The sequence below is a fragment of the Pholis gunnellus genome (genome assembly GCF_910591455.1).
Source record: "Pholis gunnellus genome assembly, chromosome: 15".
Taxonomy (NCBI): domain Eukaryota; kingdom Metazoa; phylum Chordata; class Actinopteri; order Perciformes; family Pholidae; genus Pholis; species Pholis gunnellus.
In genome coordinates, this window is record NC_136542.1 from 9,817,188 (window position 1) to 9,961,366 (window position 144,179).

At 41.2% G+C, this 144,179-nt stretch overlaps 8 protein-coding genes across 8 annotated transcripts; 3 read left to right on the forward strand and 5 right to left on the reverse strand.

The window, feature by feature from the left end:
• Window positions 1-509: 509 nt before the first annotated feature.
• Window positions 510-2,718, reverse strand: iqcc (IQ motif containing C; the record flags this gene model as incomplete). The annotated part of the gene is made up of 5 exons (XM_079174687.1): window positions 510-634; window positions 1,219-1,319; window positions 1,954-2,218; window positions 2,305-2,448; window positions 2,677-2,718. The coding sequence occupies 5 exons, from the start codon at window positions 2,716-2,718 to the stop codon at window positions 599-601; spliced, it is 588 nt and encodes a 195-aa protein (XP_079030813.1). The 3' UTR covers window positions 510-598.
• A 365-nt stretch (window positions 2,719-3,083) lies between these two features.
• On the forward strand, window positions 3,084-36,221 carry fancm (FA complementation group M; the record flags this gene model as incomplete). The annotated part of the gene is made up of 24 exons (XM_079174688.1): window positions 3,084-3,783; window positions 3,867-4,039; window positions 5,086-5,163; window positions 5,288-5,446; window positions 20,227-20,358; window positions 20,955-21,087; window positions 21,263-21,355; window positions 21,522-21,626; window positions 21,939-22,111; window positions 22,248-22,454; window positions 22,578-22,818; window positions 22,932-23,080; window positions 23,561-23,725; window positions 30,277-32,158; window positions 32,266-32,354; window positions 32,767-32,835; window positions 32,985-33,104; window positions 33,544-33,706; window positions 33,845-33,951; window positions 34,046-34,509; window positions 34,584-34,677; window positions 34,774-35,125; window positions 35,225-35,519; window positions 35,638-36,221. The coding sequence occupies 24 exons, from the start codon at window positions 3,084-3,086 to the stop codon at window positions 35,762-35,764; spliced, it is 6,270 nt and encodes a 2,089-aa protein (XP_079030814.1). The 3' UTR covers window positions 35,765-36,221.
• On the reverse strand, window positions 6,892-16,721 carry soul3 (heme-binding protein soul3). The gene is made up of 5 exons (XM_079174931.1): window positions 16,181-16,721; window positions 10,878-10,972; window positions 10,031-10,172; window positions 9,716-9,899; window positions 6,892-9,576 (listed from the first exon to the last, which is right to left on the reverse strand). The coding sequence occupies exons 1-5, from the start codon at window positions 16,386-16,388 to the stop codon at window positions 9,408-9,410; spliced, it is 798 nt and encodes a 265-aa protein (XP_079031057.1). The 5' UTR covers window positions 16,389-16,721; the 3' UTR covers window positions 6,892-9,407.
• Window positions 36,222-36,417: 196 nt separating the features above from the next.
• slc25a29l (solute carrier family 25 member 29-like) lies at window positions 36,418-42,610 on the reverse strand. The gene is made up of 4 exons (XM_079174296.1): window positions 42,310-42,610; window positions 41,035-41,078; window positions 39,859-39,942; window positions 36,418-39,108 (listed from the first exon to the last, which is right to left on the reverse strand). The coding sequence occupies exons 1-4, from the start codon at window positions 42,341-42,343 to the stop codon at window positions 38,362-38,364; spliced, it is 909 nt and encodes a 302-aa protein (XP_079030422.1). The 5' UTR covers window positions 42,344-42,610; the 3' UTR covers window positions 36,418-38,361.
• Window positions 42,611-45,884: 3,274 nt separating this feature from the next.
• On the reverse strand, window positions 45,885-49,797 carry wars1 (tryptophanyl-tRNA synthetase 1). The gene is made up of 11 exons (XM_079174973.1): window positions 49,750-49,797; window positions 49,314-49,449; window positions 48,861-49,077; window positions 48,657-48,765; window positions 48,327-48,446; window positions 48,019-48,201; window positions 47,760-47,860; window positions 47,407-47,519; window positions 47,143-47,316; window positions 46,921-47,061; window positions 45,885-46,713 (listed from the first exon to the last, which is right to left on the reverse strand). Exons 1-11 carry the CDS (start codon window positions 49,779-49,781, stop codon window positions 46,555-46,557), a joined length of 1,485 nt encoding a protein of 494 aa, XP_079031099.1. The 5' UTR covers window positions 49,782-49,797; the 3' UTR covers window positions 45,885-46,554.
• Window positions 49,798-51,055: 1,258 nt separating this feature from the next.
• wdr25 (WD repeat domain 25) lies at window positions 51,056-64,887 on the forward strand (the record flags this gene model as incomplete). The annotated part of the gene is made up of 6 exons (XM_079174689.1): window positions 51,056-51,412; window positions 55,304-55,451; window positions 61,297-61,427; window positions 62,857-63,027; window positions 63,347-63,487; window positions 64,666-64,887. The coding sequence occupies 6 exons, from the start codon at window positions 51,056-51,058 to the stop codon at window positions 64,885-64,887; spliced, it is 1,170 nt and encodes a 389-aa protein (XP_079030815.1).
• A 3,701-nt stretch (window positions 64,888-68,588) lies between these two features.
• On the reverse strand, window positions 68,589-87,413 carry begain (brain-enriched guanylate kinase-associated; the record flags this gene model as incomplete). The annotated part of the gene is made up of 6 exons (XM_079175407.1): window positions 68,589-70,127; window positions 73,000-73,083; window positions 75,390-75,497; window positions 83,455-83,521; window positions 85,440-85,601; window positions 87,343-87,413. 6 exons carry the CDS (start codon window positions 87,411-87,413, stop codon window positions 68,589-68,591), a joined length of 2,031 nt encoding a protein of 676 aa, XP_079031533.1.
• Window positions 87,414-130,349: 42,936 nt separating this feature from the next.
• dlk1 (delta like non-canonical Notch ligand 1) lies at window positions 130,350-136,942 on the forward strand (the record flags this gene model as incomplete). The annotated part of the gene is made up of 5 exons (XM_079174137.1): window positions 130,350-130,401; window positions 130,604-130,667; window positions 131,172-131,302; window positions 132,427-132,568; window positions 136,156-136,942. The coding sequence occupies 5 exons, from the start codon at window positions 130,350-130,352 to the stop codon at window positions 136,940-136,942; spliced, it is 1,176 nt and encodes a 391-aa protein (XP_079030263.1).
• Between the last annotated feature and the right edge of the window lie 7,237 nt (window positions 136,943-144,179).

Sequence of the window (144,179 nt, forward strand, 5' to 3'; positions counted from 1 at the left end):
CTTCACCTCTTCGTCGTCTGTATTTTCCCCCAAAAAATAATTGCAAAATATGTCATGCATATTGGAATTACCCAGCAAGTGCAAGAACCAGCAGGTGATAAAACCATTACTGAAAGCCTCGTAAGAACATTGAAATAAGACAGAGACTGCAAATTCTGGGTTTTTTGTATTTAAAAGCTTCCCCGTGGGTGCTCTATAAAGACAATAATACCAAAAGACAACAGCAGCTTCATAGGAGACTTGTGACTATTTGTAGGAAGCTCATTCATTGTGATCCAAATGAGAAATTTGAGCTTCTTTGAGTGACACCATGCGTTGTCCCGAGCCGAGGAGCCGTCCTCCTACACAACAGTAACTACCGTATGACGCAATATCAGCAAACAACAGCAGAAAGGAGACTTTTTTAGAAAAATACAATTCATTCATTTATTAAATTAGCAAATAATATATACAATGTACAGCTTTTTGTCAAACACATGATGAATACCACTGAAAGCAATCTATTTACGGCTTTGTTTATGTATAAACGTTCAGTTAACAGACAGCAGTCAGGCCTTCAGTCCCACATTCTCGAGTCCAGTTCACATCACTGCTGCTGTCAGGATACGCTCAGCCTGTCCTTCAGTGACAAGTACTGTAGAAGAGAAGACAGAAGGGGAAAACATTCATGAAAAAGTTTTACTTTGGGGTGAGCCAAGTCCCACGCATGAGTAAATCCTGCTTTCTCTGACGTCAGCTGCATTTATTTTTACATTAAGTGTTCTTCGTGCACATGAATCCACATCTTGGCACCTTTACACCCCCTGGAGCTGCAGGGTACTACATGGGAGCAGTGATGTAGGATTCACGAAAACATTCATTTTGTTTTAAGATAAATTAAAGGATTCAAGGATTCAACTGGTACATAGTCTGTGGGCAAAGGGTGCAGGCTGCTGAATATGCTAAGGAACAGCATTACAGATGTATGCACTTAATAACAAGAAAAACAGGCTGAATCATGTACATAGCTGTTCAATAAGTAGCTACTGGTGCTAGTGGTTATTATTCACAGATACCTACAGTATAGGTATTTATTCTGATGCTTCTTGGAACGACAGTACTGAGTTATTTTTTGAGGTCACTGAATAAATTCTGTCTTGAAGCAGAGGCAATTTTCTTACAGCAGGGGACCGCCGCTGCTGAATAAATGCAGAGAACCAATCACTTCCTCCGTCTCACCTTCTTCCTGCTGCCAATGGCCTGTTGTAGCCAGACCAGCTCCATGGTCAGGGTGTTTCTGTGCAGACGCAGGGCCTCTGGGGCACAGGACTGCCGGGGAGCTGAAGGAAGGATGGCAAATTCAATATGACAGATAAGGCACCTACTGTACAGGAGGAGAATCGGTTTGCAATCACACAAGTACAAGATGTGTTTTACACAAAAGTGTCCAACTTTTCCTTAATCCTGTACACGCAGATTCTCTTTTTGGTTATTCTTCAGTGAAAACCCTCCAAATGTGGTGAGATTAATTAACTTGTGTGCAATGATACTGCTCCTCTTTAAAGTTAATGTAAAGGTTTTGAAGCAGATCCCTGTTTTAAATAAGTAAAACAGTTTTTTTAAAATCTATTTTAAGCAAACCAGAGCCTCTGTAGTCCATCATCAACTAGATGGATATTGTTCACAAGACTGGTGCTTGAACAATTCACTGATTCATCACTCAACATTTACTGCTTCCAGCATTTCCAATTCTACTTTTCCAGTATCATATAATTGCAAATTGCATATTCAAAAAACAATTAAAAAAAAATGTTAAAAGCATCTCACTGAGTGCTTGGAAATTGTGAAACTAATTGTTAGTCGCAGCCCAACATAGCACGCAACCTACCTCTGTTATAAATGAATAATGATAAATGGAGAGTAAGCGATCTCATTTCATTAACAGACTACTACTGTTATGTGCACAGCTCTCACCTTTGTGAGAGTCATCATAGTTCATGTCCAGCTCCAAACTGCTCCACACTGTGGTGGAGTCTCCATCTTTCTCCAACTCTGTGCTTTCTTTCTGTCTCACTGCAGCAGCTGTAGCATCGCAATCATCTCTCTCTGCTTCTATCCTCTCCTGGAGGACATGATGATCTCCTCTCTCCTCCTCTGATGACGCTGATGATGATGCTGATGGTGATGATGCATTTGAAGGTTTGCTTGCAGAGCTGCTGGTTCGTAGAAAGGGGCCCTCCTGAAGATGCACGAGCACAGGCATGAGAGAGAGAGGCACCGAGAAGCTGATTTACTCACAACAAAGTTCCGGTTAAAGCTGCCTACTGTGTCTGTGAAGTGGGGGATAGTGATGACCGTCTCCTTCCACTCCACGTGGGTCAAGTCTCCATCAATCTCTCTCACGATGTCCTCAAAGTCTTGTCGCGCACGACGGACTTCGTTTCGCACCAAGTATCCACGAGCAGATGCCTGTCGACGAGAGGAGAGTTAAAGTAATGTTAAGTAACTGACGTTACAGTAACGGCGAAGTGTCCCTAGCTAGCCCACCTAATGCTAACGTCAATGCTAAAAACAATAGCAACGTTTTACCGTTAGCAGCTGTTTTCCAGAGTTAGCAAACAAGCTAAACAGCCCGAACTAGCAACAAACAAACAAACAACTCACTTTAATAACTGTAGGTATAACGGTATAAATTACCTGAAAGCAGGTGAGTGTCTTCACCCACTTGCTTCTGTCCATTGCTATGGTAACGTGACAGCGTTTACTCTCGAAGAGCGCGGGAGACGTGCTCAAACTTTTGATGTTGTTCCGGTGTCACAGACAACAAAATAAAAGCCTCCTCATTAAATGTAACAACGCACGTGTGTCTATTCAGCCCGTAGCTTGGTCTGTTGACGTGAATACAATACAGAGATTGTGTCATCACTGAAATTGTATTTAAATGATCAAAATCACTCTGGAGTAAAACCGTCGTTATGTATGTGGTTTTATTTTGGTAAAACGTGGGCGGAAGTGACCCATTGTTTTTATAACAGTTTACAATGTTGCTGCTCGTGACAGGGGCACTTTTTTCCTCACATCTCTTCCGCCACAACTAATGGAAAATGAGTAGTGGTTCAAATCAGAGGACGTTGTTCCAGACTTGGGGTGCACCCGTCTCTCAAAACAAAGTTCTTCAACCGAAAAAAGATGGCAAGAAAGCCGCTGGACGGCGCAGAGCAACAACCCCGAGCAGCACTGCGCAGGTAGCTAACGTTACAACTCACCTTCCTCAAAATCCTCTGTGGGCGCACATAGGTCAGGGGTCAACAGTGAACCCGGTGAGGACAGGGGACCCTGGACCTTTGTATGAAGATGAAGACGACGATGATCTGATGGTGGTCGCTGTTTATGAGGCTGAAAGGAGCCTGGGACTTGATAATGCAAACTGTTTTCAACATGACAACCCTGAAGGAACAGAGACCACTGCCCTCTCCCCCGTCCCCTCAGCTGGGCAAACCTATCCAGACCTCCCTGGCTTCGACAGCTCCTCGGCTAAGGTGTGGATTTACCCCACCAACTATCCCATCAGGGAGTACCAGATGAAGATGTCCGAGGCTGCTCTCTTCCAGAACACACTGGTGTGCCTCCCTACGGGTCTGGGAAAGACCTTTATCGCCTCTGTGGTTATGTACAACTTCTACCGCTGGTATCCATCGGGGAAGATCGTATTCATGGCTCCCACCAAACCTCTGGTGGCACAGCAGATCGAGGCCTGTTACAACGTGATGGGGATCCCACAGGCACACATGGCCGAGCTGACAGGTAACAATCACGGCACAGCAACCGTGGCACCCATCTTTCTTCTTTTTAGCCCTTTTATTAACAAGAGTCTCCCCTATCTGCAGGCTCCACGGCGGCAAATCGTAGACAGGAGGTGTGGAGGACCAAGCGCGTCTTCTTCCTCACCCCTCAGGTCATGGTGAACGATCTGTCCAGAGACACCTGTCCGGCCCAGCAGGTCAAGTGTGTGGTGATCGACGAAGCCCACAAGGCGCTGGGCAACCATGCCTACTGTCAGGTAGATCAACCTGTCACTAATGATCACAGCGTGTCATGTTTTCAGGTTATATTTGACTTTCCGTGTCCAATTCTGCTTGTGAACCTGCAATAAAGTGACTTTTTAAAGTGATAATCCATCCAGGAGATGTTCTCACAAAGTCACACTCACTCTTGAAACATTGTTGTAGAGAATAGAGGACGTCTTGACAACAGTTTGAAAACTTTATTCACTTTTTATTAGTTCATTTCCTTTGAGTTATGTGACAAAATAGCGTACCAAGGAAGCTTTCCCTATAGTATGTCTGGTTGTACTACAGAACCTCATGGGCATTCTATAGTGTATTTTGCTTTAATGTAATGAAGTACCTTTTATTTGTCACGTATTTCATTCACTAGCTAAATTGAACATTCATATCTGGTTATTTTGCCTTTTACAGATCATTACATCGATAGTGAGCAGTGGGGGAAGAAGTACTCATCTTAAGTAGTAGTACTAATACCAGAGTGTTGAAATACTCTGAAGTAAAAGTCCTGTATTCAAAATTCAAAAGTGGATTCTAAGTACGAAAAGTAAAAGTACTCATTATGCTGAAAGGCCGATTTCAGAATAATATATATAATATTATAATTACTGATGCATTCATGTTTTCATCACTTTAATATTGCAGCTGATAAAGCCGGAGCTGATTTATTTACTTCATATACTGCCAGGTAGTTTTATCTATAATAAAACATCATTTTTATTTTGTATTAATCTGAATCTGCAAACTAACCAAAGCTGTGAAATAAGTATAGTTCATTAAAAAGTACAATAATTGCCTCCAAAGTGTAGTGGAGTAGAAGTATGAAGTTGCTAAAAATGGAAGACTAAAAGTACAAAGTGCCACAAAACTGTACTTAAGTACAGTACTTGAGTAAATGTACTTTACTAGTTGACGGTTACCGAGGCTTTTCACTCATCTCTCACTCCTATATCCTATCACAGGCCTCTTTAGGTTTGCATTCTTACACTTTTAGTCACTAAACTGTTCCAACAATGTTGTGTACTATCTTCCTGTTACTCAGGTGATCAGACAGCTCTGCAGCCAGACTGTGCAACTCCGCATCCTGGCCCTCAGTGCAACTCCAGGAGGGGATTCAAAGGTAAGAACAATAAACTGCTGTCTCTCTGGCCTAATGTGACTAAATACTGCAAATCCTCCGTCTCACTATTCTACTATAAATCCGATTCAAACCTTCTCCTCTCTCCCTCTCTCTCTCCCTGCAGTCGGTGCAGTCGGTGATCTCTAATTTGCTCATCTCCCACATTGAGCTGCGCTCAGAAGAGAGCCCGGACGTCCAGGCCCATTCCCACCAGCGCAGCGTGGACAAAGTGGTGGTTCCTCTGGGAGAGGCCCTCTCTGCTCACCAGGCGCGCTACCTGCAGGTAGGACACAAGCAATCTAGCATCATATTTATCAAAACTCCTCCCGGTCTTTATAAAGCTTTTATTTCACCAACAATGTTATTTCTTTCTTGTTGACTACTAACTAAGTCAATTCATTGCCCGTGAAGTATCTTTGTGCTTGGCTGCCACCTTGTGGTCACAGTGTGCGTGCTCCTCAGCTGTAGTCCTTCTCTTAGCATCGCACGTCTTTCCTCTGGCCGTACCGCAACATACCCTTCATACTCGTTGGTCCAGCTCCAGGGCTGGACGTCCGTTCTCTCCTTGTCACGGGTTGGCTCACTGTCTGTGTGCGCTGTTCTGTAAATGTGCAGCAACACTTCATCCGTCTCCGCTGGATGGACAGCCGGAATGTGACACCTGCATCTGAGAGTTTAGACCCAGTGAACACGAGCTCCGTTGGGTCTCCTTCGTGTCTTTTTTGGATTGTTTGTAATAATGACATCGCTTTTCTTGGTTGTACTTTAATTGCTTTTCACCGTCTCATTATATTACTCCCCCCTGACCGGATGCCGTCTGCAACCTGCTCATTAACCTCCATTTCACTCTGCACGCCCGTAATTTGACCGGACAGTACACAGAATAGAGACACCGCTGCACTCGGGTGTAAAATGAGCATCACCGCGGTCATTCAGGCAGAATGTTATGATTGTTGAGCGAATCAGAAAAATGAGCCAGTCATGCATCAGACAGCTTTTTGGGGCTCGGCTGTATGCGTTTCCCTAGCTTGTGGCACTCTTGTTGTGTTGTAATGGACGTCGACGGTGTAATCTAAGAGCTTAAGTTATTTACTTGAACAAATGTGCTGAAGTGTATGAAGAGCAATTTGTACTTTTCTAAAAAGAAATGTCATGTTTAAACACACAAGCTCTGTTTTCATATTAGAATATTATCTGAAACCTTTTGCCTCACGTGCAAACTAAAAACTGTCAGATACTACATGCAGAGCAATGTGTTGTGCACTCTGATTTACCATGTTGTGTGAACTCCTCATGTTACTGTGCTTCAGTAACGGAGCACCAGTTGTTCTTGTGAAATGGTTATGGTATGTGTTTAAGAACAAAGTCGGGTGTGACCCCGGTTTGTTTTCTACATTTGAGTCCATAAAAAGGAAGCAATACCCTGAAGGGATATTCTGTAGTACACAGTATATAGTACTTGTTAGTATGCAAGTGTGTACCAGTGTGAAAGCAGACTTGTTTGTTTGTTTTTTAATCATACAAAATAGCTCGGTTGTTGCTAAAGTAAGAATATGAATTAACTACATTTATATCCCAAATATCAAAACTGTGGGGATTTAATTCCCTATGAAGAGATTTTATCTCTTTCCCGAATAATTCAGATTGTGTATTGTGTATTCTATATTAGTAATATTCCCAGAATCATGCAAACCGTGTATGAGAGCCCAATAAAACTCAGCATCGCTGTACGTTTCAAAAGACGGGAGACGAGCACGTTTTTATTGAACAAAGAAAACCACAGTAGCTCTCGCTGTTGCACTTGAATTTTCACAGAACAGCACACGTTTGCAAAACACTAAAACAATAAGCATGAAGAAAGGAAAAAGTCACACTTGGTGTTCCCATATAACCAAAGGGAAAACCCACCCACCTATAGCAAGGCTTTGCAAGTGTGCACTTTCTACTACAGTTGTCCGAGAGTATCATATCAACTATACAATCATTTAATGCAAAATATATTCTTTGGATTTGGATGTCTTGACGTCAACCACTGGGCAAACTTTCCAACCCAATGCTAACGTTATTAACTGTTAATGTCTTTGTTTAACAAGTGTATGTGAATCAAATAAGATGAAACCAACTTCCTCACACTTAAATGTAAATTTAAAGCATTAACATTCCGACATCGAGGTGAACTCTTGGTGTAGCTGGTTTAATGTGTATCATTTTGTTTGTGTTGAATTGCATTAGTTTGTTTTAATTAAAAAATATAGTGACGATAAACATATATATATATATATATATATATATATATATATATATATATCTTTCTTTCTGACTTCATAGACTCTCCTATAGATTGGTGATGGACCATTAAAAACAGTTTGTACTAAAGCAGAATTGAGCTTATATTGAACAAAAACAAGATTATAATCACAGTAAAGATATAAAGATATTCTCTGCGCTCTATATCTTTGTCTCTACTCAGCAGCAATGGTGTTTGCAATTCAACCGTGAATTCACAAAGGCCGATTCATATTTTAAGCGAGGGTCCGCGTTGGCCCACGCAACGTGAATGTCGTCATCCACAGAGGGTCGGCCTGCAGCCACATTTTGTGACCGCCCGAAAAAAAAAAATCCAGTTCTACCCTGTTTGCCGAGAAGAAAATAACAAAAGCGACGCTCGTTTTGACGAGAGCTTCCCTGCTGTTAACCACATTTAAATAATTAGTCTTTTGAAGGAATACAAAAGACAGCCGAATAAAGTTGAACTACGTTGCGGTGCATTAACCGCTGCCAACTGGAATGCAGCGTGGATCCGGCACATGCCAGACCTGAGCAGTACCGCAGCGGTCCGTGGACAGTCTGTCCGAGGCTTAATCACGAAACACTGAGTAGCAAGTAGAAACGGCGCGAGAAAGAGCTCCATGAGTAACTATTCCTACGTGTGAATAGATTTGCAATGAGGAATGCGTCAACTCTTCTCTGAAGAGAAAAGAATACATATAATTACTTCTTGATTGTCATTCAGCTGTAATATATCAGTGAGTTTGGTTTGTAGAGAGTGAATCCTCTTAGTGTTCACCCTCCCCTGCAGCTCTACATTCATGCACAAACGCCCCCGAGCATGTTATGTTCATATGTGTTTGTTTTCTATCACCTGTTGTGTTGAGCTGATTCACGGTTGAAGCCACCTGGATGTTCGCCTTATCGGATCCCCTTCCCCAAACCTCACCCCCACCCACGGCTGACCGAACCCTCAGATCGGGTCTGTGGCCCAGCAACTGTAATAACGGATTTGTTGATGGGTGGTCATCTGGTAAATATTGCGCTAACTGATGTGACTGGCACCCCCATTGTAAGCTGTCGTGAAATAATTTAGTCCAGAGATAAAGAAACGGATCAATAGTGATTTGAAATCACCGCGGCAAGCTGGAGTGTGAAAGAGAAACTCTCTTTTCTTTTCTTTTTTTGGACCTTCACCCCCACATGACGAGACATAGGAGCTGTGCAACAAACGGAGAGGGAGCACGATAAGGCGGCTGCATTTTTGCGATCAGCAATCAGTGTTCACAAGAATGCGAAGAGTTAAAACTATTTCAACTGTTGACTAGAGGGCACTGTGTTTAGGAAAGGTTCTTTTTAGTCATCTCAATGTACGAGCAGGAGTTAAATGCCATGTTTTAAAAATGAAAAGGCACAACGAGTAGGATTTTAAAAAAAACCAAAAAAAACAAGACCCCCTTATGGCCCTCTAGAATTGTGTGGCGGTGTCCCAGCCCTATGCCTGTATTTAATTTGTATGGCTGTATTCGGGCCGACGCAAATACAGCGATTGTGAAACGCCAAGTGGAGAAAGCTTGGTCCAAAACGAGAGGGAATCTGGGGTCTGCTGTCACCCACTAGTGAGCACCGTGACCCTTGTTGAGCCGGGGAGGAGGGGCCAACTTTTGATCGTGTTGTGTTTACAAACCGCAACCGACAAATCCTACTCATTGTGTCTTTAACATCTGGGTTGTGTCCATGAGAGTGTGGCAGTGGTTTGGTTCAGTTCTTTTGGGGGTTGAAAGGAGGATCTATCTAAAGTAAGGGCTGAGTTTATTTCAGGCCCCAAACTGCTCTATAGTGTGTGTGTGGGGGGGGTCTTTTCAGGTAGAGGAGTTGAATAAAGATCGAGTTGCACCTAAGGCTGCGGCAGTGTTATGGGAGTCTTTATGAGGCTCAAGGGTCACAGATAAGATGACGCTCTATCGTGTCGTCGGTCAGGGCCGCTCCAGGAACCAGATCTCATTCTGACGGTTGACGTGAGCGGGGTTGGTGTAGCCGGCCACAATGAACGAGTCATTGGCCAGACCGGGGGAGTCCATCTGCTCGGCCATGGCGTTGATCTGATTAACGATGGTCACTTCATTGGTGGGACCAGTAAAGGGCCTGAAAGAAGGAGGCAGTGGCTCATGAGCACGAGGCATCACATTTCAACTCATTCTAGCGCTACTGATCATTACACCATCAATCATTGTTTGCCACCAGTGCAAACAAGTAGAGAGAGCTGATTTCGTTCTCTACGGACCTTGTGTATGCAGTAGTGGCGGGCCAGATCTCAATGGAGATCTCATTGTCTTGAGGTTGCGGGGGCTGGGCCTGATGCGCAAAGGGAAGGAAATAGGCCACAGTGACGTCGTGGGAGATCACCGAATGGTTCTCGTTTGTGCGCACCACTGTGACGATGGGCAACGTCATGCCCAGGTAGTCACCTAGAGGTGTAGAGGACATGGTAAGGCTGGCGTGGGGATTATCATCAACCAATGAAAATGAAGACAAAGACTGAGTTTAAAAAGGTCAGAACCCTTTGTATTTATTTATGGTTGCTTGCTGGTGTACTTACCCAAGGAGTTCTGCTGGCAGATATATCTCATTAGCTTCATGAAACCATAGCAGATGCTCTGTTCGTAAGTCTCCTTGCGCATTGTTACACAAGCCCAGTGGCCCTTCTCGTAATGCCGCTTCTCCCACAGCAGCTCCCCACACTGAAACGGGCAAAGACTAGTGAGTACTTGTGATTACTGTGTTGAATTGAATCGAGGCTCATGAAATGGAATTGAGAATGGCAGCAAATGCTCGAAATTGCCGTCAACAAAATGTGTAAAAAATACATTTGTGTGTGACTTTTTTTCCCTTTTAATATTACCGATGCACCTCTGATGTATATTCCCTTTAACCAGCTGCATCAGTGTGTTTTACAGACCGTCAGTAAATACTCTGTTGTCTATCACTTACTGTTAAATATCCAGAACATGACGTACGGTTACAGCAAAGCGTCCAATCTCTGAACGCTCCTACTTATCTACATAGATGAATCAGTGATGAAAACAATGCTTTTGTTTCTTACATATATTTGTATTTGATCGTTGCTTCCTGTCAACATGCTGTCCTTTCACACGGCACGGAGACCTGCTCTAAGAATAGGGTGCCCTTGATTGTCCTTTGTTTAACCGGAGTCTCCAGCCAAGTTTGAATGAACTAATTAACTCAAGTTTAAACCAATTAGCCCTCTTTATTTATACAGCCCCCTAAGGACTTTAAATGGCTTATTGTATTGGGGGACACATACCTGACCCATACTCACTAACCAATCTGTGAGCTTTTCCCTTTTTATATAGAGCATAGAAAGGTGTGCGTCCACACCTGTGCATTATGTGTCGGGGTCAAAGCAGTAAAGGTCAGATAGATACCTTCTCTTTGCGTCCGAGGAGAGTGAATGGGATGACTTCTCTGCTGCTGCGTCCTTGGTTGTTGCTGGTTAGCTGTTGGATGGGCTCCGCCATTTCTGTACACAGACGAACGACACTTCATCAGTTTAAACGGCGGTACAGGAATAAAGTATTGTCACAACGTACAGGCAGTACACATAGGCACTTTGTAACCTTTTGTTTTGATAAGTGCGATATATAAACTCCTATCTAGACTCGCAGCCTCCCCGTCTAATCTGTATTACACATCCTCTCTTCCAGTAATCTACCGGCAGGCCATGCTGGTAGTCTCTGTGACAAAAGGCAGCCAGATGGGCAGACGAGTGTGCCAGGATGTCGCAGAGAGTAACGTTTATTGGAGCTGACGGAGAGAACACTGAGTAAAGCTGCCCCAGGGCCAGATATATAGACTGGTATTAACAGAGAGCGACGACAGCAGTAGCTAAAGCTTTTTAAATATTCTCCAAAACTTTGGAGTTTATGGAAGTTACAGCTTCTATCCAACCACAGGAATTTAAACTTGCTATAAATCATTTTATTACACGTATGTTGCGGGTATAGTTTAGCCACACATGCTTAAACTGAAGTTAGTGTGGACCATATTGCGTAATACTACAAAGTGGACCCCGGGAGCGACTCATCTCCTGAGTTGTCATCAGCCTCGACACATCACACTCTGTTGTGATTGTGTCCATGTTGTCAGATTAAATAATGCCGTTATGTTCCATTGTTGAACCGTCAAATGCAAGTCACTCAAGGTGAAGCCAATTCAATCAATATCATGAGGGACAACTGGGTCAGAGGGGTCTGTGGTATTTAGGTGATCAATCCTTTGACAAGTGTGTGTGTGAGTACGAAACCCGTTCGGCAGGATCTCATGAAATCAAGGTTACACTGTACGTCACCGAGTAGGAGGGCTGTGGATGGATAATGAGCACGTAGGTCTGAGGTTGTAAAATATTACCCGGCCAGAGAGTAAAGGAGGACAAGAAAACACTTCAAACCCGCTGCGTGTTTATCCACACAGACGGCGGCACGTAACGCACGCACGGCCAAGCGGCAAACTCATCGCCAGTTTCTATGGCAGCGCCTCTAGAGCCGCTCGGTGTTGACGCAGGACGGTGAACACTTGTTCTTGTACCTGTGCTTCTTAATCAATACGGGGCAGTAATCACGTCCCACTCTCAGCGCTGGCTCCTCTTCCACAATGTTCATTTTTCCCCCTGTGTAGTATTGAGATATTCTGTTTGTAATACGAACAACTAGACTTCTCAGACCATCATACTCCACAGTAGCACCACTTTCCAATGCATATTGTTCTCAGATTAGCATATGTATGTTTGATCTTTGTAGGTGGACATAAACACTGTACAGCAACAATAGCATCCAATCAACAAGCAGGGGTAGCGTCTTGCTCGCTATAGTGTCGAGAGTGCAGTCTATTTGTGGCTTTTCATGTGTAAAGAGTTACGCAATGAAGTGCAATGTTGAACATGTGTGTACAAGTAGGAAATTGTGTCACGACTACTACGGTCTTTTTGTGGTTTCTCATTAGATCGGTTCATTGAGTTTCTTCAGTTGAAACCTGGGGGGTGTGTGCATTTAGTCATCATAAACACTTGAAATGTGAAGGTGTTGACTGGCCTGTATTATTAACACGCACTTCCAGGGAAAACGCATCTTGTTGAGCACAGACCTCCAGAAACACGCTCATACTTGTTTTCATCAGTTGCGAGCACGGTTACAAAATAGAAAAATGTCGGCATCGTCTCAGCCGATTAGTGCGGTTGAAAGTGTGGTTGATTTGGCAGAAGAACACTGCCGTTTCATTGGTTTTTAGTTTTCGTGGGTGTGCTAAGGCATTTATCATCAATATCTATGCAGGGAGACGAAGACGAGGTCGACTTTGTCCCTAACTTTTCATTTGGTGTTCACTTATGGGAAGTTAAAACCAATAAACAATACATTCCACCTTGTTTACAAGTTAGAAGAAGCCCTTTCGCGTGCTCCTTTGACCTCCTTTCACTTTGCAATGAGACTTTGTGAACATCCATTGAGAATAATACCGTCTTTGTTTCCAGCAGAGAGCTTGACTGAACATCAATCACCCACATCCTCTCCAAAGCCACCCAACGAAACTCCTGATTTCAAAGTCATTGAAACGCACGCTTGCGCAGCTCGTAAACTTTGTCTTTACCCGCCGACATTTTCCTCGCGAGTGCCAGATTGGTTCTGTGGATGTGAGAAGGAGGTGAGGCGGCTAGTGTTGTCTGATAGGTGGGGTGTTTTTCGACTGTGAAAACAGCTAGTTAGTAGCTACAGAGGAGTTATAGTTGCATGTGTAGCATTAGCTAATGTTAGCCAATTTAAAAAACCCGATCAGAGCTCCAACATCGACCCACTTTACTTCATTCCAATTAGAGCGAAGGAGTTTGCTACGGCCTTGACCTGTGTCCTCAGCGGCAGTATTGTAATCCAGGATTTAGCAGCGACAACCTCAGCACCGGTGCAGGCCAGGTAGCTAATCCCCCCTGAGTCAGAAAGCCCCACTAAGTGATTTCAGTCTTCAATTAGTGCTGTAATCTGAGGGCAGCGGGGTGACAATGTGCCAGTCTGTGTTACCGGATTCTAAGTGGGCACCCAAAAAAAATCTCCTTCACAAAATGTTATTCATTTCTTCTGGCCTTTTCTCAAAATATTCCTATTTTCTTGTTTTATTCTTTGCCTTTCAATCATTAAAAATATACACGTTGGTTGAACTGCTCATGACGATAAAGTTTTTAAAAGTTAAGATAATCTTAAAGGGTCTATTTTTCTGGTCTGTGATTAGCAGAGTTGAAAAACCTGCTGTTGTTGTGAGTACAACATCTGGACTTGTATTGAAAGTTTTACTCCTGAATTCAGGTACTTACACTGGTCAACAATTTTCCAGAGAAAATATTAGAATTCAATTCATAAACTTGAATCTTCGACCAAAGACATTCTTCGTCTACTACTACTCATTTGATTTGGTCAGAATGGTCGACTATTCGACTAAGAGGTGGAAGCCCTACTCCCGTAGTCCGACACCGGATTGGTCTGTTGTTGCCATCTTTTCGGTTTAGGGGTTTGCAAAGCAGGTCAACTGCTGATAGATCGTGAATATATGGACTCACAAACCACAAGTGAGGATGTGTTGACCTGAGTTAGTACTGGAGTATACATTTAGTTTAATGTTTATTTTTTACACCCACGTAACCGCATTGAGTTACTGTGCTATAAGGCTATATTGTCAGATCACATGGGATCATGCAGACGGTAGATGACAGATATCATTTTAGTGGATGAAAGCAGAACATTAAAATGAGGCGAGGATGGCAGGGAACACTGGTAACTGCAGGTGGCACTGACGTCCAAAGATTAACATATTTCAAGCTTTTGCCGCATATTTACAAGCGGATGTCGCGTAGCTCCCTCACAGGGAGAAAGTGTAGAATATTAAGATAAACTTGCATTTTATATCTATATTCATTACTAGAAATGCATTAAATAGCATGCTAAATTATGTTATTTAATACATGTTATTCCATCAATGCAGCAACATATTGTCATGCATGTTAAATTTAGTTTCTGACTGTGTGTGTGTGTGTGTGTGTGTGTCTGATTCCATGTGTGCAACATTATTGACCGAGTACATGTACACAGTTTCCTTAGCTTTCAATGTAAATATACATAAATATATATAAAGCTAAAAACAAGGACAACAAAGCTGGACACGGTAAGGATAAACATTTAACTACTACAGATATATATGTATATATATATATATATATATATATACATATATATATTTAAAAAAAACATTTACACAATGTTAATCAAATAAAAAGGTGCAAAACCAAAACATCCAGTTTGTTATACATGACTGAAAGTGTGCTCGGCCCGTGTTCGTCACTATTAGATATGTTAGATTATCTCCTGCACGTCCCAGCTAAACAAAGCAGCTCTTCTCTGGATGCAGCTCTGAACCGTGCGCTGCGTTTACTGTGATAATGGGATTTTTTAATTTTGCCCTTTCGATTAAAGGTTGAAATAATTAAATGATTCAATAAACTCTAAAGCAGATGCCGAATTACAGCAACTCCATATTGCAGTAAGTACGTGTGCTAGAACTACCGACACAATAAAAGCATTCACTTCATGAGAGGAACAACAACTGCAAAAAAATGTTTTTTATTTGTTTAACCATCGGGGCACTTTGAATAAAACACAGAATTACAGATAATGTATTTTTTTCTATTCTATAATTTATTTTCTATTGAGGTTATAACTTGCTAGACACAACACATTCTAGTATTACTATATTATAAACTTTACTATTACTGCTTTAGTATTAGACCATATTTATTGTTAAAGTTTGTTTGGGGGTGAGTGGGTCCATCTGTTGTACAGACTTGTAAAGCCCTCTGACAAATTTGTGATATTTGGGCTTTACAAGTCAAATTGAATTAAATATTCCTACATCAATATCCCCGTCGTATTTATATACTGCCTGTGAGATTGTACTGTCCCAATATACTATTTAAAGCCACAAGAGGAACGTGTATTTGCTATTATTACATGTGTGATAACTTCATCTGAGTGAAAAGCCGACTTAAAAAACGCTCGCTCAATTTCAATGCTTATTCCTAACACCTCCCTGTACTTCTGATCCCTTGTCTTCTGTCCACTAATAAGACCTCCAGATATCCATGCAAATCACAATAGACACAAACATGCTTTTCTTTTTGCAGTTAAGTTACACAACTATTTATAGAAAATGTTTTCATGTTTTCTGACTTTGCAGACTTCTAGCTGCAAAAATGACAGAGAGATTAACCTACTTCTCCTTTCCTGGGACCCAACAGAACTTCTACAGGTCCAACGATCACACTCGAGGAAACGCAACTTGTTGTAGTTGTTGTTGTTGTTGTTGCTGTAGTTTGGCCATTTAAATCACAACCAGTCACCATGCAAGCAGTTTTAAGAAACGTACTCGTCTGTGTTCGGCCTTGCATAATGCATTCACTTTTATTTTTTAATAATTAGACAGGTGTCCTGGGTGGAACTGGTTTATCTATAGATGTGCATCACTGGGATCTAGGTCAGTGGGTTGAGGAAGTTGAGCCCATCATGTCTTTAGTTGTTGTTTTGACTTGTCTGCACACCGCGGCTACGAGTATACCTCGGCTACAATAGACTATAATCTAGTATTAGGTATTACCTAGTACAACAATAATCAAGAAAACGTCAATGTTATATTGTACCTTCAGAAACATCCACTTGGTGTCCCCTCGCTACGTCCTGCCAGTAGGTCAGCAGCCGGTCATCGTCTATGGTTTTATCGTCTTCTTCGATGCCGTCGCCGTCTTCCGAGAAGGACTCCAGGTCCTCCAGAGTGATCATCCCGCTTTGGTCGTCGCCGTCACCGCCGCCACCGCCACCGCCGCTCATTTGGCAGCCACCTTGGTCCATCTCTGCTCGTTAGACTAGCAGCTACCTGACCGAGCACAAATATGACTTAAAAATCAAAACAAATGCTCGTTAAAGTGTCCGTTTTTTTCCCGTCCTTCGGACCTCCGCGAGTTGCTCGTCCAGACGTTACTTTCTGGTCAACAAACCAGGCACTGCGAAGCTCTCCTCGACACATCAAGCCACATTCATATATTCGCAATGTTACATCGGACTTAAACGAGACACATCCTTCCGTCCGTGCACTTAATATTCTCTTGAAAAACAACAACCCCAAAAGAAAGAAGTGGACTCCCTCTCTCGCTCGCGCGGAGCAGAGTGACTTCTCTCGGCCGTAACCGGAGGTGAATGCGATGTTTACAGGGGATGAGGGCGGAGCACGTGACGCTGCGGGCTCGAGACTATAGAGACCCGAGCCCCCCCTCCCCGCTCGTGAGCAGACGTTTCATCCAATACTTATCCAAGAAAGGGCCAAGATGGCAACAATAACAAAAGCATTGGTCTTGAACAGAGGCATCTTCGCAGTAGACTCTGAGTGCATTTTGTGGTTATTAAATTCACATTTCAGGTTGTTTGTTATATGCGAGCACCAACGTCTATTTATTGTGTGCTGTGGCCCATAGCTGCAACTCTTAACAATTCATCTTTAGATAATTGTCTTGTCTCCCCAAAGCATGGTATTTGTTTTTTTACAAATAAATTAAAGCGACTATTCTGTAAATAGATAGCTAGACTAGCAGCTGTATTTTTGGTCTACTTGTATTTTAATACCTGTTTTTGGTTTCAGTCACAGTGACTGAGCTCATTATTATGTAGCTTCACACCCTGTGTAGTGACACCTGCTGGCACGAACACATGTGTTTACTTGCATCCCGACCCTTTAAGAAATTGATGAATGTCTTAACAACGGGACACCCAGTGTTAGAGGGCAGCAGGGAGTGTGTGTTAGTGTGTGTGTGTGTGTGTGTGTGTGTGTGTGTGTGTGTGTGTGTGTGTGTGTGTGTGTGTGTGTGTGTGCATGTGCATATGACAGCCATGACTGCCTCCGTAAATGTAATAGGAGTGAGAATACATACTTTAAATAGACGATGAGCTATGTGGACACAAGGACCAGAAGAGCATTTCAAATAATTGCTTTAATGTTTAATTATTTTAATAATGTGTCTTTTATTGTGGCAGATGGTAAACAAACATGTCACCCACCCATGGGAGGATAATAACCAAACTTGAACTTGTGTGCTCGGGGACGGACTAAGCAGGATTTCCTCTGATCTGTGTCGCTGCAACAGCCAACCACCATGTTGCGCCCTTCAACTTGCACGTAGAGAGGACATCCTCTCATTTAAATACACGCATGCAAACACATGCACTGATACACACAGTACTCTGTAGACCGACACCATTGCAACGCAATCTTTACCACACGCACACACACACACCAACAAGTCCCTCCCATTGTAGACGTGCAGTTGTGAGAATTCATCTTAGCGTATTCATCTTGTCTACAGACCACGTCACTTAGCTGCAGGCCCTCAACCAATCAACTGTTGGCCACTGCTGAGCATGCTCTCTTCTCTTCTCTTCTCTTCTCTTCTCTTCTCCAGATCCCTTCTCTCTGTGGCATGGTTCATTCAATACTATATACAGTACAATGCCAGGTATTGTAGGTGGATAAACGTATTAAATCTATATTTTTATCATTCTTGTATTAGCATTACATGTAAGACTTAGAAAGTAGGTGTCATTTTTCTTCACTTCTTCTTTATTGTTTTCTCTCTGACTTTCTACTTTCTTCATACATTATTTGTTAACATTTTCTAGGCAGCCATAGCTAAAAGTATCAGACGGGTGCAGGAAACATGCAAAAAAACAATTGTAGCTGAGCAGTTTTTCTTCTTAGTGCCCTTTGTCCGCATTCCACTCTGACAAAAACAGCAACCTCAGTAATCTGGTGCTGAGTAATCTCATAATCTGAGAGAGAGAGAGAGAGAGAGAGAGAGAGAGAGAGAGAGAGAGAGAGAGAGAGAGAGAGAGAGAGAGAGAGAGAGAGAGAGAGAGAGAGAGAGAGAGAGAGAGAGAGAGAGAGAGAGAGAGAGAGAGAGAGAGAGAGAGAGAGAGAGAGAGAGAGAGAGAATTCTGTGTCTCTTTGACCTGGTCAGACTGTCATCAGCCTAAACTGTGTCAGCATACTAACAAATGTTACCAACTGTTAAATGTTAACATGCTGACATGTAACCTGAAACACACCCAGTGTGAGCCGGGACAGTCTCCAGTCCCCCTTCACCCTTTATTCTGCAGGAACAAAATGTAGCTGCCAGCAACTCATGATTGACAGCAGCACGTTTTATAGCATTTACACGGTTTCAGCTTAAGACATCGCTTTGGTCTGAGTAACTTATTATTTGTCATTATCTTATAAACTTTCTTTAAATCAGACATGCATTATGCAATTATATTCAACCACCCGTTTATTGATCTGTTATCGAGTTGCATCCGTATCATATGTGATGAAGGCACCATCCTGACCAGATGGGCTGAACGAATGTTTAGGTCTAAGTGATGTAGCTGTTGATGTTTTCTGAAAGGTCAGTGGAATTAAGGGTTGTAATTTAACTCTTGGCTTTTTGTTCGTATAAGCTCTATAATGCACATTCGCGTTTCACCTCAAACAATCGGACGGACGTTGAGCAGATATTGGACAAGAGGACGTCTCGGTTTCCACTTTAAGAGGAAAGCCTAATTAAAAATATGTTTCACGTAACAGGGAAAGTAGGTTCTGTGTTACTGTATTACTTGTTCCAGTGTGGCTGTCCAGTTAATATATAATATATTAATATCGTAAGCACAGATACTTCTACCTCTATTGGTTCATGGGACGATCGAGGAGTGGCTGTAAAATACGTTTTACTCGTATAATCACGTTCTATCTTTATCTTTGATTTATATATTTTTCTAAATATTTATTTCTCTCCTTTTCATGTCATGTAGCAGTGAAGGTTTCATGTTTTTTCTTACTTTGTAAATTGCGATGATTACCCTCAAAAGATGTATAATCATGTAGGAAGAAAAAATATACATATCAAGGTATTTTTAAACATTTTAATATGAAATATAAAAGTATAATATGTGCTCTGTTCGGTTCTGTCCCAGTGGTGACTGTGAAGGTGTTTTTAAATACTATATGAATTCTAAAATGTGTGTTTTTATGTCTTTGTACAACCTCACTATCTGAACTATCCCTTTTAAGATACATATTTTTGTATATACTGTATTTTAAAATATATGTATACATGTTAAAGTCTAGCCCTATAACAATATAAAACTATTATTATTATGAAATGTGAAAAATGTGAGATTTGTATGAATGTATGCTGACTAATATCATTTGGCCGGCTTTGCACATCTTAACATCACTATTTATAAATAATTAAAACTAAATTGCTTCTCATCTGCTTCAAAATCCATTTTTGTTCCTGCTCAGTTTCTAGAGCAGCCGTTCCGCACAGCTGAGAACGAAATTGTAGTGACGCGGCCTCCCATTATCTGTGGTCGTGAGGATGAATAGATGTTGTTCAAAATGTCCATCTGACAAACCGCTTTCATCTCTCCTCCCATTATAAGGAAATGATTGCAGGAGAAGGAACAAATCCAACATATTACAGTTTTATTATGTGTCTCTTGTTGAAGTAGTACCTCTATTCACGCTGTGAAATAAGTCTGTTTACCAATCGAGGTGCGTGTGTGTGTCAGTCTTATGCATTACCCTCTTAGCACAGGAAATGGCTGGTGCTGTGAAATGGTCGATTTACCTGTGTGTCTGTTTGTTACTCCTTCCTGCCAGGTGCTGGAGAAATTCATGTCTCGTCTGTTCCAGAACCGGGTCATGGCACAGAAAGACCTGCGGACTCTCACCAAATACCAGATCATCCTCGCCAGGGATCAGTTCCGCAAGAACCCACCGCCGTGCATCAAGGCACGGACTCTCGCTCTGTGAATCTTTGAGATATAAATGCATATATGAGGGAAATCATTTAGTTTGTTAAAGGAACAGTAGTATTCATTTACAGTCTTTTTTACTATTTGTATTATTTCACTAACAATATTAATGAAGCCAGTTATTTATTCTTAGTTTTATTCGTTGTATGAATTGTTACTTGTACTAGTTTAGGGGCTCCATAAAGATGTGTCCAAGGCTAAAGAAAATATTCAATCACACAGTGAGGGCTAGACTTATAAATATGACCCATCTAGATTATTGGATTTTCTTTCAAAGCTTTTAGACCATTGTCTGGTAGTTGGATGAACATTTATGGATTTTCTGTCCAAGTTGAGATATTCCAGATAAGCATCAAAGTATTTATTATATAAGATTTAAATACCATTTTAGAATTAAGCTAAATACAGTGCTCGCACTAATTACAATTTATTTGCAAGTGACAATCATGCATTCATGTATTTTGAAATGCATTAGAAGCAGGATATAACGTGGTATTTATTTTCAAAGCCTTTTTAAATCAAACTCTTCTTCAAGATGAATTTAGCGACTGACGTGCTCTCTCTGCTTTCTAGGGTCCGCAGCAGGGAAGGCTGGAGGGCGACTTTGCCTTTTGCATCAGCTTGTACCACGGCTACGAGCTGCTGATGCAGATGGGGCTCAGATCGCTCTTTTTCTACTTCCGGGGAATCATGGACGGATCCAGAGGTCGGTCACATTACTTGCAAGGCTTGCAGTGTATTTGGTTGCACTTTACCCTCGGACACAACATCGTTTCACACCCCGGATTGATCAGTGACCCCGGGTGTTTTGACTCTTGGTAATGTGTAATGTCTGTGAATGATGTTTGATATGAGCGCTCACATTGCCCTGTTTGTTTCAGAGATGCCCAGGGCCAGAAATGAGCTGCAGAGGACCCCCATCTTTTTGGACCTTTACCATGAGATGGAAGCAATGTTTATGAAGCCATCTGCTGGTACCTGCGAACTCATTCTTACCATCCCAGTCAAATGCATGAGCCTTTTCTTATGTAGCTCAATGAGGCCTTTTGATGAGACATTCTTGATTTGGTTTGTGCAGCTATCAAGGTGCTTTAAGATAAAGCTTTTTGACTAATAATCCACTCTGGTTAATACTTCTAGGTCCAGGTGAGCCATTCATTTACAGTCACCCCAAACTGGAGAAACTGGAGGAGGTGGTGGTGCAGCACTTCGGACGGTGGAGTGAGAGCTCGGCAGACAATAATGGTGATATACTGAAATCAAACGAATGTCTTTGGGTTCTAAATACAAAGAGAAAGACACTGGCGCTGTGTTAAAGCTGCTTACCTTAAAGGTTCAACATTGGAGTTGTATCGTGTGATGTCAATAGTGAACCGAGACTTGGCGGCAAACGCAAAAATAAAATTTCGATGAGAGAACGTTTACCCTTAACATACAGAATTTGGAGAGGATCGCAGGACAAAGTCTCGCTGAATCAAACGGGCACAATAAGTCGACGGATGGTGACTGAAGTCATTATTAAGCGGCCGGTTTCTCTTCTGTCTCATTAATGTCCAGGTCCTCAGGAAGTGAGCACGCGTGTGATGATCTTTTCATCGTTCCGGGAGAGCGTACAGGAGATCGCAGACATGCTGAACCACCATGCGCCGTTGATAAGAGTCATGACCTTTATGGGCCAAGCTTCAGCGGGGAAGGGAGTCAAAGGCTTCACACAAAAGGAACAACTGGAGGTAGACTGACTTTTTCAAGAACAAACTACTACATTTACTTTACATACTGATGGGTATACCCGTGAGTTTAGGATGACAACATAAGATTAAAAGGCTTTCACTATTTAAAGCTTTTTTTCCCCCACTTGTGTTGTAGGTGGTGTCCAGGTTCCGTCAGGGAGGCTTCAACACGCTGGTGTCGACCTGTGTGGGGGAGGAGGGGCTGGATATCGGAGAGGTGGACCTCATTGTTTGCTTCGATGCGCAGAAGAACCCCACCCGCCTGGTGCAGCGCATGGGGCGTACTGGACGTAAGCGGCAGGGACGCATTGTTGTCATCCTGGCTGAGGGACGCGAGGAGAGGGTGAGTGTTTGAGTTGCATCTATAAAAGCAAGATGAGCCGCGGTCCCTTGAGTTACATATGTTCTACCAAACGCACATCCACAAAACCACCCATTCTTAACTTTGAACCTTTTTGTTCCTCAGACATACAACCAGAGCCAGACCAACAAGCGCAGCGTAGACAAGTCCATTATCAGCAACAAAAGCAGTTTCCACATGTACCCCAGCAGTCCCCGCATGCTGCCCGAGGGGGTGAACCCCACCATGCATAAGATGCACATTACCTGTGGCCAGTTTGACCATCGGGAGAGCAGCAGGCGGTCCGTCAGGGGTCGACGGTCCCACCCTGAGGGACGGGCCTCACTCATCCACCCTCAAAACCTGAGTGAGTGATCAGACGGGCAGGTTCTGCTCGTACAAAATGGAGATGGAGAAGAAAAGCTAACCTTGATTGGAGAAACTGCAGATTTCTGAGTTTGTCTGTGCCTAATGTGGTAGTTCGGCAGGGCAGTGCAACGTCGGATGGGTTTCTGAGCAGTACTGAATATTCCCTGTGGGCGTCCGCCATGAGGCTGGAGGACGACGAAGCTCATCCAACCCTGAAACAGTCCCGTTTCCTGTCCCTGCCCAGTGATCGACCGCCTCAGGTTTCTTTCTTTCTCTTGTGTTTGTTTGTTTCTGTCTTTCTTGTGCAGGTCTGACAAAAGTATCAGACAATAGAAGACAATCTAAATGAAGATGATGAAATGATTAAATAAGACAAACCTTTTTTTGTCACGTTTGCAGTGTAGAGAAAGACGTCACAGCGTGCTGCCATCTTTAAATATACCATTAAGGCACATTGAAGGGAGTGAAATTTAAGTGTGACCATAACGTCTTGTAGATATTTTTAATGGATATCTACACATTTTTATATTGCCATAGAGCCATTCATTTCACTGCATCTTATGGCTCCCGTTTTTGACAGTGAATGGTGGCAGCTTGCTGTGATTTCAGGTCTGCTAAATCCTAACCCCAAGGTTTAAGTATGTGCAAGAACCTCGCTATATTTTCCTGTCTTCTGTTAAAAGCTTGAATATATTGTTCATATTTTACTTACCATCATGATGTAATTTCATGTCCCGTAGGAGGAAGATTCCAAAAGTGGACCCCCGTCCAGGGACCTATCTTTGTGGGAATGGAGACACTGGCAGCACAAAGTGCTTCCTACACATGACGTTGATCATTCCCTCCGCTGCCACCACTTCATTAAGGTGATGGAGCTCATAGACGGCATGAGGGAGGAACCCGAGGTGAGAAACGGAACAAGTTAATTTAGGATGTTTTTGTATTAAATCTGTGAGCACCGAATTTGGCTCTTTTAGTGTCTGCAGATGAGCACGTAACCACTAATTCAAGGTATGTGCAAATGAATCAAACATCGTGCAAAACATTTGCAAACATTTTTCATATTTTCATTAAAATAAATACAGTGGTCTGTGTCTTTGAAAGGGAGACCAAACTTGATAAATTCACCAGACTGAAAGGAGTCAGCTGAGTTTAATGAGAACAGATTGTGGTTTGTGTTTCATCATTTTGAGCTGGAGGGCAAATTCCTGGCACGATAAACAGGCTCCATAGTTAAAGAAAATTAATATATATATATATATATATATTCAACCGGTAGTTTTTGAGCTGTTCCTCTTCTTTGTCTTCTTTCTCTCGAATTAGATTTAAGATAAAAAAATGATAAAAGAAATAACTTTCCTTTTGGAAATATCAGTCGGAAATCTGAACATGTAGCACTAGAAATGTAATGATTTACTTTTACTGATGAATGCCAAAAATATGTTTCATAGTCAGGCGAACTATTCTTTCTCCCTCTGTAATAAAGCAGCTACAAGAGCATTTAGCTCCTTGCTGACCTAATAGCAGCGTGGCTCGTGGTCTCAGCTGCTGGTTCTAAGCAATCTGTTCCGGTCGTTTGAATGGATCAGTTATATCAGCAAGGACATCGGATCGAGTAGAAGTAGTCACATAGCAGTTGTTTTTTGTTGAATCTTCATGATGTCAACAGGAAATATGTTTTACAGACTCAGAAAGCATGCTGTTGTGGTTTTATAAGCAGTACCTGCTTGTTTTTTTATTTAGCCACCATTACGCTCTTCCTGACTTTGTTTACGTGTTGCCTATATCCCTTCCCAGCATACGTGATATCACTTCCAAATATTGTTTTTAAGTCGTTTCAGGCCTCCTTGTCTCACCGTCTGCTGTTTCACAAGATTGCACCATTGATTACACCTCTTGAGTTTGTTCAAATGCTTGAAACTAGGTCAGAGATTGTGGTAAAACTGACTATTGGCTGGACTAACAAGTGGGCTTTTATTACCTTTTTTGACCCCAACTTCCAATCTAGGGAAGGAGAGAATTAGCCCGCCTGCAAAAACAAAACTGGATTACAGGGCGAGATGGCAGCTAATGTCTTGCATGCCTTCATTGATGAATTCAAGTCATGAAATACCCAGCAAACAAAAATGAACATTAATTCAAACATTTCATAAAAAAACAACTTTATTTAAAAACCTAAACCTTAAACCTTAATCCTGAACACTATTGTTATTGTTATTGTTATCCTATATTATTATCAGTTACAATGATCTTTAAAGGATTAAGAACAGGACCCGTTATACAACTGAAGCATGTTAGTTTACATGCTAGTGTCACCATAGCATTTAAAATGAACTACTAAATGAACATCAGCTGTGAGCTTCTAAAGTTCTGTCCTATGATTATTAACAATGAATACTGTGATGTGCTGTTACAACCCTACACTACAGTTCTGTGTACACACTGTTTAATAAGTAGGTCTGATTGTTTTGTTTATGAAATTTGACTAGGTGTGCTTTATATAAGAGTTTACATGTACAATCAGGACATAAAATGGTTGGATAATAATACATTGATGTTAAGTGGATTAGTAAAATAACCAGAGGTGTAAACAGGCCTATGTCTTTAAATTATGATCAGCTAAGAAAACCACAAAAACCTTTGGTTTTCTTTAAAATTGTGAACTTTTCACACTGAACACAGCCCTCGCAGCTCCTGTTGGTTTATCTTCAACAAGGAAACGCCATCGATGACATTTGAATCGTATTCAGTTTCGTCAGTGGAAAGCCTCGCCTGTTGAAAGTATTCAGTGCACATTGAAAACTGTGTTAATTACAGCTTAACCCAGCCTAACTCAGCGTTTGCCTCCAGGGTTGTTTGTCTAAAAATGAAAGAGGGCGGTAGTACATGGCGTGAGGAAATAATTATTCATCTGTTGTTGGTTATTCATTTGTTTGCTTGCGACAGTTAACACCCCAATGACTCCAGTGGTGGAGTTATTGAAGATGTTATGACAATATATATGATCTACAGCCCGTATAATGGCTTACAGCCACTTTGTGTCTTTTTGTGGGAGATGAACATCCCAAAAGCTGTGTTTAGAGGAGTGTGTTTGCAAACACTGCGGATGAGGCACGACCCGTCATACTGGCTCCAGCTCTCAAAGTAGAAACCTGCTGATCAAGAAGAGTCTGTTGGTCCTTCCACCACTTTGATCCACACTGAAATATCTAATATTGATTATGAGTTGCTGTGAAATGTTGTACAGACATGTGTGTATATATATATATATACAATGTAAACATGCTCTGTTGTCATGTAAAAGTCCTGCAGTCCAAATATGATTTTTTTTAAATCTGAAATCTTAATGTGTAAAGTACAGAGTAACTACAGCTGCCAAATAAATGCAGTCTAGTAAAAAGTACAACATTTGCATTTGAAATGTGGTAAAACTACAAAACAGCTAGAAACACAGTCAAGTACAATTACTTAAGTACAGTACTCGAGACGGTGTACTTAGTCACATACCTCCACGTCCACCAAATTTAATCAAAGTAAATGTTTAGAAATAATAATAATTGAATACCTGTGGCTGTCATTTTTTTTTTTAATTCAAGTGAGTGCTGCTGTATGAGCCAAAATCTTGAGAAAAAAAAACCGCTCCATCAAATTGAATTTAAATCTGTTTTCAATGTCTGAGATGCAAATGGGAACGAAAACAGAACCTCTTTGAAAGATGTTGTTAGTTTATAATTAATTTAACAGTAATTCTATCCCTGCAGTGTGTTGTTTTCCTCTAATATGGCTCTAATTTTACTCATTTTTCAACATGGTTTCTCCATTTGGTGATGATGAATGGAGAAGATTGAAGAGGTTGTGCTCTATTGTACTGCATTGTTAGCATTACTTTTTCTGATCGTGAACAGCATAGAAGTCAAATACAGCAGTCGTGCATCCTTTTGGCAAACGGACGTGTTCCTATTAACACACAAGCAGCCTCTCCTCCAGCCGCTCTCATCTTTACTCGGGATAACATCAGCCACGGCTCACTTGCTTGGCTGCTTCAAACAAAACAACAACAAAAAAGCACCCGAATGAAAATCCAAACTTTATTTTTTTCTTCTGAATCTTGCCCTCCAGTTAATAGCCTTGCACTCAAAAAACCCATTAATCTAATTTGAGGCTATTTTTCTCTGTGGGTTCAAAACAATGCTGTGTTTTTCCATGTGCTGCCTCTTTTTCTGCATGAGGAGGAGACACGAGGCAGGCCGGCCTCCTCTCCTGTGATTATGTAACGCTTCTCTGAACTGTTACATAAAGCCAGGAAGCTGAAAGTAGGTTGGGCAGAGATGACCTACATATGTAGGACGGGGGAGAGCGGGAGTTACACGTTAAAGAGAATTAAAGCGACGCTAAAATTATAGACTAGACTTCACATGTGTAGTTGATGTATACAGTAGAATAGTTTTAAGTTTGATTGTGCTTGAGTTGTTTAAAGTGTAAGACAATTCAAGGACCTCAAAACAGACCATGGCTTTAGGTACATGAGAGCTTTGTATGCAAAGGTTGATATACCATTTTGCATTGTTGCAACAAAGACAGAAGTTTTGGGAAATATTACGATGATCAATGCATTTTTTGTGACATAAGTGTTATGTCTCGTATTCTTTTCATTCTTGCTTATTCTTGACATTGTTGCTCGTCTCACCAGCTGACGTCAGAAGTAGCTTTTATAAAAGCCTTGAACTCTTCGTCTGCCTTCAGATCGAACCTTTTTATCTGAGAATGACTCGGATGATTCTTGGGTTGTCGTATAACCAGCAACTTCATTGCAACGGATGCCAAAGTCCCTCCAATCAATAGTTTGCAGTATTTTCCCAACAGAGCGCCATTTGAATTAGCGCAGCTTGTGTTGTCAGTTGATCTGCATCTTCCACATTTTGGAACAAAGAAACTCCAGGATTTCTTAATCTGAGCCCGAGCAAGTTTGGTAAACAAAGTCATGCAGACTGATTAATACGGGCGATGCATGGTTTGTGCATCCCATTCGTTTGATCCTTGTAGTGCGATTGATCATTTATTAATTGTTTGTCAGGTTGTAAAGTTTAAACCTGTGTGAACCCAGTTCCAGTCATTATTCAATCAAAAGTCACCATAAATTAGATATTAAAATTAATCTTCAATGGGGGATGTGGATAATTCATTCCCTCAGTGTCCAGTGCGACTAAACCCTTGAATACCTAAGAGCCTTTGTTCCATTTTTCATCAGGATTGTGATGTTTTCAGGACGTCCTGTGGCCCTGCTCTCTGTGCACAGTGGACAGCTATGAACTAAACTGTGGCTGTGGGATACAGCAGTTTTCAGGATTTGTTAAAGATGGATTAGTTTTTAAAGATTTAGGGTAATACTTTCAAAATATTTTGCAATAGCAGCTGCAGTACAGCAACACCAATCTGAGCATGTAATATAAATACAACTTTCTGTAGAGGCCTGCAGCTCATAAAAGAAGTTATTATTTCACAATATTTTTTTATTTTTTTAAATGTACAAAATATAAACGTAATAAAATCTAATATATAACAATGAAATACTGTACATATTCTGAATCGGACATAACTTGTCTCCTGCTTCATAATTGACAGATTCGAGGGCCCCTCTTCTCTCCCCACTTGTATTCCTCATAATATAAATGACGTTGCTGCATTACGACGGTGTCAGAAGACGTCTGAGGAGCACTGGAGTTCCTTTAGCATACGTTAGTCTTCCCTTTTCAAAAATACACTAGCTCTTAAGAAGTTTTATTTTCCATTTTGTTGTAAATTTAAATTGATGCGATTAACAATGCTACCACAGCCTTGTCAGCTTCTGTCGATTTATATTCAACAGGAAAACACCGTTGATAACATTTGCAATTACTATTGCATGAAGTGTTAATTACAGCGCTCACATTCAAGTGTGCATGAGAGTGTGAGGGTTGTTTGTCTAAAAAGGAGGGCGGTAACATGGTGTGAAGAAATAATTGTTCAGGTGTTCATTATTCTTGTGTTTGCTTCTCACAGTAAATATTGCAACAACGTTAGTGGGTTATTGCCAAATATATATGATCTACTGCCCGTATAATGGCTTACTGCCACGGTGTGTCTTTTTGTGGGAGATGAACATCCCAAAAGGTGTGTTTAGAGGAGTGTGTTTGCGAATACTGCGCATGAGGCACGACCCGTCATACTGGCTCCAGCTCTCAAAGTAGAAACCTGCTGATCAAGAAGAGTCTGTTGGTCCGTCCACCACTTTGATCCACACTGAAATATCTATGAGCTGGATTGCTAGGACATTTTTTACAGTCTACTAGAGATTAGAATCATCAAAAGAGGATGGAATCAGGGCGTTCCTAATTTTAACCAGATCAGCAGCAGGCAGGAGTGATTTGATTTTCCGGATACTTCTATCTTGGAGTTCATCGAGTTGGTGTTGAAAGCATGTCTAAGAAAAGTAAAACATCAGTTTGACAGTCAGTGCTTTGACAATGAGTTGAATGGGTGGTGCAGTAGGCAGGCGACACCGTGTAATACTACTACACTTAGTCACCTGTTGGTGTAAAGACACAGCAGAGTCTTACCAGCTCTATCTGCATGAAAAAGCATGTGTCACCTGTCCAAGCGGCATACATGGAAGCTTAGTCGTCACTTTTATAACATAATAAATGTGGAAATGACCAGTTTCCCATTTGTTAACAATGCTTAGTGCCGTTTGTTTCCATTCAAATCATCCCCACTCCATTGAGTGTGAAGCTTTATTTAATACAGTCTACTCTGATCTAGTTGAATTGCCTTCTTTATAGGCAAAACCAGTATTTTGATCTCCATACACGCTCCTTTTCTCCCTCTCGCTCCACATCCGGCAGCTTGTTCTTGCTTATCTGTTCAGTGAGCATCTTCGTCCGGCTGGTCACAGGTTCGATTGCGCCCCGTCGGGCCAAGCAGGGTACCACTCTAGATGAATCACTTCCAGGTCATATGGCTTGCAAAGGTGACAGGTGCTGGATGATTAGGATGTGTGCACGTGTGCTTAAGATGCAGCAAGGAAGAGATGGAAGAGAATGGGAGGGAGTCTTCATTTTGGTGGTATTATTCTTTTTAAATGATCATCTTGGGGAACAATGTCTTAATTGCAGCAATACGTTCCCATGTGTGTCAGCAAAACAAATAAATATGAGACGTTACATCAGACTTTTGCATGTGCTCCATGTGTTGCTGTAATGTGACAACTCTTCATAGGACACTTCCTGATTAGATTACTGTATGAGCATGAACCGACAAGCTGTTTCTTTGGCGGACTGGCTTGTGTCACATGTGTCTTAAAAGGGTTGGCAAGTCCAGAGGCTGATTACAACTCCCTGACCTTGGTTTTCCTGCTGAGGGTTATTTCTTATACAATTCTTGTGTGTGTGTGTGTGTGTGTGTGTGTGTGTGTGTTCAGGGGGAGTGTCGTTATGAACAGGAGCTTCTCCCTTACCTCCACAAAGCGGATGCTGTTGGCCACGTGAAGAAAGGTCAGAAGAAGCAGAAGGGCACAAAGACCGGCACTAAAACGACCAAAAACAAAGCCAAACCGTCTCACTCTACGTTGTCCGATGTGGAACACTTCGACGACGAAGGAGATTGGGAAAATACACGAGGAAAGACCACAGTTTCCACACTCACTGTGACAAAACGGAGACTTCTTGTTGCCCATGATACTGAGGAGGCTTATGGTGACATCACAGATCACCCAGGACCAACGTGTCCTCTTCCCTCAAACAATGACTGTCCCGAAGCCGGCATGGATGATGACTGTGCCATTATTAACGAGGGTGTCATAAAGCCAGATTCCACAGTTGGTGAGGCTGTAAATTATGACAAAACTTCACAGTCGATTACAAGGATTGATGAAGATGAAGATGTCGAACTTCAGGCCATGTTTTACCTTCCTAAATGGGATTCAGCGCCTCCTCTTTCCTTTGCTAAACTCCCAGGAAGAGATCAGAGTCTGAAGCTCATCCTGGCCAACGTGGCGGAGCTCCTGTCCCGATCTCCACCGGCGTTAGATTTAGTGGCTGACACGGCTGCTCCGTCACTTCCTCCCTCTCCTCAGCGGCCTCATCTGCCATTCCAGATCAGCTTTGCCCTGGATGTGGACGACAATGACGATGAAGTGACGATGAGGGATGCTGACGATGCCCCCCTGAGGGCGGACTCTGACGAGCCTCCAGTTGATAAAGACAGTAAACCGTATCATGATCGGCCTCGTCAGCAGCAGCAGCAGAGTGCCAGCTGGAGCGGCGTGGCGGCAAACAGTCCGACCTGGGATGAAGTTTTTGGGGGAGAAGAAATGAATGATAATCAGGATGTCAGGGATAACCGCACGGAGACAGATGATGAGATTTACAAGGAGGAAGGGGCTGGTGATGAAGCTGAGAAGTACAAGGAAAAAAATATGAAGAACGATGGCACGATGGAGGACAAAAAGAGTCGGGATGATGTGAGGAAGGAGCAAATGCCCGACTTGACACATGGTGGCGGTGTGAAAGATGGCTTTCAGTGCAGAGCTCAGATGGACGAGAGCATGGATCTGTTTGGGGATGACGAGGCCTTCCTGCAGATGACCATCCCAGACATCTCCACTCCTGGCGTCACGCCCAACACATCCAGAGACATTGCTAATGGCACAACAAAGACGTCTCACGCTTCACACACATTTACCCCAACAAACCTATGTAGCACTACGCGCAGATTAAACGCCGCGCACACAAAGCACAGAGCTCACACTCCAAATACCCCGAGCGCCACAGAGAGGAAGCACACGGCAGCACCAAGTAAATCTGTGCCAGACAATTCAACGACAGACAAGGTAATCACAGCGCCATGTAAATCTCCCCCATTTGACGGCTCCCATGTCTACTACTCTGTCAACTTTGACCTCGGCTATTCACTGGAGGACTCTGACGAAGCGGAAGAAGAGGCTGTTCCCGCCCCGCGTGTATCGACCTCTCCACAGCCGAAGCAGCCGGCTGACCGTGCGGCGCCTTTGCCGGCCGTCTCAAACGCTTCCACTCCCTATAACAGCTTCCTCAGACAGAGAATGCCTCTACAGTCCAGTGAATCCACGATATTTACGGCAGAGATGCTTTCAGAGCACAGGAGGAGAGAAACGTCGTCTCTTCTAGCTTCGCCTGCTACAGGTGGTGCACTCCCATCTCCCATCGCGTCACCAGGAGTCAGGCGGATGCTTATGCCCGGCTTCACCGGGCCTCGCGCTCCGTCTTCGGTCCCCAGCTTAAAACAGAGACGGCTGGAGGAGAGCCCTAACCCTCCTCATCCAGGTGTGTTTACCTTTTCAAATAATATGGTTCCTAACCCTAAAACATCTTTATACTGGTATCATTTGTCCTGCTGTAGAGATTTCCGAATGTTTCGCCTTCTTTCTTAGTGGAACGCACCAGTGACAGTGAGGATGAGGTCGTGGTTCATAAAAGAAGACATCAGAATAAGGTCAAACCCTTGTCGTCCCCGGACGTGGTGAGCAAGTTCCTGTCGATATTAGAGCTGCAACTGATTTGTATTATGTTACTAATATGACAATTGTTTTCTAGATTAGTCATTTGGTCCAAATGAGATAAAAAGATGGTCATTTGAATTTGAACCTTTTTGTATATAGAATACAAATGCCAAGTAAATACAAAAAAAACGTCAGCCTCTGTGTTGTGGCGCAAAAAAACGAGGACTAATGCCGGAGTTCGTCTGACTCAGACAAACTCCGTCTTTCCATCACCGCCAAGGTACCTGCAGTTGTCATGGCAACGAGCCTGCAAGCAGTGAAGGAGCATTTGCAGCTCTTGAAATGTCAAAAAAACATATCTGGATGAATTTAGACGAGAAACCACATATGTGCTGTTTACGAGTGACGTGTGACCCGTCCTGTCTCTGCTAGTCTAAGACGTGCAGCGACGTGGACTCCCCGGTGGTTGTGAAGAGGAAACGTGCAGCTGCACTTAATACCGTAAGATTTACTTCATTAGCAGCGATTAAAGCCACACGGTTCAACCTGTTCCGCACAGTCAATGTGATCTAAATGATTTCACTCCCATGCATTACTCACACTCATTTCCGAATGGTTTTGACTCATTTGTTCTCCTCGCTGGTCTCCAGTCAGATGAAATGGACGGTGAAGCTGTTTCTGATGATGATTTCCAGAAGAAGTCTGTGTTCACACGCAGAACCACAGCACCCGGAGCCGAGAGCAAAAGCGTCCAACAAGGCAAAGCCAAGGTTTGTGTGACAGATGGTCTCTGCCGAACGCTGTGATCTGAATCCAAATCATATCGTTTATTCGTCATGTTTTCTTGTCACTGCGTGCAATGAATGGCACCGGTGTTGATACAAACACAGCTCTGGTGGCTGGAAAAATGAGAATGCATGTTGCCTTAAGTGCAGAAACGTGAATGTACTGTATATTATTTTTAGTGTGCGAATGTATTTCTGATGAATATTAGTCAAATATTGACTTTGTTTTTGGTCTCCACAAACTCCTGAGGGAAATATCTGGTTATTTTAGCTACAGAAAATACAACCATGACATATTTCAGACCCGTTTTTGCCCAAAAATGACACCTTTCCTCCCTCCGTGAAAATGTCACGTCTATAAATGTCACTCACAGACACATGTAGCATCCGTCAAACTTGACATTATCCATTGTGTCTTTCTCAGCACCCCAAACGTCGAAAAGGCCACCATTTCCTGGATGAAGAAGCAGAGCTGTCGGGGGAGGGGGGGGCCGATGTGTCGTCTGATGAAGAGGATGGAGAAGAACAGGACCGCTCTCTTGAAGGCTTTGTGGTCGACAACACACACTTCTCACAGGGACTGAATGGTACAGCGCCATGTTTATTCCAAGAAATGTGATTTCATTGTACCCCTCAGTGGATTATATTTCAAATCTAATTCACTAAAGTGAGCGGAAGGAATTGTGCCATAACATTGAGGCTTTGTTTGTCCCCCTCTATGGCAGACTCAGACATGCATGGCGTTTACCTGAAGTCGGTGAAAAGCCCTGCAGTCCAGGGAAAGTTCAAAATGTCCTACAGAAATCATCACAACATGGACATATTTTCTCAGGTAGACTTTATATTATATTCTCTATAAATGTGACTTACAAAGAAACCAAATACAAGGCAGTTAAGTTACCTTCTGGCCTTATTATTGACTCCAGGTGCCTGAGATGGATGAAACGTATGCAGAGGACAGTTTTGTGGTGGGAAGTGAGGTGGAGGAGGTGGAGAGCAGCGCGGAGGACGCTGAAGACATTGAACTTATGCCCGAGGAATCGTATGTGGAGGGGCGGAGGCAGTACGCCACCAGACGGCGTGTATTCCTGCACAAAGCGAGAGCAGGCGCCGGCGCCAAGCTTACAGCTGGAGCTCCGCCAGAGCAGAAAGCTGGGCTGAAAACCAAGCGCGTCCGTGTCATACGCCTTGAGGATTCTAGTGAGGAGGAGACGGAGGAAGTTGGTAAAAGGAGAAGTCTCACAACAGAAGCGGATGTTGCTGTCCCTCTGTGGCCAAAGGCAGTCTGGCAGAAACCCTCCTCCTCCTCGTCTTCAACCGCAGCATCCAAGGTCTCAGTACTGAGCAAGGCACAGAGGTGCTCAGTGAGTGAGGACCGGCAAAAGGAAAGGTAAAAGAAATTCCCATACGGTAGCACATACACATTAATCAACCACTGGAGCATAATCTTCTTTTATCTTACAGGTGTCGTCAAAGGATAGAAAATCAGCATTTGCTCTCTGATGAGCTGGACTTTATAGAGACAGAGTTGCCGTTATCCTCCAAGAAACAACCCCAGGTACGAGCAAAGATGGTACATATACACGGTGTGTGTTGTTAAACATGGTCTCTAAAACATACAAAAGAAGTTGACTTCATTGAGGATTTCTTCCAGGCACCTCTTGCCACCTCCTCCGTTCCACAGACGTCCACTGCGCAGGGTTCATCATCAGTCGGCGAGCCCCCTGCTCCCCCCGCACCCGTTTGCATTCTGGTGGACAGTCGCTGCCTCAGTAGCGGGGTGGAGCTGATGACCAGCCTCCGTCAGCGCCACGCAGCCACCGTCCACGTCTGCTCGCTGGACGGCAGCTACTTCATCGTCAGCAACCGCACGGCGGTGGAGAGGCACAGCCAATCGGACTTGGCGGCGATGCAGAACCGCAAGCGACTGGCTGAAAGAGTGAACAGCTTGCAGGGGTTGTTTGAGCGCGTTTGTCTGATAGTGGAGAAGGACCGAACCAAGCCAGGTCAGTAGGGAGGGACTGCTGATTTGATGACTCAATAAGGAGCCACATTTGATTAAATATGGATATTGTGCTGTGTATTTGTCTTTATAATTGTCACAGGCGAGGCGTCCCGTCCGTTCCAGCGAACGCGCTACTATGACAGCACTTTGACGGCGCTGGTGCGCACCGGGATGCGCTTGCTGTGGAGCGATGGCGCTGAACAGAGCGCCGGCTTGCTGGCAGACCTGGCACGGCTGGAGCAGCGCAAAGGTCAGGGCATCGTCGTACCGATGGAGGTCAGAGGGCAGCACAGCCAGCAGGCTCTGCAGCTCTACTTGAGCCTGCCCTCAGTCAACTACATCCAGGCCCTCAGCATGAGCCACAACTTCAGGTCTATTGGCCAACTCATCAACAGGTAAAGGGAGTGTGTGTGTGTGTGTGTGGTGTGTTGTGGCAAAAGAACAGATAGCTTCTTTCTCCCGTTGGTCACACAGTACAACGTCTCCTCCCGTCTTCTTCTGTTCCTCCCACAGCTCCATTGAAGCCATACAAAAAGGAGGCTGTATGAGTCGGTCCAGAGCCGAGGAGATCTACCGCTTCCTGCGCTACTCCTGCGACTCCTTCTTCTTGAACACATCAAAAGCAGGAAAAAACAGCTAGCAGCGCAGAGGAGAAACCCTGTAGGGAAACAACAATCTGAATTCTATTCCTCTCTTCCTTTTATTTGTCCACTACTTTGTCTTTCTTCGCTTCCCCTGCCCTTCTTTTTGTTGCTCTTCTTTGTTGTCACTCTCACCAGGGACCAGAGGATGACGGGGTACTATAATAAGTACAGTAACTGATCTATCTGAAGTGCCTCGGGATAATAATCCAACCTTTTTTGCACAAGTTGAAAGGGAAACACCACACAACTCAACTAGTTTGTTACATAATACAACGGGTGTCTTGATATAAGGCATATGATTTGTTTCATGCTGTATTTTTGTCATAATTTGGGTGAAAAGTGTTTCCCTTTAGACTAATCTAAGTTGAGGCAATGCTGTGATCATAATCAATATTTGATTGATACTTGAATAACTTATTGTTTTTGCCAAATCATGTATACATTTGTTTATAATGCTACTATATCAAATGTCTTGAATAAACTGCTATTTTTATGCATTACTGTCAAAGTATGTGTGTACAGTGAGCAGAGCCTGTGATACCATCTGTCACCACTAGATATCAGTCTTTCATTTCTTTAACACGTCCGTCCATTCTCAGAAGATATTGTGGGAATAGTTGAGCTGCACCAAGAACCGTCTTTCAGAAAACAATGTGATTTTTATTTCACCTTTCTCTCAGAGTACTACAATAGTGTGCACGCTGCTTTGATGCAAGATAATGTACACAAACGAGCACACTACATGAAGGCAACAGTAGTTAAATCAGCCCTTTTTACAAAGATGTCGACAATCGCGCATAACCCACCCGTACAATCAGACAACTTGAGACAAAAGAGAACACAAATCTTGAAACCCCCAAAGAAATACAGGATTATACCTAAAGAAAAAACCCACAAAATGCACAGTATGTACAACATGTCATTGGACAACCCCAAAGCTATTTCAGACCAGGCAAACATCTGCCACTCTTTAATAAGAAAAACAACAGCAGCAAGAAAATGTGTGGAAGGAAAGTAATAGCGCCAGCAATTTTAATACTTGTTCACCTGCAAGTAGGTTTACCAAGGAGGTTTTTTTTGTGCACGACCGCAGTTTCATTTGTTATAGCTTACACTTCAAACCTGTAAAGTGTTTGTGAACTCGGGCAGCTGTTAACTGAGTCAAGTACTGAGGTCAAATTCCTCTAGGTCACTGTGCCCCCCCCCCCGTCCTATAATGACTATCCTGGTTAATATTGAGAGGCGCAGAGGCGTCCAGTGACTTATTCTCGTAACACTTGTGTGGTCTGATGGTCATGCGTCTGAGAATGTGATCACAGGTGCATAAATGACAGAAGTAGTAATGTGCCGTCTTAAACTCGCAAACAGCGGCCACACAATGCTAAAACCTGCAGCTGAAAAGTGTTCAAATTGCCGGACCCATTCCTTCCTCTGCTTCCAGGAGGCGCAGGCTGGTGCACAGCCCCTTTCTGACAAAACCACAGCTCCACCTTGAGGAGGAGGCGGAGCCTGACATGTGCAAACAAGAGGCACAAGATTTAAAATGACATTTAGATTTTTTTAAAAGCCCACTTTTAACCAGCCATCAGCCATCTTCAGCCAACAGAATCTAGCACTACTTGGAAATACAAAATTAAAAAAATCTATTGCAAAGTGAAAGGTTTGATGGCCGAAAATGGATTCTAACAGTGCGTGTACTCACGATACCATAAGGTGCTTTCTTTGGACACTGTCCACGACAAAAAGAATAAAAACGGCATAGTGGCTTTGGACAATGATTGTGTCAAATAATGACACTTTAAATGCCTTTGTATCTGTGTTTGTCATACTGCAACGGGCCAAAACGGAGCCTGTAATATTTCCACCAATTAAAACTTTAAACAGCATCAAGACTTTGGCTCAAATTCCTATGACTTCTCATAGGAACTACATACACAATTACAACCTCAGAAAAATAATATTTATAGGTAAAACGCTTTCTTTGTCTCCGTAACCATTGTGAAAAGATGCTGTGTTCACACTATGTGGAGGTGACTTGACCTGGATATCATGGAGGTAACATAATTAATTGGTTAACTGCTTAAAATTATTTAATTGAAAATCACATTAATTTTACTGATTGAAGTTTGCAAAAAGTAACAGTAAAAAATGCATTCATGTTCACAAACATGCTAAACTTTGTAGACTATTTTTGGTAATCAATAACTAAGTTTAGGCATGTCTTAATGTCTTATAGTGGAGAACAGTTAACATAATCCATGATTTGAACACAGCATTAAAGGTAGTGTCACTTTTAAGAACATCTGTAACCACTGTAATCAGTGACAATTGTAACAGTTTCCTAAATTACTTAAAACTCAAAATGTGTACAAAAACCAAGGACTATTAGCCATACTATATTTACAAGTGCAACCTTTATCTTAAAATATATTATTTAAATACTGGCTGTAGCTCCATGGGCTTACCTCGGATCAGTTCACCTCTCTCATAATTGACACCAGTTAACAGATCATAGACCTGCATTAAGCTGCAGCTTCCCTCTCGAGAAACGCTATATAGACGTGCCGATGACTGTGGTCATGCTCTCTGCAGCTCACATGCTGGTTGGCTGTGTCTGGGGCCGCGGCTCAGAGTCCTGAATGCTACACTCCTCTTCCTTGCGCATGTACATTAAAAATAGAGTCACGGTGGCAAACGTGGTCGCATTCACTGGGAATGCACGGAGCAAAGTGGACGTGAGTCCCCGCGTGAACACCCTCCACCCCTCTTTCTTTAAGCTCTGCCTGACACAGTCCATGATGCCACTGTACTGGTGGACGCCGCCCACCCCGTCCGCCTGAAGGCGCGACTTGATCACGTCCACGGGATAGGTGGAGATCCAGGAAGCGATGCCGGACATCCCACCGGCAAACAACAACTTGAGGATCATGTAACGATCCTCCGGCTCGCAGCCGAGGTAACGTGTCCACGTGTCGTAAGCGAGAAAGTACACGCCGAAAGCGGGAGTCTCGCGCAGCAGGGTGGTCACCATGCCGCGATTGATACCTCGGATCCCCTCCTTGTTGTAGATTCTCCTCAGACAGTCCAGGGAGTTCTTATACAGCTTCGTTTTCGACTTCTTCTCTCCGGTCCCTTGCAGCTGCATGCGTGTCTTGGCCAGCTCCATCGGGCAGCAGATGACACACTGGATGGTTCCTGCGGAGGCTCCGGCCAGGAACTGGTTGAGGGGCGTGTCGCGGCCGAGCTTGCGCATGGCGTTGCCCTGGACCCCAAAAACTATGGCATTGATGAAGGTGAGGCCCATCATTGGAGAGCCGATGCCTTTGTACAGACCGAGCATCTACAGACACGGAGACAGATTACTGGGACATCAGAATCTCTACAGAGCCCAGCAGCTGTCAACATTTTATGATCATTCCTGCACTCAAGTCTAACTAATTAAGCTCGTAAAGGATTTATTATGTAGTGTAGCAAACCATACATTTTCAGATAAGAGCAGTGACAAGCTAGCAGCTGTGTTTTAATGTTGATGTGTCCTCAAAAACTTCAGCTGCTAGGTACAGACACACACACACACACACACACTATAGTGTGACACATAGCAGAATAAAGAAAGTCAACAGGTCAAGGACAATGTAAACAGATCATCAGATTGATTTTGTAAATGAATGCCCACATATATCAAATTGCATATTGTACTGTAGTAGAAATACAATCCAATGCCTCCATGTCAAAACAGCCACAAGACGTTCAGCGAGACCGAGCATAGACTTAGCTTAAATGGCATGATATGCAAAGCTTTATTTAGCCCATGCAGAAAAAAGATCCTCACTGACCCTGGCTAACAGGCCCCCCCCCCCCCCCCGCCCCCTTACACCCCATGTTAGCAACATGCTGGCTGACCATGGGCTGATGCGTGTCTGGAGATGGGACTGTAACTGGACACTTTAATCAGAGCGGTGACCATTCTTAACCGTGGCACAGTGGACAGCACATGGTGAAAGACATACATACATTATCTAAACAGCCATGACAGAAAATATATATACAAACTAGTAAAAACATTAAGAGACATTTACAACAAACTTACCGACTCTTGGCGTATGATTGACTGGAAGCAGTGATATGTCCCGCGGTACAGAGGTCTGTCCACATTTTGAACTTGAAGCCTCACCTGTGGATGACAGCCTCCGTGTTAGTCATGTGATAAAAGTAACATGGCCGTCAACAACTACAAACCACATACTGTAACACAGAGTCAAAGGGAAACGAGCAGGCAGAGCTTTGAAATGGTTCTTTGATGGTAAAATGAATATATTAAAGGGTGCAACATACGAGGGGAAAACATTAACCGAGCATGAAGTTGTATGAGAAATATCTTCTGCGCTTTATATTTCTATAGAGCAAGACAAGACATTGGGTGAGAGAAAACGAAAGAGACCTCGACCATACTTACTAGGTCACATTTCCATCGAGAGGTTGTTTATTTCTCTCTCTCATCTACAACACAGTGACACTGTTGCTGTTAAGACAGCCTCCCCAAGGCACCAGCTCAGGGAGAAATGACATTGAAAGCAAAGTATAAAAGAGCTACAACCAAACCATTGACCACCTCTGTATGCCTCCCACGTGGATGCTGCGATTTTAAACAATCGTGTGCCATATTTAAGCCTTCCTTGTCAGGCCTCAAACAAATAATGTGAATGAATTATGGCAACAATGTATTTAATTCAAAGTTTTACAGAAATGGTCAAATGGGAGGTCAGAAAACCACACCAGTGATTATTTTTCCATTAAATTTGACTTTAACGAGTAGCTTAAAGCCAAAAACGAGTACGTCTACTAACGACAGTGATTACAATACTTCATGTGACTGTGTGGTTAGTTGAAAACAATGGCTGTAAAGGATAAGAGAGCACCAGAGTTATTCAGCAAAATGCCAGTAACCGAAGCACATTTCTTTATTTTAAGGGGGAATAAGTGTATGTTCTTGTTCTGAAGTTCAGAACAATACTTTATAGTATACACAGAACGTGGTTGTTATATTCAAACACGATCTGCATCGGATAAAACACAAGTATTTCAATAATAATAGCCCTACAGTCATCTAAGATCCCATTGATCGTGCTCAAGTATCTCAGTGTATTGCAGATTATCTGGGTTCATATTCAGAGTGGTCTGATTTACAACACCATAGCAGCAAAGCACTGGATCCTGCCATTGACCAACATGAGCAAATGATGAAGAAGACGGAGCAGACACTCACCTTCACAGTGTCAAACGGATGTCCAACCAAAACACCAACTGCCCCTGAAAAAAAAAACAAGAGAACGTTTTTAATATCATATTGGAAAATACTAATTATGAAACCATTTTTTTTAGAAAATGGCATAATAATCTTGCGGCTTATCTCTCGACTGCAAACGGTCCGTGCCCGAGGCTGAACAGAGTAATCACTGCATTGTATCGGTGTCGAAAGCTGGACGGTACCCTGTCCTTGACTGAGCAACAAATCCATTATACAGTAACTTCTGACCATTCTGACCATGTCATATCAGGACATATTAGCCAAGAGAGGTATTCACTCATCAGAGGTATCTAATCCTCAAATGTGACACCTTATAATGCTGATTATAAACAGTACAAACAGTGTATCTCAATTATAAGGGACTGGTTTTGGGAGTCTGTTACACATAATGCACACACCTGTTATTATTAAGGTGTGACCAGCTTGCATTGAGACAGGAGTACAGGACAGGACACGTCTGAATCAGTGAATAAACAAAGTAAAAAAATAAGTCTACAGAAGTGTGGGCGTAGCTTTAGGGGATTTTATATCTGACTATGAGGAGCACACATACCACTTTATTTCAGGTACTAGTATCCCTACATAAAGTACCTTACATCTGGCTTTTCTGGACAACACTCTTATCTCACCAGCTCTAAAGTGAGACTATCTGGGGTAGTTTTGGGGAAGACCTGGCCTTGGGGGGGGGGGGGAAGACAAGACAGCTGACTAGATTCCCAGGGCTTTATGGAGAGAATGCACTGGAGACATAGGGCTGCGAGTTACCTCCATTCAAACAGGAAGGCATTAACTTAAAATTGCCCCATCATCATGTAGAATGGTGCAATATCTGATGGTGAGTAAGCACGAGAACAGATGATGCCATTCCCTAATACACTGTTAAACTGCTTCCTTCATTCGGGCTTTAATGCACGCGAGCTATTGAAATAATGTCAACACATCAACACCACTCCCTACCTGCGAGTTATCGGTTATTTCCCAACTTTAACCTACACCCGGCATTTCCATATAAGTTCATAGAAACCAAAAGAAAACTTGGATTTTGAGTTTCTTAATTGTTTGTTTGTATTGTTTCTCGGACGTGGCAGCTGGGGACAAATCACCACGCAGTGTGAGCGGTCCACGCGCTCCTTGACGAAAGACAAACTGAAAGCTGGTTAATGCTAACATTAGCTTCCGCTCGTTAGCGTGGCAAGCTAACAATCAGTACCGGGCTCATTAACTGTTACTTACCTCCTAAACAGCCCGCAGCGAAGTCCAATGCCATTCCTTTCAAATAAATCTAACGGTGGAAATGTGTCAAGCTAACTTGGTGGCTGACAGACGTAAAAAAAAAGTTATTTAGTGGTTACTTTCGTTATGAATCTCCCCGGAATGGAAAGTCTGCACTTCGTTATTTACAAGCTCAGGCTTGGTGTTCAAGCCAAGCTTGGTTAGCGTTAAGCAATCTCCTCTGTTGGGTTTCTGACGCTGAGCAAAGCGGAAGATTTAAATGATAACCGCACGGACTCGGGGGCCTGGTTGAAACTGTCTCCGCACACGCTCACTATTTTAAGTGCCCCTTACTGCCAACACTTTCTATATATGTACAGCAGGAGGAGGAGGAGGAGGAAGAAGAAGAAAGCGGCACTGGTTCAAAGTAGAAAGGAAGAAACGTGTATGCACTTATTTTAAAGGAAACCCAATCGGATACTTGGAAGTAGACAACTCCCCTAGCCGGGGTCTGTCCGCCCCTCGCACTCATTGGCTGCTGGCGGGCAGCGCCTCAGAGCCGCAGAGGCGTGTTAGAAACCATCGCTGCTGATCCTCCGCACCGTCAGAATCAACAGTGTTATCGTGGAGGTCGTCATCAGCATGTGTGAGCGTCCAACTGGGATACTTTGACAGAGTGACTGGGGAGCTATGAATAGTGTACTCAAACTACACTAGCAGTGTGCTGAAATACAACACAACGGCCCTGCAAACAGTTGGGAAAAGTATTTACATTTACTCAAGTACGGTTCATTTATGAAGTAATTCTACTTCACTTAAGTATTTCTATTTTATGCTACTTTTGGAAGCCAAATGGGGATTATTTTTGACAACTTTGCAGAATATTAATATAAACTATTTAATCAACTCATAAATGATGATGTAATATATGGATAGAGATACCACCAGGCAGTACATCAAGTAGAAAGTAGCCCCACCTTTACATTACATTACATTACAGTCATTTAGTAGACGCTTTTATCCAAAGCGACTTACAATAAGTGTATTCAACATAGGTATTCAAGAGAACTACTAGTCACCAGAAGTCATAAGTGCATCTCCTTTTTTAAACAAGCATCTAAGAGCATACACCAGAGCAAAAATACAGTGCAGAAACAAACAAATAAAATAAGTGCAAGAAACTAATACGTATACAATAAGTGCAACAAACTAGTATGAATACAATAAGTGCTGAGTGTAAGGCTCAGGGTAGTACTTTTTGAAGAGGTGAGTTTTACCAGCTGCAACATTAGTGCTAACACACTAATACATCACTAATGAGAAGCCATTAAAAAATATTATATTATTCTCATATGGGCCATTCGGCATAATGAGTATTCCTTTTGGCACTTTAAGTATATTTTGATGCTGATACCTTGTGCTTGTACTGAAGTACGATTTTAGAGTATTTGATTCAAGTTTTTTACTCTGTGGTATTATTACTGAAGCAAAATATCTGACTACTTCTTCCATCACTGAGCGTAGGGACAGTCAGAGAAGTGGCGATTTATCTCTATAGTCATTTTGACCACATAGTCTGTAGTATTGTACTGGTTGTAAAGCATACTGTCCCCCCATAGAATCTATGGGGACACAAAATATTAACTAATCTAATCAAAGATGGATTACCGGCTAAGCAAAGTGGGCAATCATAGCACTGCAGCGACACTGAAAGCTTTTTTTGTTTAGAAGCACGTCTCAAAAAATCTTCAAATGCGTTTACATGCAACACACAAAACAACCAAAGCAAAGAGGCAAACATGTATCCAGACGAAACCTGTCCAGTGGCATGACTGTAGTCTTCATCCTAGAAGAACGTGGAATTGCATTGTTGTGCTGACTTGTTAGTGTTTAAAATGTCAGTCCATATCTTTATTTGTCAATTACTTCAATACCTTCATTTCTGTTCTTCAGGTTGTATTGCTGTCTCCTGCTGACATGGTGAAAAGGTGTCAGCAGTGTGATGGGGTTGCCTTCTCAAAATGTACAGTTTTTATATAGAGTCATTTGAAACATATTCAAATGTCTCCTCTTCATACAGAGTGGAAAGTGGTGCTTCTGGCAGGTGTATAAGGTCATTTGGCACACCCACACACCTGATCAAAGCTCCTCTCCGGATGGACTGGTTTGTGCAGCGCATACCGAGGATTTTTTCGCACTGTGAGCGACTCGGTGCCTTCTCAAAGGGCCTGACTCTCAGCCTTCCCAGTCAACATGTCTCCTCCATGTATGAAACAGTGATGTGCCTTTGTAAACACTCAACTTACCTCTAGCTTTTTTTATTTTTAAGACGGCTAAATTGTTTTTCTTTAGAACATATTCTGTGGCTGTAGATGTGGAGTTTACATCTGAAGCTGACAGTGTTTCTGTTTCTGCAGCGATCTTCAGTTACCTTTAGTTCCAATTTAAAGTGAATTGTGAATTTTTGCAGAGTTGTAAAACATCAATCTTTTCACTGTATTATATTCTAACTACTAACTATACTAAAATGTTCCACTTCCCCCTCAGTGTTTATACTGTGACAAAGTTGATGATTAGTCCCACACTTGAGAACAGAGTCAGGCAGCTAGTACAAATATGCTTTACTCATAAACATATATATCTTAATAATTATTTTGTAATCTTATGTCTGTAAAAAAAATGTTTTTCTGTAATATAGCGGTTCATTTTTAACATCTTCATATTGTTTTCTCTTATACATTACAGCTATATTCAAATTACATTTGAATGAAAGACCTGGCCTTTAAAGGAACATTATATCATAGAACATGCAATGTAATATGCATTCATTGTTCAAATCACTTCTATATTCTACCTCCGCCACTGGATCTAGGTCTTCAGCCTGTTTTGACAAAATCGGCAAAGTTAGAGTGCCCTGGCCCTCCCCCACTTCTCCACAACCATAAAGACAATAATTGATATCTTCTGGGTCCAGGCTACAAGGCTAATGGCACCAATGATTCTCTCCAGGAAAAGTCGGGGCCCTGTATGCAGCTCGCCTTCTTAATTCCTGTCCTGTTAGTTTATAGAAAAAGAAAGGTGAGGCTGCGAAGAAACAATAGTAAATCTGTAAACTTATTAAATTTAACATTCATTCCTTCATTTCTGCATTTTACCACTACTGTATTTTATTTCTTTCACTCCTTTCTAGTGTTTTAATTACTGTTTTTGTTTCAATCAATGATCTTAATTGTTTTTAAATCTCCTTTTCTTTTGCCGTATGTTTTGATGTTTTTAATGGTTTTATGTGAAGCACTTTGAATTACCTTGCTGTTGAAATGTGCTATACAAATAAACTTGCCTCGCCTTGCCTATGACAACAGGCATGTTTACCGCAGACATTTCGACTGAACAGCACAGGTGTTACTAATAACGTTAATGATGGCTCCATTCTATTTAAGTGTCCCAGTAAGCCACGGCAGTGTGAAGCATGTACAACACTAGGACCCTGAAACTGATCGATTATGTATCTACTGTGACATTTTAAAATGTCTGCTGTGAAATGAAAAAGGCTGCGTAACCCTAAAAACATGTTTTCAAAAGACATGTTTTTGGTTGTTCAAGTACAGTTTATTTTTTTTAGTCGGTGCATAACCTCTTCACGTAGCCCATGCTCAGCGAAAGAGTTACCTTGAGTCAACTCCCTTTTGCTGATGAGAAATACATTTTACACAGATAGCCTCCTTATTGACGTGCTCAAACTCTTCAGAGATTAACGTCTCATAATATATCCCCTATTATCATACTGCGCCCATGTCTTACAACACATCTGCTTCTGTTTATTACAAAGTGACAGTTCATGTTTAGAGGCTATTTTCCCTCAAGTAAAATAAGACTTCTTGACTAACGTTTTTTAAAAAGGTGAATGCGTAGCTGTGTTGTAAGCAGATTTTGCAACATGTCATTCATCCTGAACAGTTTTCCGGGTTTGGAGTAGGGCTCATGTGACATTACAGCAGCGCTGCAACCACAAACACCACATGAGAATAGATGTGTGCATTTGCTGCAGAGAAAAGCTAACACGTAGCATGAAGGTGAGGGTAAAGCAATGCTTAGTTTGACACAGAGAAAACCACCGTTGCTCCAGTAATTTACATTTTTCTCCAGTCCTGATGCAAAATGTCTGTCTTCTCGTTGCAAGTTAAATTGAAAAAGATGGATAATCATTTGCTCTTGCACAGAGATTAGTGACATGATGAACCTTGACATCTCGGTTGCTCAAGCAGGCTAGAAGTTAAAATTTAAAGGCCTGGGTGTCATGAACTGCTTGACTGTCTCCTCTGTGACTTGTTTGCGTTGCTCTTGATGCTGTGCAATCATTGGCTGCAGTGTCTCGATCAAAAGCTTCTTCAGTTCGCCCGTTAGCAGAGCGCCGCTGGTGTAATCCTGTATAGGGAAGTTTAAAAGGCATGTGAGTAGATGGGAGGAGTGAGCAGAAAGGAAGTTGAAGTGTTCAAGAGAGAATGCAGAAAGCAGAACAAGCGTCAAAGTCGTAGAGAGAATAAGGAATGCAAAACAAAGAAAAGAACGTGATTAGCAAAAGCAATAGTTTGGAAGGTATAATTTCTTTTCTCTGTCCTCCTCAATCCTCACCTGTTTGATCTTCTCCAGCTGTTCATCATCCTCCAAGAAGAAGGTCAAGTACATGAAGGCGACGTCTACATCCGCGTTTCCACCGTACTTCCTGTGCTCTTCCACTGTGTCTTTTCCTCCCGAGAATGCATGTTTGTTGACCTGTGAGTAACGACGACACTGGTCAGTACGCAATTATAGGCAACGTCAATTTGAATGTGCAATAACTAGTAAGAGCGGCACCTTGTTTTTGATCTGCTTGGGCGTGTCAGTGAGGAAGATGGAGGAGTTGGCGTCACTGGCGCTCATCTTGGTCTGCGCCCCCTGCAGGGCTGGGAAGAAGGTCGAGTGCAGCAGGGCTGGTTTGTGGTAGCCGATCCTCGGAGCCACATCACGAGTCATCCTGAAGTAGGGGTCCTGGATGAGCGAGAGGTTCGATACAGACACATGTCATTGTGAAATATGACACTATTGCGTCGTCATCGTTTACTGTAATGCTGTCCTGACCTGGTCTATGGCACAGGGGATGAGACATTGTACATCCTTTCTGCCTTTGAAGATATGTGGGAAAGAGTTACTGAACGCTGGGGCTGCCTGGATGGCTGGGAAGCTGATCTTGCCTAGAAAATAATAAACACCATAAATAACCAACGAAGTATTCACACAATCACACTTCAGGGTCAGGAAATCATGTAACAAAACCACAAACGCAGGATTACACCGACATGTTTTGTAAATCAACAGGAAAACACTAGTACATTTTTCAGCTGCTGGCCTGACTATGAAAGCAATCAAAGAATGATCCGTCTTTTTTTAATCATTGAGTATGTCTTAGTCATCAGTTGTTTAAGTTGCCTTACCGATGCAGTCGCTGTCTGTAAAGCCAAAGATGCCTTTGACCTGGTTGAACGTCACATGTTTCTGGATCTTCACCACATTTCTGTAGAATGCAGGGGATTCACTGCAGAAGGTAAAATGAAATGGAACACATTTAAAAAACAAAACTGACTAGATTAAGAAATGATACGCAGTTATGTGAACAAATAATGAATATGGCAGGGCTCGTATGTATCCTAGGAAGCCTCAGCATGCGGTCTGCCATGTGGGAATATATGTTACCCCATGTAGTCGAGGTCAGAGAAGATGAAGGTTTTGTTCACATCAAAGCCACAGGCAATGATGTCCTTGGCATTTTCCACAGCGAAGCGGTGGCAATCTTCGAGTGTTAGATCCTTCCACAGGTACTTCTCATCATCAGTCAACTGGATCACCAGGGGAATGTCAAATACATCCTGCAACCATCTGCAACAAGGAAGTAAGTTTCGGTCTCAACTTGATACTTTGAGATGGTGCCTTGCTGATTTAACACTTAAATGTGCCTTCAATTGCTCTTTGGTATTAATAAACATTACAGAGGGAGAACTCACTTGGTGAAGATGAAGGGGATGAGGTGACCAACATGCATGGCCTCTGAGGACGGACCTCTGCCAGTGTAAAGGTAGAAGGACTTGTGCTTCTCATACGCATCCAGTACCTGATGCATATCTCTGCCAGGAACAGAGATCAGAGGAAAGTGATATATATTGACATCTCATTCCCCCTTTACTTGGATTGAACGGTCACAGAGGTTCAGAGTGGAGGATTTCATGTTGACGCCACACAATAACTTGTGAAATGTATTCATTTAAATACACAAAAAGTAATGAATGAGGAGAATATGACACTGATGACATATTTTCAGTTCCTAAAATGCTGACCTGTGCGAGAAGAATATTCCTCTTCGTAGAAAGCGATGAGCCTTCTGTCCCGAGACCTTTTCTATTCTGTCCACCAGCTCCTGGTCAATTTTACTGCTGCCAAACCTCACTAAGGAAACACAATATTATTACTAAATAAATATTTGCCATAGGAATCCAGCTCTTTGTGTGAAGGCCACGCTTGAAGCGCATTTGAAATCGTACCTATGAGTTTTTCGTAGTCCACTCCCTTGGCGTTGTTGGTGGAGACGTTCCACGGGTCAACTGTGTCGTCATCATTAGCGCCATCTGTTGCTGGCCCGTTCTCGGGGGCCACAGATGTTTCTGAGGGCGGACAGCCTGCTTTGTAGTCCTGACCCGTCAGCTGTTTGTAGTCTACTTTCAAATTTAGCAGCAACTGTACAGCAGCATCGATTTCAGCCTGAGGAACCCAAAACACTACTGTCAGGTAAAGCAGCTACATCACAACAGAATCAAGGCGCAGTGTAAAAGCTATTCTCATTATATTTTGAAGGGTTAGTTCACCCAAAATACAAAGCTATGCAGATAGTGTTTGGCTTCAGCTCAAGATTTCTCTATCCCATACAATGTAGGTGAATGGAATATCATGTGCAATAAACCAACACTGTTTTTAAACAGTAGATTACAACCACCTACTTTCTCTGCTTTAGCTGTTTTCAAGGCTCTGACTTCGTCTCCTTGTGATGCCAAACTCTCGTAGAGCTCCATTGGACTCTTGGCTCCTTCACCGTCTCCTTGGCAGTCTGTCATCTTCTTCACACCGGCCAGGTAACTGAATAGCAATAAAGACGTTAAAAGGAATCAGAAAATATATAACATAACGGAAAGATACATGTTCTGTATAGCATCTATCTTAACTGCTCAGGCATTACTGTATCTCCTGCCACAGTAGCTGAACATCTTCCCATATGTGAACCACAGCTAACTTGATAAGCTACTGAGCTAGCTCATCGTCTACCTCTACATTTACCTCAAGCTTCCACATATCATAAATGATAAAAGCATTAAAATCACATTCAATAATAGAGGCGCTAATGTTATTTATGATAAAATAAGTGACTAGCCGGCATACCGTATATTCTTCACACACAGCTGACAGCTCATACAACTTGCATCAGCCCGGTAGTGTTTGGGTCAAATACTTCCCCAGGCAAACACGCTTCTTCAAAGGTTCCGCTATTAATTAATAACTTTATGCGATGCATTAAATGCGCATTAGGTTTTCTTTATTTTGTCAGCTTGATTTCATACGAAACCCAGGTGTTAAACTAACTGTAAATACAATATGTACGGTGTATGTCGGAGGAAAACACGGAGCAGGACAGACACTTCGGTTCTTACCGGCAGCTTTCAAAATAAAAGCTTTTATAAGTAAGCATGTTGTGACATGAGTGGACGATTCGAAACATTACTTTTATTGCGAAACGCTGCGTAATCTTTATGATTTTTCGGGATTTTGGACCTAATGTTTGACAGTTTTAACCACGGTAATGCTCAGAAGTCCGTTATTTTTTGTTTAGCCATGTTGCAGGTACGACAGTTGAGGGCAGATTCAGTGCGTTGTGTTAGCTTTCCGCTATATTAGCCTTGGAGTCAGAAAGGCTAACGACCAATATTAGCTAATTTTGCTACATTGGTGGCATTTAAGACATCCTAACGTTAGACCTCTGCGTTAGACGCAAACTTTGGGATTTAGCGTTAACAGCGTATTAACGTTAATGCTAAAAGTCGTAACGTTAGCTAACTGTTAGATCGAAATTGTGGACATCCCGAAAGTGATCTTTCTGTCTTTCCCTTTAAAATAAAATGTCTACTTGGCTGCTGCACTGAGGTGGCTGGCTGCTACAAATTGCACCCCAATAATGACAATAAACTCCCAACAAAACATTTGTAAATTTGAACTTCTGCTGTTCTGAGTCAGTATACTTTGAGGTGCAGAAATTCAAACCACCACCAGATGTCACCCGTAGGCGTCTAATGGATGAATGAATACCTCACCTGTTGTCCCTTTATTGTCCCTAGATTCTCAAACAGGGTGTCATCATGTGAACATGTCTTCATTAGTGGCATACGAAGATTCAGAATCGGAGGATGATTGTCTCGATCAAACGGAGGAGGTAACACCAGCTTCTATCCAAACTGGATCTTGTGAACAAAACCAAGAAGTCAGTCTGTGTAGTTTTACACCTGACCCTGACAGGTCAGTGTTGGACTATCATGGAAAAAGAAGCAGCTCTTTACCACACCCACATTCACAGCCACAGAGCTGGTTTGACTGGGAAAGCAAATACTGCCGTGACGGGACGGCACAAGAAAAGCATTTAAGAGATGCTGCCGCTCCTCAGGGGCACATCTCACCACCGCAGACTCTTCCTAACATGCCACAAAGTTCCGGCGATGGGTTGAACCCAGCAAAAAGAAATCACACCGTCCGGTCTGGTGTCAGACCGTACGTCCCTAAAAGACAGAGACTTGCCACTTCAGTAGGGACAGTGGCCCTAAAGTACCCAGCAGAGCAAGTCCCAGGGAATGTGACCAGAGAAAGCCAAATTCTTTCAGATGTGTCGGCGAGAGTGAAGCCCTATCTTGCCCACAAGGCCGGCTCTTCAGGGATACCGAGGAGGCTTCTGATTAGCCTGGCAGGCCACCAGGGTCCGGTCAACACGGTGCGATGGTGTCCTGTGCCTCATCTCAGTCATCTGCTGCTGTCCGCCTCCATGGACAAGACTTTCAAGGTAATGAGCTACGGTAAAACTCATGTATTGCTTACTCTTGTAGTGAAATACTGTATGCTTTCTCAATTCAAAACTGACATGTAATTCAAAGATTTCAATATCATAGTGATGTGTTTGCCATGTGATCAAATTTGGCCTCCCTTTCTCAAGACTGCTCCATATTCTTGGCGACCTGGAACTATTGTTTTTCCAAATCTGTCTATCGGTATAGTCTCAGGCAGGTGCCAAGTGCATCGGGGAGGTCTGAGGGGATAATCACTTACCTGACATTCAGTGTAATTGGCACAGAGTCACCAGCGGTGAGATAACAATCGGCCCCGCTGCCTCGATTTATAAATGTACCACAAACCACCTCCGTTAGAATCATATCTGTCACTGTCAGCTGAATGTGTGTCGGTACCCATGGGGCTTCCTATCGCTCTCTTTCTGATTCCCCCTCTTTTTCTGTATTTCACACCTGGAAAACAATCCTTCGTTTCCCTACTGTAAAAGGTCAAGTCATGCAGGTGCCTCTGCCGGCGACTAAATATTTCTATCCCAGTGCAAAAACCACGTAGCCCTCCGATATCCTCAGAGGTTTCTCAATATTTAATGATTTTGAATATGCATGATATCATTTGCATAAGCATACAAGTGCAGCCACCTCTTCTGGCATCTGGAAAGGTCGGCTTGGAGCAGATGGTGGAGATGAGGAGAGAAGGGGAGGAGAAGACTCTGTTGTTGGTAGTCAAGGATTTCTCTTCTTCGTTTTCTGTGACATCGATACATAGAGGAGCAAGTGAAATACTCCTGCTTATCTGTGCACATGTTTTGTGAGCCTAACTATTGGCAATGCATGCCTGATCTGGAATCAGACGGGATTATGAGGCGATAAGAAAGGAACGAAATTCTCACGATCATGACGTAATCCTACAGGAATTAATTTACTTAAGAAGATGACATATATAAGTGTCATTCAAACACAATGATACATGTGTTAAAGTAAATCGTTTTTTCTCCGTGGAAAAGCTTATCTTGATTTACTCACTTTCATTTCAGTGACTTCAAGTTTCCAAAAATGGTCCCAATACAATAAAATGCTCACTAAACATATTTATATCACACATGAATACAATGAATACACATTGGATCTCAGCTTTCCAGTCATATCTAAACGATACAATTTTACAAATGCTTATAAAACCCCAGTATGCAGCAATATTCAAATACACCATTTTCAGAATATGTGAAAGTGTCACATTTATACTGCATGCAAAAAAACTGCATAGGTTTCGCCTAGAACTGCATGGGATTAGCATTAAGTAGTCTGTAGAGGGAGCCACCGTGAGGACTACAGAATGAGTACAATAATGCACCTGGGGTGTCCTGTTATAAATAATTACAGACACATAATGTGGAATCTTGCGCTCTTCTTATGTGGCGTTGTTCATTTTCTTGCATTGTGACGGCCTGTCACATGTTTCTTACTGGACTTACTGCACAGCTATAGTGATTATGTCTGTCAGCCCTCCTTGTTCTCCTCTCATTGGCTGAAGACAGAGCGAGGACACACTCTATGGAGTCTCAACACTTTTCCTTCTTTCTGTTTCCTTCACTAACACCCTTAAGGCCTCCGCCTCCTCTTCCTCCGTCCTGTCTGTCGGGTCCTCAGGGGGCAGAGTCAGACTATCATTATTGCCAGCCTGTTGTCACCATGGCTACGGCAGGTGTAGCGCCGCAGTTTTAGGTTGATAACACAAATACCACAAATACCCAATTTACTTTTCATTACCCAGAGTCAATTTAGGAAGCAGATTATCCCGATGAGTCATCTTGCGAGGATCCACTCTGCGTGTCTGTTAAGTGGCCGGTGAAATTAAACGGGATGCAAATAAACAAGCAACTCATCTTCACCCGTGTCCAGGTCTCACGTTAGGATTACTGCAGCTGTGTGTGCATTGAATGGCGCCGTTGTGGTACGGATCAGTATCGCTGTCATCCATTGGAGACACGGCTTAACCCTGATCCGACCAACTGGGGTCTCACAGGTGCTTTATTCTATCTTATAACCTTTGTTCCTAATAACTTTATTTAATTGTTTTCTGTTTCTGTTTAGATTAGTGCTTTTTTAAAATAATTGTTTAAATACTAATGAATGAGTGTTAACCACCTAATTGCAGCCTATGCGGTTTTAATAGACATAGAATAACATAGAATAGATAGATCATTTGTTTGCATAGTATCACACAATATCAGGGGATAGGAGCCTTCTGTCAATATGCAAATTAACTAACTTTCCTAAAAAATGTGTAATATATATATTTGTTTTCTTTAGATGTCATTAACTAATAATGTTTAATAATGACAGTTATTACTGACAGTAGTAGATTACAGCTCCACTCGTATGAGTGAGGGTTAAGCAACGTGACACTCTTGTTACATTTGTTAGACGTCTGTTTATTTGAGTATTTTGAAGCTCTTGTGACTATAGATGCGATCCTGTTGTTGTTTTTTGTGTTTACCTTGAGATGGCAGTGTAGTAGCAGAGAAGCAGCATACACCCTGTTGTGCAATGATTTGAACTATTCCTAATAGATGCTTCACTTCAATATTTAGCTTTTTACAACTAAAAGTGTGATTCTCTGTCACTTTATTCTCACCCTGAAGGCATCTCTGGCATCCTGCTGGATTGATATGTCAGCATGTCAGCCGTCTGTCTCCTGTGGGAACTGTGGCAGCCTACAGAACTTCTCAACGTGTTTCTTTACTTTCTTATGCTGTATGGAGATTTACGCTTTAATAATGAAACATAGGGAGAGGCGGAGCGGGATCTGCAGTGCCCCACAGATCTTCAAAGCTCCTCTGTGGCCCGGGCAATGCCGGGGAAGCAAGAAGGACTTCATCATTAGTGTAAGATACCTCAGTAGGCACCAGACCAGACCCCCGGCTGGGCTTTAGGCTGGGCTTTAAGGAGAAGCTTTTGTCTTTTTTTTTTTTTTTTTACATGTCGGACAGAAAATCCTACTTTCAGTAAATCTGATGAAAAGCATGTCACGATGTTGACCAAGCTGTTTGCCCAGATTTCTTTGAAACTCAGTGCAAAAACATGACAACAATGACGAAAGTCATTGCCAAAATCAACACGAGAGCAATCTGGGCAGTTGCTCCTGACAGAAGGCAGCTGGGTGAGTTGCTGTGTAATCAGAGAAACCTCAAACAATACAAAGCAAATAAAGCCAGTGCTCTTGATTCAACACTGATTTACAGGCACACTCAAATGTAATTACTTTGATTAATTAATTACAAAGGTTGTCTTGGCTTTTAAATCCAGCAAATTATCCTGATTGATATACTTATGCCAATTTATCCAGTGGCACTTTGGATGAGTGATTACATTTTGTTTCGTTTTATTGTGGAAGGCTTAGATTGTATCTTTCTCGGCTTCGAACAAGAGACGTTCACCGATCCTCGTTCACACAGGGACGATGTTTTGCTGGACACATCGAATGCATCATCTGAGAAGGCAGAGCAGTGGCCGCCTCACCGCGCCGTGACTATTTCAACCGCATTGAAACCTCGTCACAGGCAGGAAAGCGCAGTGTGTCAGCGCCCTGTGAGGCCTTCTCTCTGTCACACTGCATGTTATTTCATCGTGTTAAGGATGCAGGGGGTCGGCGTCAACATTTAGCCTGTTGCCACATCTATAGAATCTACAAAGACCGAGCACAAATTACTAACAGCATTAAACTCATTAAAGCTTTCCTGTCGATTCAAATGGACACGTTCTCTCTGTGTCACGCAGAAGAGCTACAAGAGCTTGAGCTTGTGCACAGTCGGTAATAAGGACTTTGATGCTGCAGTCTAGATGTGTTTGTGACTTTTGGCTTGATGCGATGTGCCCGTCTCTGGCAGGTGTGGGATGGAGCGGAGAGCGGGCGATGCCTGAGGGTTTACACCTGCCATTCGGGAGCTGTGCGTGACGCCCGTTGGAGCCCCTGCGGCCGGCAGCTTCTCTCTGGCTCCTTTGACAACATGGCTGTGATCACAGACGTAGAGACAGGTGAGAAGCAACACGTCAAATCTGTAGGTCTTGACGAACACGATGGCACATAACAAGCCACTGTGAAGTCATCCGCAACTGAACTACACTAAACTAGAATGACCGTGGTGTGTCGCTTTTCTATGTGTTTCTAAATAATGAATAAAGTTACATTCGAACTGTGTTACATTTACTCTTTTAGGTTTCAGTTTTAGCTGCATTTGGGTTTAACGCTTTTCTGGTATTGTGGGAAAACAAAACGTCTTACAAAATATTCTACTTCTTTTAAGTTTAGTTTTTTTTAATCAATATTTAAAGCTAGTATAGTAATTTATGTGTAGAGTGATTCTGAATTGCCTTTGGGCCCAAAACTTGTTATAAACTAAAGTCTCTCTCTAGTCGTGAGACATTTCAGTGACATACTTTAAAATCCACATTTCTAGAGCGAACATCCCACATTTTCTTTTGACATTTCCTTTGTCTACCTATAACTAAATCCACTTAGCTTAACAAATTGGCTCATTGTGTTTGTCAGCCCTTTTGCGTGATCATACAAACCATTCAAGATGACATTTACAGCTGATCCATAATTTGGTTTGCTTTGGAAATGCTCCTCCTTCAAGCTTAACATCCTGGCAGAGAGGATAAGAACCAATCGTACAAACGATCTACAATAGGGACGCTGCTTGTTCAGCACCTCACTCATTTCCTTCACCTGAGGCGATTCATCAATTCTTACACAGCTGAAATTAAAAAATGTTGGTCATAGAAAAACTCAGATTGAAGAGTCACAGAGAACGATCTAAACGTTTCTACTGCCCTTGCTGTTCCTTCATCAACATTTATTATGTTGCCGTGTTCATATATGTAGAAGAAGAATGAGCCAACATATAATACACATTGTTTTGAAGCCCCTGTGGCATCTGCATCTCTAGGGTCAACACATTGCCTCGATGACTTGCTGCCGTTTGCACTTCCCCTCTCAGCATGTCTGTCAATACTGCCAATAAAGCCTACGGATAATAGCTTGGCCAGCCCTATTAAACACACAGGCAGCTCCAGGAAGGGGATCAATAATGGATACATCACCACAGGAGCAGCCACCGTGACCTTACACCGGAACGTCACAAACCACAACCATAAACAGCCATAAATAAACCAATATTTTGGTCTTTTATTTTGGTAGCCACTGCAGGATGTCCTAGTGGGGTCAAACTAACAGCTTTGAAGTAATGTCAGACAGAGAAGCCCGTACACACCAATCCTGCACCAACCTTTCTGCGTGTTAAGATATTATCTATTTATTTATTTACAGATTTGCATAAGAATTGAATAAACCACATTGTTCTGAGGACAAGGGTCTGCAATAAGCATTCCTATGGCAGCACGAAATAAAGAACATTTTATTTTGTTGCATATAAATATGGGAGTTATGGGATTCCTGCCCTTGTGCACAACCTCAACCAAGTTTAAAATCATATTCACGCAGTGAAAAGAACACAGAGGCCAAGCTGCATAATTTGCCTCCATAATCATTGATATACAGACATAACGATGAGGTTCTCATCCCATCTTTCCAGAGGATTACACACACGACGCACCAAGGTGCTGGCATCGTCACGACGGTGATATTTGAAAAATTGATGAAGCTCCCGACATTCATGCAGCTTGTGTGTTAACACTCGATCGTACCAAGAGTGATGGGACACCGAGGGAGCTGAGTGTTTACCACATCCCACTGTGATCAGGATGAATGTGATCTTTACACTCTTCACAGTAATGCAAAGCCTCTCAACTCCAATAAGGAAGGCAGCTGGGCCTGGTCTGCTCAATTGCGCTCTATTTCGAGATGTCTGCAGGCACTTTAATCATCAGTGAGAGTCTTCTAGGACACCTGACCCCGTATTTTCCGGCAGCATACCTAACCAAATGCTGCACCAATTGGTATGCTTAAAGAGAAATGGAATTATAAAGGAGCCTATGCATTCGGAATTATGCGTGGCCCCATTTTCCTTGGCCATCTTTACTGTTGGTCCCTGTGTCCAATTTAATTTGTCGAGTCTTATATCCACTCTCAGGGGTCCACAGGCGGGCTGTAGAGGGAGAGGAGGTTATAAAGAGGGAGAACAGGTTTAGGGGCATTATGCAAAAAAGGAGAACGGGAGAGGAGGGGAAGAATGAGAGAGAAAGAAATCAAAAGAGGCAGAATAAATTCAGAGACAGAGAAACGCAGAGAGCAGGAGTTTGGGAGTGGAATGCATTTATTTCGTCTGGAGGGCATTAGTGTGAAGTGGCAGGTGTTGTCCAGGGCTTTCATTGTGTCACGGTGGAAGCGTCAGTCTGTGTGTGTGTGTGTGTGTGTGTGTGTGTGTGTGTGTGTGTGTGTGTGTGTGTGTGTGTGTGTGTGTGTGTGTGTGTGTGTGTGTGTGTGTGTGTGTGTGTGTGTGTGTGTGTGTATGCAGAACTTGAGTCTTCTGTCCAGATCCCTTCAGGCATTGGCAGAAAAGAGACAAAACAATAATACACCGAGATAGTGCCAGTACAAGAGTGGGCTTGTGTGTTGCTCTTTCACCTCCTGTTGGATTTGCAGAATCGTATTTCGGTGAATGTTTAGCTGTAAGATTGAGTTTTGAATGATTGTCTGCATTATTTTAGAATGAGTTACAAGCTACATGTGGCAGAAGTGCAAAGGCAAAAACATTTTTTTTCATCCCACTGAAAATACCATATTTAGAAACATGACATACCAGTCTATATCCAAGCCAGCCATGCAACCCATGTGACAAAGTGCTCGTTCATTTTCAAAACAAAATGTACGAGATGTCTGTCTTGTACACCCTCGGCTTCCAGCTCAATATATTGACATGGGACAGGATTTGGCTGCAGTTCCTTTCATCATAAATAATTGTAATGTTCTTAACAGTGGATCACAGCTACTTTCTGCATAACATTTGATATGTTTAACAGGGAAAAGTGTCTTTTTGGCAACGTGTCTTTTTTTAAATTGTATTTTCTTTAATATCTTTCATTCTACATCCTTGATACCTCCAGAGAGGTAATCAGTATAACATGGCTGTATAAACACAGCTGGCTTAAGCACTGCCACCCAGGAGACAATGCATGCAGCAACAGCACACAGACTGTTGCATTTACTCCAAATGCCACCAGCAAGCATTCATGTAGGTTGACACAGGTTTTACTTCATTTTTAACATTTATAACTCAATTTAGTGCACATGTAATAATCTTAAAGACTTCGGTATATTTCTTATATATACTGATGATATGATTTAAAAACGTCCAACATAAGGCAGGATCTGTTTCAACTGTCCCCGCCAGACATAATGTCTTATTAAAACCCAAGTATACAGACGTTGCACTCTGTTATGCCGCGTTATCAATGTGAGGGTGCTTATTGAACACTTGATCATTGAAACTGATGCAAGCCTTAATCATCAAGGTACATCTCCTGTCACGACGCATAACCACCTCCTATATGTAGCTGGAGGTTAGTCGGTGTTCGTCAGTGTTTCAGACTAGTTACGAAAATAACCCGTAAGCCTATTTTAGGAATGTTATTTGGACATGACTTGTCAAAACTAAGTAATGTGTTTCTGACCTTTGCCTGTGTTGCAGGCACAGCACCCTGCTTTGATGGATTCAATAATGAGGCAGAATATCCATTTCATCCCCGCTTCCCTCTGCTCTAAGGAGCTCGCCCCAATCGCCCCTTATTTCTTCTGCACTGTCATCCAGTGTGTGTGTGTGTGTCAGCTCACTGTAGTCATCCAGTGTGTGTGTGTGTGTGTGTGTGTGTGTGTGTGTGTGTGTGTGTGTGTGTATGTGTATGTCAGCTCTTCAGCATGATCACAGTTCTTTTAGGACTACAAAGTCAACCATCGTGAGTGGAGGGACAGATCTCTGCAGACTTCCCTTATCTACCCTCTCAAAGCAAGCTAATTAGTCTTGCTTAACTAAACAGGACGAGGCCCTATTTATTGTGAGTGTTGATAACTCATTGTCTTGCCAAAACTTGAGTTTAAAATGCGGATGACAGATCTCCGTATCGCGACGGGTTAGCCAATTAGGCAGGAAGTGTGAGTTTGCCTGTTAAAGCTTTGGATCAATGCAATTGAATTTGGGAGCATGCTAGGTCGCCATTAAGAGAAAGAAGGCCCGTTTTTGCTGCGGTTTCTTAGCTGTGACTCATGCCCCTTCTAAAAACGACTTGGTAGGAACATACTGGAAACGTGTGTGTAATGAAGTGCATTTTGTTGTGGGCTTCGACTGTTTTGGATGGGTTTATGTTGTTTGTTCTGTGAATTAATGAGGAGCTGTTGAACCCCGAGGTGTTCTACTTTGCATAGCCTTTGACGGAGCTACTGGCTCATAGTCTGGCTTGGCTCCTCATGTAGCCTTCTTCATTGTTTTCCCTGGAAAATTATTTTCCGTCGCACAATGACGGGCTTAATTGTATCTAAGCCCCGTCAGTGTTTTTCTTTTGTTTTGAAGACGTTTTTTAAATAGATCTTTAGATCAAGCCACCTCAAGCCACAACAGTGTTTTATTGTTATGGTTTCTCATCTCTACGTGTCTTTGTATTATTCTTTTTGTCTTGAGCAATATTTAATCAAGTAGCTTTTTAGACTCGTATGATGTGCTGCTGTCTGGAAATATCCCAGACACGCTCCTGCCAACGTGCTGCCACCCCGCACACACAAGCTGTGCCATCTTTTAGATTTTTGGTCAGGCCCATCGCCCGCCGTCACGAGAAGGAGTTAGAGACATACAGTTTAGTTGTTGAACTGCTCTGGGGGCATTCCAATGATAAAAATCATTTCATTGTATCATAAGGACATAAACTGATGGATGTAGCCCATAAACAAGCTTCTGACCTGGAACGATCAGAGAAAACTTCTCATCCGTTTATTTAGTTTCGCGTCATTGTTTCACACATTTTAGAAAGTGCACTGCGTTGGGAATACAATCTCTGGCAACCACTTACAGCAAGATTTGATGTATCTTTTGCCATCGAGCTTCTTTAGGAATCCCTGTTTATAAGCAAAGGTGACGGCAAAATGTAATTACACACAGGAATCTAATGCCTGCTGACACGGAGGATTGGACACAGTGCGCTCAGTCAATAAACCAAACAAGTCTCAGCAGAATTCAAATTAGTGGAAATGTAGTTGAAATTTATAATGTGTTTAGTTTAGTCTTGACAGCTGACAAAGACAAAATGTGTAATTGAGCTTTTCGTGTCGCTCAAACTGCAACAGGTTGTCTTAATTCATTAGTTTATTAGTCCAAACATTTGATTCCTTTTGAATGTGTAGAAGAACACACACACACACACAGGATGTACCTGCTTCTCTTTCTTCACAATCACAGTATTTTGAACACGTCAAAGAAGCTGAACAACGCGTTCCTGTAGAGAGTATATTGGTTCGTTCAGACAGATGTGTGCAGCAGCAGCAGCACCTAAAAGCATCACTGTTTCTTTACAAGGTACATCGTGTGGAAAGCAGTGCTTTTCCACTACTGCAAATGTCAAAATATTTTTTGTATCAACTGACCAACCAATTAAACAACTGATCGTAGCAGCTTTTCTTGATAAAATCCCTCATCCTGGATCTTAATATATTTTGCCTCCCTATTTTTGGAGGTTATTTGAAAATCTTTATCCTATATCCTCGATTAAAAGTAACTTAATATATGAGTGCAAGATGTTCTTATCATAGGAATCTCAGCTTTTAGCGCACATTCTAATATATTTACAGATCGTAGTGTGTGATCCAAGAGTCCACTGCTGACGAGATGATTGAGCTTCTTTTCTCTCTCTCTGTCTCATTGTTTCTCGTCTGTAGGGCAGCAGGTAGTGAAATTGGACAACCAGTTCAAAGTGATGCGCGTGGTCCCGCATCCCAGCAGCCCAGAAGTATTCCTGTGCGGCGGTCACAGTTCAACGGTCAAGGCCTGGGACTCTCGCAGCTGCAAGGTCAAACTTATTACCTCCCCACAGTAGATTTATCATTTTTATTGACTCCGGTTCACAGGCCGTATAAATCTAAGGCGGGTAGACTTTAAACACACGCTCCTCATCTACAGCTCCCTCCGGCACACCAGTTACACACTAGTACAAACAAAGCAGTCTTCATTTGGCTGTGCACCCATGCTTTATTTCACTAAAAGGATGATATTGCTGTATGCATAGAAGCAACACCGTGAGTTATCGCACTAATTGTTCAAAGCTCATTTTAATTTCATTTGGGACTCATAAGTTGTTCCTGTGAAGCTGCAACCTAGTATTGCTATTAAGCTTAATGGACTGTTTTATATGATAATCCTATTCACCTCCTTAGAAACTGAGTGCTCTCGCAGCTAACTGAATAGTTTCCCTGCAGGGTTTTTAGATTTAATACAGCAGGGATTGCTTCTGCCAGTAGGTGTCAATGTGAGTTACAGAGTGAGTGTCGACCAGTCCTCCGCAAATCAGCTGCTAAAGCTGTAGCGCCCTGGCATCCTGTCAGTCTTAGTCTTGGGCTGTGTGCTTCTTGCTTTGGGGTGAAACGATCCCACCAGATAAAACGGCTCACAGGAGCAACATTAAACTATCAATCTGAAGTCTTTCCAAAAAAGGTCTACAGTGTTATGTTAAAACTAATTGATAAGAGCAGGAGTTTAAAGTTTGGTTCGAGTTACAAAGCAGAAGGAAAGTGGCAGATAGTGGTCAGAGGTTAAATTGTCCGGTGTTGAGTGTAGCCACAAGCTGTTCGCTAATTAAACCTAATCCAATAAAGAAAAATAGCTGCTGCCATCACACAGCAGTAAGACCGGTACAGGTGTCTCCAAATAGAGAGAGGGGCCGTGTACAATATACGCATGTGGCACGACAGTGGTAACTTCAATTCAATGTTTTCCACTGCAGATGAACGTTTTTTTTAGAGTAGGTTTTATATTACAATGCTGTTATGATACTGCTTTAACCTGACAGCAGCTTCACTTATACTGTGTTTGTTATACTGCAACAGTGCAGCATTATCAGAAGCACCGCAATCAACTGTCGCTAAAGTTTTGTCATGAGTTAAAGGATAAGTCGACTGAATCTTTAAAGGCAAAGACCGCTGACGCACTGTACTGCGTTTGACTTCTTGTTGAAAGTTTCCCTCCTTGCTGTTAATTGCTCTTTTGAGCCGAGTGTCATGAACATTGTGTAGTCAAACTAGCAGAACACTGCAATAAAAGCATCATGGATGGCAGTAATTCTAACTAAATTAAATTGTATGAAATGTACTAGATGTGGTATAAATAACGACTTGAGATTCTTCACACAGTAACACTTCCCACTGTATCATAGATTGAAGAGGATTCCTCCTTGTCTTCAATAAGACTTTTAAAGGGCTTGGTGCTAATTTGTGTGTTTCCAGGTGGTGAAAGTGTACAAGGCAGGGATCCAGCAGACACTGGACATCCTGTTTCTGAGAGGTGGTGTGGACTTCATAACGAGCTCTGACTGCGTGAGCAGAGACTCCGCCGACCGCACCCTCATCGCCTGGGACTACCAGACCACAGCCAAGGTCTCCAACCAGATCTACCAGGTAAAGAAACGTGTGTGTGTGTGTGAACGAGGGAAAAAAAATCTTTCTAGAGCTAAATTAAGGATTTATTGAACAATACCAGAAGTCTCCGGGGTCTTGTACATTGTTCATGCTATTCAATATGTAGGACGGACAAAATAACAGGAACAGTGTACAATGCCATTTAATACAACACAAACTGTCGCCTCAGAAATAACCATAGCAGACGAATTGCATGATATGATAAAACATTTACAACAGAATCTGAACATAACGCTTTTTCCAAATAATGATCGAGTTGACATGCAGCCCCCCCCCCCCCCCCTCATTTGGCCACCAGGAGCGATTCACGTGCCCCAGCCTGGCTCTCCACCCACTGGAGGAGTCTTTTGTTGCCCAGACTAATGGGGACTACATGGCAGTGTTTTCCTCCCAGCAGCCCTATAGAATGAACAAGAGGCGGCGATACGAAGGACACAAGGTCAGTAACGACTGTGGCCTCAGGATGGGGTGGGGGGACAGGGGGAGGGGGGGATTATCGCAGGCCTGATCAATACAGAATGTACACTCACACAAACAACTTCAGCAACATCCCACAAAACTGTAGAAAGGCAGTAGAATAAACACACACACAGATGCAACGACCAAAACACATAGCTGACATGTACCGTAGATCCATAACCCGTTTCCTCCGCAACACTCTCCCTCAAAGCAAACACACTAAGTACAAAACAATATTTCCACTGAGGAAGGTAAACAGTGCAGATTATTGCTGGCAAATATAACTGAAAGCATGATGAGCTGCTACAGTGGTGTGTGGTTTGTTGATTCAAGAACAATGGACAGAAAAACCAAGTGGTATCTCATATTCTAGGGTCCTGTCTTTTCTCTGGTGGCCCTGAGGAAAACACAACATTTCAAATCAACAAAACAGAAAATTCAACATTCCAGAAACACAAAGACATTTCATTTCTGGACCTTTTTCATGTTTTCTTACTACTTTAAAGCAAATACTTCTAGTACAAGTGTTAGTAAACAGTGTGTCTCCTTTAATGTGATTGTAAATACTTAATTACAGACTTTACTGATCAAAAATACCTCCAAATAATGGATTTTTAACACAATGCTGTGTCCAGATGAAGAGTAAAAGTTATCGGTTGCTTTAAACATTTATCTTGAAGAGATTCTTCCTAATTAATTTCTAGGGTAAGAGAAAAAAAATAGTATTATAGATCTCATGGTCATTGTCATTTTATGTCGTAATGCTAGTTGCATCTGCAGCCACTTGTATTATTATACTACTGGTGATCATTAAACACAGTAAAGGAGATTTGTTTCTATGCAAAGATGCTTAACAGTGCAGCAGACTGATGAGGATTTAATTATTTCAATTTCACTTTTTGTTAGTTTTTATTGATTTGTGATATAGTATACTTCCTGGAAATTCAATTGAGAAACGGTTTTAAAGACTAAATAACCAGATCAGAACGTCTGTTAATCTACTGAATGAAATCAAACCGTCTACTCTGATACAACCAGAGATGTTAAAAAAAAAACTAAAACATTTAGGCTGCCCAAGTCTGGATCACAATCCAGTTGTCAAGCAGACTAATCCATTGTAATTGACACATATATTGACACAGTATATTCTCGCTCTAGGTTGAGGGATACGCGGTGCAGTGTGAGTTTTCTCTGGATGGAACTATCCTGGCCTCAGGAAGCTCCACCGGCTCCGCTCACTTCTACGATTACCACAATGCTCGTATTCTGCACACTCTCCACGCCCACAGCCAGCCCTGCCTGTGCGTTGTTCAGCATCCCATCCTGCCTGCGACTGCGGCCACCTGCGACTGGGCCGGTGAGATCAAGGTCTGGCACTGAGGACTGTGGATGAACACGTAAATATGGACTGAAAAAGACCCAAGAGAAGATTATATTGAAGTAAAACCTTGTGTGCACATCCATCTTAAAGACTGATGATAAGAACTAGGCAAAAAACTCTCTATGTTGTAAATGTTTTAAACATGTTGTTCTTATTTGTCTCATGGTTTTAACATCCTGACATCAGGGAAAGATACACTGCGTGAGATAAACGGAGGTATGATTACAGTTCAAAGAGTGAACGATTGTGAAGTGGTAGGCAATAGCAGTCTAGGTGCACACACACACACACACACAAATAACTTTAATGAGTTTTATAATCAACTTTCACTCTAAAAACAGCAGGGGACTTCAATATCATGCTCTTGAAGTTGTTGTCAAAACAAAAATAAAAAATCTCTTCAGGCATTTTCTAATCAGTAGTGTTTTTCATTCTGCATACACATCATTTCACTCTGTGCCTTTTTGTTCTCACTGCTCTGATAATGACATTTTATTTCCACATTGACAGCTTAAAAAAAATCACAGCGACAACCACAACACTACAGAAAGTACGCATCTGTCAAAACATTGCCAGATTCTTCCAAAATCCTGCCAGTCAACAACAGAGCAGTGAAGTGCAGACAGATGCTTATGATCTTTATTCTAGCAAAACAGTCACTTGGCACAGGGAAATTCTAATGGCTCAGTACTTTTCCCAGCCCCTGCGGTTGTTTATACTGTAGCCAGTAATAGTTCAACATTGTTGTCTTAAAGGACCACTAAGTAATTTGTGAAGCCAAATGCTAATTTGAATGTTTTTAATGGCGAAAGCTACTGCTGTTTGTAGTGATTCTTATGTGTTTTTTTGGCTGGCTAGCACTACCAATGTGGAAGATCATTAACGTTAAAACAAATTAAAGAGGCTAATAAAATAATAAGGCTTCAAAACACCAAAGAATAAAGTCCAGGACCAGTCAGGACATCTTTGAAGATGGTGTTGCCTCTTTGATGTTTAACAGGTAAGTAACCAAACTTTTAACTTAACCACGTTAATCTTCACATTAACCATCATAGTGATAGATGTCTGATTAATCTATTAACTGTCACATTGGGTGTTTAAGACAGTGGGGAAAAATCTTTAGCGAAAATTCATGCCATATTCATGAAGGTTTTTCTAGGAATTAACCTCCAAAATGGATCCTGAGTTTCCTATCAGGCGATCAAAAATGCTTATCCTATGTTCGGCCTAAACATCTGTAAGTCATCATGAAGACCATATTCATGGGACTTTTGACAGGATAACATAAAGCTTAATTGTGGCATCTTAAAGCGAAATAACAAATATATAATTAGTACACAGAGGAGTTTCTACAATCAGTTGAGGGAGTCAATTGGAGTCTTCAGAAAGAATTAGTGCAAAAATAATTTCCCTGGAAGCCACTGATGTATTTCCCAACATTCATCTTTATTAAGTAAATAAACATACATCAAAAATATATAACCATGCATTAGACAGACAAACATTTTGACATTTAGACGGCTGGCCTGTTGTTCCTGGAACAGGGCTGGAGGTAGAACAGGACAGAACCACTTCAGCCTCTTCATTCAGGGTCAAAACGTTCAATAAATATACCAACAACTAAAACTGGATAAAAAATAGTCATAGTGTAATAACAACTGCGGAAGTAGTTTCTATACCTCATTTTATACATTATGTCCACAACAAAAATAACCATATATCCTCTCAATCCCGCTGTACATTCGTTACATTTAAGTCCTAACCTTTTTGAGCCTTTATTTAGATACCTATACATTGTATGAAATACGACTATAATTGGAGACTTTTTGTGGTGCACTTTCACCTTCGTAACATGCCAGGTCAAAAAGAAGGAATGCTGTTTTTAAATCTTTAATAAACAGCCTTAAGCCAGTTCCCAAATCTGCAGGAATGGTAGAGGTAGAGGCATGGCCTTCCAGAAGAATCTATACGCGACTGCTCGAGGGAAAAGCTGAGTTCTGACTATTTAGCTTTTCCCTTTCACCATTCCTCCCAGATCTATAGAGCTACGCAGTTTGGAAGAAATCCTTCGAAGAACTATCATGCCAAAGGGTGCTACTAACTGTGGCAGATGTGAGCATTGTTGTGGGGCAGCAGGACAACCTCACTGCAATTCTTTCTTTTTAACATAAGGCTCATTATCATCGTTGAAATTTTCCAACGGCACATCATGTCTTCGCCACTTTCTATGTACGCATATACACACACACTTTGTTTATCTTCACAGTGTTCTCTCAAAACTAGTCTAATTCAGCATGCTGGTTTAAAAACAAAACACACTGTACATTGTTGTCTTTAATCAGTCGTTTCTTAGTCCCGTCTCAGTGCACCTTCTGTGAATTCATTGCAGAACTGCCAGTTTGTCCGGAGAATGTTCTAATTAATCTCTCCTCAAAACTTGTGCAACAGTGTTTAAGAGTTTGTGTCGGGGGTATAAATTTGGCTGCGTGGGCCAGATTATCAGACGGGGAATTAAACTTCCTTCGTCTTTCAGTAAAAACTAATTTCAATGGAGATCTCCACTGAAAAATATCCCCAGTCTAAGAACGGACTTAATCCTTTCCCAAGAAACTGGCCTTGTGTGTGTTATGTCTAACAGGAAGAATGTACGCTGTAACAGTAGGGTATACGTACAGTAACAATGAATCAGATAATACAGTATGTACACAGTTGTTGTAATGGAGACCATTCTGTCCACTGAACAGGATTAAGGCAATTTCACAAGTGTCCTGGTATGAGGGCAGTTACTGTGCAGCCTTCATTTTGATACAAAAATAAGAAAAATTCCAGCAAAAAATCCTGCAGTTCTATTTAACAATTTCTATTGTGTACCTGTCTTTTGTTTTTGTTCACCTGGCAACGTATTGTAATTTTATTTATTCGTATTTATATATAGGGATTTGAAGTTTCCAATAAACGAGTGAGAAATCTAGCATCAGGAAGGAACTCTCGCCATTTAAATTCAGTGTATTGCCATAAATGTTAAACAGCTTTTACATAAAATACAATCGCTTGTCTAGCCAATTAGGAAGTGGAAATAAAACATCCTTTTTAGTTAGTGCCGATTACAGATAATGTCGCTATGATAAATAATTCAGCTGGAAATGAGTTTTTCCACCTTATTTCTGCATTATACAGCATGCGTATTGTTTAAGACATAACAGAGAATGAATCAAACTTAAATAAAACAGTTTGCACGTAATCCCAAACGTGTTATGAATGCACACCCCTATGCACACGCTCTAGTCCATTATCTATACGGTGTATATTAGAGCAGAATTAATGGTCTTTTGCTGGTTTTACTAACAGTTCTTAACACTAAAAAAGAGAGCAAATTGCACAGTATGTTCATGTAGCTCGGTCTGCATTGTAGTTCTTCCCCCGTTCCCGCTGGCTCTAATAATTGTCAAACAAAAACATACTGAATAGCTGGTCTCAGGTAGCTACACCGTATCATGACACACAATAGAAAACGTGTTGCAGACTGCATGAAACGTGCCTTGGCTAAAAGATACATAAAACAACAACATCTTAATACCCAATCACACCACGTATGTGTTTGGTGCGCTGACCTTTTGAGACATACAGTACAGTACAGTAAGTTCATCATCATCATCTTCATGCATAAAATGAAAGGCTCTCTCTCTCTCTCTCTCTCTGCTCAGTTCAGCAGTGTACCGTATAGCTGTGCCTTGGTCAAACTGTCCTTCCTTGTCAATCCCGTGCTGCCAAATTTTTGGTATCTTGGAGAGGACTTCTTTGGGAGTGCGGGGCCAACACTGAGAGCGGAGCTGGAGCTCGGGCGAGGCCGAACACTCGGCCTGGGGCTGGGGTAGTGTTGAAGACTTGAGGCTTCGAGGGAGCTTTGGTGTAAGGACTCAGCAGAGCTGTCTGCGTTCAGATTTACGTAGTCCTTCTTGGCATTGCTTGCTGCCGTTGCTCCTCCGCCAGCCTCCTTCTCTTTAGAGCTCCCTGAGAGGAACAAACTGCACTCGGAGTCCTGACTGTCCTCCTTGGCTCTGTACAGCACAGACGTTTTCTCCTGCTTCCGATGCTCCATAGGTTTCTGACTGCGGCTGGGTGACGGGGGAGCCACAGCAAAACACTGGTCCAGCACACGGCTGTGGAAGACGTCGTCTCCTTCTTGGAAGCTGCTGTAGAGAGAGCCCTTGACCTTACTAGAAGGGCCCACGGCAAAGTGGCGCTCGGAGAAACTGTACGGAGAGACGCGCCCTGTGATGTCACGGTAGGAAGAGGAGAACGCGTTGATGTCTTCTACACTGAGCTGTCTCCAGCGGTTGCTTAGGTCGTCCTCGGGGACCTGGATGTCACCACGGCTGTCCAGAGCTCCTCCACGACCCTGGCCCAGTCCACTTGTGGACCCCATGCTGTGAGAGGAGGCCAGGCGAGGGGTGCTGGAGTGGTATGGTTCACTGAAGCATGAAGCAGTCCTCGTGTACGCTGCTGAATTGCCCTTCTGCGGGCTCCTGGGGGTCACCATATGCTGGATGCTGAGAGACTTGGGGAAGCTTGGAATATCTTTGTCATAAGAGGACATGCTTTTGCGCTCATAGTCCGCACTGCCACCGTCTCTCCAGTCCATATAGAGACCCTGGTGGGAAGAGGATAAGGTGCTGCTGGCAGTGCGCCCACAACCGCCACCAACTCCTCCCTTCTCATCCGATGCGAGGCTGAAGCTAGAGTAGGAACTAGAGGCAGGGAGGCTACCAGTGCCAAAGTCATCGTGGTGGAAGGAGGATGGAGGCTCATGGTGGGAGAAACTTCCAGATTGGTAGGCCTCTTCATCTGGGTTGCTGTCAGTGGAGTTCTGGGCGTGTAGCTGGAGCAAAGCGGTGCCGTGGAGGTCAACGCTCTGCCTGCGCTCTGTATCTTGCCATCGTTCAGGACAGTAGAGGGCTGTATCGCTGCAGTACAGGTCAGATGTTTTATATGAAAGGCGACGGTTCAGCTGATCAGTGCTTCCTGTTGCTGTAAGAAAGCCTCCATCCTGTGGCTGCGGGCTGGGTGAGCGTGTTACAGGGCAACTGCTTCCAGGTTCAGGCTTTGCCAGGACCTTGGCAATTATGTCTGTGGGCACAGCGTCGGAGTATTTTGAGTGTGCCATGGCTATGGTGGCTCCGCTACCCCGATTACGTTTCTCCATGTGGGAACTGATGCGTTCCTGGAAATCCAGCGGCAGCTACAACAGACATACAAAGAGACAAAAGAAGCTTAATGAAGCTGGGAAATAAAAAGTAAAATATATGCAGATGTTTTTGTGACAGCTGCTGAGCCAGTCTTTCAATTTAGCCAAAAAGGGAAGAATTTCTCAACAGCTTTTCCTTAATTATTTATAGAATCAACTTGACTCTCTTCCTTAAACATGCTTTCTGCGTCTGCACAGAAGGTATTTTTAGAGCCATTCCTCAAGGATTTTAATCCATAGTTCTGGTTTAGAAAGTCATTTATTCTCACAAAGCTCACACAGTCCACACCAGTTTGTGTACCTCAGAGGAATTGCACTACTTGTCCCCTCTGATGAACTTGTCAGAAAATTGCTGAGCACAAGCTTTATGTATTTATTTGTTTGTCTGCTTTCCTTTTCCCCAAAATGAAATATTTTTCAACCTTTTTTTCCATGTTGTTTTTGTCATTTTGTCATTTTGTCATTCCATAAAAAAATTGAAATAGGAAAATTAATGAACGAAATATTTTTTGGACAATATTTTTGTCTCTCCAAATAATGATCTGTTGTCCTCTGTCTCTCTCTCTTCCTCTCTTGTCTCACTCTCGCACACACAGACAGACACATTATCTGTAGGATTGGCTAATGTTTGAGAAAAGTGTTCCTGTCAATTACGGACTGCTTTCTTTGTGCCTATTAAAGCTGGTCAGGATCAGTAGGAACTGTTCCTGCCACACTGAGTTCTCTCTTTTCTCATCCCTTTCGTTATCCTTTCATCTTTCTCCTCTCGCTCCAATACCTTCATTGACCAAGACGCCCTTATTCCTTCTCTCTCTCTTGCCCTCTTTCTTCTGTCTACCATCAAACACATATCATTTCCACAGGGAACGGCTTAGATTCAAATTAAACTAGTGCTCCAGGTCTCCAGCTGGGAATAGAAAAAAAAAAAAAAGATAAAATACTGACTTGGCTTTGTTAAGAAATAGAAACTTGCCTCGGCATAAAATAACTTGCATCTCTTAAATCTGAGCTATTTTTAGCAGCCACTGCCATTCCCAGAGGGAATGGAGATGGAAAGTAGGTGAGGCTGTGGGATGGGTGGATGGGTGGATGGGGGGGGGCACAAAATGATATACAGTTTGTGCTTCAAGTGAGCTAGCTCAGCATCAGCTGCTATCTGAGGCAAATCTTAATTAACAGCCACACAGTGTTAATCCACGTGACGGCATGCGCGTCTGCAGGTCTTGTTCCAGTTATGAAAATAAGTGGTTTAATGGCGATGGAACTGGCACTTATTATTTTAGTCATTCTAGCAATTCACTGTCACTCTTTAAGGGCTATTTCTATAAAATACTCTACCAACGGAGTAGGTTTCACATTTCCTTGTTTTATAACCAAATTATTTAGTTAAAAGTGAGATTATTAAAAGAGATCTTCAATTGGCTTTTTGCTGAGCCTCTGCCCCCTTAATTACCGCTACTGCCCGTTAAATGTTCTTACACAGCACATATGCAGTGTGCAATGGCAGATTGCAAACTCCCAAATTTGCAGTAATCTTTGAAAAATGGGTCTTCGATTTCACATCCAAGTTAACAAAAGCGGAGCTCATTTCTAGCCTGCATTTGCGGATTTTTGTCAGTTGAAAAGATAACGATCAATAGCAAATTGTCTGAGGGGTAGCTAGCTGACACAAGCTAATGCTATAGCCAAAACTACAAGAGTAGTTTAAAAAGTGACTTTTCAATGTTTCCAGGTGACTTGTTTTACAACCAAAAGCCTATAAAAGGGTCTTAATTAAATATGCACAAGACGGCTATAATGCTACAGCTACATGTCCCAGTCAGTGTGTAAACACCCTCACCTGTAGATGATCTATAGAAGACCTGGAGAAGCAGCATTGTTTGTGTATTGTAGGGTAGAACTATAGTATTATAGTAAAGTATTATTTATTACAGGGTTTGTGCTGCAACATTTTTACTTGGCCTTGTATGACTAATAGCTTATGTTGGCAATCTGAAGACCGATATTGCTGTATAACAGACATCCCCGAGTCTGTTTACTGACTTCTTACAGTTTTCTTCTTGTGCTACAATATGTTTTTAGTTTTTAGTTTTATCCCATAATTCTGCTCTTTCGTGTCCATCACTGTGTTTATTAAAGTAGAATCCGAATTATATGGAAAACATAATCTTTTTAGAGGTTTTTGAAGGTGAATTGTCCCATTTCTTATATAAAATAATACATGAGAACTGATGAATATATAATTGTCTAAATAGTCAATGTATTTGTATAAAGTACTTGAGTCAAATGTCAGCCCTTTTTTTAAAAAGTATAACTTTTATTCTTTTGTGCATCAGGTGTCATCTCAGGCCAGGCTTTCATTTATTCATTCATTATGCAGAGCCGAGGTGCAGACAGATGGCACTTCAGACAGCAGACCTTCATCGGTCCGATACTGATGAGGCCATGAGCACTGTGCCTCCGTCTTATTGTGAAAACCACTCAACAAGGCTTAAAGTTACACAACATCGAGAACAACTCTTCATTACAGAAATAATGCACCAAGAATAGTTCATTAGCACACTAATTATATACAGCTAAACTGTTTTATCCATCAATCTGATGAATTCCAGTAATGAATACGGAGGATTTGGCCTCAGTGTCCTGTATGCTATACAGCCCCAATCAAGCTGCTTATGCTGGACCGTTTTTAGCCTTCTGCTATTGTGGAGGTGTGTCTTGTCTAATTTGGTAAATCAATTCAAGTAATTTCTTTAAATGGTTTTAACATACTTTTAAGTCCAAAGGTTTGCAAACATTGTTTTTTATTGCAGCACAGACTTGAATCTACTCGTCGATGCAGTTGTAGCAGTGTTGGGGAGCTCACCTCAGACAACTTGTGTGCTCTGTAGTGAGACTTGGAGCACTGCAGCAGCTGGGCTGCCAGGTTGCAGTCTTTTCTGTACAGGTCCTGTAGGAGGCAGAAAGATTATCCCCTGTCACTAAATTCATTCTTGTTAATTTTGGCAGCCACGGTGGTTCAAGTAAGCTTTTGACCAAGAGGGATTGTGTTTTCCCTTTACAGTACAGCCTTCTAATTGTGGTTTAATTATTCTGTAATTATGGGAGCCTTTCGGAGGAAATAATTTCAGGACAGAGTAATGTATTGTTACCGTGGTACTATATAGCAACAGCAAATCAAAAAATAAATATATATATATCTGTGTGTATACATATTTATATATTAATGACTAATAAACAAAAACAAAATGCCTGGCATGACTGGATTTTTCAATAATAAGAAATGTATAGTATTGTATAGTGTGTAATATATTTGAATGTTCCATGCTTGTGGACTCTGTTGTCATCCTAAAGGTTGATTTCTTTGAAAATATACAGCACACAATGTATTGGAAAATTGGGATAAGTAGCCTACTGCATTAGGCAATTAATTGATTTAGTGAACCGTCAAATAAAAGGAACACATTCTTCAATTGAAGCTGGTAGAGTTTGATTAGTTAGCTTGTATTTTTCACCGTGGCCATATCATTTCACTAGGTTTACATCTTAATAACACCACTAACCTTTTTCATGTATAAGATGTCTGCCCAGTACAGTCTTTGCTAATTTTATTATGTATTCACAGATCTGCACATTCCAACCTATACGGAAGAAGCTGTGCTGCATTATTATTTTCTCTATCTCTGTGCTTTCTTTAACGGATGATTTTTTGATTTTTGCTTTAAAAAGAGCAAAGCGAGGGTGATCCATTACACAGCAGTTGCTCAGTTGAATTGTTTCCTGCATTTTCTGAATACATGTGTTTGTGTTGGTGGTTATCTGGTTTAGTTCACTTTCTTTTCCTCTCCCTCCTCTGTGAAATCCATCCTTTTATAAAGGTCAGTTCTTGCTGCACTGTAGCCTCCCTGTGCCTCTATCGCTACACAGCCCTGTCAATGCTTCCCATAACATCAGAGCCCTCTCTTTGACAGTTTCAACTCCCTCACCAGTTAACACTGACTGCTTTTTGAATCACTGTTTCTTTTCTTTTCGTCGCCAGGCGACATTTGGGCTCCCGGTAGTTTCTGTGAACGTGTCAAATAAACCGTTGGGACCGTGGTGATGTCTTCGTTAACATGAGTTGTGTGGTGTGTTTTGCTACGAATGTCAGCCACCAGCTGCTGTCGAGACAGTTTTTGGGAGGTCTTGAGATGAGGTCATGGTATATATTTTAGATGACCATGTGAATACAGTAATGAAAGTTTCTTGTGGCTTTCTTCGTGCGGTCAGAATGCCTTTAAACAAGCATGGACGAATTATGGGACTGTCCCTAAAACAAGGTAACTAGACCCAGACTGAAAGAGATACAAAACGACTACAAATGGCAAGGCTGCAGATGTTTGGTATCCTTTGTAGTTGTTTTGTGTTGTAGTTATGTCTCTTTGTAGTCGTTTTTGCATCTCTTTGTGGTCATTTTTCTTCCCTTCGTGGTCATTTTGCCTCTCTTTATGGTCTTTTCTTTTAGTTCATGCCATGTTATAAGTAGTACATTTAAAGCTTGCTCTCTGGAGGAAAGGCCTGCCCTGCTGCTGGCTCTCATGAAACAAATTATCCTCCCACTCTAAATGAACCTTGACTCCAATCAGCCTGGCCCGATCTGGAAGGATCGTCAAAATACTCCATAGCGCTGAAGTGCTAAAAATTGCCACGTAGACCAAAGAGAGAAAATCTAACCTGACCTGGAGCCCCCAGTAAGAAAACCCAGTTAAATCACTTCACAGAAAGTGAGGCACCAGATTGCCACATGCCCCTGAGCTCAGATCCCCGCAGCCCCGGCTCCAAATTCTAGCAGCCCTGAGGATGCCCATTGATTTCAGTATAATCACTATAAAACACCCAGTGGCTTAGAGTTAATTCCTCTATCTGCTGTGGCACCTTGAAGCACAAATATCCAGAATGTTGCAAACATTTTGTGGATATGAGTCTTAAAGCAACTGTGAGTTCTCAGAGAAAGCTGGAATTATGACAGGAGAAAGTTTCCATCAGCTTTTTGAAGAGTTGCTAAGAATGCTGGATTACTGACCAGGCAAGTAAAGCAAATCTCTGTGGCCCTTAATGCCCCATACATACTGCTTAATTTGTGGGCCTGAAGGTGGAATAGGATTTGGGCATGACTTCAACTGAAGTTTCATCACACAAAAAAAAGTTCACATTTTGTACAAGTGAGCACAACGTCAGTTGGAGCTCATACGACATGATGCAGCTCTGGGTACTCACATTGTCCTCTCTGAGTTTATTGATTGTGATCTTCGAATCCATGAGGTGGTTGTTGAGGAGGATGATTTCCCGGCTGAGGCCTCTCTTTTCCTCTTCATGCTGCTGGGACTGCAGTGTAAGAGAGAGAATTGACAGGGGAGAAGAGAAATTGAAAAACAAAGCAACATAAAAAACAAACAAAATAAGAATAGATGATGAGTGTGGGGGGGGGGGGGCTAAGAGTTGAGATAAAGAGGGAAAGATGAGGAAGCTAAAGTTGGAGGAGCAACGGAAGAAAAATAAGATGATAGAAGAGGGGAAGAAAAATGAGAGGAAGAGAGCCGTAAATCACTATCAGTCTGAAGACGGCGCCAGCTGCAGGTCTTAATTAAAAGAAGATTACACTTGCCAGCGCTCATATCATATCAATTACTCTGGGAGATAGACAAATAGAGGGGGAGAGAAGAAGGAGAGAGAAAAACAAAGAGGGAGAGAGTGAGAAAGACAAATGAAACACTCGTTCCAATTTCATTACTGTCAAAGAAATGCAAAATGACTGCGCTGGAGTGACATTTCAGCCCCAGTGACAGTGGAGTCTAATGATGGCGATGTCATCTAGTCTTTCTGTCTGTCCACTTTCATCTCGACACCTGTCTCCCACATTGTCCTGCAATTTGGCACAGACATTCATGGTGCACTGAGGATTATTCCTAATGATTCTGGTGGCCCAGACCTCATCTGCCTAAAAGTCCTATTTATACACATGAAGTTAACAGTTGATTGAGTAAAATTGTCTTGCTCATAGAGGATGAACCATTTCCGTTTTCTACACACTATGAGCTTTCTTCTAGCATCAACCTCAGTTCAAAGTCCTTTGCAAGCACAATATCTTAACAGACTCTCAAATCTACTGAGCACACGCATGTTCCCAAAGGGATGAACCCTTTTGATTTCAATTACACTGAGACTTAAGTTCAGAGGTTGTCATCAGTTTGTTAATTCTTCTGTACCACATCTTTACATTGTAAGCTGCAGTTAACATTGCAGCTTCTAGGAGCCAGTAGTGGGTTCTGATGGCTAAAAAAAAACAATTTTCTTTTTCATTCTCTCTCTGTCACACACTCACACATAGACACACACACACACACACAAAAATAATCGTGAAAACTGCCACACAGCGCCGGCTGACAAATTATACAGTTCTAAACACTCGTTTGGCCTCCATACCCTTCTGTCTTTTAATCTCTCTAGCGGTGATTGTTTTGATATACAGGGGTGCAGAGCCAATTTAATAGGTGGCAATTAATGTCAGTTGAAGCAATAGTCCAGCATTGATATTTAAATTATGTTAGGATCTCATTAATCAGCTGTCGAGAAATGCAGCTGCCTGACTCGCTTTTTCCAGCTCATTACTCTGGACTTCTTTTCACATTTTCTGATGCCGATTGTGCGGATGACCACACTGGAGCACTTTAAAGCTCAGATTTATGTAATTGCTCCCTGTTCTGTTCTGTTGTTAAAATTATGTTTTATTGGATTAAAGACAATTTCTCACTCAGATGTTATTATACATATTAGTTTTGTAATGTAATATATTGCCGTAAATACAAGAGTGACGCAATAGATCTTCTAGTTCCAACAGAATAGTATAACAAGTTGTTTTAAGTAATAATCTGCTCCTTTTTTGAGTAAAAGTAAAAATACCACTATATACAAATACTGCAATACAATTGAAGGACCTGAATATTTTTTTTTTTTGCCTCATGGGGGCAACAAAACAAGTTGTTAAAAGAAATTCACATATTACCACCTTATTAAATTGGTATAGCTAGTTTGTTAGCAAATAGTTGACTATGTACACCGGCTTTATCATTCATTTGGAGTCTTGTTTATGTCCACCTGGTGAGTGCAAGTCCAATATTCAATCTTATTTTAGTGTGGTTTAGTTTCCACTAAATTCTGTGTGAAACATCTGTCTCTTGAGCTGCTAAATGCTCCACTATGCTCACCAAACAGCTGTTTGCTGCATTTACAAATGACGCTGATGAGATTGAATGAAAAAATGAACGTTGCGGGCTGTAAAAACAAAGCAAGGAGCTAAAAGACACCTAATGCTCTGCAGTGCTGAGGCAAAGTTGTGTCATAATTCTCTGTGAGTTCATGAAGCAAGTCTTTTCACATTACACATCGTCATTTGATCCATTGTTAATGTAAAGATGTTAATTTAATAATCTGAGGTTGTTTCTTGGCCCACTCTCTAAGATCTCAGAAATTATCTTAACTAACAATGTTCATCCAGGCAATGGTGCGCAGACAGAAAGGTTTGTGAGGGGATAAGTTGGTAAAAAAATGCTTATTAATCCCCCAAAAAGCATCAAGCAGGTTCAGCTTTAATATCTGTTTCTTCTGATCTCTAAAATCCCTCTAGAATGGGTTTAAACATGAAGTCATGTAAAGTGTACTGCCAGTAAAATTTACCCTAGAAGGGCAAACAAGTTTAAAAACCGTGTTGCATATTTTCAAAAATAATTTGCCACTTTGAAGCCAGAAGAAACCTTTTTCCTCACTATAGCTGCTGACTTTCAACACTTTCATATATCCAGTAATCACTCGGATCTTCTTATAAGCAAATACTCCACTGACACATGTTTAAAGGCAAAATTGGAAACAGAGTCAACCTATATATAAAACATAAAACACAGAACAATCTTAATAGCCCTAATTTGATGAACATGATCTTGTACTGTTCTTTGGAGAGAGGGAGGAAGTGAATTTGTAATTACAGTGTCATGGCTAGCGGAAGAATCACAGCTGTGCACACTGAGTGTTTCTATCGCCTCTAGTCACGCTGTGTTGGATACACAGGCTGTCACCAAGACGTTCTTATCAGTTGCTGCCACACTTATAATAGAAGATCAAGGAAAATTAATATGCACATTTTGACTATCTTATTTTAAGGAGATTGTCCCAGTGGAGGTGGAGGGATGCCGGTCTGTTTTTGTCTTTTGATCATAAATATATTTAAGTTTTTCGCTCAGCAACTAGATGACTGTGACATTTGGACACACATTTAAATCCTGACTCAGCGAACAAATAGGCCAGTTGTCTCCTCTATCGTGTAGATATGGAATAAAACAATATTAACACAACTTTTAGAGCTTGTTCCAGTTATTAATTCAAAGGATTTGTTGAATTGGGAGCACAGTGTATAAAAATATGAAAGATATGTCTTTTCTGAGACACTCACAATTTGATTTAAGTATTCTGCTGGAGATTCGGCCTTTTCACTGGACAACAAATGAAGCCTGAATCCCATGAGATGCAATTACTGAAGACTGCGGTTTATGGAGGAGAGCAGAAAACTCCACTCCAGTTAAATACAATCTTACTTTAAACTTATTTACTTTAAACAAATCACATTTTCTAACCAAGATGATTTTTACGTGCTGATAACCACCTTCCTGAATGAAACAGGTTTCTAAATATTGTGAGTAAATTTAAAGAAACAAAGAGAAAGCCAAGAGATCCTCCATGTCACTGCAACATCTCTAAATGTTATGTCAGACGAGAATACAATCTTTGGTAAATGGGTAAATGCTGCTGATTCCCGCCCGGGCTGCTTTTCTGCACCAGAAAGAATCAAGAGCAAATTATTATGTGTGTCACATCTGTCGGGTTTCTCTAAGGTGATACTCTTCCATGTGTGATTCACACTTTTCATTGGAGAGTTAAGATTAACGACTGTAGTGTTAAAGGCACCAATTAGGGCACTGCAGGCGTCATTGAAGATCAGAGAGCAGCACATTCATACACAGACACAACAGGCGTGCATGTTCCTCATTCCAGCACCTTTCACATTGATAAAGATAGATGTAGAAGCCATTATTATTGTGGCCATTCTCCTGTGACCACAAAACAACAAAACTAAATGATTCTCTGCCTCAGGTTTCTACGACTACCTATCACCAACCACACACTCTTTATTGATCCAAACATATTCTGTTTATATTCTCGTACTTCTCCAGTCTATTTATCGCACTAGTATGTATTTCATGTTTCCCTGTTTTTAGATTTAGATGTCAGCGGCACAAACAATTACTAGTCTGATGTTTTCATGCCTGATAAACTATGCAGCTAAAATGCATCGAGCCTGAATCAAATATCATTGATCGTCTTAATGTTCTTTTATATAGGCTTGGCCAAGAAAGAACCGATTAGAGGCCCCGGAGATTAGAGTGAGCCTCTGTGTTTCATAAATGAACACATAACTAATTCGGATTTTGACAGGCGATATATTAATACATCTGGATAGAAATGTACTGCATACCGAGAACAGAGGTTGACCATGCTGCCACTTAGGGAGATGCTTTGAATAGCAACTAACAATCAATTTTCATTATTGATTATTCTATTACTCAAACTCTCAGTTGATACACTATTTATTTAGTCTACAAATGCTGTTATAAGTGTTTATGGATGTATTTGCCTATGCGTATATGCATACATAATAGTTTACTAGTTAATTGTATTTTGTATTATTAATCTAAAGCTGCAAAGTAATGCAAGTTATCAAATAATCGTAGCAGAGTAAAAAGTACAATATTTACCCCTGAAATGCAGTGGAATAGAAGTATAAAGAACAAGTACCTCAAAATTGCACTCAAGTAAATTACTTGACTAAATGTACTTCGTTACTTTCCACCACTGGTTATGAGTTTGAATGTGTTTTAATGCTGACTTCTTGATGTTTTTGTTGCTTCTGCTTTAAGAGGGATCTCGAAGATGATCAAGCACTGCATCTCCGGATTTATTATTTAATATATTAGAATATTAACAATATTTCCTGAATGTTTATATGTGATTTACAGCAGGATTGTGTTTAGTGTTGACACTCCCTGTTGAAGTGGACATTACCCTTATTAGGAGGACAGTCATTGAGTGAGACTTTAATTTCCTGGCAGTTCCAGGGCCAGCACCACGGACAGCTCATGAATCACCACAGTCCAACATCTTGTAAAAGAGTTACTTAAACAACAAGATAAACTATAATAAAATAACCCATATCATGTAGAATAGCCTATTACATAATTAGAAGTATGAGTAGTAATTATAGCTTCATTACTTGTAGTTTATTACAGTCTGAATCTTTAAAATTGCATCTATTCTAATGCAGTCTGAATTGTATATTTTGGGCAACACAGCCAAAAAGACAACCTGACTAAACATTATATGCAAATATGTCTTTCCTGCTTGCACCATCACTACTTCAGAAGAGGCTGCACGATTAATTTGATCTCTTGCGAAACAGTCTCACAGGCACCAAGCTATAACTAATCAGTCACTGACATTGCCAGAGTTATATTTCAGCAATGTTTTTTTGGGTATCACGTCATCTCTACAAACAGCTTCATCTGCAGCACTGTTTATCTAGAGATCAAAAACGTAGACAGTCACTCCAATGTCATCACAATGTGCATCTGTCAGTTCTTTCAGGTGCTAATCACTTGCCTTGCTCTTTATGAAATAGTTTTATTCTTCACCGTTTGTCAGTTGACCTTGTAAGTTCGGGCCTTTCCAGAATTAATTACATGTCTGATTTGATTTGAGCTGCTTTTGTCACCGCCTGCCTTCCTGGACCGTCTTCTGCAAAGGAACATATTTCCCCCTTGAAATGCCATTTGCATGACATGACATCAAAAGAAATGGCAATCACAATGAGCTCTGCCTAAAAGAAGAGGAAAAAATCACATACCGTCTCCTGCCATGAAGACCGATTTTCTACACCAAGTCTCTCTGTTAGACAGACAACCCTTTCAAATGCCAATAGTTTTCATAATAATTTTCACATGACCAGAATACGATGATGTGTGATCCATTTTAGGCTTTTAGTGCATTCATGATATGACAAAGCAAGAAGGATTACATTGGAGCATCACAAATAATTAGGACTGCAAATACTGCGAGACAAATGTTGTTCTGAATGGCTGTCTTCTGAACACACAGAACTATATTTCATGTCTTGATTGATTTATTACAATTTTCACGCCTCACTGATCCACCGCACATGCATGAGTAGACAGAGAAATTCATCCAGCAAATCTCCATTATCTACTGCAAATCAAAATATAGCTGTTCACAATAGCATTATGCTCACTTTACAAATTACTCATAGTGGCATCTTGTAGTAATAAAATCACGTAATGCATTCATCAATTACCTAGGGGACGCATACCTATACCTTTTTTCCCAATAATATCTATGGATTGTGAACATGCGCATATAGGAACAAAATGTGGATGTACTGTAGATGTGCGTTGTTTGGTACATGCATTTTCTACACAAGACAGCATTAAAAAAAAAAAAGATACAGGCCCAAATATATAACAATATTTGTTTTCTGTCAGTTACATTTGAAAGGGCGAGACTTGTATTCTATTCGAGGACTAGACGATCACGTCTTATTCACAGCATCAGATTTTTTTTTTAAGGTTGCAAACCAACCAGCAGAGACAGATAAATTGTTGTTCATCAAGAAATAGTTACAAACTGTTTCCGTCTGCTTCCAGTGTTCATGCTAAGCTAAGCTAGTCATCTCCTGGCTCAATAATTGCAAATACAAATACATGTATACAAATATGTGAGTGAAATCAATCTTCTAATCTAATTCTTAGCATCATAGTGAATAAGCATGCATATCCTAAAATGTCAAATGATTAAATGAATGAACACCTTTTTCCATTTTTAATAGAAATGGACGGTAAAGTAGAATGCACCATGAAAATCAGCTGATGCTCTTTCATATCAGCTTTCCATCAATATTCTAGCAACTTGCTGCTGGTTCACCGAGAACTTCGCGCAGTCCTCTTACATTAGTGTGTATGCGGGGCAGACAACCCTATGGATCAAACTTCTGATGAGAATACGATCCACTTTAATCACGATACTGTAAATCACAAGGATTGGACCGCCCCGTTAAGCCGACTCATATTTTGCTCTGATACTGGCTGATAAATACTAAAGCAGAGGCTGTGGGAGGAGAACAACCAGGGAACCTGCCTGATGTGCTGCTGCTGAGGTGACCAGAACAGCAGTTAGCTATAATAGCTTTCTAACAGGGGTTGCATGTAAGACCAATTACTTTGGACATTGATTGCGCTCCCTATCTTTGATCATGTAATTGCTTTGAGAAAAATGAGAGCGGTTCTGCTGCTAAACAGTTCAAATTGATTATAGTAGTAGTTGTCATTCTTAGACCAGAGAGAGAGCGAGAGAGCAAAGAGAGTAAATCATGCCATCACTCTTACATTATCTGATTGACTAAGACTTAAGTTTCTCATTATGTAATTTAGTATGATCACTTTATTTGCGGATCTGAAGCTTGTGTACTTTAAAATACTTTGTTTCTCTTGTCTTTGAACTCCAGTCTGGCACTCTTCTATATATATTCACTTTCAATAGAGGCTAAGGCTTCTCATCATGGTTCCAAACACTTATTGATGAAATCATTGATTTATGTTTGAGTACGTGTGTACGAGTAGTGCAGATTACGTTACATTACACCATAGTTTCTCAAAGTGCGGCCCGCAATCTGTCAGGTTATGAATTAAAAGTGTAAAAGCTACTGGTTGCATGGTGTCGCAGGAAATACTTTCCAACATCATCAATGCTAGTGCTGTTAGGGAAAAAGTCATATTATAGTATGTCGAAAAAAAGTCATATTATAGTATATCGAAAAATAATCAAAGTCTTATGTCAAAAATAGTGATAGTATGGTATGTTGACAAAAAGTCAAACTATATATTGAAAATATAGTATATATACAACCCATTAAAAGTCATATTATTGTATGTCGAAAAATAATCAAAGTATATTGTGTCAAAATAACTCAGTATGTCGAAAAAAGTCATAAATATTGTCATAAAATGAAATAAAAACAATTTATCGTATCTTATGTTGAAAAAGGTGAAGCTTTTACAAAACAAGGTAAGATTTTGGTTGAGATCGTTTTAACCGATTTTTGGTTAAAACTGATAGTTTTAGAAAATGTGAAGTTAAAACTGTAAACACCTCAGGATTAGTCTCTTACCGTCCTGTGCATCTTGTCCTCCAAATCCTGGTTGATCCTCTGAAGAGCTGCATAGCTACTCTGGATCCTGAAAGAACAGACAATAATCGTTATGGCCTGATTTGAATACAAACCACAACACATGAAAACTACAGAGTATTTTGCTGTTCATGGTCAAATAAGCACCTGTAATCTCCACATCATTTTAGACAGAGAAACAAGTAAATTAAAACATCACTGTGCTGACAGAGAGTCTCGGAGGGGCTTTGCAGGATATTTTATGAAGAACTGTTTCAGAGATTACAGGATAAAATCTACTGAGCTATATGTTTAAGGGCCACAGCATAAAATACTAAGAAATATTCATATTGTATGTCAGTAAACCCACAATAGCAGACTCTAACTCTACAGCTGAAGACTAACATGTTTATTTGTCTCTTGTATTTCTCCCATTAATTCTCTCGTCACTATTGCTTTTTGGTAGCGGTCCAGCCCATTAGTGAACTTAATGGAACAGGAACTCTACTCGATTTGTTAACTTGTTCCCAACGTTTTTATCATGTCACCTCTCAGTTCAGTATCATATTTTCCAATTAGCTAGCAGACCTGAGAGAGTGTTGATAAACCAGCATTTATGGCTCCATTAAGCAGACAGATATGGAGAGTGGGCAGTGGAGACAAGAAGCACAGACAAATAATAAAACAAAGACCTGAAAGAGATTTGAGCTGGCACAGAGGTAACGTAAATGAAAGAGTGGCACTGGAAGAAAATGGTTCACTGATTAATGGAGAGCATAATACCTGAGTCTTCAACAAGCTATCATTCAGATATTTAAAATTAGGACAAGAGGGTTGGGATTAGGTTGTGCCAATCATAACGAAAAAAAGATGGAATTTGTGGATAGCCTAAGATGATCACACTCAGATCAAGACTGTCCCCTCGTTGGGCAGGTGGCCGTACCATCTGCCTTCCAAGCTTCAGGGACGAGTTCAAAGGTGCAAGACCCGATATTCGGAGCATTGCGGTTGCCTCTCAACGACTGTCAACATCGTTAGCACCATTTTAGCTAAAGGGCTGACAGAACTAACAGTGCTGATGGGGAACTGAAGGCTGGGTGCTACCCTTCCACGACGGCATTATCAGCTGTAACCACTGTATGACAGCAGTGCAGAGCAGCGGCAGTGAGCTGACCAGTGGGTCACGCTCACATGCACGAACATTCACCAAAAGCATACACGGCCGTCAACAAAGCAAGGAGAAGCTCAGATAACACACACACAGAGAGGGGAGCGACTTCATTCTCTGCTCAGGTAGGCGTTACTCCACTCTATCTTTACATAGATAATAGTTGTTTGCTGCAATATTGATGTTCTGAATGTTACAGCTCCTTCAAAGTTTACTTAAACAGCACATTGTACATGCATGTAGATGCTAATTAATTACCCAACCATAAGACCACAGAAAGAAGGTGAATTGAGGCTTCCAACACCTCGAGGACACAGAAATAGCCAATTAGTTGATAAAGTAAAAAGGTTGCAACCATATTAGCTGACAAGATCCGCAATTACATCTTTTTAAATTCTCCCTGTTTACATGGCAACTACAGTATAGTTACATTTGGGGAGAGAACACAATCTGGGTTAGAGTTAATAAAAAGGCCAAAGTTAATTTCAGGTCTGTATGAACTCTGGTCTGCTGCACGAAAGTCAGATGCCCTCCAAGGTGCACGCTACTTCCTGCACTGAATGTCAGCATTAGCTGGAGGTGTGCATTCTACCAATATAGACTTAATTACTTAGGATACTGGGTTGCAAATGAGCTGAGTAACACTGTCATGGCCTTTAATGACATGCTACAGCATGTGAAAACCCTCTTCATCTATCACTTAATTTCCTCTTGGACACAACACAACTTTGCTGGGTTTCTTCCTGATGGAGAAGTTACAGTTCTGCATTACATTAAAAAGGCAAGCTGCCCCCAGAGTCATGCACATGTGCTCACACACCTGCGTAGTTTCTCTGTAAATTTCTCCAGCTCCTCCTGGGCCCGTCGCAGCTCTGTCTCGAGGTACTGCCGAGTGGAATCAAACTCTGTCTCCACCATCTCTAGTTTGTGGGTTGTGTACGACAGTCGCTTACGGAGGTCATCCTTGTGGTCGTGGAAAGAGCTGAACAGGAGGGGACACAGTCACAAAACGTCAATAGTGTTATTGCGGAGAAAAAACACACAGACAGAGAGGAAAGCCATAGACTATAAAGTAAAAAGTATGTGTGTTGGTGTGAGAGGGAGGTATCGGGATGAAGTGCAGCTGGAGTGTAATTCAGTTTGAAGTGAGAGACGTCCCAGACAGGGGTAAAGCAGTAAGTCCAATGGGGAGGAGGAGATGGATGGAGAAGGAACACTAATCATTTTCCATTCACAGGGAGGGAGCAAAGCTGGGAAAGGAGCTCCCATTGGTACTGGTGAATTCCATTACACAACTATTGAACCTCTGAAAGAATAGGAAAAGATTTTTTTCCCCCAGACACAGACCGTGGGTGATTCATAGAAGAAGAAAATATAGAATGGACCATGGTTGTGTGTGCGAGTGAGCTTTAAAAAGAGGATGAAAGAGACAGAAAGAGCATTAGAGAAAGTGAGTGAGAGGCCACAATAGCACTGATTCAACAGCACCACCCTCAACAACAGCAACAACATACCAGTCAGGGAGCAATATTGTCATTCATTTGATGCAGGTTTGAGTGTGGGGGATGAAAACACACAGACTGGGACTGACTGAGGGAATGGATGGGGATGTTGGAAGGCTAGAGATGGGGAGCAGTGGCTGTGTGAGCTCTGGGGGATTTAGCATTTTGCCAGACTGATGGATACTTGGCTCACGGAGAAGTTTTATGGCTCAGCGCTGCCAACCAGCAGGCGCAATGAGTGCACCTCCAAGTCCACCTCGGCCCAGAGCCTCAATTAGGAAGCCGGCAGTAAAGAAGGAGAACATGGTGTCCACAGAAAGACTTGTAGACTGTGTTGTGTTAATACGAGGGATGGACTACCTTTAATATCTGGGTTGGTTGAAGAGCTCCACAAATCAAGTCTTCATCAAGCGTTAAGAAGTCTGAATATAAGTAGCCAAGCAAAAATAAGCACATTAACGTAAACCCTGACATTGGAATGGTAAATAATCATCCAGTGGTGTGCAAAAACAGCACAAAAATCCACCAAACTTGAAAGGAATATAAAAAATGATTTGAAAAATATGCACATTTCTTTGTGAAAGTGGAGTGTAGTGACTGATACCACTTTCATCATGTGTTTGCCAGTAATATTTGTCTTCAAATCTCTCTTGCAAAGAAAGCAAATTTCCCAAAATGTGGAATTCTTCCTTTATAAATGTTTGACAGACAGACAGATGGACGAGTCATTGAAGAGTTTATATATCCAACAGACTCAGGTTTGCAGCTTCAGCCCACTATGCTTGCCTGACGCTACAACAACAAAAAGTCTCCGCTGTCTAACACCTGCAAGTGATGTTGTGAAATCACATGGCAAAGCGCCAGAGAGCTATTATAAGTAGCTAACATGCAAAAAAATTGCCCTGGGCTCTTATGCCAGTTTAATTAAGTCTGACTGCACAGCCATTGATTATTTTTTTAGGGTTATACTACAATGGATTTGTGTCCAGATGTATTACATTGTTGTTGCTTAAGTGCAGTAGAACGTCAACTTGGATGTAGACGTCAGCTAATACAAGACAAGAGATATAAAGATGAATGATGGGAATGAATAGATGCAACATTATGCTTTTAATGGCTTTTTAATGGTCACGACCTCCCGATGAGATTTCCATTAGTCAAAATGAATGAATGAGGCTTCTCTTTAGAGTTTAAAACACTCCCCAGACTGACTCATCTTACCTTCTTTTCTGATGTTTGCAACCATTTCTCTGTGTTTTGAGGGCAGTTTTGCCAATGTATATCTTTTTCATATTTTTCTCTCTGCCTCGGCTCTCATGTGTGTATAGTTGCCTCTGCTGCTGCTGGTCGGCTGGATGTTGAAGCCAAGTTTGAACTCTAACCACAAACCAACAGTGAAAGCTCTAAGTCTTGCCTGGGGAGGCAGATAGGAGTTGGCTATCTGTGATGACCCTGGCAAGAGAGCAGAGAAAAACAGCTTTGAAGTCCCACAGATTTAGCAGCACATTTTGTTCTGTTGACTCCAGACAAAAACAGAGATTTTTGGGTGCATTGAGAAAATGAGCCAGTTTGGTATGACGAAGCACAGCAGGGGGCTCAATTAAATAAGTTCAGTAAACAAACTTAAATAGCATGCAATACTTTGAATTATTGCGCGTCCAGTCTAACTCTGGACTCTGCTCTTCCTATTGAACGATAAATGATCTTCTTCCTGTAATTCTGCAATCCATCCAAGTATGTGCACACATTTTTAAAAATACAACCAACACTAGTTACACTGCGAAAACTACAACTAAATATTTTCATCAGTTGAGCCGCCTTTTCATCATTTACTTTTCTCTCTTGTTGGGAACAATTGAATGCAGTCACCACAAACTACAGGACCTTATGGAATAGCGAGTTATTGACCAGCTGACCAGAGAGGTTACTCCTCACTAAATCAGTGTTATGATGAATTTGTGTGTGTGATTTCCATCCTTCATCATCTCTAGGTCTAGGGCTTGAACTCAGGTCTCCTGCACCGTGAGAACTTAATTACCCACTAGCAAGCATTTGATGCCAGAATGATAATAATTTCTTCATGCCGGTGCATTTAATGGGTCTTATTCATATCAAAGCCCATTTGAAACTATAAAATCTATTAAAAGAAAAGAATTGCTAGAGCGCGCTCTAGATTTCTCCGCATGTTGAAGCAGCCATTAGCGAGCTGTAGTAAAGTGCATTAAGAGTTTGGAGGGTGCTGTATCTTTGTTAGCCTTTCCAAAACCAAAAACACAAGTGGAACAAGTAAAAGGAATGGATTAAACACTGTGCTTATCTGCTCCCATGTGAGCTGCAAACAATAGCACGTCCAGCTAACTAGTTTACTGCAGTAACCTAATCATGCATTACTTCCAAGGGGCATTTCATTAGCTGACTACATTTAGTGGGGTGAGGTTACATTAAAGGTCCATTCACAACGAGCACAACCCCTGTGTGGAAGCACAGGTCCTGGACGATATCAGAGTTTAGGCCAACGTGAGTGGCTCTGAGGTGTTCTTTGTTGGATTTGGGCAAGTTTTCACCCCAGCAACAGCAGGCAAACCAGTTATGTTTGCCAAACACATCTGTTAGTCCTCACCCCTGAGGCCTTTTCTATGGTAGTGTTTAAAGTGAAACTTAATGTTTTACATACGAACAATAAAGAACAAATGACGGGGGTGATGCTTAGCGAACTGTCATTTTACCACCAAAAATACATAACATAACTGGAGCACAAACATTTCCATAAGTGCATATATTTGCCTTTCAAACACCAATATGTCTTGTCCTTAAAAGCCAAGTAAGCATAAATGCATAAATAGAGACCAGCAGCACAACTTATCAGTCCGTGCAGAGTGGCAGGTTAGCAGTTCAACAACAAACTGGAACAAATGTTTTGTCGCCTGCCGCAATTTCTAATGGCACCGCTACTTATTATTTTTAATCTCCCTTCAACACTGGCTCAGGAAACAATGGCAGTTTCTGGAAACAATGGCAATATGGTGGCAGTAGCCATTTTCTTATCTGCAAGTCACAGAGGGAGAGAGAAAGTGTTGTTGTATAGAACCCACATGTACGGACGTTACTACACACCTTCCTGCGGTGCATACCAAACACTGTACCCTCACTGTATCTTAACACCTACCCCCAGGGGATAAACAGCAGATCTCAGGGCCCCAGGTTTTCTTTGGCAAGGAATACACAATCAACATAAAGTAACAAATCTAAATCCTCAGAGAACCTCGTGATAGGCTTACTGCTGTCTCTACACTGTCAGAGAAACTCAAAATAGGAACAGATATGTAAATCGAGCACACTCTCCTCTCAACAGTGTTCCCTCATAATTGTTAAAGGATGTATACACGAGAAAACCCTGTTTACCTAAAAAAACTTTCCCAATGTGTTGCACCTTGTCATAATAATCAGACAATGCACACGACAGGGATTACAACAAATGTGTGTTGTATTGCTGCAGACTATAACCTACTTCAGGCAGTTTCCACCACCCACTCTGCCTGTATACTTTCTCTCTTTCATGGTACGAATTTAGACAAAAACGTAATGTGGAACCCGCTAAAGGTCACAACAAGCAAGCATCCATCTTGGATCTACAATGGGGAGCCCCTAATGGTGCCCGGAGGTTGATTTACTAGAAGTGAGCTACGGGATGCCTACCAGATAAACTATTCACAATGACCAAATGAGGACATTAAACTTTAATGGCCTCTGTGCCATCCCTCCTGAAGTCTGCTATTAAGTGAGCAGCTCACAGAGACATAATCACCGACTCCACTGTAAACAGTAAGCCTTCATGTTCCAGCTCAGAGCAGTGTTTCCCAAACTTCACAAACCATCATTACCCAATTCATAAGAGGTTTTATCTCATGAGATAAGTGAATTTCTAAATAAATGAAAGTTCCTGACCATTTCACTTCCATTTCCGCATCACCTCAAATTATTTTGAATAGGTAAACCAGGCATTTCAAAGATACACATTAAGTAAATTACAACCTTATTTATGCATGTGTTATTAAAAAAATATACATAGGTTAGATACTTTATAAATGAGACTAAATGCATTTAGGCGGAATGAAAATTCAACTCATTCTTTAACAATGACTTGTAAGGCCATGGACACTTTGGGTTGTTACTGAGTCTGGTCAAGATAAATGTAGTTTGGCACCCCTATAAAAACACAACGTGCCATTTTAACACTTAGTATTCCCTAAAACTATGCTTTATGGTTTGGTAATGCACAAACACTGCTACTTGAGGGGAAGGAAAGATTGTGATCAAGTTGGAAAGTGACCATCAATGACTGTGAAACTAGCCGGTATCAAAGTCAAACTGAAAACACCCGTAATGTTGGTAATACTGCGTCATTGCAAAGGACACCTTCAGTAAGTTTGGTAAAGTTGAACCAGGGCATCTGTGTTTGGCTAACCTGGGCGATTGTGCGATTGTCTGACTTGCCTCGCTCTTCTTATTTTAGCAATGTCACTGCCTTCTCAGACCTTAGAAATAACTTAATGTAAAGTAATGCAGTAGGAAAGATAAGACCCGAGTTTCAACAAACCAGAATTATTCCTCAAAATGCATCTCAAATGCCGCGTAACTCAAAAGGAGGACTCAAACAGCCTCAAAGCTAAAAGAGACCAACCAAGAGCATAAGTGGTGATAATTAGCAACATGATTTAACTATTTTTTTTCCGTGGTGTGGTCTACCACAGCGGTCGAGGCTTTACTTGAGTTGTGTATTTCTTCTGATGCAAGACTCCAGAAATACAACAGTCTCTTGTGCACGCTCCACTACCAGCGGCCAGAAAAACAGCTCTGTGGATTAAGTCACCAGAGCAACGATGATGACTAGTCAACACAGTTTGCTGCCTGAAGACGAAAGCTGCAACTGAGGAGCAATCCCCATGCAGCTTATCTCTCCTGTAGTTTCTATCTACATATCAAGAGAGACTCAACCTGAAGTGTGCGGAAGGAAGAAGTTGTTGGCCTTGAAACTAATAAAACTTTTAAACGCCTGAAGTATCAGTTTTTATTTGCAGTTATATCAAATCATATGTCATTGATAACGTTTGCATTGATTAACTGTAGTTGTGATGAGGGTTTAAATGTGGATCTTGATGTGCAGTAACAGACAGAAGTATCGGACCTGAACACGATGTCAAACACAGTTCAGAACCACGCAGCAAATATGTTTGAATTCACTGGGCTGTGTGACCATAATCCTGTTCTCCAACACAAAATGCTCCTGGGGATAAATTAAATGATAAAGCATTGTTTCCCTTGCTGCACTCCCTCCAGCTCCTTCATGTATCCTTGGCCCTGTTATTGGCACATCAGTCATAGCATTAAAGTTGTATTTGTGTAGAGTAGCAGCACATGTGTGCGTATATGTAACACGCTTCAGAGGAAACAGCAAGCGTTCAATAAACTTTTACAATTTGTGAGCATATTTCACGCTATTCCTGATCAGATCACATCACATCAGGGAGCCTACAGGGGGAGCTTTACCACATCTTACTGTGGCGTGTGTCTGTTTTGCAGTTCAGGCCTAGGTAGCCTCTGTTTGACTAATTCAGAATTAATAATTACAGAAAGTGGAAGCCTCACATTGTAGACTTTGTCTACCATCACTTTAGCATATTGTCCAGTATGTAACAGCACGTTCGATGCTACTTGCAAAATGTATATGGGCTTCTGACTATTGTTTAAAGACAGACTTTAAACAAATGTGAATCTATCCTTTATGATTTTAAGAATGGTAGGAGTTAATTCAGTCCCCAATAAGTGAGTCAACACCATTTTCACCACAGTGTCTTTAAGCTAAGTGACATAAAAGCCATTTTGCCTCGATGGAAAAGCTTCACGTGGCAGCAGATTAAACGATCGAGAAGTTTTAGTGAATTGCAACCCCATCTGTAACTTACTGCTGCCAAACCTACTACAGTGTGCTACTGTCAGCTCACAGCTCCTCATAGTCTAATTTAAAACTACTTTATTATGCTGCATAGTGCAAGATATATTTGCATTGACTGGATCACCATCTGTCACAGCACAACATGAGGTACTGGATATGACTGGTTTATCGTGACATGCAACAGGCTTAACTGTCAACTTTAGACATTATTTTGGTAGCAATTAATAATACTGCGTTTACTTCTTCTGATTTTACATGTCAAAGACAATTTACTAGTCAAGGCCAATTAGATCATGTCTTGTGGCTCTGGAGAGAGTTTTGGTTGTTTATGGTTTCCTGAGCAAGGATGATATAAAGTTGCAGTATGGAAAGTCTACCTTGACCCATATTAGAAACTAAGTTATATTTCGTATCTGCATCTTGCAGGTTACCCGACTTCACAGACATGTAATACTAAATATCTGAATACTCCATAAAATAATCTATTCTTCTCAACATAGAAATTGGTTTCTGAATGTTTTTTAAAGCCCCATAATAATTAAAGGGATCCTTGTTAAAGCTCTTTTCAGCTTTCTGTCTCTTTACGGTCCTGACAAACATTCAAATTCATCCAATGTTGTTGTGTGAAGTTTTGATCCCTGGTCGAGTTTTTGTTTTAAGTTATTAAGACATTTCTCTATTGTCTCTTTGAATTTGTCGATCATATTTGTTAATGCAAGCAAATATAAAATGTCCAACAATGGAGGGAGACACTCAGTAATGGATGAAATAAAGACTAAATATAGCTTCAGATTGTGGGTTATGTTTCCCTGTGAAGAGTCACTGAATCAGACTGAGGCTTAACACTAACTTCAGCTTTTTTTCAGTCCTGCAACAACGGTGTATGAAATAAAATATAATCAACCAGAAATGTTTTCCAGAAAGACTGCATGCCCCAGAGAGCTTTGAATCACAATTCCCCTTCAATTCAACAAGCTTTTTTTACGATTTCTGAATAATGTAGACGATAAACAGCTGAACCATTTGGTTGTCTCACTTTTATCTACACATGACATTATGTTCTCAAAAGATTTCTCTTGACATTGTGCACGTTTCTTTATGTGTAAAGGATGAAAAGAAACCTTCCTTCAATGTCGTCTGAAGATGGACTTTAGATTCATCAGGTCGAATTCAGTTCAAGTCCCCGATTACTTTAAAGACGTTTCCCTTCTCATCGAGAAAAACAACTCCAGCTGTCCTAAATCAGTTCTCTTTTCAGCCCAGGGCACAATTGTGAGATCTACTTACATTTGACCTCCTTTTGTCGTTTTAACAATAGCTGCCCTGGCAGTAAAAAAAGGTGACATAAATTACGTAAACATGATAAAGATTTTATGTTTCATATTGCTGTACCTGTATGTAATAACCTGTATGTAATAACAAAATGTGAGTGACCGCCGAAGGCCAGCAGTTCAGTGCGCTCATCCCCCCTTCATAACCATTCAAACAATAGCTTGACACACACAGAGAGAGAGAGATGCATCTATACATTGTGTGTGTGGAGATTTCTCCATTGTTAAATTTCTCTCAAAGAGAATGAGTTCAGTCCTCACTGGGGTTGCCACGACAACACAGTCGTGACATGCCTGTGCTCTCCGGCTGGCAGAGAAACGAGACCGTCACAGACTGTGGAGAACGAGACGCAACATTACGTAGACAGAGAGAAGTGATTTAAAGTTGTAAACCGTAAAGGCTGCTGCTGATTTGACTGCTTCACGTTTATGCTCGGTCCACGTTGTATTTTAGCGCTGTCTTCATTCTTTATGCTTCATTTTAGACGTGGTAAATGCTCATACTGGAGTATTCTAGCTTTTAGCCATGCTAGTGGCATACGGATGGCCATGTTGGTCAGTCAGACCACCGCTGTTCTAATCTATTAGATGGTTAGCCATGCATTAGTACTGACATTCATGTCCCCCTCAGGACAGGTAATAACTTTGATCCCTTGACTTTTATTCTATAGGACTATCATCCTGCGGCATGATGTTAATTTGTCCTGGTTTATGACTAAATACCTGTCAAACTAATGGCATCCCCATTAGCCTCAGTTTTACTCGCACTAATTGTACTCTTCAATTTCCCTGTTTGAGATCAATAAAAAGCATCTTATCTTATTTGTAGTTGGCCAATAGCTTTATTCAAAATGTATAGTAATTTAAATCTGCACTAACACACATTGACATATACCTTTTATGCTAATACGGCAAACAGTTGCCAATCTATGCAATCAGGAGGCACAGAGTAACATCCATTTGAAGTTGTGTTTTTCCTTGTACAATATTGGCTCTCCTTTTAGCTCTCCTTTTAGTCTCCACCAATTATTGAAATAAATAGTTGTCTCTTTAGCTGTTAAATGCTCCACTATGTTCACCAGCTAGTTGGTAACTGCCTGTATGTTGTTTGCTTCCCGGGCAGGAAGTGCACAGTGTGTTTTCAGAGCTTTTTTCCCGCGGGCAATGAGAGTGGTGAGACTGAACCAAAAGAGTAAAGTTGCAGGCTGGAAAAACAAAACAATGAAGGACAATACAAATCTGCTGAGGGGAACTGCAGGTCAGGCAGTGATAATTCTCAGGGGGTTCTTCACTACAAGCAACTCCTTTGCCATACAAGTTGTTCTGTGATCAATTGTTCATATACAAATGTTGATTATAGTGACTGCAAAACAGCAAATTAACGTACATCATACTCTTATATATCTGCAAACCAAATACTTATGAAAACGTTTCACTGTAACTAAACATTACAGAGGACTGAATAAACTACTAAACACAACTTCTGAATCTGAATTCAGAGACTTCACACTTCACAGCATACAGTAGTTCAGCTCAGCACTGCAGAGCACAACGAAGTACAAAGGGCCCTGATGACCAAATTTTGCCTTTGAAGAAGGGATCCTGCGCTTTTCACCTTCGAGGCTTTTTTGTCTTTATCATCCCAGCCCAGGGTGGACATCTGGAAATCCACCATGCATTACACTGCAGGAGGCTGCCAGGGGCTGGTGAGCTTTGTGTGCATGTAGGCTGAGCATACAGCAGCATGCACTGCACTCCAGGGTGCAATCAAGCATTTATTGAGGTGTAATGGTTGCAATAGGTGCTCAGTTTGTCCAACATGTAGCTCTTAAAGTGCAGTGGGTGTTTGTTTGTTTGACGAAATGCTTCTTGTCCGGGGAAAGGGCATGTTTTATTGCATTTTGACAGACACAACAGAGGCCGGAGAACAAATCATGTAATAGCAGCAGTATATCTGAACCATGACCCTGAACAAGAGGGATCAAAACTAAAGCTGATGCATTAATAAGCTGCAAGAACAAAGAAAGAATAATTAATCAGAGCTAAAATAGCCTGTGTGGAGACAGTGAGATTAAATTTAAACCCATGTGTTGAAGTGCTCTATCCTCTGCATGTTATGTCACGATAAAACACAGATTTTACTCTTTTGACGCACGCAGACTTTGTGTTTACTGTATGGGCGCTCCAGAGGCTTACGTTGCTCCACTGACCCTGTCCTGTTGCTTTTGACAGAGCCTTATAAATGCTCTGTGGCAGACAGGCGTATCTCCAATAGTCCAGGGAGCGAGGAGGGTGGTGAGGTGGGAAGTCAAAGAAAGAAGGAGCCTTAAGACTTAGACATGTGACTGAATCAGAGAATACAGATACACGTGCACACTCAAAGACAAAGGCAACCCCTTGGGTACCCTCCAAGGCAGATCCCTCCATTTCCAGATGCTACAGTAGTGCACCCTCACAAATTACTCCCGCCTAAATCTCTGATCTCATCGTCTTAGAAATAATTAGACGGAAGAATGAGAGAGCGGGGAGGTGGTAAACTGCCCCGGGCTAACCTAAAGGGAGCCTTCGTATAGCATCTGCTTTTGGATGCTACGTACGCAGCTTAGGGGAAATACGAGCGAGACGAACAAATAAAAAAAGCCTCTTTAGGTATATTCCTCAAAGTCAGAGAAAGGCCCAGTAGGCAATGTGGATCATGGGTAGATACAGCTGATGAAGGTAAGTGAACATTTGTAGAGACCTAATTAAAAGTCAAAGCAAGTCAAGTGAAACCAAAACTTTTTTTCTTCATGCTTTTTAATGAGCTGGCTGTTTTTAATCTTTTAATCACTGTCGCCAGTTTATCCAAAGCTAAACTTAGCAGCTCCTAGTATGTGCTCCTATACGTACACAAAGAAACTTCCACTACCCTTAGACTCATGGAAGTGCATTGACATTCTTTGACACTTGGACAGCGAGCATAATTTTTTTCTTGCTAAGAGAAACTATAAGAGAGGTGAAATTTTCAGTAAGCATCTTTTGACTCAAGAGGCACAGTATCCATTTTTAAGATCATAACGCACTCCTTTGCGCATCAGCAATTTCAGCTTTCAATTTCAGTTTGACAGTGACCTTTGTTTTAAATTTGTGCCTAAAGTTCAAAGTACATTTTCATTGTCTGACTGGAACAAGATAACAGAAGAGCAAATCCCCTCATTAGAAGTATATTGACCATCTAAAAGAAGGAATTACAGCAATCTCCCAAATATAATAATTAGCACAAGATGGGAAATATGACTTACTACAAAGTTTCAATTACCTACATGAAAAGGATACAATCAAATATATTGTAAACTACTTTTTAGAAGCTTATATTCTTAATCTCTGTGTCTCATATTGTTCATTCTGCATGTGAGGACAGTGATTTTGTGCTGCTTTGTAAATGCGCGATGATCTCAATTTAGTTGGCATCAATCTCCATAAGCTTAGAAGTAAAGAACAAAAACAGCCGGTGGTGATAAGTTGTGGCTTATTATCTATTACAAGAATCAGTTCAGAAAACGGAGGAGGAGCAGTGCATGGTGTGCTGCTGCATGAGTTTGGTGGAGCCATTTCTGTATTTGGCTGTTAGAATGACCAAATACTGATGTGGAGTTTGGTTGTGAAACCGGGTTCTGTTATGAATTATGCTTTAAAATGTATTTGTAAACTAGCATTGCCTCTCATGCCATGTACAGTACTGTAGCAAAGCTTAAAGATACTTTAATTGTACTGCCATCGTTGAAGTAATGATACATTAATTACATCCTATTATACTCATTGCTCACTTTTCTTTTTGTTTTATTTTTCCATCGGATCATTGAAGCTCTTCTATTTAAGTCTGAAACTCACTTCAAAGATCTAAAGTTTCCCTCTGCCCCTTATTCAAGGTCCTGTTTGCTTTAATTATGTAACAGGAAGCCGGGATCATCTCCACAAATCAATGTTTCCTCACTTGTTGGGGGTTAAAGCAATTGACTTCTGGATGTTATGATGAAGTTATGCTGACATGCAGATTATAAAGACACCTAAAGGCAACATATGGAAGAAAACTTCATCATTCACTCCATGAAATATTGTGTAATCAAATTTATGAAGTAAAATACAACATGATTTACCTTCTCCTCCTCTTAATCTATACAAGGTGATGTTTAATGAGAACAACTTTGTCTTATGACGTGCTTGTTCAGCCATAATTGCCTCTCTGTGGTATCATCATACCCAGTGAATGAATATGAGAGTTAATTGAGGGCTGTGAAAACATTTGCCGCCTCGTTATTCTCACGCCAATAAACTCCAAATGACAGCTGAATCGACTGAGCAAAAAGAAAATGCAGATGTACTTCAGCCAAACCAAACAGTCTTCAATAGCCTCAGTTCTTATGCTGCAGTTCTTTTTGTCATTACTGTGACAAAAAGCTTCAGTTTACTCGCACACACTGCACAACATGTATTCTCTCCAACATACTGCACTGTTGAATGCACAGCAGTACACCCAACCCTTCTGTGAAAGCACTTAGACTATGCAACACATGGACAGGATGGCAGAGCTACTTCCAACAACCATTGTTTTTTTTTTATAAGTGTGACAAATCAACTACACATACTTATCTTAGAGCAGCTAATAAAACCAGGCATGCACTTCTCCTCTTCCTCGCCTTACCGTTTATATGCTTTTCGCCTCATTTTCTTCAGATAAGATCACAATATTCACGCTCCTGTGCATCCCCTCAGAGCGGCATGCATTTAGAAAAAGCCTCTTCTAATTCTGACTGGAGACAGGCTGGTAGGCAGAGAGGCAGAGAGAGAGAGAGAGAGAGAGAGAGAGAGAGAGAGAGAGAGCGAGCGAGAGAGAGAGTGAGAGAGAAAGTGAGAGACGGAGCTGAGCATTGAATGGAGCAGGAGGAGGTGTTATTGGAGTGATGGAGAGAACAAAAAGAAGGAGAGAGAGGTGTGGTGGTGGTGGTGGTGGTGTCACTGCCGATAGGAGGAGGTAAAAGTGAAAGTGGCTAACCTCGTGTCATGCTGCATCCCTCCATCAGATTCCTGGTAGAGAAGAAGAGAGGGTAAATTATTAGATTTATTTATCAAGCAGATTTATCTGGCGCCGTTGCTGCCACTACATGCTGAGGAGTACCTCTTATCTGGTGTTTAACGAGCTCTCAGAGCGGCTACGTCTCAGCAAACAAATATATCTATTATTTCACACTCTCTCACATACACATGTATTAGTACTGAGAGCATTAAGTCAGAGAGGGAGGAGGGAGAGAGACAGACCAAGAAATGACAGATTAACAGTGCAAAAGAAAAATGCTGTGTGCTGCAGAAATGAAAGGAAAGTGCCTGAAGGTTAGAAGCAGTCTTACATACATTGAGAAAACCCCAAATTATGAATGATAGAAAATGGAAAGTTCTAAGAGGAAAAGAAGGAAGGCAAACAAAACTGTATGTCAGTCAATTTAAAAAGAATAAGTAACCATTTTTTGGGGGGAAAAAACACTTCGGCAGACAAGATCGATACTACTCTCATGTTTTTACGTTTAATATGAAGCTACCACCAACAGCCTGTTAGCTAAGCGTGGCATAAACAATGGAAACGGTGAAACAGTTAGCCTGGCCCTGCCGAAAGATAAGAAAGATTCAGTCAACGGGCTTCTCTAAACCTTACCAATGAATAAAAACATGAAAGAAAAGAAAACAAACACATACGTCCCCAAATGTATATACCGAAAACGATTCCTTTAAGACAACATGTAAAATGTCAGACAAGATGGAGGTGACACTCAACTCTACTCAGTTATGCTCCACGGTGTCCTCATAAGTGTACTCTCTTCTAGAGATAATTGTGAGAACAGCTCCTTGTTTGCACACATTTGTTTGTTACAAATGAATTATGCATGACATGGATTTCACAATTTACATTTTCACTTCGGCTTAATTCTTTGGTGCAGAACCAATTACTCAACGCATCCCCTGGACCAGAGTTGACCTGGCAGAGCATATATGTGCAGCCGAGGTCCAGAAAAAAAACACTTTACATATATTTTACTCTTGTACTACAGTGCTAAAATAAGCCCCAATGTATGTTCACTCTCTAGAGCTCAGATACTGTTTGTATGTGTGTTGTGTTGTTAATGCTGCAGAGGGTTAGTTTGTGTCCAGGTGTGTCAATTATGTGTGCCATGTTACATGCAGTTCCAGCCTTAGGATTTATAGTGGAGGGTTCAGTGAGATATAATCATTATTACAGGTACACAGCTTCAACATACGGGTTGTGAGAGTGCAGTGTGTGTTTGTGAGCACGTGTATGCTGTGCTTCACGATGTTGTGTGGGTGTTACAAACAGAGCGAGTTCAACAGCAGGATGACTCATACAGCTATTGAATGAGACAACGCTCAGTAATCCCCTCTGTCCATCCCTCCATCCCAGCATCCCTCTGTGCGGGGAGGGCACGCCTAGAGAGAGAGAGGGAGGAGGAGTGGATCGACATTCCTGGAAGGCGTCACTGAATGATAATCGGCAGCTGCAGCTATGGATGTACCTTCATTCAGGATTTGTTTTAAATGTCAGCCTTTATTTTGCTGTTGCTATATTTCAGGTACAATCTGTGTGTAAATATTAAAAAAAGGGCCATGAAATGCTGGTTATGGTTATATTACATCAGTAATGGTAGTGAACACTGCAATAAAACATGGTCACATTCCAGACATGATCAGCTGACAGACACACAAAAACGCAAATTGTGTTCCCCAGGGTGTGTCAGTACACTGTGACATCACTGATGGGTGTGGTTACAGTTGCAACACCTCTGACCACACCCGGCAGTGAATCTGGTGGTACATTTGTAGGTTATCAATACACTTTTCAAAGCATTGATATAGCATGAAGTTGCTCTCTCTTTCTGTTTACATAGCCGGGCCGTCCGCACAAGCATGTTAGTGCATGCTGGTTCCTGTCTAGCTAATGGCCGCCGCTCTGCACTGCACTCAGAAAGCTGTTACTGCTGATAACGGTGTCCTGACACATGGCACTGACGCCAAAACGTAACGCCCACCCTCCACTTCCAACAGAATTGTGCACTGCAAATTTACAATTTCATTGTAGTTTTGTATGTGTATACTTTACTTCATCACATGCAGTATATTACAGCGGAAACGTGTTTTTCCACCTTGCTTGCACATGCAAAATGAGCACAGAGTACACACTCCTTTTTCCCCCTCCTTTTCTGTCCAAGTCACTAACTGTGTGAAAAGCTGAAATACAGCAGTTTTCTCTCTTGATACCAAATGTATTCCTTTTAATGCGTATACACCCACTCAAGGCTGAACAGTTGCTAGGGAGCTGCCCTTCAGTGAAAGAAATCTCATCAGGAAGCGACATCCGAAACATCCACCTGCTTCCTCACTGTTGGACATTGGTCTAGGTCCACCCATTTAGCAACAGAGCAATAGTACAACAGAGCAATAGTACAACAGTGCAGCAGGGTGTGAGAGGCCATAGTACTGAGTGGCGTTTCTAAGCCTGAGGCTCAAAAGCACAAAAAAAGATGGAGAGAGTTTACATTATTAATGTATTAGCTACCTTCACACTGGCAGCCAAGCAGGATCGTGAAATGTGTTTGAAACCTAAGCCATCTTCTCTCTTGTACTCTGGGCTCTGAGTAAATAAGCTGTAAATAAGAGTGGATCTATTTTTAATATTGCATGCCAAAGGGACCAATACTTTCCCTTTGCTATCATTTTTGTTGGATGTTTGGAGGGCAGAGAGATGCTAATGCATTTAAATGAGAAGTAACATAGACCTTTACCGGAGCACTCCTTTGAGAACATCTTGGATATGAAAATGTATATTCAGAGAGGAAAGATTCAATCCAACTGCAGGTCATGCTTTCTTTTCCAGTTATGTTTTGAAAAGAACAAGTCAGGAGATTTATTCTGTTTACATTACATTCTTGTGCATGTACAGCACAAAATAATTCACATTGCCCATTCATGTTATTTTGATGAATTATCATGTTTGCAGATTTTGTTCTGTATGGCAAGTGTGATGTGTCAGACCCAATTAAGCAAAACACCAAACATAAATGATTCACGTCTAATAAATCTCAAAGATAAAAATTCTCCTGACAAGCAGGAATGTGATGCAATACACTTGATCAAAGCCTTGAATAAAGATTGAGTGAAATCATCAGAGGGTTGTGTAATCATATTCGTTTGGCTCCTCATTTCCAGTAATCTAAGTCTACTCTTACTGCACAATGCCGAAACACTAGTATATGTTCCTTTTATTCATATATATATATATATATATATACATATATTTAAAGATCACAATAATTATCCTAAAAATAAATGTATTGGTATATCTGCAGTCATCATCTTGAACATGTGTGTTAAATGTAAAAATGTAGTTCAAATGACCAAATGTTGATTCAAACCAACTTTGAACCCTGATTAGAACTTAGCTTATACTAAGTTAATTATACTAATCATTTTCAAATTTCTCGCATATACTTCCCTATATAAAAGCCTGATAGTATGGGCGACTATTTGTGGCATTGAAAGCGTCTGTGTTTAGAGTAAGGAAGTTAAACTTCCCAATAAGTACACTTCTAGAAATGATGATACATTATTGGTTAACCCAACCTTGGTGCTGGCTCACAGGGACAAAGAAGCATGTTTCAGACGTTATGTTCTTGGCCACAAACTCCCTCTGTCAGACTCAAAGCAGCCGTAGGCACCTTAATGTATGTCAATAAGAGATGGTAGCAGATGCTAGTTTACACCCTTCCATTGCCAACAGAGGTGTTGAGAGAAAGACATTAGGGAGCAAAAACTGATAGGTTAGTCCAACACAACCAAATATTCACAGGAACTAATTTATATCAAAGATAAAGAAATTATTGACAGGGCTTTCTGCAACCTATTAACATCCATTAACAGTGTCCAGTGCCAATACAGGGAGTAGTATGCCTTTGATATTGTGATGCAGAAAGTAAAAGAGTGGAGGTCAGGCTGGTGCGTAGGAATGTAGCGCTATTTTCATGCAGAAGACCAGAGTTTGTGCCCTATCCCAGACCTATAACCATGATCTTCCCCAGCCTTAACTAAATGTTCAAGTCACAAAATACAGATATTGTTGAAAAAAAGAAACATGTTGTCACTGATCGTAATACAGGGTTTTTCCATTATTGCAACATTCTTGTCTGGTGATCGTTGTGTATGATACAGTGGAACCAGGGCACTGTTTGGGGATACAAATTTCACTTTTTTCCTATTGCTATGAGCACCTCAAATTAATTTCTATTCAACTATAATTGTATTGGGTTGTCAACCACCATCTAATAAAGAGTATTTGGGGAAAAAGGTGAAACAATTATTTAAATGTGGTGGTACTCACAGTGATATTTACAGGTCTGGGCAGTGAAATAGTTCTGTAGGACATTCTCGGAAAGCCCTCTGGCCAGCTGAAGACAGGGCAGGGGTTACTCCGACCACTGGAAGTTGATTGAGGAGGAGGCGGCTCACAGCTGGTAAATACCATTTTCTTCTCCTTCTCCCTTCCTCTTTCCATCCCTCTGTCTTTCTCCCAGCTAGGCATCGCTCTACTTCTATCCTTTTCCTTCCCTTTCTCTATTTCTCTATCTCTCTCCCAGGGGCTTTCTTTTCTCTTCTCCCTCTCCTTCCCTCTTTCCATCCCCGAGCAACCATTTATCTCCCACGGAATCCTGTTTTCCCTCTCTGTCCCTCTCTCCATAACCTTCTCTGGTACTTTTCCGTTCCTCTCTTTCCCCAGGCTGCCATTAGCTACCAGTTCATCAAGTCGCCTCACACTGTCTATGTCTGTTTCTAGATAAAGTCTCCCGGTGGAGGGCTGCGGCTGGATGTTTGTACATAGCTCCAGGTTGTGCTGTGGGTACAAGTGACTTTCCCCTTTCACTTTCCTCAACACATCCCTGGGCTCCAAGATCTTACAGCTGGGCAATGTCTTGCTCCACTGGTGGATGGAGCTGGTAATGTCCTTAGAATCATATTCCTTGATTGGCTGGAGGTTTGAGCTGGTTGGGCTGTACCACAAGTTTGTTGCTGATGTAGATGATGGTGGTAGGTTTGTTAGTGATGGGTAAGATGGCTGGGATGGGGTTGATGGCGGCGGCGGTGGTGGAGACAGTAAGCCATGTCGAAGGGTGGACTGTTGTTGAGAAGGGCCACCATTAGATTTCAACACTCTAAATGTCACCTCATTCAGAAATTGGGAGAACTTGCGCCTGTCCTCGCTCTTGTAGTCCCACTGATGTGGTGACAATGTGTCAGCATTCTTGCTCAGGCTGGAGGAGGACGCATTTTGGGTCCCCACGTCTTTCCATAGCTCTGTGGAAGTTCTCTCGAGGGCACAATCTCCTTTACCTTCAGTTTTAGCAGCAGAATGTGAGAAGATAAGATTTTGGTAAATAATTTCAGGCTCAGCCTTGGCTATAGCAGACGCATGGTCAGTGGTGTAAGACTTTTCACCTGATGCCTCAGTGCTATCTTGCTTAACAGGAGTCCGAAGCAGGCAGGTGGCCCCTGAGCTCCAGCTATTAGTGTCCCAACTGCCGTCGTCATCACTGGAGCTGCCATTGCCACTATGTAGGCTGGGGCTGGGGCTTGAGTTGTCCAGGCTTCCCAGCGACCTCCTCTTAAAGCGAGAGATTGATCCCCTGAGGCTGGATAAAGAGCCCCGGAGGCTGGGCAGAGATCCTAGGAGATGTGGCAATGATCCTTGGAGGCAGGGAGCAGACCCCTGGAGGCTAGAAAGGGAACCTTTGGGGCTTGAAATGATAGAACTGTGTGAACTGGAAAGAGATCCCTTTAGTATCAAAGGAGAGGATTGGCGGCGTAGTGGTGGGTCTTCTTCGTGGTCACTGTATGGTCCAGAGAAGACAGGGCAAGACACGGTGGAAGAGCAGGAGCTACGGTCCTGCCGAGTTCCTGTTGTTCTGGCTCTTGGTTGCCGCCGCAGAGTAGCCATATCAATCGATTTCCTTTCCCTACTTCGCACAGTCTTTGGTGATCCTTTCTGTACAGACTCGAGCCTGGGACCATCGTCTGAAATGGACACACACAAGTGAACCATGTCAGGCTCAGTACAACAGATTTCCAATGGTTGCCTGTCCCCTGGCTTTGCCCAATTTCAATTGTCTGCCCTAGTTGTCCAGTCCACCAACAGGGCACCCAAGCTGTTGCAGTGTGACACACTTTTACTGCCTAAGCTCAGTACACAATGAGATCCCAACGAGGTTAGAGTCTGATAGTCATTTGGATGTGAACCAACCTACTTTCATTACCATTCAAAAGCTGACACTGTCAATTCTATTTTTTTCCTTTTTTAAATAACATTATGGATCAGCAGCTGCATCACCAGTGCTTTGTTTATAGGCATCATCTGTAATGAATTTGTGTATCGACAAGGATGGTGTTGGAAAGCAGCTGGATATCCAGGTCAGAGATATTGACCACAGTTACCACGTGAAATCTGCTTTGTGGGCAGCAGGCAAGCAAAGGGGCCCCAGATTGATTGGTTATACATGGTATTTATAGTGTTTTGTTGTGGAGTTTATTATGCTGCGGTGCAGACATGAACATACAGGAGTACGTTAATTAACTTTAACTTGTCCCTCAAGACACACTTTTATATTATTAATTTGTCGCTCCCACAATCTATTTAATCTCAAGACAGAGCATCTCCATGGAGGTGGTTTGGTGCGGAGGCACCATCTGTTGCCTCTAGCGCGGATGAAAAGGAGCCATCCAGCAGATGTTACTTTGTCCAGACACCCGGCCGTTGAAGATGCAACTCCTTTTACAAACATCAGCCCTACACTGCAGATTGTGGAACCACTGAAAAAAAAGAACACCTCTCTAACAGCTGTACCCTCTTTGTACAATCTAAAAAGGAGTGTTTGAAGGAGGAGTGATGGAGAGACAGAGCTCTGGGAAGACCAAAGTAAACCTTGGGTGGAAACTGGAAAGATGAGGTGCAGCAAACCGTGTGCACATTTTGACATTGAGTATGTCATCAGAGCCTCTGATGAAGACATGCTTTATGTTTTGTATGTCATCTGAAACATATGGCGGTGCAGCCAGATGTCAGTCAAACAATCCAATCGTTCTCCACCAGAAAACGGTGTGAATAATGGAATTAAGACAATTAATATTCAGCCTGAATGTAAGTTTATAGCTGAATACATTTTTAGGAGTGACAATTATTACCGTAAGCATGCATTTAATAGGTTAGATTTTAATGCTGATCTTCCCATCAAGAGTCTAATAATGAAGGTAAGGTTTCCCCTTTGCACCAACAATGCAGTTAGCTGCTTTGGTTACACAAGAGTGGAGCACCGCTTACGATGCAAATGATGTCCCACTGCCAAAACCTGCAATTGGTCACATTATGGACACCAAGAGTCAGAAAAGTCACAGATTGAGGGGATCTGTCTGTTCTGTTCGTTATTCTCCCTATACGTCTCTGCTGAAGACATGTCGAAACGATATTGCTGCACCTCATTTAAAGCTCTTACTATAACTGTGCTCCAGATCTCATCTTTCCACATCCTGCCTCAGAGACTGCTTCACCCTTAACCCTTGAAGGGTGTTAAATTGTTGGAATATATAATTTCCCTATTGGACAACTGAGTGCATACAATTAAGTTGCTAAATAGATACGATAGGTCGATAAGTCCAAATCTGTAACTGTGACCGTGATGCTGTTAAACACTATCTCTGAGGGGCTCTACTTGTCTCCAAGTAATCAAATTTAAAATGTTACCGGTAGCAGCTTTAATTATATTAGCCAAGAGGTAGTCATCCATCACCAATATGCAGAGCAGCTCCTCTGTGATCCATATTGTCCCTACTAATCTTCACACCGTACAGAAACTATAACTTCTGCAGCAGCTTGTAGCTGAGGCAGCGTTATTTTTGCCTAATTATGAACACAAATTAAAACTTAATAGCAAAAGTTAAGTCATGGACAAGGTGATCCTACTTGACATGTTTTTTTTAATAATTTTGAATAATAATAATTTATAAAAAGAAGAAAATATAATTAATGTCTTACGGTTGTATGCCCTGTCAAGTTGCAGTTTAAATCCATCTGTCTAAAATGTCATGACATGTTTATTATTGTTATAATAAGCATATGAATTCTTGAATTCTTGAGCCAAAAACGTGTTTTATGAGGTATCAGTGATCTTGACTGTGCTAAATGTAAGGAAATTTCCTTCAGGCTTCCTGAGATATCGCTTTCACAAGAACGGGACGGAAAGACGGACCGGCGGACTACCCGAAAACATGTCATCAGCCACAGCTGTCACCAGCACGGAGGCATGAAAAGTCATAGAATGAACTAGTCATCAGAAACTATATCATGTTGTGTGTAAAATAGGTTCTTTAGGTATATAATCTAGAAAAGGTGACCAAACCTTCAAAAACAGCTTATCTTTTCACTTCAAGGCAGCCTGTAATCTTTCTTGGGGAAGGGTGTTAAAAGCCTCTCCAATTTTGCAGGAAGCATTTTCGAGCAATTAAAACGAGCTTCTCAAGAAGTGTGTAGTGTGATACAGACGGATGCAGTTCCCTGGAGGGAAGGCCCAAGAGGGAAAAACCAGGGTCTTTTTAATTTGTATTTTAAATATTAGTAATTACCTTGGAAATACATGCCGACAATCTGAAAATGAAGTTACACTCCCAGACGCAATGAAAATATGTCCCCCTATCAGAATGGCACTTAAAAGGGCTAGTGTGCGTAGCATTTAACACAGCAACATGAATAAGGGAAGTTCTCTTTTTTTCAATCCAAGCACTGGTCCTAAGCCAATGACAGCATGAATAATTAGACAATGTTAAGATGCTTAACAAAGGTGGTGAACACAGCTAAACATCAGCATGTTAGCATTGACACATTGAGCATGTTGTATACTGATGTTAGCATTTAGCTAAAACCTCACAGAGCGACTAGCATGGTTATAAGCTCATAGTGTTGTTTCTATAGTTTTTCTTTTACTTCATTGGTTACTCTTCACCACTCTGTATCTAGCAGGACATTAGTCTCAAGTTACGAAATAAACATGTTCAGGTTTAGTATTTCTGTTCTTTCACTGTGTCCCGACATTTAACATCCATCGCCCGAGAGAATCTCTGGTTGCTGAAACTAAAAAACAAATCCAACAGGATAATAATAATCTAATCAGATGCAGCAGCGCAAGCACCCCCCAGCTCTTTGAATAATACACACTGGTTTTGCTAATAAGATCTCTGCCGACTCATCATATCCTCCGAGTACGGTCTGATTCCCCAAAGCCTCCACAACTGAAACAAAAAGATCAGATGCCTCATTTCATCCCTTCAAGCGTCTGCCTGATGAGTTCTTCAGAGATACGCTTTGACATCTTGCTAACACTTTAGATTCACAAATAGGGAAACACTGCTTAGTATTGAGTTTATGCTATGCATTTTAGCCTTGTTGATTTCAGTACCATAAATACAACATATTGCCCTCAGGATGGTGAACAGTGAAATCCTCAGGAATATGTTATTCGCCAGCTAAAATCTAGAGAAGGCTACTTGCTATTGTTTTTATATATTTGCGGACTATGACCCACTGTGAACATTCCCTTTGCAAACACATTTACTGTTAGTCTGTGTGCATTAATACTTGCAAGTCCGGCTCAACTCAGCATGAGAATATCCATCCCAATTGCTGCTGAAGAAAAACAGCCAACTGTAAGCGGAGCCATACTCACTCATTCAACTTTAATGGAATTTTAAACACTTTCATTCAGTACCCTATAATGCTGTTTTTTTATCTTCTTATTAATCGGCACTCAAACAAATTACAGATCCCTCTGTTTCCCCCCAGTGACCAAATTGATTTTGTCATGGAAACAGTGATTGTGATCTGGATCCATCTTTTTTATTTTTTGGACCAAAACTATGTGCCAGGAAGATCCATATAGCTCTCCCTCTAAATGCCAAGGCAATAAAACAGACACTTGAAAGAAATGTCAGCATGCACTGTCTGATCAAGGATATGGAGTCTGACAGCCATGACAAGCAATATTTTTCATTTCCATGTCAAGGGGAGCCCTGTAGTGGTGCATCTTTTACATTTAAGGCAGAAAAAGACAGTAAGTAGCAGCAATTGAAACAAATTGCACTGCTGTACGCTGAACGCTTTGGATACGAGGTTAGTCGGTCACTTTAACTTAAAGGAAACACACCAACTATTACACACACTTGTATGTGAGCACATGCTCACTGACATGCATGTATGCTTACCCACATACTCATATTCCATGCAGAATAATTTGCCAGTGAAATTACACACATCCACTGTTTATGTATGCAACAGTGCTCTCCAGTGGTCATACAAAGTAAAACAACATACATTAGATACATTTTTTCTCAGCTGCTGTATTTCATAGTGAAGGATCGATCACCTACAACCCCATGTTGACACGGACAAAATCAGATGGGTGCAAAAGTATTGTTTGATGACACACGCATCCCTCAGATGCTGGAAATGTAATTGGTTAAAGTCTTTTGGAGGTCAGTGAGGTGCTTTTAACACCAGCATCTTGCTTTCATGCTGCTGAATGTTGGGGTGACATTACTGTCAACAATATCAACAAGTATATTTAAAGGAGCCAGATCCGACATTGGGAGCATTTTAATTGCCTCTCAACAGCTCTCAACATGTCAACATCTCAACAAAGGGTGGGTGATATGCTTCAGCAACGACGCTGTCCGTCGGGACAACGTCAGCTGTAACCGCCGTATGAGAGCAGTGCAGCGCGGCAGTCGTGAGATAACAGTGGGGCACGCTCACAAGCACGAACATTCACTAAAAGCACACGGCCCGGCCCGGCTATGTAAACAAAGCAAGGAGAAGCTCGGATAGCAGCACACACAGAGGGAGAACGACTTCATTCTCTGCTCAGGTAGACATTACTCCACTATAAATATGGAGGAATGTATGTATTTCATATGCTGTCTAATGGGACTCTATAGCACATTCTTCACTGTGAGCAAACACACGCTCTGAGATGATTTACCCATTCAAAAATAATGGTCATACTAAGACATGCTACTCACCTGTTTGTGTGCGTTTGTGTGTGATTTATCTGCAGTACAGAGACGCTGTGGAAGGTGACACAGTACATAAAGCATACAGCGTTTGATACATATTCTTCTGATGTGAAGGTATATGTGTGCATGTGTGTATACGAGGAAAGGATGTAAGAGGATATATGTGCTTCTACGGAAATGTCTTTCTATTAGAATAAATATTTCTTGTAATAAAGTGCAGGGGAAAGAAAACAGACATGTAGGCAACCGAGAGAAGATGGAGATATAAATGTGGAAGATGTAGAAAACCCAGCTGCCATCAGTGTTTAGTGCTGTCTTGTACAGCTGCTAATAGTTAATTTATATGTCTGAGCATGATTCATGAATATCAATAAGGAAATCACAGGCAGCGCATTCACATGAGAGATATAAGTATGGCATGGATGGAAATGATAAAGATGTGACAAGAATCTAAAGAAGACAGAACAACGCCGTTCAGGCTGAATGCAAATGGTCGGTTTGAGATTAAGGATGTTTTCGTTAGTCTGCACAAGCTCTCAGGTGCACCAGGACCTCATAAAAGGTCTGGCATACAAATTATACATGACAAAATAATTGTTCATTGAAGACATTTCAGAGAGTTTATCCTTTATACAACATCAGCCAACAGCAACAAGCTGTCAATTGAAGGAGATACTGTTTATTTGTATGGAATACTGCACAACCTTATTCTATACTGCTAAATATCTAACCATACTGAAGAGATAGTAACGCAATGCTGAGCATAAAAAAAAGATACATATTTCAGTATTAAAATTCAAAACAGGTGTCCAATGCTAAGACTTGGAAATGTTCAAAGACCACGCCATTGACTCAATTACAAACCCCACGAAGAGAGTTTAGATATTTCATCCATTAATTTCAATAAATGACACTTTGGTGGATTTAAACATGATGACAAAATCCATTTTGTAAATGAGGCCTAAGAGCATTTTTTTTTTCTTGCACAAACACCTAGAGTTAAATACACACCAGGGGGAAAGGAAAGGTTACCGTGTGTTTATTGCTAATTACTTATATAATTACAATAACCACCTCTGAGGTACTAAATTCTATAATCATAATCTGCACGAGAGAGACAACATGGATAAGTGATAGTAAAGCAGCAGCAGCTGATATGAAACTGTACTTTTCCTCCACAAATGAAAATGAGTTATTTACAGCCCACACAACACATGTAGTTCAGTTTTTCACAGACTGTTATTCGTCTGTTTTGAGCTCAAGACATAAAGTGTCCCTTGAGCTCACAATGGTCGATATAATACAAACTCGAAAGGAATATTCCCATTTCTCGAATAATGTTTCCTATATCTTTTCCCATAGTCCTACAAAGTATACAAGTTATTTGATTTGCAGTGTTACATAATCAATGTTTACACAAGTTTATCATTCAAACTAAGAGGATTAATATGTGTAACTTTCTGACTCTCACAGTCGGATAAAGACAGAATGTTCTAGCATTGTTTTCTATGAACAAACTATTGTATTCTGAGTGCAGATTCACATGAACAGGAATGTAACTGAGTAAATGTATTCAACTACTGTTCAATTTTGAGGTACTTGTACTTCAGTATGTACATTCACTAAATTCCAGAGGAACATATTGTTCTTATTACATTACCACATTTATTTTACTACTTTGCAGATTTAGATTTACAAACATGTGATCGGTTAATGAAATATCCATTGTTATACATTTAACTAAAACAGTATATAAAGTAATTGCTAGTAGCCTCACCTCCAGCTACAACATCAATGCTCCTTACACAGTAATGCAGCAGTAATAATAATCCTATAACACAACATAACAGTTAATTTTACAATACATATTGTTGTCCCATGCACAACCTGTTCTCTTGCTGCTGCTGTTTTGCTTTGCCCGTCTGTCTCACTGCTTGTGTATGCTACTCCAGTTGTGTTGTGGTATTGCCTGATGCTGTTGTCTGCTACCTGCCGTGGTGCTAGACTGCATGACATTCATGTAATTGCTTGTTTTGATTGTAAGTAAGTAGTGTTGGAAATGTTTGGATGTGTGATGCTGTCTTTTTAACTTTTGACATTCCTTACCCCCTTCCCTCAAGAGGCTTCGCCTTTTAATAATAATTTGTTCTGAAAGACCTGCCTGGTTAAATAGAGGTTGAATAATAAAATAAACCGTGGCCATCCTGCTGTATAATGAGTACTTTTGATACATGTAAGCTTGTCCAAAAACTATTAACACCAGTGGTGGGTCGTCAGGGCCAGCCAAGCCTTCTCTGCTGGCCTAAACAGAATCACAAAGTTATAGCTATTTTATAATTTAATAATTTTTCACAAATACACTACATGTATTAAAGTTTGTTCTCATTGCACAGCTCCTGTCTTCCTCAGTTGCTCTGCAGTATTGTGTTAATTTGTCTATCGTGTCGTTTTTATGAACAACATGAATGGCTCGTGCTCTAGCGCTGCAGCGTTGCCGGATTGATTTGTTGCTTTGTTGTCATGTAAATATATGTGACTGGTTCTTGTGAGTTTGTTCTTGTCATTGTGTTAATTACATTGATTTGGACTATACGCATTGTCCGTTAATTACGAAGCATCCCGTCATGTGCTGGGTTATTGTCCGGACAGTTGAATCCGTTCGGGCTGTTGTTTTCTTTTTACAAAGCGAGCATGATGGTCTGGAGAAACGGGGATTATGTGGCGATTGCTTTAGCCCTGTCTGAATCAGTAGGGAACAGCTAAACGCTGTGGGGAGAGTTCATTAGTTTAGCTTAGCCTCCCTGAAGACACGTGAGGGGCCTCAGCTGTATTTTGCTATTATTCCGGGTTCAAAAGGTCACACAGCCCGTTGTCTGTTACGTGAGCGCGGTCCACCGAAAACATTATATTTCCCACAATTTAATTAAGCTTCTACATTTTCCTAATGCACTAGTATTATTCAAACGTATTGTTCGGTTCGTTAGCCTCGTACCGAACGGTTTAATACGTGTATTATTATTGGTGCTGTACTCACCAAATGTTATACTGCAGCTGAGACTTCCTATTTGTTTTCTATAAACTACCATTTTGGAAAATGACTCAGCCTTTTTGAATGTTTATGTTGGAGACAGATGTTTTAACATTTTCAGTTAGAACAAATGGGCTTGCGGCTGAGTGCTATAGACAAGCTGGGGAGGTTGGATAGTCGTGGGAGTTGGACAAACACATTGTTGGTCTTTTTGTTTATGTTTCTGTTATAGAAAAGTATGCAGTATATTCTACTAATCATACGTCATTTTTAATAAATCATTGATGCTGGATAAGTAGTACATTGTTTTATTGGTATGCCTTGATGAAAACTAAATATCTGTTCCATATTAAACACAGTTAAGTGACAATTATGGCCTTTTGAAGAGTAAGTAAGACATCTGAGGTTAGAGATATCTGCTTTATGTATTCAGTCAGGTTTCCACTAATATTCCTTGTAATTGATTTAAAATGATGCCGTCATTACTCACCGTGACAGTGGATCAAACAGGCAGCTCGCTGTTTCTCCAGACGGCCCACAAATAAATAAACACCTGAGATTGACAGTGTTGCGTTGAGCAGTGTGGTTATAAATAACACATATTATAAATCAGGAAGGAATTGGGAAGCTTTTACAAACATTATGCAAATAGAGTGCAAACTGAAACTGCTAGATTGTTCTTTCTTCTTTGAATTCATTTGCATATCATTATCACCACAGGTACATTGGTATTCTTACTTTATTTTCCTGAAGAAGATTTAAGTGCAGTAACTTAATCACCTCAGTGCTGGAGTGAGCGGGGCTGGAACTGAGTCTCATCTTGCTTTGGCTTCAGAGGATCTTTCTCAGCAGTGACCTTCAGCTCCACAGTCAGAGCAACCTGCAGAGATTAAGTCAACTCATTGACACTTATTAATCAGGGACATTTTGGCTTTATCATTTATATACAAACAAATGTTTAGGCTTTTGTTTATTTATTTACATTTTTCAATCATTTGGGCTAATGATTGTGTTAATGAGATTTATTTTTCAACCTCAGCTCTGATAATAAGTCTATAATAAACTGTGAAGCCAAAAAACAGACACACCCTTTAGGACAAACATGTTCCCACTGAATCCCATTAATCCCACAACGTTTTATCCCACAGCTATTACCATTATGTATTCTATTATATCAGCCGTTCAATCTAAAGCCCAAGCTTTAAAACTTTAGGTTTTACTATTTTCCAGAAGATTGAGCCATTTTCTCATTGTTGCCCTACAAATACATGCTGTTTTCCTAATTTCCACTAGGGGCATCGCTGCTGTATTATGGAGCATTGCAGTGTTTTATGCAATGCATCATAATTGTTGTTGCTATACAAACTGGCATAGGTAACGATGATCAAGACGGATGTTGGTTAAAAATGTAAATCAGGGAAAATGGAAAAATAATGTTTAATATAAACAAATATTATGGCAGTTTTAGGAAAGGACATTTTTTTCATCTAAGGTATCAAGTGGAGTGTTTTTTTCTGAAAATAAATGAATATTTTGTGGTTATGACTAAGACTGAAGATGGTTAACATATTTAATTGAAAAAGTGAAAGTGGGGTAAAATGTTATTATACAGTACAATGGCAGTTTTTTAGAGTGGACAATTCTGTCCTCTCAGGACATTAGATCAACTTTTTTTAAAGCGATGCACAAAGGTTGACATCCGGGATTAATCTAAAATCGACATTTTGCATATTTTGTTGGCCCGGACATGCTTCTATCTGCAAGAGTGCATATGTTTTTATATTAAAAGAGAAGAAGAAGAAAACAGATGAGAGTGTGGGTTGCAGATACACACAGTAAGAGAGAGAGAGAGAGAGAGAGAGAGAGAGAGAGAGAGAGAGAGAGAGAGAGAGAGAGAGAGATCTGGTAGCTCTATAGTTTTATTGATGTTTGCTCAAATAGAATTGGGATATCAATGCAACTCTCAGTTACCATGGCTACAGCAGAGCCTCTTAGTGAATACATAGCACAAAGACTGGTGTGTAGACACAGAGGGACCAATTAGGAGGTATATGCTGCATCGTCTCTGAGCATACATGGATACGTCTTAGTGAAGTCCATAAATTGTAATTGTGCGGATTATGAGAACATCTGTGGAAAGAGAATGACGTGGAGAATACACGGAACAACGTTTTGAGATTTCAGGCAGTCTTTCTGTGATTGAACAGGGCGTTGTGTGTACTATCCTTAAAGGGACGTTTGATATGTGAGAAAATAATTATCAGTTCATTTGTTCCAAATTATTTCCATTTCCAGAAAAGTAGTAAAAAGAATGAATGGCTGTACATTAATAAGATGATGTTATCATTACCTACCACAACTTAGAACATCATACCCACAAAATAAACACACTCATCAACACTTATTAAACACTGGGGTTAAAACATAACATGTGGAAACATTTACAGGGAGAATGTTTAATCGTCTCGTTCAGCATTTTATGGAAATTGCGTGTCATAATTTGACAGCTGTACTATAAAAAGCTGTTGAAACGTGACAATAATTCAGAGGAGCAGCTTCAATTTTCCTTTCAGTTGCTTGTGTCGTGAATTGTGGTTGTTTATATCTCTTAGAAATAGCAAAGCTCTGCTGTAAACATATAATACAGCTTTAGGTTATGCTGAGTCAGTTTGTTTTACATTCAGGACTCTCAGCTGTACTCTTTCCCTCACTCTCTGTATGGCGGTTAGAAACCGTTTGAATTTGAACTTGTTCATTCATATATTTATGTTATTGTAGACATATTTATGATAATATATATATGTGGGAGTTGCCCATATAAGAGGACTCTACCTGTAAAAAAACAAGACAGAGAAAAACATATAGAAACATAAATGTTTGTACGAAATTTCATGGCAACCCATCCAATAGTTGACTGACTGATTCATAGGCTAGAAAGCCCCCAAAAAGATCGGATCAACCCTCTCAAAAACAACAAAAAATGCAAACATAAATGCTAAAATACAACAATAACAAAGATATAAATGATGACTGAAATGTCATTGATAACCTGTTAAAGATAAGCCCTGCACTGACTTCTACAAGTCCCTCCTGCTTTTGACAACTCAATATTTAATGGAAGGCGAAGCGATTTAATTGAAGGCAAACATTCACAGACCCGGTATAGCTGAACCCTGATAACTGCATCTCCTGCTGTGAAACTGTCATCATAGATTTATCAACATCACAGGATTAAAAGGTGTGCAACATCACACACAAGCCTGTCTGACTGTGGACCATGAAAGCTCACAGCTCAATTGAGAGCTTTGATGTTTGAGCTAGGAAAGCGTTGATAAGTGGGCAAGCAGGTTCACCCGGCTGGGCCACGGTCACGACCCACTGGAAGCCTGATGGGGGAGGGGGCTGCCATTCTTCTCTTCTTCCCTTCTACAGATCCTTCCTTCCTTGCCGTCATTTGAACAGCAGGAGCTCAGGTAGAGGATCAGGAAACAAGAAATATACAGCAGCTTTTCCTTCAGCTGCTAATAGTGAGAGCGATCATTACAGTTTTGTCGGAGGGCATCCGGAAAAAACAGTTGCGTCAACCAAAGACTTTTGACTGCTGTCACCGACGGACCTGTTGAGAGAAATTAAGATGTTTAAGTATCGTCTTCCACTCTGCATTAAGGCTACAACTTCCAAACGTACTTGCAGAACCAGTGCTGAACTGATGAATCGGTGGCTTTCCTTCTGCAGATCATCAATCTTCCACTGAACTCTGATGAAATAAAGGACATAAGAAAGAACTCTAACCTGTCAGCGAAGGTCAGCTTCGGGCAGACAATCGCTGCACATGTTGAGACTTTGATGGATCAGAGAACATTGGCACCTCCAGGCTGTGAGGTCCTTTGCAGAGGCAGTTGGTCCTTCACGGAGATGTGGCAGCCTGATGCCAGTAGTCTCCAACTTCATCAGTTAGGCTAGGACCTCCCAACTGTAATAGAGAGGCACATGATCCTAGAAATAGAATATGAAGTTAAGTTCTAATTGGATGTAACTTTCACTGACAATCTCTCGACTGATCTCAGTCATTTCTCAGCTCAGAAATGTAAAGCTCAATACAAAATTACCTGTGAGCGAGCACTTATGAATAATGCTGGATTCTCTGTCCATGACCGAGAGGATGACACACTAATCAGATGACTCCTTTTCCTGAGGCTTACACCTAATTAGATATGGTATAGCTTTTTCTGTTCTGTTTTCTCCTCTGTTATACGCCCACATTATCAAAGACAATCAAGCAGCAAGCTTTTATAATTTACCGCGTGATATTTTTGTCTGTTTGTGTTGACAGTTGAATTTTCTCTTTTGGAAAGACAGAATCTAATCTCTGGTCTACTTTGGGTGGCAGTTTCATGGGTGGCATTTCTGTCCTGAGGCGACAGAGTTAGTGTATAGGCAAGATGTAATGAGAAAGTCCTCTCAGCCATAAGAAAACATGACATGGCATGTCAACACACTGTAGCAATTACACAGAGGTGACATTTTCTTGGCTTACTTTTACGATTTTCTTTTATATGCAAGATTTGATGACTTCTATTTTCATTGAAGAGAAGCAGTTTCACTGTATATTTAAAGGAGACGTATGAAAAAACTCACTTCTTCAGAGCTTGTGCACAAACATTTTGGTATCTGGAGTGCCTACGAACGAGACATGCGCTAGAACAAAGCGTTTCAGACAAATAGGAAATATAGGTATATTCAGACAGGTAATAGAAGAAAAAAATGTTTTTTGAACATTATAGCATGTAAACATGTTCTAGAAGAAACCCAAAGCACAAGTCTGAAGATGAGCATATGTCTCCGTCAAGGGTTGTGATGCAGCCCCGACACCACAGTTTTTCCCTTCACACAGGTTTAAAACCGTTACAATTATCTCTCCGACTGTATACAGATATTGGAGTTGACAGGGTGCTGTAAAGCTGGCTGTTTCTAAGCAACACGATATTTTCAACTCTACAGGGGTTATAATTAAGTTACATGTCAATCAAACAGTCCTGTCTTTCTAGTCATAACACATCGACGTGACAAAGGAAATGACACTCTCTCAGGAAATATCATTAGCATTTTCTACTTTGGCGTGAAGCTCTCTGTCTTTCATCCTCAGTTGTCACATGAAGACAATCACATCAAGTTAATCATATTGTGAAGTATATGATTATAACGTTGTTGTAGAGCTGCAATTGAAGTCAGTATGGGGGTTCAGTGTGCTGCAGCTGTGTAGGACTTTGTGTTCATTTCATCCTGGGATTGATTCAAGTGACCCTGAAGGATTTGGAAACTATTCATTAACTTCTAATGTTGCAAGAGCGTTTGATCACTTGATCTTAAATCAAATTTACAGGCAAGTTAACAACAAACAAGCGGATGTGTTTTTTACATTGTTTTCTTGTTTATTGTAAAATAGTGTATGTACATCGAGAGCGGAGCGGAAACCGGAGACAAATTCCATGTATGCGTTAAAATACAAAAAAACAACTGTTTCTCTGATTATTCCGCATCGCCGTGCCAGCGCTAGAGAAAGATTCAAAGGCCACTCAGTGGGACGCATTGCCAAAGATATGCACCACTTGCTGTGAGGAACACATCATTACAGACAGAAACAAAAAACGACAAGCTCAGGTCGTGCACCCGATGGATGCATGTGTGCCGATACTGTTCCTTCATAACCAATGAGGCCATTATTCTTACTGCATAAGTGGCTGCCATGTCATTTGGCTTAGTAAATGCATTTAATCACCTGAACTAAAGCGCACCTTTGTAGTACTCCGGATTGCATGTTTGCCTTCAAGGAATAAGGACGGTACTGCTCCCTCCATAGCTGCATGTTACTGATTGTGGATGTAATTTAAAATGTTTAGACTTGCACTGAAGTTCATCTCACTTGGACTGTCTTCTTTTTCTTTTGGTCACAGCTGTTGTTGTGTGATGTAGTGTTCCTCTTTAGGTTGAAACTGTGCTGGAAGATAAATATGCTTCTGTGATATTGCCCTGCTTTACTGACTTACTTACTGACTTACAAAGTGAGTACACTTAGCCGTTTAGTGTCAACATGTAATGATAGGAATTACCTATTGTAGATTGACAGATACTATTTATTGTCATAAGAGACATGTTTATAAAATCATTATCAATTCTCAACTTTATACTACTGGCTATTGGAAAGAGCCAAAACCAGTTTGAATTGTGCTATTATGTTGCATTCAGTCCAGTGGCAGAATTGTGCAGTAGTATTTGACCAAGCAAAAAAAGAAAATAAAGTGTACACGTTACTGAATAAAGGTGTTACTGTTGCAATGGTGAGACACAGATTTAATGCAATTCCATCATATCACAACTAATAAAATAAATCTCATAAATGTTCAGGAAAATTGGAAAATTTAAAGAGCATGTTTACAAGCAGAGGTGTAGTTGTTTATTCTCTTCACATCTCGTCTTCCTGTCTCACAGTGTGTTCATACTGGAGAGGCCCTCTGCACTGTTGCCCTTGATTTGTTCAGTCTTGGGATTTGTCCCTGCAGTTCATAGGGTCTGACCACGCTCCACTAAACAAACTTTACTATCAGCAGTCTTGCTGTGTCCTTTCTGCCTCCCCGCTCTCTCATTCATCTCCTTCTCTTTCTTATTTTTTTTATCAACATCCCTTCCCTCTGCAGTGTTATGGAACAACCGCTTCTTCCTGTACCGGCTCACCTCCATTTCAGCCTCCGTCTATTCATCAAGTCATTTTCTTTCACTTCTTCCCTTTGCAGCAGAGGTGAAAGAAATCGTTCATGAAAAAAAAGCAGAGAGAGAGAGAGAGAGAGAGAGAGAGAGAGAGAGAGAGAGAGAGAGAGCAAGTGATAAAAGCAGAATAAGAAGAGCAAGGTCAGTCTGTACTTTTGCTATTAAGCATATATCTGTCTCTCTCTCTCTCTCTCTCTCTCTCTCTCTCTCTCTCTCTCTCTCTCTCTTTGTCAGTTCCTTTCAATTAAGTGCAGTTTGTGCTTTGGATTTGCACTTTATTTTAAAGGCCTTTTCCCAAAGATAGACACTCTCTTCTAAAGTTAAATACATCTGCTCCATATAGCAGAATGTGGATGTGCTGTTGCACACCTACTGTACTCCAATATGTTATTTGCAAAGCACAAAGTATCTTCCATACAAGGGATGTTGAACAAGGAATTCAGGTGTCGCTGCTATTGCACAATCTTCCTGTTTGTATCATTTCATTTAAAATGTGTCTGACAGAATGGTAGTCTAGTTGCATCATGGGAGATGGGGGAAAACGAGCGAGGAAATTGGGTCCATCATGTTGGTTTCAGTTGGAGGAGCAGTGCCACTCTCATTATTTGGTTCCTGTCCACATGATGGAGAAATTGATGTAACATTTTCAGGAAACTCATGACTACAATCTGCGACCCTAAGCAGCATGGGCGTAAAACTGTCTGAACCGGACATCATCTCATTCATATGCATGTTGTGCATTTGATAGAGGGGGCTCATAAAACACGAAATACACCCAATGAAAAGTGTTACGGACGAAAGTGCTTTTCTAAAGAATGTTTTATATACAGATCCAAGAGGGTGAGTTTATCTCCTCCTGCATTGGCCTCTTTTCAGCTGTGACCGTGCATGTGAATAATTCATAGTGAGGGATTATAGTGAGTGAGAGCGAGCAGAGAGGCAATATCAACACTGCCTTAACCTTGGGCTGGCAGCCACAGGTTTCTACTGAAAGGTGAGATTCAATTAGATGAGGGTAGGAATATCTTATCTTCTGCTTGATTCCTCCTCCCCTGCAGCTCAACAGAACCATTGGGAAGTGAGGTTTACAATGGCAGCAGATGATCAATATTAAATAATGAAAAACACCATTTCATGAACACAAGTGGATATGGAATTGTGTAAATATTTGAAGTGGAGGGGTGCTAAAATCAATTGAAAAAAATCAATACTTATTTTTCCTGATAATTAGAAGGTGAAGATCTTAAACCTGATTTTGTATCGTAACATTTAAATTAGCCACCTTGAGGAAGGGAGATGAGGGAAATCCCTTTATTGATTCTACTAATCAGTGAATACTTTATTTGTACGTTTTTCATAAATATGTCATTTGAAAGCAAAAGTACATAAATTATGTTGGAACTGATGCTGTTTTTGGTTTTATATGATATATTACTAGAACATGCATGTTTTACTTTTTGATTGTTGGTAAATAGCGGTGTTGTAATCCCATGAAAAAATAAATCTGCCTACCATTCACTTTAAAGCTAAACTATAAACATGTTGTATATGGTTTGTTTCCAAAAATGTATTTCAGCCACTGACAACAGATGTAGGACAGCGCATGCAGTCTGCATCCATGCACCAGAAAAGATCCTCAGTAAAACCAGAGAGTCTGCCGAGCTCTTCCTGTTAGAAGAGCTGGAAATCTCAGAAGACACTTAACATTTGATTGACACTGATGAGCAACACTCTTGAACCCCTGCTGATAAATTATGGTCAATTTGTGCAAAGAACCTGTAAAATGCTTTACTGATTGCACCTTTAGGCACCGACAGTTAGGGCTTAAATGGCTTAGTAAAGAGACGTTAAAGGGAAGCTGTGTGAATGTGTCTAAAAGTATGTAAGTTTCCTGAGATAGTTTATCATCATTTTGATAACAGTTCAACTATTCCACTCCTCATTTTGGGTATTTGGTCGAACAGAAATAGTTTATTTTCTTCCAATTTATTTTCTCGTCCTGAATGTGCACTTCATTCTGACACTTTTAGCTTCACAGAAAACAACTGGTGATCTTGAAGCAATCACAAGCCATCACTGGAGCAGATGGCCCAGTTTTTTCCAGATTGCCTGTACTCACCGCCTGCTTCTTCAACACCTGCAGGTGGCTTTATGGATGCCGTTACCTCAGTCTCAGCAAAGAGGATGATGCTTAATAAACTTGTTTGGCTCCTCGGGATGTGTGACAGATGCTGAGACTTGTCTTTGATCAGGTGACACAGGGAGGAGGGCGGGAGGCGAATTACATTTATTTCCTAGAGGAGAAATAAAAGCTGCAGTACATTATAGCTTTAAATATAGCTTCTAACGCCTGTGCCAAACAACATTATGGATTTTGTCTAGAGGATTTCTTTTATAGTCTGTGTGAGAGAAGGCGTCGGATTATTTAGGATGAGTCATGCAGGAGAAAGGGCCAAAGAGGTTGGATGAGTGATCCTCGCTTTAAGTACCATTGTAGGCGCCCTGTTATTGTTGTGTGAGCTCAGGTCTTTCCTCTCTGTCCGTCTGCTCCCCTCCCACTCTGTCTTTGAATTGGATGCAGGCTGATAATGGATAGAAGTTGAAGACTAGGAGTGGGGGAGGAGACACAGAGCGCCACAACAACACCATTAATCTCTATTATATTCAGAGACAAACATATGTGGTGGTAGAGCACCTCCAAGGCACATGAACAGGCTTCACATTAAATTCGACAAATTGTCTCATGAATGAGATTTTGAAGGGCTTTAAATTTGGAATCCTACATCAGAATGTCCTGGTTATTTCAGAGTGAGACCCTGAGGTGGTCTGCTATTAGCCTGTCGTAAATTATGTTGTAACAATGCACCATTTTCTCTAAAATCTCATTTGAAATTAGACAAATTGTCTCATGAATGTGATTTGAAGTGAGATCATTGATGAGATCCACCTCTTCTCAAGTTCCTAGACACTCGGGAGCCCACTCTCAAGGCTCTAGGACCTTCCAATCATCTAACCCTGACCCTGACCCTAACCCTTATCCTGTGCTTAATAAACCTAAAACTAAAACTAAAGGGGCGCCAGCTGTGTCGACAGAGGTAGAATTATGTTGCTGCTGTAAAAGTTTTAGTATATTTGCCAACAAATTAACTGAGCTTGACCAATCAGTTACATAAATTGAAAAATGTAGCGGCAAAGTTAGTTTGCAGCAAAAGGTTGTGTTTTATCTATGCCTGGGGAAAACCAATATAGACTCAGTCAGCAAGTTGTGGGCTATTTACTATTCTGTCTGTCAGTTCCGGTATTTGTTTACTTCAGTGCCTGGCTATCAGCTCTCGGCAGCGCCTGGGCAATTTAGCTCTGCGCCTTGGTTCTCTCGATCTGCAAAAGGCCTTAAGAGACGAACACTTTAACATTCGTACACTATTGCATGGACACTGCCATACAGACCGTACACAGAAATGCAAGCACGGAAATATACAAAACAATGCCCACATACTGTACACACTCGCAAACCTGTCTGAAAATGACAAAGAGAGAAATCAAAGCATCCGAGGAGGCTGATCACATCCATTTGTCTTTGCAATGAGGGGTGGTCATTGCAAAAAAAACATGTCATGTAATAGAGATTCTTACGTCAGTGTTGATTTCAAACAGACGGATCCATCAACAGCAAAGCTGAATGATGTTGAAAAGGTAAAACAAACCATGTGAAGCATTACAGTAAATCACTGCTAACAGGACATCCATTGTTCTCTGACTAATATTCAGGAGCCAACATTTACTCATTACTTAAACCCCATACAGAGCGGCGTGGCAGCCTTTTTCTGCCGTATTTGATATAGCGTGAATTCACACTTTGACAACCCTCCGTGCCTGTGACACTTTGGGTTTTCACACACTTTTCTTTCATTTCAAGTTCAAAAGGTGATCCGTTTCTTGATGCAAACCCTGAGCAAGGTGCAACACGCCCCAAAACGATACGGTGGCATTATCCTCCTGTTACCATGGTAACGAGACAAAAAAATAACTGGCATCATGTGAAGTCATTCCTCTACATCTGCCATTTTACCCTCGTTCTCTCCCTTCCCTCAATCTCTCTCTGAGGCTGCTCCCTTTCTCTCACAAACTATCAGTCTTCTCCGTCCGCTTCCTCCACTTCCTCGCTACCTCAGTGCCTTCCTGACAATGAGAGGCTACAGTTGCTATGGAGATAACGACTGCACTTTCTCCATTAATGAAATTTAGTTAACATCTCCACACACAGACATCTGAGCAGATGGCAAATTCCACAAATATCCTCATTTAGTTTCCGCCTCCTGCAGATCACAGTTCGTATTTATAGCTGCTTTTTGTCCAGCCACAAACGCAGGGCACTGCTTTGTTGCAATAATCTGATGTATTGCAGGTGTTCACATGGCTATTTTGCTTTAAACATGATTCAAACAATGGGAAAAAACTATGCGATCAATGAATTTGAATGTTTCTCCTCTAATAGGAGATCCAGCGTCATCACCAAACGGAACAGAATTGTGTGCAATTCCTACATTACACTCTTGACAGAACATATTAAGTGACACAGCCCCGATCAATGGACTTATCTAATTCCTTAACATTTTATATGGCTCCTCAAAAAGCCAGAGAACCATCCGGTTGTATTTGAAGCGTGAGGGTGATTTGGGGTTTAAATGTCCGGAGATAAAAGGAGGTGTTGCAGCAGAAAATCAAAGCAAGTTTGGTATCCACTTTATGGCTGGAGGAGCACTTTGTTGTGGGCAAAGCTAAAAAGGACATGACGAAAATAAAATCCCTTCATTTAAAATAAAACAGATTAATTACACCCTGTTCTGCACAGAGTTAACTTCTAAGTGATGTAACACCAGTGCAAGAGAGGCTTAATAGAAGTGACTTTACAGTTCATGTGTGTATAATCGATTACAGGGCATAACCGTTAACACGACAGCAGGCAAAGGAACTGACATTATAGGACATTAATCATCCTGTGTGAACCCTGCAGATCGATATGCAAATGACTCATTGCCTTCAAACCGTTTCACCCCCCCCTTTATTCAACAACTGTTGCATACCAATGTAGGAATGTGGACCTACTAACACAAGGCAACAACAGATGTCATAGATTTACAAGACATAAAGGACACAAAGTAAAAAACTGTTGATGAGTCTTGATCAGTTTGCTGACAGACGCTTTAATTGCTAATTCACGCAGGAACTGGAAATAATATTCAGCCTAATGGTTTGCCCCACACATTTTCTTACATGAGAATATTCTGGGGCAGATTCTGCGCAGGCGTGAAAGGCGAAGCTGAAGGTGCTTGAAGTTCTGCCGAAAACCCTAGAGGCCGAGACAACAAGAGTAGTTAGCCCTGAGGGTAGTGCCAGGAAAATGTATGGTATACACCGCCAGTCAAAGGCAGAGAGACCGTCTCTACTCCACCCTCCAGATAATTGGTATATTTGAAAGAGAGAAATGTGTTCTCCGTTTCCAGCAACTATCCCAGATTTCTGCAGGGGAACTCAAGCTACTGTCGTTGTTTGGCACTAAAAGCATCTTTCCCGGAGCTGAGGTGTTTTGTACTCGTGAGTAATGTAGCATTTGTAGAACTACCTTATTGAAGGAGATACAATATCCTTTCTGGTAATCACAGGTATCCCAGCTGTTGAAGTGCATGCCACACTGCAGAATTGAGAAGAAATGAGGAGCCAAATCACAGAGGAAGTGACAGCAATTCCATCTTTCACCTTTCACCTAGCCGTGGAATTAAATAAGCCAGTCAACCCCGAAGGCAGACACAGTTGTGTCCTTTGTGACTAATTACTGCATGTATTTAGAAGGAAAAAAATAGAATTAGCCAACATATCACACATGTCTCCTCTCTCGCTCTCTGCCTGTTACCAACAGAGACTGAAGCTGCCAGTGTCCCGCGATCATGGGGAATTACGAAATTGTCATGACAATGAAAATTGGTATCAAGAGACCAAAAGTGACTGAAGAAATTGCCTCTGTCTATCAACTTTAAGAGACTCTCCTGTGTGATTCAGAGTCCCCTGAAGTGACAAGGCACTAAACACACTGGCAGTACAGTCGTTTCAGGTCTTTGGCACAATTGACTGTTTCTCTATAGCTCTTATAAAGGGGAAGATCCTCTTATCAGTCGTAAGACGGTAGATATTGATAATCCTTCAGGCTATATATGCGGTACCAAGAGAGTCAAATAGCTGGATCGGGTATCGGCAATAACGGGCCGATCTGGTATCGGATACCATTATTTTAACAAATCAAAATTCAGTTTATTAATATCTATGTATTTATTTGATACATTTTGTTTTACAAAGTTAGAAAAGCAATATTAAAGTCAAGACTGATGTTGCCTTGAACATATAAGAATGCTCACAGTCTCCTCCATATTGTGAGTCACACGGCTTATGCTGGGGAACAAAACAGTAGACTACGCTTGGGGAGAAGGATGAAGCTCCACAGCTGCAGCAGTTATGCTATGATAAACTGAAGATGATGAACTGGATAACAGTATTGTAGTTTTGGACTACAATGTCGGATCAATCACTCAATTAAATCTGATGTTGGAGAAGAGGAACAGCTTTTACGTTCTGTAATATCATCAGGTCATAAACAATTAAGTGGCTTTCACTCAGATACAAATCGGGACACAGTATGAAGAATAGTGCAGTGAACTTCTCAAAAAAAGTTAATATATCATATATTTATCAACTTTGAATCAAGATTTTGTTTACCAAGTGAAACACTCATGCATCATGAGCAGAACTATTCATAATTCATACAGACAACAATCTGTTCCCTGTCTGTACCTGTTATAACTCAATATGCACTGGGTAATTCAAAAAGTAATCACGTTGTAATTTGTCTCTATGTCCTCCTAACAACTTTATACCCATTGCTATGTACCCATAAGCATCCCACCGGTGTTCAGTTTCTGAAAAATACTTAATTTGTGGGCTGTAATCCAAAACATAACCAGATGCTCCAACCAATATAAAACTCAATTGTGTCCTTTATATGCACTTGTGCGTTTGTTTCTGGGGTGTATATAAATATATATATTTGTTGTGTACTGGCAGATTTACTGTTGTGCAGCATGTGCGTAAGTGAGCCCTATTGAGCTCCACCTGGCTAATGATCTGCCTGACAGCCAGTAGACAAGGAGAACTGGGCAGTCACACCACACGTTATTATCGAGCTAATTGTGTTTAGAATTCAGTAACCCAAGATCCATTTCCTGCAAGCTGACGTGGCCGTCTGAGAGTTTGAATGAAAAGATTTCTATCAAAACCCTGGCTGGTATATGTGGACTGAATGGGGATTTCTTTAATTAGATTTTAGAGAGAGCTGATAGACTTTTCCACATTTTGCATCTGCGTGTTAAGAATTCCGATGAGTATATTTCCGATCCCTATAGTGGACTTGAAATTAAACAATCTACGCTGGTAATATGCAGATCCAACTGTGCCCGCTATGGTATGTAATATTTCCTCACCTGTGTGGAGAAAAGTACTCAGTGTGAGACTGACCTTCACAGAGATTATAAATAAGACTCCTGTATTATTGAGTGAAACCCCCATTCCCTGCAGATGCATAATTACTGGACATGAGATCAGACGGCAGTTGGATCTAAATCACATAAATGCACACGCAGACTAGAGCTGCAATTTATGATTATTTTCCTGATCAATTAATCTGTTCATTACTTTCTTGTTTAATTAACTGACAGTTTAGCCTATAATATGTCAGAAAATAGGGTTGTCAGAAAACCAGGTTGATATATTAACATTGCTTGTGTTGTCCAACCAATATCCAGTTTACTGTAACGTAAGGATAAGAAATACTGCATATATTCATATTTGAGAAGGCGCCAACATAATTTTTGTTTTGATACGATAACCTTTCAACTATACCTCCATTATCAGGTGATAATACTTTTATTTCCCATAAGCCCCGGGTGTTCTTTATGTTTAGTGCTAAATATCACATTTTAGCTAAGATTGTGAACATGGTAAACATTATATTGCTAAACATCAGCATGTTAGCAGTGCCATGGTGAGCATGAATGCTGATTTTAGCATTTAGCTCAAATGAACAGTTTATAGAGCGGGTCCTCTTCACGGAGCCGGCTGAGATGTTTCTACAGTAGCCCAGAATGGACACACCAAACACTGGCTCTTGATAGGGCCATTCTGGAGAAGTTTCAGTTGGTTGCAATCTGCAACCTCACATATAGATGCTGCCAAATCCTACACACTGCACCTTTAAGCCTCTAAGAGCCGCTATCTTGAATGTAGACTCTTGTTCGTTAAGAAATTAGCAAAACAATTTATTGTCAATCAACTAATCAATAAACTGATCACCTCAGCTATAATGGGCACATTTAGACCAACATATACAGCATGTAAACACTAATACAGTACAGTTTCTCTAAGTGTGGGAACCAAATATAAACTTAAACTGTCACAACAGACCCAAAGAAACACACACACACACACACACACACACACACACACACACACACACACACACACACACACACACACGCACACACACACACAGATCCATGATGTCCAATTTCAACCTGGCGTAAACCTGGACTGGAGCAGATAAAAGCTCAGATACCAGATGACATCAGTGTTAGGAAGAGGAAAATAATCAATGGCTGACTCCTTCAGTTTAATGAAGCAAATACAAACCTCAGACATTTCATTAAAAAGGACTGACTGATGTGGATCAGGTTGGTAGCTCTGGCAGGGAATCACATCGCAGCTGCAATGTCACGCCCCAGCTATGAGCTCCGTCTCTGGGGGGTTGAAAAAAAGACACACAAGCCAAATTAAAGCGGGAGGTATGAGACCAGAGACCTCTCAACAGATGATATCAAATCCGAGGGGACTTATCCATTTCTCCTCTTCTCGCAGCTGCTCATGGTGGTTATAACCCGTGTCTTTGTTTCTGTCTTCTGCCAAATGCAGATTGATTCTGTGTGAGAAGGAAAGGGGGGTTCTCTCTTTACCCCATTCAATTGAAAAAATGAAATTGATTTGCTTACTCATTGGCATTCATATGTATCCCTTGTGCTCTCGCTGTCTAGACGCCACACTCGCACACCTGTTTCATCAAGAACTGTCTGCTCAAGATGACATATTTGTAACATTAAGCCGGGAAAATGGTAATGTCTGGAATTGTGAGGTTTTATCTGTGCCGTCATTTATCATACACCAAACATGGAAACACATTCATCCTGGTTTTCTTTCACGAACACCAACAAAATGTCTACAAGACACAGGTTGCATCTCACACTTGTAAAATCAAAAAGATAAACAGTGAGACAAGGTGGTAGATTTCCCCCGATGCCTTCTCGGCCACCATTTTCCAGATCTTTATTGCTGATAAACGTCTGAAACTCATAATTAGCTCCCTTAGACTAGAAGTAATGTGTTTCGTGGGAAGGAAAATACCATTCCCTGCACATGGGAAGGACGAAGGGGCATTGTGGACAGCAATAAGTGGACTAAGAATAGAATAGGGCATTATTATGTGTGACAGGTAGGTGCTGTGTAAGGGAAGTCATTCAATTCAAAATGGGGGACGAGTGAGTCTGAATTCCTTCATTATAGTTAGTACAGCGATAGTCAGCAGAGATCTGTCGTATAAGAACATTAACTCACAAAGTGTACAATTTTGAGGTACTTGTACACACCTTGAGTTCCCCCATTTTCTGCTCCTTCATACTTCTATTCCGCTACATTCAACAGGCAAATGATTACTTTGGATTTTCTAAATAAACATACAATAATCTTGTGAAATAAAATTAATTGTTACAGCCTAGATTAGATAAAAATAACTCCACCTCAACAAGCTCCAACAGTAAGAATTTGATACACGTTATGAATCATAGTTGATCATTTTTCATCACTTAAAATCCAATTCTATAATGTATAATAATGTAACATTAAGATGCATTATGGATATTTTTACTTCTAATAGACGACTGATATTAAGGTATTTTCACATTGCAGTATTGCTTCTTTTACTGAAGACAATTATGTGAATACTTCATCCACTCATTGCAGAGTCTCAGAGGAACAGAGGGATTTGATTGTGTTTTAATAAAGAATTTAAAACAACGATTGGAAAATAAAAAAGAAATAAGCTGTGATGGAAACGTTAATAACTTGCTGGGACCACTTCCCTGAAATACTTTTCCAGAGGTATCAAGTAATGCTTTATAGCATACAGGCAACTAATGTTCTCTACAAAGACAGCACTTCCCTCTCGGGGGTCAGACATGGTGCGCACATTCTCCCTCATTAGGTGGGAGGAGCGTGTTGCACTGGGACGCCGCACGATGCAGCAGTCCCGTTAAAACCTCCAGGTCCTCCTCCAGCGAGCCGGAGCTCTCGATCACCTGTAGTGCCACTTTAAACAGCGCGACGCTTGGATTAAAAAAAAAGTCAAATCAGTGAAATATGACTGAAGCCACTTGGAAACAGAGTGCCGGCGCGACATAGGTAAGGCAATGATGCGGATGCCACGAGATTCTTGAAGTTAAAAAGGTTTTCGAGATGAAAATGTAAATTTTGAAATGAAACGGCTTTTCTCTTCTTTTCTGCCCGTGCGTAATGGATGCCATTTGGGTGCAGACGCATATGGTTCAGGTGCGTCAATTAGGCCTTTTTTTCCAGAAGAAAATGATAACACAAAATGATTCCAAAATATATTTAGATTTGCAGTGTGATTCACTATGATAACCTACGTTTTAAAGCCATTCATAAATAGGTTTCTCCACATGATCTCTTCAAGGAATTTGCCATTTCCTCTTAATTCTCAATTTAAGGTTTCTTTTCCTTAAACGAACTTTTGAGTAACGTGTAAAAACATCGCTTCTTCACATAAAGAGAGCTCTTTTTGCAACTTCCCATTTCATATTTCGCAGGACAAAAGGGGGTCTTTCTGGATATTACGATGCATCTCACAGCGGTGGTCTTAATTGTGGTCGTGACGGGAATCGCCAAAGGTAATCTCAGATTTCGATCAGTCCACTGAGACAACTGTCAGAGACGCACATTTGAGTCGTGAACATTTTTTCTTTTCAGAACCGATTTACTGTGCGTGGAATGAAAGTATAACGGATAAATATTTTATTGCTGTGAATGTTTTATGTGTGTTTAGATTTTTTTTATGGAAACAGATGTTGTCCCTTTCTCTCCGTCTCAAAGGTTGGGAATGCAGAGCAGGGTGCAACACAGAAAATGGGTTTTGTGAGAAGCCAGGGAAGTGCAGGTACGAAAACGACTCCAGATTCCTATAGATGAAAGCTTATACCCAGTGGGCTTTTGTGACCTTATTTCCATAAATCGCTGGAGCTTTAAATGTCCCTTAGATAAATGCCATCACAATCCAGCCAACTGGATCCATCTGCTGTTTTTTTAGGTTTGTTTGTCACTTATTTTGTGTTAAATCAACTGCCAAATCAGCCCTTTGTTTGTAAAAAGCATTGTAATCCGAACAGAGAGCACAAACGCTTCTGGTTGCAAAGCATGCCCAGTTTAAAATATTATTCTGGCAAATGCTACTGTATCTACTCTTGAGCCAAAATAATAATGAATCTCTGCTAGTGTTTTGGGAATTTAACCAATTATTGCATAATGCAGATATCGCAAACATGACTTTCATTTCACTTTCAGGGAAAAGCATGCAGACATTATGGGGACAAGAGCAGGACTGCAAAGCTCTGTGAGTCGTATATTTATAGTTCAGGATTGTTCCCCTTTTTCCCTCTTTCAGGTGCAAACCAGGATGGCAAGGAGAGAATTGTGACCAGTGCGTGTCCTTCCCCGGCTGTCTGCACGGCACATGTGAGAAGGCATGGCAATGTCTCTGCGAGGAAGGTTGGGTGGGCAGCCTGTGTGACCAAGGTGAGTTTCATTAAGCTCCCCTGACACTCGTATCTCTGCCTCAAACACTCTCCCATACCAAAGGTTAGGGTGAGTCACGGAGCCCCGAGGACACACAGGTTGCCATCGAATGAGGCCAGTGTCTGGAGAATAGTTAACTGTATTTTTAGACAGGCAAAGCTAGAGTTGTTAAGATCTGTCTCAGCGAAGAATAATTATGGCTCAATGATGAAAGCTGAAGACACTGCCGAAATACATACATTATATGACATACACAAATTATAAACTGCTGCTTTTGAGCTATTATGCAAGACACATGATAGAAAAACCTCAAGATTAATGCACTGAGGCTGCAGAAAATTAAATGTTGAAGCAATATAAAAGTCACATTTCCACTTCAGACACTCCTATTTAAATCAAACACTGGTTATAATTGCTATAGTATCTGCAATGAACATTATCGCATGAAAATGACCTGCTGCCACTCCAGCAATAATAGGTAGAGGTCGACCGACTAATAAGTGCTGATAGGACGTTTTATAAACCACGTTGTCAGTATAACTGGGCTCTGATGACTGCGCAGCCGCCACCAGTCACACGGGGACGTACATCACCACTTTGCATTGCGGCTCCATTAGACATAATGAGGTCCATTTTTGCTGAAAATATCTGTGTGCATATGATTAACTCCAGATAATAACTCCCAACTACTCCAACCATAATGCTCAACAGAGTTTAAAATACATTTTAGATGTTTAATATTTAGATCATTTGAGATATTCTTTTAACAAAACGATTAATCAGCTTTTTCCTGCTCCAAACTATCGTTATTATATCGGCCTTTAAAAATCCACTATCGGGTAACCTCTTATAGAAGAAATAAAGAGAGAACATTAAAATAAGTATTTCTTTTTTTGGCTTCAGCTCACACAGTAAATCTCTTATTCTGTTTGAGCCTATGAGCTGCTTGCCTGTGGAACTTTGTCGGTTATGTTATCACTTTAGTTCTCGGTGACAAGACGCTGCAGCAGGGAGCCGTGAAAGTGGAAACAAAGAAGAGGGGAGAAAGCAGGCAGAGACAGGAAGTGAGGGAGAGCACACAATATCTAAAAACAGCATGCTTTTTTGTCTTTTTGAAACAACAGATCCTCGCCTTTGCTCATCCAGGCCTTGTGTTGGTAATGCCACCTGCATAGAGACAGGGGAGGGGGGATACCTGTGCATCTGTCCCAATGGCTACGCTGGTGATAACTGCCTACAGAAGAGAGGATTGTGTCTCACAAACAGGTACCGGCACCTTTTTTGAGGTTCTATTTTAGTAAAGGAATACTCCAATGCTTTCCAGCCTTATCTCAATTTGTTTGTCATTAGGAGCAACAATCAATAGCATGCTGCAGTGTCTGTCAGCTGTCTTTGTATCCCCAAGGGATCCAATCGAACCCACCTCACACTGTGGCTCATGTATAGGTAGCTCCTAATAGCAGGCTGTTAGCAGAGAAAATGCACAAAACTGTAGCCAGTTTAGTTGTTGCGACTTGTAAGAAGCAAGAGTGTGTTTGCACATTTGTAAGACAAGCAGAGAGGTTCCCTTTGATTTGATTCCCCCACAAACACGAGCATGTGCGAAATGGCAAGTTTCCAACTTTGTGAAGGGAAACTCCACTTGCTCTATCTCATTATTACTTGTCACAAAGTCAACTTACTCTGAGGGCTGACATTTCTGGTTTGTAGGTCTACGGCACTGCATAGAAAGCAAAGAACATGGTGTTGATAGTGAACAAAGGCAACAAAAGAACCTGCAAGCAGGCTTCAAGCACCTGACGCAAATTGGTACTAGAGGTGCATCAGCTCAGGGCTGGGGGAATACCTAAAACATGCAATTACTGATTTTTATTTGGCCACATAGAGACAGCAGAAACAAGATGTGAACACAACATTTACCTATTGCTTGAGCTTACATTAGGGCTGTCACAATATTTGATTTTTACCACATGATTATCATGACCAAAAGAATTCAAGACGATATCTATAGAAAATTTGGCGAAAAAAAAGCTATTTTAGTGTACAGTGGGATTGAGACCACTCTAAGCGCTTTAACACTGTATGTCATTAACCCATTCACACCCATGGCAGGGGCTACCATGCAAAGTGCCACTTTCCCATCAGAACTAACCAACATTAATAACCATTCTTACACCGCAGGCACAGCCTATGGGAGCAATTTGGGGTTAAGTTTCTTGCCCAAGGACACACCAACATGTACAAGCAGATCCACTGATTAAAGGACGACCCACTCTACCACTGATTCACAGTCGCCCTACACTTACGAAGTGAAAGTTGTAACTTTTGGCATTTTTAGGGCCGGCCTTTTCTTTCAGTCAGCAAATGCAAAACACTGCAAACGGTAAAAGCAAAGTGTGAGTGTACTATGCTTGTCTAGCCAAAACAATTTTCCTGTAGGCATGAATTTTCAAGGATTCTTCAGAGAATTCATTTTCCAGCTTCCTTTTTGTAATAAAACACAGCAGCAGCAATGTTGATTGTGCTCTCCCCTTGACAAGCAGTAGTAGCTGGCAGCGTGTACCTGAGCAGCATCATAAGCTGTATCCCAATTTAGGGATCCTTTGAAGTCATCATTTCAAAATTGAAATGAATGATATATGCTAAACAAGGCTGTCACATTTCAAAAGCTTTGAGTATGTGAAATCCAGCCTTCTTTTGCCGGTATTTGCAGGACACCACAGATGTGTAGTTGGCATCTGTCAGTATCCCACAATCCACTGCTCCCCGGCCCATTGTTTAATTATACATTCAGACACTCAGTGTCTCCTATATCCTTGCATAACCATTACCTCTTTACAAGGAATTTGCCTTCAGGTGGTGATAAAGGTGCTGATTCATTTATAACATAACCAGGCCTTCAGGTCCTCTGAAGAACTCACCTTTATTGGCATCCTTTAAAGTATCTTCAAAGTATACCGGAACTGGCACACAGTTGAACTGTGACAGGATTTCTGGTACAGAATTTGTACAGAGCACTAAAACAAGTCATGAGTCTCAACAAAAACTACATCTTGAATGTTTGCTTTCAGGCAAAGCGTCCACAACAAAAACAGTGGCTCATTCCTTTAAGCTCTAGAAATTGCCTGCTGGATCAAAGACAGGCTCGATCCGTTCTCCTCCTGTCCATCAAATACATATGAAGGACTCGCCGAGGACACAACTAGCTGACACAGCTCTCCAGACTCTGCGCCCCTCCATGTTTGCTCTCTGCCAGGTTGCCTTGTTATTACATGACACATCTAAAAGTCAATTGTCTACTATAGCTCATGTGTCAGTGCACGGACAACTCTCCTCCTACCCTTTGCAGAATCATTTGAGTGTTATTATAATTTTCTAATGTGGTGAGTGGAGATTCACTTATATTCCAGTGGAATTCATCTCCATTAAAAGGCCTGTGTGGTGTAACACCAGAGATGTCTAAAAAGTATGCCAGAGCTATTATTCTTTGACTCAAGAAGTCACAATGTTAAGGGCCTTGTTGTGTAATTACACATGCTACTATTAAAAGATATTGATTGTTTTTTATTAACATCAGTTTGGGAAGCATGGCAGCATTAATCAGATATATTGCACATGTCGGTGCAGCAACTTTATTGCAGATTCCTTTTATATCTTTTTACTGGTACAGATTTTTTCATTTGCAGAAACTTTGCTTTACACTGTTTCATTTGGCAAAACGAATGAAATATATATTGTAATATCAATAAGTGTATAATTCTTGAACTGGTTCAAGTCATCTTCATATAAAAATGCCAAACATTTTGTAATTAAAGCAGCAAATCAATTGTGTCATGATAAACCGAGTACTTTTAGGTTTATTGACTCCACAACCACTTCTTTACATGAGCCTTACACAAAGTGCCGACATGCAACCTTGCTCACTTACTTACAGTACCTCACAGCGTAGCTGCTTATTCTAGCTCAGTTACACGGTATTGTTAGTCTACCTGTATTAATCAATACCTTGACAGGCAGGAAGGGAGGAGACGATAGCGTCCAAGAAAAGTGTCTGAAGCAAATGCTACAGATAAAAAAAGAAACTCTGCGTTCAATGAAAGGATTAAAGTGTAACTAAACACACTTTGTGTATGTGTATGGGTGGTCACTAGTGTTGTTGATGGAAATAGGTCCTAATCTTGACATTTTAGTGCAAAGTATTTGAAACACTGATTCACCTGATGTCGCTACACTGGTTACATAAAATCAGCAGAAGATAAACACAACTAGTCCCCCTTCTCCCTGCCCTGCACATGGTGATATTTGTTTTCACGTTCTAGAAGCATCTTTGGAATTTCCAGGTTGGAGGCACTACAGTCATAACTCTGGGGAGTAGTTACTCTTTCTTTTTTCAAAAAAGAAAGCCATCGGTAGTGAAAGAACGCTCCTGGGAGCAGGGGAGATGTGGCGAGCTCACCTGCAGGCGTACGTCATGAGCATGTCAACAGTGTTTGTTTAATCAAATAATACTATTTTAAATTAATCTCACTGCCAGCTGGGGGAGACAAGAACATCTTTCTGGCTTTAATCTGAAGTGAAAAATGCAGCACCGTCTGCATAAAAAAAGGTCACAAAAGCAGGTCGATTTGAACTGATTTATTAATATAATACAAAATGTAATAAATGACCCCATGGCGCTCCCCTGGGCAACCCTGCAAATTATGAGCCTCCCATTAACATTTTATTTATGTAAAATAGGTTTGGATGGCTGCTTTGTAAACACAGAATAAAATATGCTGCAGTAAAGCTGTGCACTAGATTGCTAGCATTATTTGCCCTGCTGTATATTTACTCTGTGATGCTCTGTCCTCCAGCTCTCCTTGTCAGAACGGAGGCACATGTATGGATGCCGATGGCTCAGCAGGTTACTCTTCCTGTTTGTGTCCCCCTGGATCATCTGGAGACTTCTGTGAGATCAGCATTGACAGCTGCCAGCCTAATCCCTGCCTCAACGGTGGCAACTGTACGAACCACGGCCTGGCCTTCACATGTGTCTGTCCGCTCGGCTTCACTGGTTTCACTTGTAATGACACCAGCCTCTCGCCCTGCACCGGCAGGCCCTGTGCCAACAGGGGCATGTGTGTTGGTCAGCCTGATGGAACCTTCCGGTGCGTTTGCCAGAAATGGTTTACAGGTCCCACATGCTCCCTGCAGCACAGACCGAAGGCCAGGTCCAAGCCGGTCGGTGCCAAGCCAGTGGACCACAGAGTGTTTGCACTGACTCCGCAGCACTATTCCCTCCCTGCTCACACCTTCCATAAGCTTCTCAGACCGCCCGAGAGAGACCTGCTCAAGATCACCCTAAAGGAGACAGTCCACTCCCCCGGCGTCCTCGTCACCCACGGCCAACTCATCTGCTTCGGCATGCTGGCCCTGCTCACCTGCGTGGTTATCCTGGGCACCACAGGCATTGTGTTTTTTGGCCGCTGTGAGACGTGGCTGGCTAATGCCAAGTACAGCCAGCTTGTTCGTCAGCAAAGGGAACACCTGCTGAGAGAAGCCGGCAGCTCGGGCCAGGAGGAGCAGGGGCACTCGGTTAACGTCATCCTGCCGGAGAAGATTAGACTCACCAGCTTTGGGAGACACTACACCTCCATCTGATTCAATCACCTCTGCCTCTTCCGCTATCCCTCTGGAAGGAGTTTAATAGTAAATGTTGAAAAATTGTTATGAAGAAAATACTATGACTGTTGTACAGTTGTGTTATTAAAGTGAGAGATACTGGACTAAACTGGAATATATTGGAATGTATGATCTAATGGAATTAACCATGACACTGGATTGTACACTTTTAATTTATATCGTACTGTTGAGAACTACCCATTTAAAATGTATGAAATTATAAAAGATGTTCTACTTTGATGGCTGGTAAAAATATGTCATTGTAGTGTATTTCTGATTTCACAATCATGATTAAACTGATTTGTAACATGTTGATTTGTAATACAATAACGAGTTGAATAATAAAAAAAGGGAGAAATTAAGCTAATTTTTAACAAAGCACATGCAACCTAGACTGCTTTTCTTTCAGTATTTGTAATTAATCTAAGTAATCATACTAGTGATTTTTGATTTGTTAAAAGGTGCATTTTAAGAGAGTGGGAGCTTTTCGATTGCCTCTCACGGCTCTCAACATGGCGATGGCTGAGCAGGCAGCTCATAGCTAATGGTGCTAACAGTGCTAACAGTGCAAACTGCTGCAAAAGTGCTGATAGATCTAACAGTGTTTACCTGAGGGGGAACTGGAGATTGAGTGCTATACTTCCGTGATGATGCAGTCGGTAGGGACAACGTCATCAGCTGTAACTGCTGTACGAGAGCAGTGCAGAGCGAAGGCCGTGAGCTAACCAGTAGGGCACGCTCACATGCACAAACATGCACACTCTGGCCTGGCTATATCAACAAAGCAATGACAAACTCAGATTACAGGACACACAGAGGGAGAGTGACTTCATTCTCTGCTCAGGTAGACATTATTCCACAATATCTTTACATAGCAAATAGTTGTTTAATGCTATATTAATGCTCTGTATCCCGTAAATTGCACCTTTAACCAATTGTTTATAACCATGACTCAAACTGAAACGATTAATCAACTAGTTCATCGATAAAAAATGTAAAATGTATTTATTGTGTTAATCACTTTAGTCAACGTTACCTGGTGTCTGCTTCTCAAATGTGATGATTTAATGCATTTAAGTGTCTTATTTTATAGTAAACTGAATATCTTAGGGGTTTGATATAGCTTTCAAAATAGATCACCTTAGGCTGTGGGATATCTCAACCGGCACTTTTCACTATTTTCTGATGAGCAAATAATCAGCAGATCAATAAACAATGAAAGTAATTGTTAGTTGACATCTCCATCCAACGCAATGTTTCATAATTAATGCAAGAGTACATATTAGAAGTTAGTTTGTACACTACGCGCAGTTAAAATGTGTAATTTGATATAATTTGACATGCCACCCAAACAGTTGTACTTTCACATTTTTCAAAGCTCTTTTCATGTCAAGGTAATTTGTATGTAAATGGGGGCAATGTCTCCTCCGAAATACCATCCAAATTCCTCTCTCTGCAAATGTATCACTTAAGATGTTGGTGTTAAAGGTATTTACGTGGATGTTAAAACAGGTTTCTTTCACAGTTCATCAAAAAAAAAAATGCCACTTTCTATTTTCCATCATCCATTTGTATCCATGGCATGAATCTTCACCTATTGTCTCAATCGCACACTCATTTACCGTGTTTCAGTGTTGCCGTTAATGTTGGAATTTCATAGGTCATGCACCATACATCTCCCAGCCCAGAAATCAATACTGCGACATATGTTATTGGTTTGTCTCATCATGTGTGATGTGATGAGACACCTACTCCTAATTGAGGGAAGAAGTTTCATAAATGCTGAATGTATGACAAGAAAAATATATTTCTGTCACCCAGTAAAGATAGTGTGGAGTATATTTAATGTAACATATTTAAATGAATCAATTGCTGATATGAGAATTAGAGTGGGAGATTTTTTTCTCTCGAGTCTCACAATGATATGCCTCAATTCAGCCCCCATTTATCCTGTGAGGAGATGCTGTTAATGTGGTGGGTTTTGTCTATCACAATTCTTCTCTAAATGTGGCATTTCTACAAGGGATAGTGACTGTAACAGTGTAGTACTTATCAATATTTATTCCAATCTGAGATTATTTGCTGTTGGGCTTTGGCCAGATAGTGTTTGTTTTCTGTTCATTGTTTTTAATAAATACAGTATATATAAAACCGCCATCTTAGTTTGTCTGTTCTGTTCTGCAACTCAGATTGTTACGACAATATCAGATGCTTGGCAAGGCTAAAACGTCAGATGCTTCACAGTATGAGATGCACAACCGATGCACATTACGCACCACCTGAAATCTGCTCTCCTGCTCTGCAATGCTTAATTCAATTAATCTTCAGGCCCAACTCCCTGATTATCAACTGAATGTTAACCGTGATTCTGTCAGCTCTCCTCCTGAGTATCTCTGTTTGAGATGGCAGTCTCTGTCTCCACCTTGTGGCACAACAAGGACTTAAGATGCAGTAGTATGCAATAAGTAAGATCTCTAAATGTAAAAGAAACACTGTTAAAATGTAAAGTAAAGGGTAGCTCGAAGACACACCCTGTTGAAATTATATGTTAACAGCTGCAAAAAAGTGCTGATTCTACAGAAAAAAAAGTTCTTTTGACTCTTATCTTTAGTATCTGTACGTATGTAGAGCACCCAATGTTAGAAAAACACAAGCATATGTACTATGTGTTGGAAAATAAAGCGTAGTATATTTAAGAAAAGTTGCTCAGTGTTAATGGATTTGTACTGAATCTCACACTGGTGTGCACCTCATTCAATGTGACTGTGTTTTCTTGATATCTGGTCTACACAGTTAAACAGTATCACATTATAATCTCTGGTTATTAAAGGCCCTGCACACTCACACAGATGTTTCAATTACTCTGGCTGATTAGATGTCTAGTCAGGTTGGGTTGGGTTGACATGCTGGGAATGACATTGTCACTAAACTATTTACTAATAGGAACGATAAATGCACGCTCAGACGGGATTTCTCTGCACGGTCATTTCTATGACAATATGTGACTTGACCCACACAAATTAGAGCCGATTTACCCTTGAAACTGGAAAGGTTACCGTTTGTTAATATATTACATGATGAAACAATAAAAAAGCGGCAGAGAAGGTGGGGCGCTGCTTGGTGGAAGTGAGCGCAAGGACCGTGACAGAAACTAATGACAGAAAAGTGTATGATATAGGAAGCAATTTAAAACTTTCAAAGTTCATGTTTAGAACCCCACAATATCTCCTGATAAATAGTGAGGAGAAGGGCAAATGAGATGTTTGTCCAGAGAAGAAGTATGATTAGGCAACATAAAAGAAAATATTTTAAAATATTCAAAACAGTTTCTTCTGGCTGCCATTTGGGACAGAAATGTGAAGCGTTAATGACTAATTTAAGTGACCTTAATAAATCACTTTATATTAGAGAATGATTTCATTTTAACTCGGCCAATGAATCCAGTTCACTAAATGGTGTTCCCTTCATATGCATGATAACACATTACACATATCCACATCGCATTAAAATGTTGATGACGTTGGCTTTCCTGTGCAGAAAGATATATAACTCCCAAACCAGGAAAGCGTTGATAAAATGAGCATCTTTAGAATGTCTTGAACTCAGCATAACCGAGTCAGCAGTTTTGCCTCTCAGCCAACAGAGAGCAGTGCAGACGTATTTATTTTGCGTTTGCTTTACATTTTGAATGTTTAAAACATATCATGCAGTATTTAGAATATGCCCACAAGGTGTCATCCATCTAAAATGAGAAGGAAGACGGCTGGCTGTAAATAGGAGTTCATCACGATGTGATGCATTTCACTCCACTGAAAACATTGCATTTTGTTAACTGTGAAGTAGTTGACAATAGATTTGTCGCTGCACAACTTCAGTTCACCGTTTGGGTGACGATCTGTGTTTTTTTTTTTTTTTCTCTCTCTCTGCACTACATCCAACAATTTCTCACTCCAGACTGAACTTTAGTGGAAAATGTCTCGGAGACTCCTGCTGTGTTATGTCCATGACCAATACAAGCCAACCTTAAAGGTCCAGTCCAATATATTTCAATATGTGGCAGCATATATATATATATATAGTTAATTAAAGTGTGAAACTGAATATTAATCATCATGGATTCTATAGGGATTACAATCTTTTATTGATGCACTAAACGGATCTTAAGGCGACTACTACAGTCAACACTTGTGACAATGCTGTAACCGAGGCTCCATCAAAAGTTCCCGAATAAACTTTTCATAACAACATTTTCAGTTCTCTAATAGCATCTGCATTCCTTGAAAACAATGTCCACACAGAAATTAAAACTGCTACTGAGCAGGTTTATTTACACCAGTATAAAGAAGGTTATTTAGAGCATGGTTAAACCTGAATCACAAAGGTTTAACGAAAACATTTTAGTGTGCTGTGGCCCCGGCTCCCCACCACCAGATGACATTCATTTGCAGAGTTATGACCCTGGGGAGAGAGGGGCCCTCGCCTTCAAAGCTGTGCAGAGAAGCTAAAACCCACCTCAGCAACCCCATTCTCCTCCCACCAAGTTTTGAAGCAAGACAGACCTGCAAAAGTTATTTTTCTCCCCCCTAGCCTGAGACCTTCAACCCTTTGTTCCTGCCTGCCGTGTCCCCTGACAGAGGAAACTCCACGTCCATGAAAATTATACATGGAAGTCAATCCAGATTTAAAGAAATTCCAGTGAGGGTGTTCCTTTTTGGGAAATACTGCAAGATATATTTCCTGTAGGCAGGTATCCATCAGTCGACTGTTAGCTCCACATAAATACGGTATGTTTAAGTGTTAAATGTGTTCCAGATGAGCAGGTAAAAAAGGTAATTGTAAAGCCAGTCAGACCAGCAACATATCTAATATCTACATGGGACCCACTTAATATCTATCCTGTCTGATCAGTTCAATGAAAGTGAGCGAGTGGTTTTATTGGGAAGATCTCTGAGCCAGAGGTGGTCAAATGATCTATTCATCTGAAAGAAAAAGTATTGGACAAAAGTCTAAAAACACGTTTTCTTATCTTCTTACGGCTGCAATGAACTATCAATCTATTGATTATCTTTTAGATTAAATTGTTAGAAAATAGTAAAAATGTCCTTCACAATTTCCCAAATCCCAAGTTGATGTCTTTAAATTGCTGGTTTTGTTTGACCAAAACTCCAAAATCAAAAGACATTTACAGTCATTTAAAAAGAACCAAGGAACCTGTTGACTTGTTCCTGCTTTATATCGCTCTGTTGTTCAACAACACATCTCCTCATGTGGATATAATGTCTAAAGGACATAATGTGGAGTGGCCATGTGAGTTAGCTGCAGAAACAGAGATTTCTAACTTTGGGACCAGCGAAATAAACAAGTTCCTGATGTCTGGACTAAAACCGGAAGGATGGGATCTATTTCGCTGCCACGATTCAGATCTAAAGAGCAATAGCAACCTTGTTTTCCAGAACCATAACAAAAGCTTTTTCTCATTTCCACTTTATTACAACCACTAATTTCAAACATGAAGTGATATTTGTAGCTATAATTCAATTAAGTTTCAAAGCCATGATTCATAAGCACTTTTTTTCTGGTAAAATTACCCACTTTAACCACAATAAGCATCCTCGTGTCATTTATGTTTCTAAAACCTGTGATGTGTACAGTGATTTATGTCCCAGTTGTGACTTTGCCGCCATGCGGGAGGTAACCGCTCTATATTCCAAAGTTGACTATGAATAATGGTTCATGTGAAGGCTGGAGACACAGGGAACCTGACAAGATGTTGCTCCACATACACGGTGTGTCAGTGTTATTATCTGGTTTCCTGAGTCATTGGTGTCTGAGGCATTGCCCCCCCCCCCCCCCCCCCCGTTGTGTCTTCAGTGCTTCGTGACTGGTATCAGACTCTGAGGGGATTTTCCTTCAGTTTAAGATGGTGTGTACTACAATGCTGAATTAAATCATTTTCCAGGAAAACTACAAGATGTATACAATATTTTGGACATTTGGTAATGTGGTGATTTCAATGGTACGTAGTGTTTCCAGATATGCTGAGGGCTCACAAGAGCAATAATTCAGCATTAACTCACAACAGAGAGTTAGACATATTTCAGGACGTACATAAGTGCACTAAAGCAGTTAAATGCCTTCACTCCTAACACTGTTTTTCTGCTCTGGGATTGGTGTGCTAAGCCCTGAAAACATTTGTGTTTAGACCCTTACAGGTGGATATATCACTCAGTGTAATAGGATCAAGTGTGATTATCCTCATTTAATTGTGAGAGGTCAAAGGCTAAGGAAGGGGCTGTGGAGAACAAAGCACAGCTTTTTCACTGCAGTATGAACCAAAGATCTATAAACCGCTATACGGTTCAAAAGGACACATGTATTATCTCATCCTAATAACAGAGACCAAACTTTACAGGACATGGTGGATTTTAGAAGGAAAAAAAAGTATGTTGAGAACATTTTTGTAAAATTTGTTTAATTTTTAAGATTTTTGTTGTTGCAAATGAATTGGTTTTGATTGTGAATCAGTCAAGAAATCTTAAAAAAAAGATCTTGAATTAAAATAATGCAATCATTTCTGTTTTTACTGACTTTTTATGTTTGGAGCTTTCGGAAAATCTTCATGTTTTCTGCTTCTCCACACCAGTGACTGTACTTCAGAAAGGAGATTTCTGGAGGAATCCATGAGAGATTGTTGTGCTTTATTGTGCAGGAAATTGAACATTCATCCTTTTGTCTTCAAAAGACCAAATTACTGTAAAATCTATACACAGCATGATGTTATTGCAAAAAGCGAATACAAGGAAACACAGAAGCTCCCCCACCTTGCATGCAACCACAGTGATGCTACTTACCCAATAAGTATTTAGTTTGAAATGAAATAGGCCTGTAATGAAGAAGTAGATCAAAGCATTTTATTGTATGAAAAATATATCCATAAAACGTAACAATATTTACATAACAGTTGCGCCATGCAGGGCAGAGAGCAGTAGCTTCACGCGTGATCTCCAGTAAAACATCAGTATCGGTTCTCTGGATTCAGCCCGTTTAAAAACCGAACTTCACTATATACTGACGAGCAGAGTGATGCGCACATCTCCACATCCCGATGGGTTATTAAAGGCGCATTTACATAAGGAGAAGAAATACAAATAAAAATAAAAACTTTTGACACACAAAATAATTTTGTTCACAAATAATCAAGGTCCAAACGAACCTT

Bases quoted from the DNA above. Each gene is read 5' to 3' on its own strand.
- soul3 (XM_079174931.1), bottom strand. From the start codon at position 16,388: ATGGACCAAGGTGGCTGCCAAATGAGCGGCGGTGGCGGTGGCGGCGGT. The intron at 10,973-16,180 runs GTACAATATAAC...GTCTGTGTACAG, and splicing joins CCAAGTGGATGTTTCTGAAG to AAATGGCGGAGCCCATCCAA. The intron at 9,577-9,715 runs GTCCGTAGAGAA...TCCTTCTTTCAG, and splicing joins GCCACTACTGCATACACAAG to GCCCTTTACTGGTCCCACCA.
- wars1 (XM_079174973.1), bottom strand. From the start codon at position 49,781: ATGAGCTGTCAGCTGTGTGTGAAGAATATACG. The intron at 48,202-48,326 runs GTGAGTTCTCCC...TCCTTGTTGCAG, and splicing joins ATCCCCTTCATCTTCACCAA to ATGGTTGCAGGATGTATTTG. The intron at 46,714-46,920 runs GTGAGGATTGAG...TTCCCTATACAG, and splicing joins AGCTGGAGAAGATCAAACAG to GATTACACCAGCGGCGCTCT.
- slc25a29l (XM_079174296.1), bottom strand. From the start codon at position 42,343: ATGGCATTGGACTTCGCTGCGGGCTGTTTAGGAG. The intron at 39,943-41,034 runs GTGAGTGTCTGC...TGTCATCCACAG, and splicing joins ATCCGTTTGACACTGTGAAG to GTGAGGCTTCAAGTTCAAAA. The intron at 39,109-39,858 runs GTAAGTTTGTTG...CCGTGTCTGTAG, and splicing joins CAATCATACGCCAAGAGTCG to ATGCTCGGTCTGTACAAAGG.